The sequence below is a fragment of the Xenopus laevis genome, chromosome 8S (genome assembly GCF_017654675.1).
Source record: "Xenopus laevis strain J_2021 chromosome 8S, Xenopus_laevis_v10.1, whole genome shotgun sequence".
Classification (NCBI taxonomy): Eukaryota; Metazoa; Chordata; class Amphibia; order Anura; family Pipidae; genus Xenopus; species Xenopus laevis.
In genome coordinates, this window is record NC_054386.1 from 103,530,180 (window position 1) to 103,654,457 (window position 124,278).

At 45.7% G+C, this 124,278-nt stretch overlaps 4 protein-coding genes across 13 annotated transcripts; 1 reads left to right on the forward strand and 3 right to left on the reverse strand.

Annotated features, from left to right (window-relative positions):
• Positions 1–198: 198 nt before the first annotated feature.
• pklr.S (pyruvate kinase L/R S homeolog) lies at positions 199–13,303 on the reverse strand. 2 transcript variants are annotated; one of them, XM_018233643.2, is made up of 11 exons: positions 13,214–13,303; positions 11,900–12,066; positions 11,343–11,434; positions 10,958–11,089; positions 9,432–9,618; positions 2,129–2,399; positions 1,787–1,937; positions 1,372–1,524; positions 900–1,066; positions 641–822; positions 199–450 (listed from the first exon to the last, which is right to left on the reverse strand). In XM_018233643.2, exons 2-11 carry the CDS (start codon positions 12,051–12,053, stop codon positions 344–346), a joined length of 1,596 nt encoding a protein of 531 aa, XP_018089132.1. In that variant the 5' UTR covers positions 12,054–12,066; positions 13,214–13,303; the 3' UTR covers positions 199–343. The 2 variants fall into 2 exon arrangements, with proteins under 2 accessions (XP_018089132.1, XP_018089133.1); XM_018233644.2 differs by lacking the exon at positions 13,214–13,303 and adding an exon at positions 13,139–13,154.
• Positions 13,304–16,226: 2,923 nt separating this feature from the next.
• Positions 16,227–20,060, reverse strand: fdps.S (farnesyl diphosphate synthase S homeolog). Of its 4 annotated transcripts, none has more exon segments than NM_001091157.1 (10): positions 16,227–16,589; positions 16,842–16,976; positions 17,063–17,140; positions 17,404–17,476; positions 17,608–17,696; positions 17,804–17,926; positions 18,142–18,222; positions 18,293–18,433; positions 18,502–18,639; positions 20,035–20,060. In NM_001091157.1, coding segments are annotated over 9 exon segments (1,047 nt in total). In that variant the 5' UTR covers positions 18,628–18,639; positions 20,035–20,060; the 3' UTR covers positions 16,227–16,388.
• Positions 20,061–40,386: 20,326 nt separating this feature from the next.
• rusc1.S (RUN and SH3 domain containing 1 S homeolog) lies at positions 40,387–56,772 on the forward strand. 4 transcript variants are annotated; one of them, XR_005963794.1, is made up of 11 exons: positions 40,387–40,492; positions 42,005–43,849; positions 45,232–45,537; positions 53,010–53,075; positions 53,196–53,272; positions 53,613–53,790; positions 53,868–53,967; positions 54,044–54,090; positions 54,580–55,213; positions 55,667–55,854; positions 55,927–56,069. XR_005963794.1 is itself a non-coding variant. In XM_041574632.1 (11 exons), the coding sequence occupies exons 2-11, from the start codon at positions 42,193–42,195 to the stop codon at positions 56,090–56,092; spliced, it is 3,354 nt and encodes a 1,117-aa protein (XP_041430566.1). In that variant the 5' UTR covers positions 40,388–40,492; positions 42,005–42,192; the 3' UTR covers positions 56,093–56,772. The 4 variants fall into 4 exon arrangements, 3 of the variants coding, with proteins under 3 accessions (XP_041430567.1, XP_041430566.1, XP_018089136.1); XM_041574632.1 differs by having other exon boundaries at positions 40,388–40,492; positions 55,732–55,854; positions 55,927–56,772; XM_041574633.1 differs by having other exon boundaries at positions 55,667–56,070.
• Positions 56,773–67,664: 10,892 nt separating this feature from the next.
• On the reverse strand, positions 67,665–119,168 carry LOC108700623 (histone-lysine N-methyltransferase ASH1L). Of its 3 annotated transcripts, none has more exons than XM_041574634.1 (28): positions 119,015–119,168; positions 108,852–109,295; positions 98,483–102,131; positions 97,487–97,576; positions 96,371–97,010; positions 95,694–95,882; positions 95,449–95,543; positions 84,766–84,839; positions 84,050–84,095; positions 83,785–83,893; positions 78,134–78,340; positions 77,523–77,669; positions 77,141–77,249; positions 76,826–76,987; positions 76,554–76,648; positions 75,218–75,366; positions 74,989–75,141; positions 74,489–74,543; positions 73,210–73,342; positions 72,883–73,131; positions 72,613–72,699; positions 72,157–72,247; positions 71,930–72,068; positions 71,405–71,577; positions 70,056–70,222; positions 69,861–69,901; positions 69,364–69,656; positions 67,665–69,288 (listed from the first exon to the last, which is right to left on the reverse strand). In XM_041574634.1, the coding sequence occupies exons 2-28, from the start codon at positions 109,206–109,208 to the stop codon at positions 69,197–69,199; spliced, it is 7,791 nt and encodes a 2,596-aa protein (XP_041430568.1). In that variant the 5' UTR covers positions 109,209–109,295; positions 119,015–119,168; the 3' UTR covers positions 67,665–69,196. The 3 variants fall into 3 exon arrangements, with proteins under 3 accessions (XP_041430568.1, XP_041430570.1, XP_041430569.1); XM_041574636.1 differs by lacking the exon at positions 119,015–119,168 and adding an exon at positions 114,610–114,718; XM_041574635.1 differs by lacking the exon at positions 119,015–119,168 and adding an exon at positions 114,546–114,667.
• Between the last annotated feature and the right edge of the window lie 5,110 nt (positions 119,169–124,278).

A 124,278-nucleotide genomic window follows, 5' to 3' on the forward strand; every position in this document is an offset into this window, starting at 1 on the left:
CTCTTTAATCTTTTCACTAAATCCAATGTAATCAAGTCATTTCCCTGCTAAACCCACATTGGCTCTGTGTGAGGGCAAAAGGGGGGAGAGTGGCAAGAAGGGCTGGGGGGCACAAATGAGACAGATCTGAGACTGGACATCAAACATCACAGACAGGGGGCTCCCCAATCGTGGGCAGATACAGTCCAGAGTCAGACAGAAGCTTTGGCACATGTTTAATATGGAATGGGAGGCAGATAAAGGGAATATGCAGGACTGGAACTCTGGGTACATACACAGTAATCCCCCCCACTAGTACAGGGGTCCCCAGGTACAGAATGTGAGTATTGCTGTACTGCCAGGCTTACGGCACCCTCACCACCTGCATGATATTGGTGTAGCCAGACCCGGGCCTCCAGCCAGTCACAATGATCACAATGTCGTCTTTGCTCAGGAACCCACGCACTTTTCCTGCAGGGGGAGAAGTCAAATACGGGTGTAAATGAAGGTCCAGGGGGAGGAGTCAAATATGGGTGTAACTGAAGGTCCAGGGGGAGGAGTCAAATATGGCTGTAAATGAACACAAGGGCTGCACTGGGAATGGGGGGGCTATTGCAGTGATACTATACAATCCCAATCATTATCACAACGTCCCACTCACCAATAGAAATGCCAAACTGCACCCTACGATCCACATCATCGTCCCAGACTTCCAGCTGCGCCTCCTGGTACAGGACAGGGAAGACCCCGCGGTTGAGATGAGCCTGGCGCGCCACCTGGGCATTACGCGTCACTGCAATGATGGGGGTGCGAGGGCGGTAACGAGAAAGGAGTTGGGCAGACCTTACAGAGAAGAGGCAACGTCAGAAGTACTGATGGGACATGATGGTCAGGGAGACTTATGAGATGGAGTTACCTACCGGCCAGACATGGTCAGGACAATGATGGCTCCAGCACAGCATTTAAAGGAGGCCTCTACAGCCCCAATGGCAGTCACCTCTGTGGGATCCTGGGTCAGCGGGGTCACTCGTCGGAGCTCCTCAAACAGCTGTTGGTTGTAGATCGCTGCCTCTGCCTCCCGGGCAATCTGCAAGTATAACCACAAGGCTATACCCTAAATACCCCAGAGCAGGGTCCATGAAAAACCTGCTCCATCAACCAAAGCTCTTTGCGTATATCCTAACCACTTGCAACTCCCAACTCTAGAACTCCACCCATACAGGTTTAATGAAATAGGGCATTTAGGGTGCCTCTGGGGTACTTAAAGAAATTGAATACTTTATAGGCATGCATGGAATACTATGAGACTGGAGAAGACAGACTAGAGACACAGTAGCCCCATGACATCGACTAGTCCCTCAAGAGCGGCCCAGTTATATTGGTTCCTCTCACCGCATGCTGCATGTGTACAGACTCCACTGGGTACAGCCCCTTGGCAGTCTCTCCAGACAACATGATACAGTCAGCTCCATCCAGAACAGCATTGGCCACATCACTGCTCTCAGCACGGGTCGGACGCGGCTTCTTGATCATACTCTCCAACATCTACAGCAGTAATGGGACACAGGAGTCAAGGTGCTGAACAACAGAGACGTGTCAGATTAATAGGGGGGTAAACCTCAGAGCAGCACAGGGGAGGAGTGGCAGGGCCATCCCCTGAGGGACAATGCTAGTGAGGGGGTGTCATGGAGGGCCACAGGAATCAGTAGTGAGAGAAGAGGTCACCAGGGCTGGATACAGGGGGAAGAAGTGCATGTTTGGGGGGGTACCAGAGGGGCAACAGAAGTAAAAATGGAGCGTGTGTCACCTGTGTGGCACAGATCACTGGCTTCCCAGCTCTGTTGCAACGTCCAATCATCATTTTCTGTGCCAGGAAAACCTTCTCTGCTGGGATTTCAATGCCAAGATCACCCCGGGCCACCATGATCCCATCGCTGGCCTCCAGAATCTCATCAAACCTGCAGAGGGAGGTCACATGAAGCACGGGGAAAAAAAAAGCAAAGGCAGTAGACAAGCAGGAAAGCTCTACATACTGGCAAAGGAATAGGCAGCGAGAGGAGCAGCGCCCAGAAGAAAGAAACCTTGCAGGAGCTGGGGCTAAAGTGCTGTCTTTGCAGTAGGGCTTGGAGAAGAGCATGAAGGCCGTTACCTCTTGACCCCCTCATGATTCTCTATTTTGCTGATGATGCGAATATTCCGACCTTTTTCTCCCAGTTCCTTGCGAATGGCATGTACATCCTGCGCCTTGCGAATGAAGGACGCGAATATCATGTCTACTCCCTGCTCAACCCCAAACTTCAAGTCCAGGCAATCTCTCTCCGATAATGCGGGAAGGTCCACCTCAGCCCCAGGCAAGTTCACCCCTTTCTTACTGCACAGGTTACCCCCATTCTCCACTTCAGCCATGCAGTAATTAGGGCCTGTTCGAGAAAAGTAAAAAAAATGTAAGATTCAGTGCCAACCACATTACCCCAATCCTACCAAGAACACAATTCCTTTTACTTCTTCTCAGCTCTGCTAAACCACAGCTGTATTTGTATTCTGATTCCATCGACATAAACCTGTTCAGCTGCAGTCAGGGTCTCCCAAAGCTGGCCAACGAGGCCCAGATACTCACGCTCTCTAAATTCTACCCATACGTTCCTCATCATCCTTACCAGACATATCCCATCTGTTCAGAACAGAGATCTAACATGCCCATCTCTTCATTTTTATTAACTGAATAGTTATCTTCGCCAAACACCAAGTATGGCCCACCATCTTCTTGGAATCCGAGCCAGAACATTTGTGTCCCCTCAGTTATTCCAATAATATGCCCAATCCTACATCTTCTCCAAACACCACCTAAACATGGCCAGCCATCATCTTCTTGAAATTCAATCCAAAACTATGCCTACCCCTTCAGCTTCTCCAAACCCTACAGCAATATGTCCAAACTGACATCTTCTCCAAACACTACCTACATATGGCCCACAATTTTCTTCTTGGAATCCTATCCCAAAATATGCCTGTGCTTTCTGTTTATCCAAACCTTTCTCCAATATGCCCAACCCTACATCATTTCCAAATGCTACACGAACAATCACAATCTTTCTCAAAACCCTGCTGCTGAAACATGTCCATCCCCTTTTTTCTGCAAACATTAACACGAGACTCACCAATCGCCTTCTTGAAACCTCATCCAGAACAAGCCCATCTGTTCAGCTTTTCTAAACCATACAACAATATGTCCAACCCTATATATTCTCCATATTCTTCTTGGAATCATTTGCAAAAAAGAAAGATTTTAGACTTACCGGAAAATCTTTTTCTAGTAGGCCCGAACTGTCAGTGCAGACGTCAGGTTTTGTCTTCATTCACCTCTGGAGGCAGGACAGAAACTTGATCTTTTGCTCTCATGGTCCCTCCCACTGTATATATGGTTTGTCTCCACCTCCACATCTCAGTTCCGTTGTAAAGCTCAGCCGGTGGAGATAGTACAGATAGAAGGAAGATGAAGAGACACAGATAGAAGATAGCGAGAAAGAAATCCCAATGCCCATACTAAAATCAGCCTGGGTGGGACTTACTGCACTGACAGTTCGGGCCTACTAGAAAAAGATTTTCCGGTAAGTCTAAAATCTTTCTTTCTCTAGTCGGCCCTCCTGTCAGTGCAGACGTCAGGGGACGTCCAAAAGCTTTTCCATATCCAGGGTGGGCACGTACACTTGTGAACTGATTTTAGTCCTATTGTGCAACTGCAGCCTGCAAAACTTTGCGGCCAAACGTGGCCGATGTAGAAGCATGAACATTTAACTTATAAAACTTGATGAACGTATTCGGAGAAACCCAAGTAGCTGCCTGGCAGATCTGTTCCGCTGTAGCCAGATTCTGTAACGCCCACGAAGTGCTTTGTGCCCTTGTGGAGTGAGCTTTGACTGAAAACGGTCTTCCACTACCGCTGTCATCATAAACTTTGTTAATAGTATCAACGAGCCAACGTGCTATAGTCCTCTTAGACACAGGGCGTCCCTTGTGTGCGGTAGCATACGAAACAAGCAAGGAATCGGAACGCCTAAATGTCTCTGACCTCCTGAGATAAATACGAAGTGCCCTAACAACATCCAACGTATGCAGTTTTGCTTCCTTATCATTCGATGGGTTCGGGCAAAAAGAAGGTAAAATGATATCTTGGTTCATGTGTCGTTCGGAAACTACCTTTGGAAGAAAACCAGGTGTGGTCCTGAGGACCGCTTTATCTTGGTGTAACGTGAGCCATGGCTCCCTGCAGGAAAGGGCTGCTAACTCAGAAACCCGTTTTGCAGATGTAATCGCAATTAAGAAGGCAACTTTTAGTGATAACCACTTCAGCTCGCACGTCGATAACGGTTCAAAGGGTGGACGTTGTAGTCCCGTGAGAACCAAGGGTAGACTCCAAGTAGCCAAGGGTTCCCGAAGGGGAGGTCGGGCTCTAGTTACTCCTTTTATGAAATGTTGTACAGTAGGATAATTTGCCCATCTCCGATGAGTCAGAGCAGTCAGTGCGGAAATCTGAGTCTTCAGTGTACGGAGAGCGAGTCCCTTTTGGAACCCGTCTGCTAAAAATTCGATAACTTGAGTGGAATTAACAGAATCCCAAGGAATATCCCTGTGAGTGCACCAGGTAATAAAAGTCCTCCAGGTCTTATAGTACACCTTTGAGGTGGACGGCTTTCTAGCTTGCAATAAAATGTTCACTGCCGTCCGTGAGAAACCGCGCTGTAAATACCAGTTGGTTTCAAGAGCCACGCAGTCAATCTGAGCATTGCTACATTCGGATGTTTGATTGGCCCTTGTGTTAGTAAGTCTGGACGTAGAGGCAATCGCCACGGAGGGGCTATGGATAGTGTGATGAGATCTGAGTACCAAACTCTGTTTGGCCAGTCTGGTGCAATTAAAATGGTAGTTGTGTTGGATTGTTTTAGTTTTCTGATTACCCTGGGTAGAATCGCCAAGGGTGGGAAAGCATACACGAGGTTGAAGTCCCATGGTACCACTAGGGCGTCTATTAGGAACGCCTTTGGGTCTTTCGTTCTGGTGCAGTAAAGGGGAAGTTTTTTGTTGATTCTGGAAGCGAACATGTCCACCTCCGGGGTCCCCCACCTTCGGGTCAGCTGCTGAAAGAGTCCGTCGTGCAAGGACCACTCTCCCTGGTCCATGGATATCCTGCTCAGGTAATCCGCTTCCCAGTTCTGTACCCCTGGGATGAATACTGCGGAGATGTTGGTCACCGTGCTTTCCGCCCAGGTGAGTATGCGGGAGACTTCCTGCATGGCTGCCCTGCTGCGTGTGCCGCCCTGTTTGTTGACATATGCTACGGCCGTTGCATTGTCTGACTGCACTCGTACTGCCCGGGACTGCAAGATTGACGACCATCCCTCCAGGGCTAGAGCAATAGCTCGCAATTCCAGCACATTGATGGGTAACTTGCTTTCTTGAGTCGACCAAATCCCTTGTAGAGTCAGTCCGTGGTAAACTGCACCCCAGCCCCTGAGGCTCGCATCCGTCGTCACTACTTCCCAGGAAGTGGTCTGGAGGCTTCTCCCTTGTAGGAGATGTGGCAGAACTGTCCACCAAAGGAGCTCCTTCCTCGTCGCTTGGCAGAGAGGGATAATCTGTTCCAGAAATTGATGATTTCTGTTCCAGTGTCTGAGAAAGTTGTGCTGCAGGGGTCTGAGATGAAACCTGGCAAAGGGAATGGCTTCCAGCGCCGCCACCATCAGTCCCAGGAGACGCAAGCAGTCCTCTGCCGAGGTCTCCTCCTGTTGGAGAACTGATAGAGTGGTCTGTTGTAACTTGAGGGCCTTGTCGCGTGTCAAGTACACCTTTTGGACAGCGGAGTTGAACTGCAGGCCGAGAAAAACAATCGTCTGACTTGGGGTGAGCGAACTCTTTTTGTGGTTGATCAGCCAACCATGTTGTGTGAGCACCTGCAGACACAAGCTGGTGTCTTTGTGTGCTTGTTGAGCTGTGGGTGCCTTTATCAAGAAATCGTCGAGATATGGGATAATGTTGACTCCCAGAGACCGGAGGTAGGCCACAATGGGTACGAGGACCTTCGTGAAGACGCGTGGAGCTGTACAAAGACCAAATGGCAGCGCCGTAAATTGATAATGAGCTTCTCCTATGGCGAATCTGAGATACTTTCTTGAAAAAGGAGAAATGGGTATGTGCAAGTAGGCGTCTTGTAGATCTATGGACGTCATGAAGATGTCCGGTTCCATGTTTGCAATCACCGACCGTATTGATTCCATCCTGAATCTTTGTTTCAGTATCATAGGGTTTAGGGGCTTTAGATTCAGCACAGGTCGGAAGGAACCTTCCTTTTTGCGAACTAGAAATAGATTTGAGTAGAACCCCTTGTACCTTTGTGACGTGGGAACCTGCTCGATTACCCCTGTGAGAAGTAGCGTGTCCACAGCCCGTTGGAGTAAATGGAGCTTGTGAGGAGCAGTGGTCGATGGAGTGAACCTCCCTAGAGGAAGGCAAGGGGAAAAAGGGATCTTGTATCCTTGTCTGATTATGGATAGCACCCAATCGTCTGTCACATGTGTTTCCCATATCCCGATGAATTCTTGAAGCCGGCCCCCCAAGTGTTGTGTTCCGACTCGTTGTGGTGAGTCAGGCAGAGTTAGGTTTGGTAGAGATAGGCTTTCTGGTATTGCGTGCCTGTTGCTGCCAGTTTTGCCTTCCTCGTTTGGCGGTCTGCTCTGTTGAGGGATTTTTGTTGTAGGTGCGAAAGGAACGAAAAAGGTCTCGATTGAGAGGACCAGGATCTCTTGCCTGTGTATCTATTATTTGGTTCAGATCTGGGTCTTTTACCCGTGGGCAGGAAGGTACTCTTACCTCCAGTTACTTCAGATATGATTTGTTTTAAATCAGGACCGAAAAGCGAGTCACCAGTAAACTTTAGTGACAAAAGTCTCAGTTTTGATGCGGTATCCCCTGTCCAGTGTCTGAGCCACAGGGCTCTGCGAGCAACTACCACATTTGCTGTAGTTTTTGCAGCAAGCTTTGTGACCTCCATTGATGCGTCTGCCAAAAAGGCTATGGCAGTAGACAGTCTTTCCACCTCCCCCTGTAACTGTTGTTTGGTTTCCGGGGGATGTCGTGCTAGCTCCTGTGCCCAATGTTTAGCCGTGCGGGCTAGGCCTGCTGAAGCTGCTGCAGGTCGAAGCATTGCGGCTGCCTGTGTGTAGGATTTCTTTAGGATAGATTCCATACGTCTGTCTAAGGGATCCTTGAAAGCCGCTTCCTCCGCCGGTAATGCGGTGTAGCGAGATAAGCGAGCAACCGCTGAATCCACCTTTGGGGCCTTATCCCATTTCTTTTGATGCTCTTCTGGTACTGGATACGTTTTAAAGAATCTCTGTGTAAGTGCAATACGGCGGTCTGGTTGTGACCACTCAGTCTCAATTGCTTGTGTGATGGAATGAAATATAGGAAAGGTTAATTTAGATTTTTTGTGAACACCTAGTAGCCTGTCTGCCTTTGAGAGGACAGTTGTTTCATCCTTGATTTCCAAGGTCTGCATCATCTCTCTTAATAGTCGCTTTGCGATCTCTGGAGTGGCTGCGGGTGTAGGATTTTCATTCTCAGAGTCTGACTCAGAATGTAGCTGTGAGTGATCAGAGCTATCTGATTCCTGACATAGTTCCTCTCCTTCTGTATCAGAGGCTTGTCCCTCCTCAGATTCTGAGGAGTGAGATAATGTGACATGTGCTTTACGCTTGCTAGTTGTAGATTTTTTGGGTTCCCTGTGAGTAGGGGGTGGTTGTACAGTTTTCATAATCCATTGGAGAAATTCTCCAATTTGAGCTGGCCCCTGATCAGATGTCTGGGCAACAGGTTCATTGTCCCAGACTATTGGGATGGGACTCTGAGAGTGTCTCTGAGGCGTAGTTTGAGAGGGAGTATGTGGTGCTGAGGTAGCTTCTTGCGGAGGTAGTGACTGAATGATCTGTGGGGATAATACAGGAGGATCGGTTGGTAAGGAAGGTTTGGGGCTGGGTTTGCAGTCAGAGCAATAGTTGCGCTCAGTTTTTCTGAGGGAATGTTTGCATACCTTGCATTTAGGTAGCTTTTCAGGTCGCTTCTTCTTAACTGACTTAACCACCTCTCTGAGCTCTTGAAGAGAGTCCGTTTCCTCCATAATGACGATCGTTATGTTTTACCGCCAACTATGTGGAGTTCTGTCTCTCACCGCAGTTTCTACAGTATGCGCTGTGCGTAGCGCGCGCTGACGTCAGCACGCTCCCTTCTATGGCGCGAAGAGAACTGCTGCGCGCCTATCTGGCGCGTTGCTTAGCAACCGGCGGCTCTCCCGCCTAAGAATTATCGGCAGTAGCCGTCCATTTACTCACATGCTGTTCAGTTAAGGTCAGTAGAACGGCAATATCGTCTTTCTAAACTATAGAAGGAGACGCCAGGCCCTTGAGTCCTTCCCTCAGGGTATCCCCATAAACAATACGGTTCTGTGCGTCACACCTAAATAAAACAAGGCCCATTGTAGTAATAGCTGCAGCTCTGCGTGTCATATGTGCCTCTAGTTATGGCAGCTCTGCGTGCCGTATGGGGACCTCAAAAAGGCAGCTCTGCGTGCCGTATGGGGACCTCAAAAAGGCAGCTCTGCTTGCCAAGAGTCATCCCTGGAAACGGAAGCAGGCAGCTCCGTATGCAACCTGAGTAGAAGAAGGGCAGCTCTGCGTGCCCTAATGTAGAAAAAGGTGGGCAGCTCTGCGTGCCACATGATAAATAAAGAGGGGCAGCTCTGTGCACCCGAAGTGTATAAAGGGCAGCTCTGCGTGCCCTAACACTGTAGTAGAGCGACAGCTCTGCGTGTCACCAATTCCAGACAAGGTAGCTTTGCGTACCTGAATAATAGAAGTTGAATAAGTAACTGAAACAATAAATAATAAATAAAATAAAAAAAATAATAATAATGATGTCCTTAACCTCCGAGGCAGGACAAAGAACTGAGATGTGGAGGTGGAGACAAACCATATATACAGTGGGAGGGACCATGAGAGCAAAAGATCAAGTTTCTGTCCTGCCTCCAGAGGTGAATGAAGACAAAACCCTGACGTCTGCACTGACAGGAGGGCCGACTAGAGAAAATTCCCTTTCCTTCAACGTCTCCAAACCCTGCAACAAATATGCCCAATACTTCATATTCTCCAAACATTACACAAGTATGGCCACCATCTTTTTAGAATCCCATGCCAGTCCCTTCAGCTTTACCAAATCCCACGCAAATGGGCCCAGCTGTACATAATTTCCAAATAATATACAAACAAGCACAATTATGTAGGGCCTAACCTGTCATAATCTCCAAATACTATACAAACAAGCACAATTTCCTCCAAACCATGCAGAAACAAGTCCACCCCCTCTTTCTGCAAACCCTACCCCAATGCATTTCCCTAGAGACTCACCAATCTCTCTGACCAGCAGACAAATCAGTCCATCGTCCACAAAAATCCTGCCCCCGACCTTCACAACTTTACAGATGTTCTGATAATCCACCCACAGGGTCTGTTCGTCGCACTTATCCTTGAAGGACTCGTCAGTAGTCACTTTCATGATTGAGCCTTTGACCAACTCCACCTCTGTGTTCTCCCCCTGCAAGAAAAAGAAGCTCAGAAGAAAAAGAAGCTCAGAGAATTGTGGGAAGGAAGCGCATACACTGGGGTAGTAAAAGGGTTCAGAGTGGCGCTGCCTCTTTACATTGACATTGTGCATGATTTATGCCAATACACAGTCTTTTCTTTACATTAATTATAGTCTAGGCTTCAGTTAGCACAGGAACAAATACAATTTGTTTATTGGCTCGGACTGTCTTATAACAGATCTTAGATGGCAGACACAACCCTTACAGTAAGTACCTATTCATCCTTTCTAGGTATGTCCATCTATTCAACAGGTACAATCAAACATTGCAGAACATTCATCTTTCTAAATTGGCTGAAAAAATAAAAGGTAGAATATTTATCTTCTATAAACACTACACAACAGCGTGGCCACCCCTTCTCAGTGCTGGGCATGTTTAGATCACATTCTTTCACTCCCCCAAAATATACACGATTGTATGTCACCCTGCTGGACTGGTGCACTCTCATACCTATGCACTCCGTCTGGCAGGCGCGTCTTCTTGGGTGCAAGCACGCATGTGCAAAGTCTGTGATCATGCATGCGACAACGTCACGGCATGTGCGGTTGAGTGTTTTGCCGTCACAGATGCCATCTTTGTTTTGGGCTATGCTTTATGTTGCCCGTGCACCCTGTTTCCTGCTTTTTGGCACCAAATATCCATATTTAAAACTGCTCAGCCAATTATTCCTTGCCCAAGCTGGTTTCTGGTACTGTAAGATCCTGCTGCCCCTCTTGACCTCTGCCTGTATGTGGCTACGCTCGTTTGACCCTTGCCTGTACCTCGCTTTGGACCTCAGAAGTTAATAGGATCCCCGCTAGTACCACAGCAGAAAGTTCTAACTCCAGGTTCAGGCCTAACTAGCACATTACAACAATCATGCCCAACCCTCCAGCTTTGATAGACCCTACACAATCATGCCCAACCTTTCAGCTTCTATAGACTCTACACAAGCATGCCCTACCCTTTAACAAACTCTAGCAATATATTGCCCACTCTTCCATTGGGTGTTCCAAAGTTCAAGCTGTATTAGTTCCTGTGCTAATGTCTACATCAACTAAAGACTGTACAGTGTGGAGTCAGTGGCTACCTGGTCCCACTGTGGCCCTCAAGCATAACATCAAGGTGGCCCTCAAGCATAACATCACTGTGGGCAGAGGGAATGACAGATGGAATCCATAAGTGAATATGTGCCATTTGATTCACGGTCTACCCCACCCTGCCAGATTTCCACCACATTACTTGAATTGAATGGTTACAACCTATTAAGCAGCCTCATCTTCTGCTCAGCTTTTGGCCCCCCACACTCACCGTCCTGATGACCCCAGTGCGGATTTCTGGCCCCTTGGTGTCCAGAGCGATAGCCACAGGTCGGTAGTGCATGGGATTACAGGCAAAGCTCTCGGTGGCTTCTCGAATATTCTGTATAGACCCAGCGTGGTACTGAGGAAAGGACAGAGGGGCCACAGTTGGAGTCGACAAGGTAAAAGTCTGCCCCCAGCCCCCATGTTCATAGCCCAAGATGCCCTTCCTCCATTACAGGCCCCTCAATAAGCCTTCAATATCCCATTATATCTAACCCTCTTTACCTTGAACTCCCCCAGTTACTATAGAGACCTAATAATCCTCAGCCATAATGCTCACAGCTCCCAATACAGCCCCCGGGAGTCCCACTATTGCCCCTCCCAGCACTCACCTCATGGCTCCCGTGAGAGAAGTTCAGACGAGCGATGTTCATCCCAGCCTTTAGCATCTCCTTCAGCATTTCCACAGAGCGCGAGGCTGGACCTGGAGTATACACAGAGTGGTCTGTATGGAAAGTGCCCCAGACCCAGCTCATGGCGGCTCCCCTCAGAACACAAGGTGTATGTAAGGGGGCCTCGTTATAGTCAAAGAGGCAAGAGTAGCAGCAAGATGCATATAGTGTAAGATACAGCCACTAGGGCAACATAAGATGGAGATAGAGCCACTAGGGCAACATAAGATGGAGATAGAGCCACTAGGGCAACATAAGATGGAGATAGAGCCACTAGGGCAACATAAGATGGAGATCTGCGTATCTTGACAGCGCTTTATAAATAAATGATGATGATGATGTGATAGAGCCACTAGGGCAACATAAGATGGAGATAGAGCCACTAGGGTAACATGGCACCAGCTGAGCAGTTGAACTACACCGTTTCTTTGCTCAGGAGACATGTTAGAGACAGTAGTGGATAATAGAGAAATAGCAACCCCCGGTGACCCCCTTACCGATGGTACAGACAATGCTGGTGTTTCTGGCCATTATGGGCTCCGAGTCAATGTCCAACAGACACATGTGATCCAGGAACGTGTCCGCCATTGAGGCATTCAGCTGCTGGCGTTGGACGAAAGCCGGTCCCAGGTCCTGCATCAGCTGCGCCATGTTCTCTGTCTCACTGTATATAGGGACTGTCCTGATTAGTCATTGCTTCCCCTACATTATATACAACTGGGCCCTGGCTGAGCCTGTCCCTGATACTGATTAGTCATTGCTTTCCCTACATTATATACAATTGGGCCCTGGCTGAGCCTGTCCCTGATACTGAGCAGCCATTGGTTCCTGTACATTATATACAACTGGGCCCTGACTCACATCCCCAGTACCTGTACAGAGATGTGTCAGAGCTGTAAGTGACAGTTGCAAGGCTGCTGGGTAATGACAGAGAGAAGGAGGGTCACATGATACACATGGGAGTGACAGGAGAGGGTGATGCACAGATGACAGGAGGGAAGTGACCAATGGGAACACAGATACGTTCAGGGAGGGAAAGAGTTGGGGGATAAGTAGAGACTAATAATAAAGAGAGAGTGAAACACACGAGACTCACTGACATGTACAAAAGCCCCCGGCACTGCCCCTACACTGAGCAACATCACCACCTGACCCCCACTCACCTGACCCCCACTCACCTGCCCCCCACTCACCGACCCCCACTCACCGACCCCCACTCACCTGCCCCCCACTCACTGACAGCACAAGACATAGGGTCACAGCCAGAGAGAGACAGTAGGAGACAGACAGACAGAGGGAGTAGTGGGTAGAAGAGAGACTAGTAGTGAAATAAAGGGAACATTACACACATATATATAATATATATATATAATATATACAGGGGTGAGTAATTAGCAGTGAGGAGGCTGCAGGCTGCACTGGAGTTTAGGAGGACATGATGTAGCGCAAAGTAAAAGTCAGACTGAACTAATGACAAATTGGGAGTGGGGGGCGCTGGGTACTGAGGATTGTGGGAAACTCATGTCATTCCAGGAGGCCAGTGCTATTTGGGACACACCTTGGGCCCCTCGGGTGCTGCTGTCACTGACAGGAATGAGACCCGCCCATCCCCCAGCATTTTCTCTCTGCGCTCATTGGCTGCCGGCAGTTCTACAAAGCAACGTCCACTCTCCTGTCCTCCCCCCACAAACCCACTCACATGGTTCCTCCCACCCTCTCAGCAGACCCCTGGTTACCAGGCAACGAAGCCCCGCGCGATTTACAGGAGTCTCTGCCAACTGAATCCCCACAATACACAGCGAACCCGTTACCTGAGTCTCTCACAGTGCCACTTCCCTCCCGCCCTTCCTTTCTATACCAGCCCGGCCCTGCCCACTTTATTTTCTTCCCTCAGGCTTCTGCCCAACCCGCAGACACCCCGCCCCCTCTCTCTGATTGGTTTACGTTACAGAGCAGTTTACACCACTAATCCAGTTACTTGGCAACACCCGTTTGCTCAGCCAATCAATGCACATTTCCGCATATTCACGCTCCAATATCAGGAGCTGTACAAATCACGTGTCTCTCGTCTCGCACGCCCACTGTCACACACTGAAGGGGATAAGGAAGCTCCGGTGTGATTGGCTGATTGTTTAGGGGGCGGGGTGTATTTAGCGACAACTCCAGAAGCTGCAGCCTGAGCTTTACACACGCCCACCCCTCAGGAACAGGCCCGGAGCGTGTGTATGTGGAGCCCCAATAAAGGAGCAGTTTTATTATAGATAATATTCATTTTAGCCCAGACTCTTACCACTACCCTGTGTTATTCCTTACTGCCTGCAGGATTGCTGCGACTTCTACTTATCTTACCTGTCCCCTTTCATTTGTCAATTGTCTGCTGAGAGGGTCTCACTCCTTCACTGTCACTTCTCACCTCAGCACCCCCTGATACACCTCAGCACCCCCTCCTAAACCTCAGCACCCCCTTCTACCCCTCAGCACTCCCTTCTACCCCTCAGCACCCACTCCTACACCTCAGCACCCCCTCCTACTGTACACCTCAGCACCCCAATGCACCCCCTGATACACACCCACCCCTACACCTCAGCACCCACTCCTACACTTCAGCACCCCCTCCTAAACCTCAGCACCCCCTGATACACCTCAGCACCCCCTCCTACTGTACACCTCAGCACTCCCTGATGCACACCCACCCCTACACCTCAGCACCCCCTGATACACACCCACCCCTACACCTCAGCACCCCCTTATACACCTCAGCACCCACTCCTACACTTCAGTACCCCCTTATAGACCTCAGCACCCCCCCTAAACCTCAGCACCCCCTTCTACCCCTCAGCACTCCCTCCTGCACCTCAGCACTCCCTCCTGCACCTCAGCACCCCCTCCTGCACCTCAGCACCCCCTCTTGCACCTCAGCACCCCCTTATACACCTCAGCACCCCCTTATACACCTCAGCACCCCCTCCTGCACCTCAGCACCCCCTCATACACCTCAGCACCCACTCCTACACTTCAGTACCCCCTTATAGACCTCAGCACCCCCCCTAAACCTCAGCACCCCCTTCTACCCCTCAGCACCCCCTCCTGCACCTCAGCACCCCCTCTTGCACCTCAGCACCCCCTCCTGCACCTCAGCACCCCCTTATACACCTCAGCACCCCCTCCTGCACCTCAGCACTCCCTTATATATCAATAAATTAAACCATGCACTTAATTCAGGAGAGCAACAGTTAATGAAGGAGACCACAGTCCCGGTAACCCTACCCACCCAGTAGTCAGTTTTGGGACAGCTCCACCGTTCTTTTTTCACCTTTCTCAGCCAAATTCTTATGAATTAAGCACATGGTTTAATTTATTGTTATATCCAAAGTAGATACTGGTCACACAAATCAGCTACAAGTTAATCCACTAATATTGAAATCACAATTGGGATTTTAGTTTAATTATAGCACCTGCACTTTATAATCATGAATTTTGGGATTTAAAATCCAAGGAATAATTAATTTGTAATTAATGTATAAAGTGATTAATTTAATTGATTAAATTCTATTTATTAAATGACTATTGCACTTTATATGGAGAATCAGCAAATAACTGATTGCACATAACCTGTTAGCACATTATTAATGAACTCTAATTCTATGCACTGCACTTTACTTTTGTAAGAAACTTTTTTAAAATACTTTTGGATTAAGAAGATTTTTTCTCAAGATTGGTTATTAATGAATTGAACTTGAAATATTTTGTGATTTGTTACTGGTGGGGTGTGGATCGTCATATAATAGGGACACTGAATGTCCAATACCAATTGTATGAAGTTCATCATTTTAGTGGTTTGAAGTAATTTAAGATTTTAGAGTGACCTTTGATTAATTATTAGTTATTGTGAGGTACTTTATTTTATTTTCGTTCTATAGAAAAATATTTTTCACCTTCAATAGGTCCTGATTGGACCATAATTATACTGCTGCTGAACTTTCCTATCTATACATACACTTCTACTGTCCTCATAATCCTGCTCATATATGCAAAGTAATGTCACTGGGACAGAATGTTCTGTTATACAGATAGCTAGAATCTCAGCTGCCATAAAGCAGGACAGGACTGCTGCTTACAATGGGGATCAGATAGGAACTGTGCAGCCACTGGGACAGAATGTTCTGTTATACAGATAGCTAGAATCTCAGCTGCCATAAAGCAGGACAGGACTGCTGCTTACAATGGGGATCAGATAGGATCTGTGCAGCCACTGGGACAGAATGTTCTGTTATACAGATAGCTAGAATCTCAGCTGCCATAAAGCAGGACAGGACTGCTGCTTACAATGGGGATCAGATAGGATCTGTGCAGCCACTGGGACAGAATGTTCTGTTATACAGATAGCTAGAATCTCAGCTGCCATAAAGCAGGACAGGACTGCTGCTTACAATGGGGATCAGATAGGATCTGTGCAGCCACTGGGACAGAATGTTCTGTTATACAGATAGCTAGAATCTCAGCTGCCATAAAGCAGGACAGGACTGCTGCTTACAATGGGGATCAGATAGGATCTGTGCAGCCACTGGGACAGAATGTTCTGTTATACAGATAGCTAGAATCTCAGCTGCCATAAAGCAGGACAGGACTGCTGCTTACAATGGGTGTGTAGCACAAAATCACCTCAGTAGATGACAGTTGCAAGGCAACATAAGAATCAGGTACAAACAGAAGGATTATATTAAGACGAGTGACCCCGTTAGTGACCCTAAATGGCAGCAGTGCTCACCCAATAACAGGTGTCAGACACAAACATGACATGATGCTGATGCCCACATGGGGCAGTTGAGGTAAACTGTCATTTATTCCTGTTGGAGGTGCAATGCCAGGCTTCCAGTCTGTACACAGGTCTCTGCTGGATAAGTAAAAGTCTGATAAAGATGAAACAGTTCCCCGAGTGGCGCTTGTTGGCCCAGTCACTTTAGTCAGCAGGTATCCCAGCATCCCTCACTTCTGCCTCTTGTAGATCTTGTGTGCCAGGGAGAGGAAGATCTCACGGGACAGGTTGAGTGCATGCTGGGAAATGAGCAGCTGCAGGCGCTGGTAACTCTCCTCCTCGTAGCGTTGGTATACGGCCGCCATGTCCAGCTCGTCGTACAACTGCTTCACCCGATGCACCTTGTCCGGCTCATTCCGCCCGTAGTTCTCCTGTAATAAGACGGGTGTTACAGCACAGACAGGACTCAGCCTGGACCAGCTTTGGCCAAGCACATTCCTGGCCACCCCTTGCCCAGGGCCCACGGCTCAGTTCCAGAAGGAGGCAGACACCCAGCAGTGCCACTTCATATTGAAAGGATTGGGAATATAGAAGTCTAAATGCTCTCCAGCAGAGGATGATGGGATCTGCAGTGCTACCCCTTAACATGGCTCCACCCCCCAAGACTGTAGGAGCTGCTTTACCTCTAGGACCTGGCGCTGCTCAGGGCTGACTCTCTTCAGTGCCTCCACCACTAGCCAGCCACACTTATTGTCCTGAATGTCGGTGCCAATCTTGCCCGTCACACTGGGGTCTCCATAACAGTCCAGATAATCATCCTGTAGGGGGCGACACTTAGTATCGACCAACTCCTGTTGCCCCACCCTCCAGTTACCCCTTCCCACCCGAGAAACCTCTCACCCACCTGAATCTGGAAGAACTCGCCCATCTCCAGCAGGATGGTCTTAGCATTCTTATGCTCCTCCTCTCCGTCTATTCCAGCCTATGAAAGAGAAAAGACTAAGCTCCGCCCATATACATTCCCTAAGGGACCCACTGAATATCAGCACCCAATTCCCCAGGGGTCCTGGCCAACAGGAGCAGCACCCAATTCCTCAGGGGCCCCAGCCAACAGGAGCAGCACCCAATTCCCCAGGGGTCCCGGCCAACAGGAATAGCACCCAATTCCCCAGGGGATGCAACAAACAGAAGCAGCACCCAATTCCCCAGGGGTCCCAATTCCCAGCATTTCCGTGGGGTACTCACCATGTACATGGCTGCAGCGACGGGGAGGTAGAAGGAATAAAAAGCCGTCTTGTATTTGACAATTGCTTTATACCTGCGGGGCAGAACAGGGGCTACAGGTCACAGAGCAAACATTACAGGGGGGAAATCAGACAGTCCCCAGAATAATAATGACTCTCCTGATCCCGCTGTACCTCTCAGTATCACTAGGGAACCAGGACTCACCTCTTCTCTGTGTATCTGTTTAAATCTACCTTCCCAGGCTGCGCAGTGATGAGATCCAGGGCCTGGCCCAGCTCCGTCTGATAGGAGGTCTGCAAGGGGAGGAGCCAGTGAGCAACGCATCAGGACCAGATGGCCACTCCCCGCCGTATTGGGGAATTGCCCCGTGTATATTGTACCTACAGCTGAATGGACTCACCTCCAGGAAGAGCTCCAGCAGGCTCAGGTAGTAGGGCTTCCCCCGGCAGTACTTGCGCAGGATTCGGTATATACACGCCTCCAGCAGGAACGAGTCATTCACAGCATCCAATCCGATGCCCTCCTGCAGCAAGAGACAGAGATGTAAGGAATGATCACATGTGCGAGGCAATTCCTGTTAGTCACTCTGTGCAGCAATCCAGTCATGCTTTACAGCAGAGCATTGATATGAAAGCGAGGGCAAGTCTCGGGCTGCACTAGCTGTTCCGGCTGTGAGACACTGACTGATGTCACACGGTTACTACTTCTCATTTCTACCCACCCAAGTGCCATACTCACCTTTCTGTACCAACATGGCTGCCCCCGGCGTGTCACCGAGTTATCCATGATGTCATCAGCCACCAGGAAGAAGGCTTGAAGCTGAGGGACATACAAAGGGTTACAGGAGAGCGAGTGGCCCCTGAGGGGGAGGGGTCCCAGTCAGACTTACCAGCTCCACACACCAGCCCACTGCCAGCGCTCTCTGTAGGTTGCCATCTTTGTGCAGCTCTGGGCCCAGCAACTCCCTGTATGAAGCCAACACGGTCACCCCCCGATTGCACTTGCCCCCCGGGGTGTTGTACTGCAGCACCTGTCACACACACAACAATCAGCTCCACCCACAATGGGGCAAGAAGCACCTCAAGCCCCTCCCCTTACCTCCTTTAGTCGGCCAATGGCATCTCCCACCTCTGGGTGCCCCGAGTCCTCGGCTGCCAAGTCCTCAACTATCTGCTCAAAGTATGAGGAGAACTCCTGCCTCTCACTGCTCACCTGAGACTTCATTCTGTCACTCACCTGAGGGCCAACAACAACTGTACATTAGTCACAAGCACCGCCCACATAACACAGCTCCTCCCCTACTCACACTGTAGCCACGCCTCTCATTTCCCTGCTCCGCCCTCTCCTGGGACCTCCTTACCGACCCCGCCCCTTCTCCACACACCGGCGAGTCCAGCGCAGCCGCCCAACGAGCCCGGAGAAGGAGGAGTCTGTGAGGGACAGGAGAAACTGTGACGCGCTGCTGGGGGCGGAACCTACAGCCCGAGGACCTCAATAGGCGGAGCCACATCCTTCACTGAAACATCAACCCCCCACAGTGTCACCACCCGACCCCCGAATCCCTCAACTGCAGCATCGACACCCGCCCGGAAGCGCCGCTACAGCAGCGTCACTGGTGGGAGGAGACGCCTACACACACCGCCGTCACGTGATAACAACATCCGCTTCCCTCCCCCTCATACTGATACCTCAGCACAGAGTCCGACCCCCAGTCTCTCCCCCGACCCCCAGCACCGAGTCCGACCCCCCAGTCTCTCTCCCCGACCCCCAGCACCGAGTCAGACCCCCCAGTCTCTCTCCCCGACCCCTCAGCACCGAGTCAGACCCCCAGTCTCTCTTCCCGACCCCTCAGCACCGAGTCAGACCCCCCAGTCTCTCTCCCCGACCCCCAGCACCGAGTCAGACCCCCCAGTCTCTCTCCCCGACCCTCAGCACCGAGTCCGACCCCCAGTCTCTCTCCCCGACCCCTCAGCACCGAGTCCGACCCCCCAGTCTCTCCCCCCGACCCTCAGCACCGAGTCCGATTCCCCAGTCTCTCCCTCAGCACCGAGTCCGACCCCCCAGCACCGAATCAGACCCCCAGTCTCTCTCCCCGACCCTCAGCACCGAGTCCGACCCCCAGTCTCTCCCCGACCCCCCAGCACCGAGTCAGACCCCCCAGTCTCTCTCCCCGACCCTCAGCACCGAGTCCGACCCCCCAGTCTCTCTCCCCGACCCCTCAGCACCGAGTCCGACCCCCAGCACCGAGTCCGACCCCCCAGTCTCTCTCCCCGACCCTCAGCACCGAGTCCGACCCCCCAGTCTCTCCCCCGACCCTCAGCACCGAGTCCGACCCCCCAGTCTCTCCCTCAGCACCGAGTCCGACCCCCCAGCACCGAGTCAGACCCCCCAGTCTCTCTCCCCGACCCTCAGCACCGAGTCCGACCCCCCAGCACCGAGTCCGACCCCCAGTCTCTCTCCCCGACCCCCAGCACCGAGTCAGACCCCCAGTCTCTCTCCCCGACCCTCAGCACCGAGTCCGACCCCCCAGTCTCTCTCCCCGACCCCTCAGCACCGAGTCCGAACCCCCAGTCTCTCCCCCGGCACCCCAGCACCAAGTCCCGCCCCCGGTAGCATCGAGTGAGTCGGTACCTGAGCTGTGATCCAGTGTCTGACTCGGGTAACTGTTGTTGGGAGCAGCTTGCCGGCTTCAGAACTTAAAGACCGATCTTTATGGCGCGATGCCTTGTGGGAAATGTAGTTTCTCAGCTGATATTTCCTGAACAAGAAGCGAGCCCAGGCACTACTATCCCAAGAGTCTGTGCGCCATTGAGCTGTGACAGTTCTCTGGGCAGTGGGAGGTTCTGCGACCTGATTGGGCACAACTATCGTATGAGGATGGGCTCTGGTTTCCAGAGCCAATGAAACGCTAGCGTGTCATCCTGTCTGTGCCGCCCACATGCCCGCCCCCTTCACTTGCTACTGCAAAGCAGCCGCTGTCAGCTCTTACTCAATAAGACCCTGTCACTGAACCATCTGATTGGCTTTTATTCACTACGGACAGATCCACCCCCTTCCTCATGGAACCGCCTTGTGCCACGTGACCCCCATGTAATAGAGTTTCACTGTGTCCCCCAATAATATGCTCTCCCCTAATACTGTGTCCTGCCCTTACAGTAAAGAACCCCTTCCTTTGCTGATGGTGAGATCTCCTTTCCTCCCACCAATGAATCACTCATCCCCCTCTCTTGGTAGGGAATCCCATAACCTGACTGCCCTTACAGTAAAGAACTCCTTCCTATGCTGATGGTGAGATCTCCTTTCCTCCCCACCAATGAATCACTCATTCCCCTCTCTTGGTAGGGAATCCCATAACCTGACTGTCCTTACAGTAAAGAACCCCTTCCTATACTGATGGTGAGATCTCCTTTCCTCCCCACCAATGAATCACTCATTCCCCTCTCTAGGTAGGGAATCTCATAACCTGACTGTCCTTACAGTAAAGAACCCCTTCCTATACTGATGGTGAGATCTCCTTTCCTCCCCACCAATGAATCACTCATTCCCCCTCTCTTGGTAGGGAATCCCATAACCTGACTGTCCTTACAGTAAAGAACCCCTTCCTATGCTGACAGTGAGATCTCCTTTCCTCCCCACCAATGAATCACTCATTCCCCTCTCTAGGTAGGGAATCCCATAACCTGACTGTCCTTACAGTAAAGAACCCCTTCCTATGCTGATGGTGAGATCTCCTTTCCTCCCCACCAATGAATCACTCATTCCCCTCTCTTGGTAGGGAATCCCATAACCTGACTGTCCTTACAGTAAAGAACCCCTTCCTATGCTGATGGTGAGATCTCCTTTCTTCCCCACCAATGAATCACTCATTCCTCCTCTCTTGGTAGGGAATCCCATAACCTGACTGTCCTTACAGTAAAGAACCCCTTCCTATGCTGATGGTGAGATCTCCTTTCCTCCCCACCAATGAATCACTTATTCCCCCTCTCTTGGTAGGGAATCCCATAACCTGACTGTCCTTACAGTAAACAACCCCTTCCTATACTGATGGTGACATCTCCTTTCCTCCCCACCAATGAATCACTCATTCCTCCTCTCTTGGTAGGGAATCCCATAACCTGACTGTCCTTACAGTAAAGAACCCCTTCCTATACTGATGGTGAGATCTCCTTTCCTCCCCACCAATGAATCACTCATTCCCCCTCTCTTGGTAGGGAATCCCATAACCTGACTGTCCTTACAGTAAAGAACCCCTTCCTATGCTGATGGTGAGATCTCCTTTCCTCCCCACCAATGAATCACTCATCCCCCTCTCTTGGTAGGGAATCCCATAACCTGACTGCCCTTACAGTAAAGAACCCCTTCCTATGCTGATGGTGAGATCTCCTTTCCTCCCACCAATGAAAACAGTCAAGGAATTGTTAGTGGTGTATCTATAGAGAGGTATAAGGGGTATCTATAGAGAGGTATAAGGGGTATCTATAGAGAGAGGTATAAGGGGTATCTATAGAGAAGTATAAGGTGTATCTATAGAGAGGAATAAGGGGTATCTATAGAGAGGTATAAGGGGTATCTATAGAGAGAGGTATAAGGGGTATCTATAGAGAGGAGTAAGGGGTATCTATAGAGAGGTGTAAGGGGTATCTATAGAGAGGTATAAGGGGTATCTATAGAGAGGTGTAAGGGGTATCTATAGAGAGGAATAAGGGGTATCTATAGAGGGGTATCTATAGAGAGGTATAAGGGGTATCTATAGAGAGGTATAAGGGGTATCTATAGAGGGGTATCTATAGAGAGGTATAAGGGGTATCTATAGAGAGGAATAAGGGGTATCTATAGAGAGGAATAAGGGGTATCTATAGAGGGGTATCTATAGAGAGGTATAAGGGGTATCTATAGAGAGGAATAAGGGGTATCTATAGAGAGGTATAAGGGGTATCTATAGAGAGGTATAAGGGGTATCTATAGAGAGAGGTATAAGGGGTATCTATAGATAGGTATAAGGGGTATCTATAGAGAGGTATAAGGGGTATCTATAGAGAGGTATATGGGGTATCTATAGAGAGAGGTATAAGGGGTACCTATAGAGAGGAAAAAGGGGTATCTATAGAGAGGTATAAGGGGTATCTATAGAGAGGTATAAGGGGTATCTATAGAGAGGTATAAGGGGTATCTATAGAGAGGTATAAGGGGTATCTATAGAGAGGAATAAGGGGTATCTATAGAGAGGTATAAGGGGTATCTATAGAGAGGTATAAGGGGTATCTATAGAGAGGTATAAGGGGTATCTATAGAGAGGAATAAGGGGTATCTATAGAGAGGTATAAGGTGTATCTATAGAGAATCCCATAACCTGACTGTCCTTACAGTAAAGAACCCCTTCCTATGGTGATGGTGAGATCTCCTTTCCTCCCCACCAATGAATCACTCATCCCCCTCTCTTGGTAGGGAATCCCATAACCTGACTGCCCTTACAGTAAAGAACCCCTTCCTATGCTGATGGTGAGATCTCCTTTCCTCCCACCAATGAAAACAGTCAAGGAATTGTTAGTGGTGTATCTATAGAGAGGTATAAGGGGTATCTATAGAGAGGTATAAGGGGTATCTATAGAGAGGTATAAGGGGTATCTATAGAGAGAGGTATAAGGGGTATCTATAGAGAAGTATAAGGTGTATCTATAGAGAGGAATAAGGGGTATCTATAGAGAGGTATAAGGGGTATCTATAGAGAGAGGTATAAGGGGTATCTATAGAGAGGAGTAAGGGGTATCTATAGAGAGGTATATGGGGTATCTATAGAGAGAGGTATAAGGGGTACCTATAGAGAGGAAAAAGGGGTATCTATAGAGAGGTATAAGGGGTATCTATAGAGAGGTATAAGGGGTATCTATAGAGAGGTATAAGGGGTATCTATAGAGAGGTATAAGGGGTATCTATAGAGAGGAATAAGGGGTATCTATAGAGAGGTATAAGGGGTATCTATAGAGAGGTATAAGGGGTATCTATAGAGAGGTATAAGGGGTATCTATAGAGAGAGGTATAAGGGGTATCTATAGAGAGGAATAAGGGGTATCTATAGAGAGGTATAAGGGGTATCTATAGAGAGGTATAAGGGGTATCTATAGAGAGGTATAAGGGGTATCTATAGAGAGGAATAAGGGGTATCTATAGAGAGGTATAAGGGGTATCTATAGAGAGGAATAAGGGGTATCTATAGAGAGAGGTATAAGGGGTATCTATAGAGAGGTATAAGGGGTATCTATAGAGAGGTATAAGGGGTATCTATAGAGAGGAATAAGGGGTATCTATAGAGAGGTATAAGGGGTATCTATAGAGAGGTATAAGGGGTATCTATAGAGAGGTGTAAGGGGTATCTATAGAGAGGTATAAGGGGTATCTATAGAGAGGAATAAGGGGTATCTATAGAGAGGTATAAGGGGTATCTATAGAGAGGTATAAGGGGTATCTATAGAGAGGTATAAGGGGTATCTATAGAGAGGAATAAGGGGTATCTATAGAGAGGTATAAGGTGTATCTATAGAGAGGTATAAGGGGTATCTAGAGAGAGGTATAAGGGGTATCTATAGAGAGGTATAAGGGGTATCTATAGAGAGGTATAAGGGGTATCTATAGAGAGGTATAAGGGGTATCTATAGAGAGGAATAAGGGGTATCTATAGAGAGGTATAAGGGGTATCTATAGGTCATGTATGAAAGTGCTGGGGCAGAGAGAGGTGTGTGTGTGGCAGGCAGGGCTGCTATAAGAAATCATGGGGCCCCATTCAGAAATATTTTTCCAAAAACATTAGTGGTCAGGGCCCCCTATGAATAAAAAAAAGTAATTGCACCAGGTCCCCCCTTAATAGTTTTCAAAATCATTAGAACTTACTGTAGGTTCTTCTTCAGCTTCTTCGGCACCTTTCGGTCTTTTTGGGACTTCAGGACTTAAACTTTGGGTCTTTTTGTGATTTTGGTTCTTTTTGTGATTCCGGGTCTTTTTTGTGGCTTCAGGACTTCAACTTCGGGTCTTTCTGTGATTTCGGGTCTTTTCGTGATTTTGGGTCTTTTTGTGATTTCGGGTCTTTTAAGATTTTGGGTCTTTTCGTAATTCCAGCTCCTTTTGTAGCTTCAGGTCTTTTCGCAGCTTCAGGACTTCAACTTCGGGTCTTTCCATGATTTCGGTTCTTTTCTTGATTTTGGGTCTTTTTGTGATTTCGGGTCTTTTAAGATTTTGGGTCTTTTCGTGATTCCAGCTCCTTTTGTAGCTTCAGGTCTTTTCGCAGCTTCAGGACTTCAACTTCGGGTCTTTCCGTGATTTCGGTTCTTTTCGTAAATTCGGGTCTTTTCGTGATTTTGGGTCTTTCATAGCTTTGGGTCTTTTCGCAGCTTCAAGACTTCAACTTCAGGTCTTTCCGTGATTTCGGGTCTTTTTGTGACTTTGGGTCTTTTTGTGACTTTGGGTCTTTCTGTGATTTCGGGTTGTAACGGTTGGCACCCTGAATCTAGAACCAATGCCAAACCCCCTGGTCTCGGCTCGTGCTTCCGCCTGTAGCAGCCGCCTTTGGCCTCGGGAGGAGCCCTCAGCTACTCAGATGCCGCCAAGTCTTAATACGAGAGGTGCGAGGCGAGGGCTTCTAGACAGGCAGAGGGGCACGACTTTTAGCGAGAGTCTTTTTGGCAGAAGGTCGTGGTACAAGGTGTCAGGCAATAGAGTATTCAGATCAGGCCGGGTCGGGCAGGAGAGAATAAATGTAGTCAGGCAGGCAAGGGTCAAACCAGGAAGTCAATCAGAGGGTTAATCAGAAGAGGTAGTCGGTATTCAGGCGGGGGTCAGGATCCAGAAGTCAGAGTAGTGAAAAGCCAGGCAGGGGTCACAACAGGAATCAAACAGGTTCAGACAGAAATAGTATGAAGCTCAAATAGTACCAGGAACAAACTCCTATAACGGGCAGTGTGTAAAATGAAAATGTAACTTTAAATACTTTTACATTTTCACTCCTGCGCCTTTAAATCCCAAGGAGGCACGACGTGCGCCCCCTAAGGTACCGGCGCCTGAGGCACTGAAGTTTTGTGCAGCGAGCGCCCCTGTCCCCCCACTAGACCACCAGGGTGAGTCTTTATTACACGGGTCTTTTGTAATTACGGGTCTTTTTGTAATTACGGGTCTTTTCTTGATTACGGGTCTTTTTGTGATTTCAGCTCCTTTTGTAGCTTCAAGTCTTTTCGCGGCTTCAGGACTTCAACTTCGGGTCTTTCCATGATTTTGGGTCTTTTCGTGATTTTGGGTCTTTTCGTGATTTCGGGTCTTTTTGTGATTTTGAGTCTTTTCATAGCTTTGGGTCTTTTCACGGCTTCAAGACTTCAACTTCGGCTCTTTCGTAATTTCGGGTCTTTTCGTGATTTCGGCTGCTTTCATAGCTTTAGTAGCTTTGGGTCTTTTCGCGGTTTCAGGACTTCAATTTCGGGTCTTTCTGTGATTTTGGGTCTTTTTGTGATTTCGGGTCTTCGGCGCCGCATGAACTTTTGAGCACAGCCGGACCCCCCTTAGCCGGGCCCAGTAAAGCTGTACCCCCTGATGGCGGCCCTGGTGGCATAGACTTATTAAAGCTGCTTGGGGATCTGACTGCCAGTGTTAATATTATGGGGGGCTTTGAAACAGCCTTTGTACCCTGAGACAAATCCGACTGCAGATAAAATGGGTGCAGTTCCCCTTTTGTCCATGTAAAGGGAATCACTATTGAGCGTCTCATTGACTCGCTGTACAAAACGAGTGGGGTCTTTTAAGAAAATAATGTTATGGTCAGTGTTTAACTCTCCTCCATCAGAAACAGATAGTGGCACCCCCATATCCAAATAAAACCGCCTTTATTTCAGAATTACATCTGGCACAGCAACGTTTCCGACCTCCTGGTCCTTTTTCAAGCTGACAGATGTAATTCTGAAATAAAGGCGCTTTTATTTGGATATGGGGGCGCTGCTATCTATTTTTGATGTCGTTTGAAGGATGTGAAGGTGAACCCATTCATTGGCGTGCACCCCTTAAAGTAACCCTTTACAGATTTGAATGCTGGGTAACTGTCTATATGCTTTAACTCTCCTCCAACCAACAAACTTTTCCAGGAGACCAACAGAATTGGCAATAAAGTGTTGTGGAGAAGTAGTGGAAATGCAGAGCTTATAACGATGTGAGATTATTGGGTAGCAAAATACACAGGGACGTAGTATCAAAGACCCACACAGGGATCCAACATGGCACCAAACACTTGTAGCTCTCAAACTCACTGACATATCCATACAAAGTGTGTGAGTTTGAGTTCCACTGCGGAACGCACCAGCTACAAGTGTTCAATGGTAGTTATATGATTTAGTGGGCAGTTTTATAACTTCACCTTAAAATCTTTTTTTGTATATTTATTTTCATCTACTGGGTGGTCTCGTGCCATAGTCTGTGCCAGCAGGGTGCACTCATTACTACAAGTGCACTACTAGTGTGTTACTATAAGAGGAATGAAGAGGATCATGAAGGAAGGAATCTATTATCTCTGTGGCCCCAAGTCCTGGAGAAGAATCTGGCAGTTTCCAGTAGTCACTGGGACATTCCATTTCTATGTGAGTGCACTAGCTGCCCAATCCCTAGCCCCTCATTAGTGTCTATAGTTACACCAAACAACTCAAGTCTCCACCTCAGCATCAGATGGGACTTGATGAATCTTTCATTCATGATGGACCAGGACCTCAGTATCTCTGGCCTTGATGCAAATATCTCCAGCCTGTATAGGTTTCCATGCCTTTGGTCTTCAGTTGGTCTAATCTTGCGGTAGTGGCAATGCTCAATGGCAGAGCCTGATATTGGGAATGTGGCCCCAAAATAAAATATCTCAGGTATGATTTGATGGACCTGAATTCATGAACTTGAGTTTTCTTATTCTTAGTTTCTTGTTTGTGAGATCACAAACGGTGTTTCCTTATTAGGAACAATGGTGAGTACATTCCCAAAGTGTGGGACCTTTGTTTGAGAAACCCATTGAAAATGCTGAAAAGAAGAAGCCTCCCATGATGGTGTCTAGTTGTATCCGCATGGCCAGGCCAGAAATTGTTTCTCCTCTAAGACTAATGGCGGGAGAAAAACCACGCGTGACACTTACTGAAAACTCTGAGTAGAGTCGTGGACAATGGGCTGATGGAAAGAAAGAATTTGAGGGCTTATAAGAAGAATCTATAAGAATGCAACGGGGAATGCAGCAGGTTCCAGCAGTGCCATCAGCATTTTTTTAAGAGCCCTCTCTATCAGACGCTTGAGCAAAGTCTGAGAAGGTCTCATTCATTCTGGCCTGGAATTTCACCCCACTGTTTCCTCTACCTGCCTCTGTCTTCTTTTCCTTGGAGTGCTGTGGGGTATTATACATGGAATTGGTCCTGTATTTATCCTACTGTGGGTTCTGGGGTATTATACATGGAATTGGCACTGTATTTATCTGCTGTGTGTTCTGGGGTATTATATATGGAATTGGCCCTGTATTTATCTGCTGTGTGTTCTGGGGTATTATACATGGAATTGGCACTGTATTTATCTGCTGTGTGTTCTGGGGTATTATACATGGAATTGGCCCTGTATTTATCTGCTGTGTGTTCTGGGGTATTATACATGGAATTGGCCCTGTATTTATCCTGCTGTGTGTTCTGGGTATTATACATGGAATTGGCCCTGTATTTATCCTGCTGTGTGTTCTGGGGTATTATACATGGAATTGGTCCTGTATTTATCTGCTGTGTGTTCTGGGTATTATACATGGAATTGGTCCTGTATTTATCTGCTGTGTGTTCTGGGTATTATACATGGAATTGACACTGTATTTATCTGCTGTGTGTTCTGGGGTATTATACATGGAATTGGCACTGTATTTATCTACTGTGTGTTCTGGGGTATTATACATGGAATTGGTCCTGTATTTATCTGCTGTGTGTTCTGGGGTATTATACATGGAATTGGTCCTGTATTTATCTGCTGTGTGTTCTGGGGTATTATACATGGAATTGGCACTGTATTTATCTGCTGTGTGTTCTGGGGTATTATACATGGAATTGGTCCTGTATTTATCTGCTGTGGGTTCTGGGGTATTATACATGGAATTGGCACTGTATTTATCTGCTGTGTGTTCTGGGGTATTATACATGGAATTGGTCCTGTATTTATCTGCTGTGTGTTCTGGGGTATTATACATGGAATTGGCCCTGTATTTATCCTGCTGTGTGTTCTGGGTATTATACATGGAATTGACACTGTATTTATCTGCTGTGTGTTCTGGGGTATTATACATGGAATTGGCCCTGTATTTATCCTGCTGTGTGTTCTGGGTATTATACATGGAATTGGCACTGTATTTATCTGCTGTATGTTCTGGGGTATTATACATGGAATTGGCACTGTATTTATCTGCTGTATGTTCTGGGGTATTATACATGGAATTGGCACTGTATTTATCTGCTGTGTGTTCTGGGGTATTATACATGGAATTGGCCCTGTATTTATCCTGCTGTGTGTTCTGGGTATTATACATGGAATTGGTCCTGTATTTATCTGCTGTGTGTTCTGGGGTATTATACATGGAATTGGCCCTGTATTTATCTGCTGTGTGTTCTGGGGTATTATACATGGAATTGGCACTGTATTTATCTGCTGTGTGTTCTGGGTATTATACATGGAATTGACACTATATTTATCTGCTGTGTGTTCTGGGGTATTATACATGGAATTGGCCCTGTATTTATCCTGCTGTGGGTTCTGAGTATTATACATGGAATTGGCCCTGTATTTATCTGCTGTGTGTTCTGGGGTATTATACATGGAATTGGCACTGTATTTATCTGCTGTGTGTTCTGGGGTATTATACATGGAATTGGCCCTGTATTTATCTGCTGTGTGTTCTGGGGTATTATACATGGAATTGACACTGTATTTATCTGCTGTGTGTTCTGGGTATTATACATGGAATTGGTCCTGTATTTATCCTGCTGTGGGTTCTGGGTATTATACATGGAATTGTCCCTGTATTTATCTGCTGTGTGTTCTGGGGTATTATACATGGAATTGGCCCTGTATTTATCTGCTGTGTGTTCTGGGGTATTATACATGGAATTGGCCCTGTATTTATCTGCTGTGTGTTCTGGGGTATTATACATGGAATTGGCCCTGTATTTATCTGCTGTGTGTTCTGGGTATTATACATGGAATTGGCACTGTATTTATCCTGCTGTGGGTTCTGGGGTATTATACATGGAATTGGCCCTGTATTTATCCTGCTGTGGGTTCTGAGTATTATACATGGAATTGGCCCTGTATTTATCTGCTGTGTGTTCTGGGGTATTATACATGGAATTGGCCCTGTATTTATCTGCTGTGTGTTCTGGGGTATTATACATGGAATTGGCACTGTATTTATCTGCTGTGTGTTCTGGGGTATTATACATGGAATTGGCCCTGTATTTATCTGCTGTGTGTTCTGGGTATTATACATGGAATTGGCCCTGTATTTATCTGCTGTGTGTTCTGGGGTATTATACATGGAATTGGCCCTGTATTTATCTGCTGTGTGTTCTGGGGTATTATACATGGAATTGGCCCTGTATTTATCCTGCTGTGGGTTCTGAGTATTATACATGGAATTGGCCCTGTATTTATCTGCTGTGTGTTCTGGGGTATTATACATGGAATTGGCCCTGTATTTATCTGCTGTGTGTTCTGGGGTATTATACATGGAATTGGTCCTGTATTTATCCTGCTGTGGGTTCTGGGTATTATACATGGAATTGTCCCTGTATTTATCTGCTGTGTGTTCTGGGGTATTATACATGGAATTGGCCCTGTATTTATCTGCTGTGGGTTCTGGGGTATTATACATGGAATTGGTCCTGTATTTATCTGCTGTGTGTTCTGGGGTATTATACATGGAATTGGCCCTGTATTTATCTGCTGTGTGTTCTGGGGTATTATACATGGAATTGGTCCTGTATTTATCCTGCTGTGGGTTCTGGGTATTATACATGGAATTGTCCCTGTATTTATCTGCTGTGTGTTCTGGGGTATTATACATGGAATTGGCCCTGTATTTATCTGCTGTGTGTTCTGGGGTATTATACATGGAATTGGTCCTGTATTTATCCTGCTGTGGGTTCTGGGTATTATACATGGAATTGTCCCTGTATTTATCTGCTGTGTGTTCTGGGGTATTATACATGGAATTGGCCCTGTATTTATCTGCTGTGGGTTCTGGGTATTATACATGGAATTGGCCCTGTATTTATCTGATGTGGGTTCTGGGGTATTATACATCTAATTGTCCCTGTATTTATCCTGCTGTGGGTTCTGAGTATTATACATGGAATTGGCCCTGTATTTATCTGCTGTGTGTTCTGGGGTATTATACATGGAATTGGCCCTGTATTTATCCTGCTGTGGGTTCTGAGTATTATACATGGAATTGGCCCTGTATTTATCTGCTGTGTGTTCTGGGGTATTATACATGGAATTGGCACTGTATTTATCAGCTGTGGGTTCTGGGGTATTATACATGGAATTGGTCCTGTATTTATCCTGCTGTGTGTTCTGGGGTATTATACATGGAATTGACACTGTATTTATCTGCTGTGTGTTCTGGGGTATTATACATGGAATTGGCCCTGTATTTATCCTGCTGTGTGTTCTGGGTATTATACATGGAATTGGCACTGTATTTATCTGCTGTATGTTCTGGGGTATTATACATGGAATTGGCCCTGTATTTATCTGCTGTATGTTCTGGGGTATTATACATGGAATTGGCACTGTATTTATCTGCTGTGTGTTCTGGGGTATTATACATGGAATTGGCCCTGTATTTATCCTGCTGTGTGTTCTGGGTATTATACATGGAATTGGCACTGTATTTATCTGCTGTGTGTTCTGGGGTATTATACATGGAATTGGCACTGTATTTATCTGCTGTGTGTTCTGGGTATTATACATGGAATTGACACTATATTTATCTGCTGTGTGTTCTGGGGTATTATACATGGAATTGGCCCTGTATTTATCCTGCTGTGGGTTCTGAGTATTATACATGGAATTGGCCCTGTATTTATCCTGCTGTGTGTTCTGGGGTATTATACATGGAATTGACACTGTATTTATCTGCTGTGTGTTCTGGGTATTATACATGGAATTGGTCCTGTATTTATCCTGCTGTGGGTTCTGGGTATTATACATGGAATTGTCCCTGTATTTATCTGCTGTGTGTTCTGGGGTATTATACATGGAATTGGCACTGTATTTATCTGCTGTGTGTTCTGGGGTATTATACATGGAATTGGCCCTGTATTTATCTGCTGTGTGTTCTGGGGTATTATACATGGAATTGGCCCTGTATTTATCTGCTGTGTGTTCTGGGTATTATACATGGAATTGGCACTGTATTTATCCTGCTGTGGGTTCTGGGGTATTATACATGGAATTGGCCCTGTATTTATCTGCTGTGTGTTCTGGGGTATTATACATGGAATTGGCCCTGTATTTATCTGTTGTGTGTTCTGGGGTATTATACATGGAATTGGCCCTGTATTTATCTGCTGTGTGTTCTGGGGTATTATACATGGAATTGGCCCTGTATTTATCTGCTGTGTGTTCTGGGTATTATACATGGAATTGGCACTGTATTTATCCTGCTGTGGGTTCTGGGGTATTATACATGGAATTGGCCCTGTATTTATCCTGCTGTGGGTTCTGAGTATTATACATGGAATTGGCCCTGTATTTATCTGCTGTGTGTTCTGGGGTATTATACATGGAATTGGCCCTGTATTTATCTGCTGTGTGTTCTGGGGTATTATACATGGAATTGGCACTGTATTTATCTGCTGTGTGTTCTGGGGTATTATACATGGAATTGGCCCTGTATTTATCTGCTGTGTGTTCTGGGTATTATACATGGAATTGGCCCTGTATTTATCTGCTGTGTGTTCTGGGGTATTATACATGGAATTGGCCCTGTATTTATCTGCTGTGTGTTCTGGGGTATTATACATGGAATTGGCCCTGTATTTATCCTGCTGTGGGTTCTGGGGTATTATACATGGAATTGGCACTGTATTTATCCTGCTGTGGGTTCTGAGTATTATACATGGAATTGGTCCTGTATTTATCTGCTGTGTGTTCTGGGTATTATACATGGAATTGGCACTGTATTTATCTGCTGTGTGTTCTGGGGTATTATACATGGAATTGGCCCTGTATTTATCTGCTGTGTGTTCTGGGGTATTATACATGGAATTGGCCCTGTATTTATCTGCTGTGTGTTCTGGGGTATTATACATGGAATTGGCCCTGTATTTATCCTGCTGTGGGTTCTGAGTATTATACATGGAATTGGCCCTGTATTTATCTGCTGTGTGTTCTGGGGTATTATACATGGAATTGGCCCTGTATTTATCTGCTGTGTGTTCTGGGGTATTATACATGGAATTGGTCCTGTATTTATCCTGCTGTGGGTTCTGGGTATTATACATGGAATTGTCCCTGTATTTATCTGCTGTGTGTTCTGGGGTATTATACATGGAATTGGCCCTGTATTTATCTGCTGTGTGTTCTGGGGTATTATACATGGAATTGGCCCTGTATTTATCTGCTGTGTGTTCTGGGGTATTATACATGGAATTGGTCCTGTATTTATCCTGCTGTGGGTTCTGGGTATTATACATGGAATTGTCCCTGTATTTATCTGCTGTGTGTTCTGGGTATTATACATGGAATTGGCCCTGTATTTACCTGCTGTGTGTTCTGGGGTATTATACATGGAATTGGCCCTGTATTTATCTGATGTGGGTTCTGGGGTATTATACATCTAATTGTCCCTGTATTTATCCTGCTGTGGGTTCTGAGTATTATACATGGAATTGGCCCTGTATTTATCTGCTGTGTGTTCTGGGGTATTATACATGGAATTGGCCCTGTATTTATCCTGCTGTGGGTTCTGAGTATTATACATGGAATTGGCCCTGTATTTATCTGCTGTGTGTTCTGGGGTATTATACATGGAATTGGCCCTGTATTTACCTGCTGTGTGTTCTGGGGTATTATACATGGAATTGGCACTGTATTTATCTGCTGTGTGTTCTGGGGTATTATACATGGAATTGACACTGTATTTATCTGCTGTGTGTTCTGGGGTATTATACATGGAATTGGCCCTGTATTTATCTGCTGTGTGTTCTGGGGTATTATACATGGAATTGGCCCTGTATTTATCCTGCTGTGGGTTCTGGGGTATTATACATGGAATTGGCACTGTATTTATCCTGCTGTGGGTTCTGGGTATTATACATGGAATTGGTCCTGTATTTATCTGCTGTGTGTTCTGGGTATTATACATGGAATTGACACTGTATTTATCTGCTGTGTGTTCTGGGGTATTATACATGGAATTGGCACTGTATTTATCTACTGTGTGTTCTGGGGTATTATACATGGAATTGGTCCTGTATTTATCTGCTGTGTGTTCTGGGGTATTATACATGGAATTGGTCCTGTATTTATCTGCTGTGTGTTCTGGGGTATTATACATGGAATTGGTCCTGTATTTATCTGCTGTGTGTTCTGGGGTATTATACATGGAATTGGCACTGTATTTATCTGCTGTGTGTTCTGGGGTATTATACATGGAATTGGCACTGTATTTATCTGCTGTGTGTTCTGGGGTATTATACATGGAATTGGTCCTGTATTTATCTGCTGTGGGTTCTGGGGTATTATACATGGAATTGGCACTGTATTTATCTGCTGTGTGTTCTGGGGTATTATACATGGAATTGGTCCTGTATTTATCTGCTGTGTGTTCTGGGGTATTATACATGGAATTGGCCCTGTATTTATCCTGCTGTGTGTTCTGGGTATTATACATGGAATTGACACTGTATTTATCTGCTGTGTGTTCTGGGGTATTATACATGGAATTGGCACTGTATTTATCTGCTGTGTGTTCTGGGGTATTATACATGGAATTGGCCCTGTATTTATCCTGCTGTGTGTTCTGGGTATTATACATGGAATTGGCACTGTATTTATCTGCTGTATGTTCTGGGGTATTATACATGGAATTGGCACTGTATTTATCTGCTGTATGTTCTGGGGTATTATACATGGAATTGGCACTGTATTTATCTGCTGTGTGTTCTGGGGTATTATACATGGAATTGGCCCTGTATTTATCCTGCTGTGTGTTCTGGGTATTATACATGGAATTGGTCCTGTATTTATCTGCTGTGTGTTCTGGGGTATTATACATGGAATTGGCCCTGTATTTATCTGCTGTGTGTTCTGGGTATTATACATGGAATTGGCACTGTATTTATCTGCTGTGTGTTCTGGGGTATTATACATGGAATTGGCACTGTATTTATCTGCTGTGTGTTCTGGGTATTATACATGGAATTGACACTATATTTATCTGCTGTGTGTTCTGGGGTATTATACATGGAATTGGCCCTGTATTTATCCTGCTGTGGGTTCTGAGTATTATACATGGAATTGGCCCTGTATTTATCTGCTGTGTGTTCTGGGGTATTATACATGGAATTGGCACTGTATTTATCTGCTGTGTGTTCTGGGGTATTATACATGGAATTGGCCCTGTATTTATCTGCTGTGTGTTCTGGGGTATTATACATGGAATTGACACTGTATTTATCTGCTGTGTGTTCTGGGTATTATACATGGAATTGGTCCTGTATTTATCCTGCTGTGGGTTCTGGGTATTATACATGGAATTGTCCCTGTATTTATCTGCTGTGTGTTCTGGGGTATTATACATGGAATTGGCCCTGTATTTATCTGCTGTGTGTTCTGGGGTATTATACATGGAATTGGCCCTGTATTTATCTGCTGTGTGTTCTGGGGTATTATACATGGAATTGGCCCTGTATTTATCTGCTGTGTGTTCTGGGTATTATACATGGAATTGGCACTGTATTTATCCTGCTGTGGGTTCTGGGGTATTATACATGGAATTGGCCCTGTATTTATCCTGCTGTGGGTTCTGAGTATTATACATGGAATTGGTCCTGTATTTATCTGCTGTGTGTTCTGGGGTATTATACATGGAATTGGCCCTGTATTTATCTGCTGTGTGTTCTGGGGTATTATACATGGAATTGGCCCTGTATTTATCTGCTGTGTGTTCTGGGGTATTATACATGGAATTGGCACTGTATTTATCTGCTGTGTGTTCTGGGGTATTATACATGGAATTGGCCCTGTATTTATCTGCTGTGTGTTCTGGGTATTATACATGGAATTGGCCCTGTATTTATCTGCTGTGTGTTCTGGGGTATTATACATGGAATTGGCCCTGTATTTATCTGCTGTGTGTTCTGGGGTATTATACATGGAATTGGCCCTGTATTTATCTGCTGTGTGTTCTGGGGTATTATACATGGAATTGGCACTGTATTTATCTGCTGTGTGTTCTGGGGTATTATACATGGAATTGGCCCTGTATTTATCTGCTGTGTGTTCTGGGTATTATACATGGAATTGGCCCTGTATTTATCTGCTGTGTGTTCTGGGGTATTATACATGGAATTGGCCCTGTATTTATCTGCTGTGTGTTCTGGGGTATTATACATGGAATTGGCCCTGTATTTATCCTGCTGTGGGTTCTGGGGTATTATACATGGAATTGGCACTGTATTTATCCTGCTGTGGGTTCTGAGTATTATACATGGAATTGGTCCTGTATTTATCTGCTGTGTGTTCTGGGTATTATACATGGAATTGGCCCTGTATTTATCTGCTGTGTGTTCTGGGGTATTATACATGGAATTGGCCCTGTATTTATCTGCTGTGTGTTCTGGGGTATTATACATGGAATTGGTCCTGTATTTATCCTGCTGTGGGTTCTGGGTATTATACATGGAATTGTCCCTGTATTTATCTGCTGTGTGTTCTGGGGTATTATACATGGAATTGGCCCTGTATTTATCTGCTGTGGGTTCTGGGGTATTATACATGGAATTGGTCCTGTATTTATCTGCTGTGTGTTCTGGGGTATTATACATGGAATTGGCCCTGTATTTATCTGCTGTGTGTTCTGGGGTATTATACATGGAATTGGTCCTGTATTTATCCTGCTGTGGGTTCTGGGTATTATACATGGAATTGTCCCTGTATTTATCTGCTGTGTGTTCTGGGGTATTATACATGGAATTGGCCCTGTATTTATCTGCTGTGTGTTCTGGGGTATTATACATGGAATTGGTCCTGTATTTATCCTGCTGTGGGTTCTGGGTATTATACATGGAATTGTCCCTGTATTTATCTGCTGTGTGTTCTGGGGTATTATACATGGAATTGGCCCTGTATTTATCTGCTGTGGGTTCTGGGTATTATACATGGAATTGGCCCTGTATTTACCTGCTGTGTGTTCTGGGGTATTATACATGGAATTGGCCCTGTATTTATCTGATGTGGGTTCTGGGGTATTATACATCTAATTGTCCCTGTATTTATCCTGCTGTGGGTTCTGAGTATTATACATGGAATTGGCCCTGTATTTATCTGCTGTGTGTTCTGGGGTATTATACATGGAATTGGCCCTGTATTTATCCTGCTGTGGGTTCTGAGTATTATACATGGAATTGGCCCTGTATTTATCTGCTGTGTGTTCTGGGGTATTATACATGGAATTGGCACTGTATTTATCAGCTGTGGGTTCTGGGGTATTATACATGGAATTGGTCCTGTATTTATCTGCTGTGGGTTCTGGGGTATTATACATGGAATTGGCACTGTATTTATCTGCTGTGTGTTCTGGGGTATTATACATGGAATTGGTCCTGTATTTATCTGCTGTGTGTTCTGGGGTATTATACATGGAATTGGCCCTGTATTTATCCTGCTGTGTGTTCTGGGTATTATACATGGAATTGGCACTGTATTTATCTGCTGTGTGTTCTGGGGTATTATACATGGAATTGGCACTGTATTTATCTGCTGTGTGTTCTGGGTATTATACATGGAATTGACACTATATTTATCTGCTGTGTGTTCTGGGGTATTATACATGGAATTGGCCCTGTATTTATCCTGCTGTGGGTTCTGAGTATTATACATGGAATTGGCCCTGTATTTATCCTGCTGTGTGTTCTGGGGTATTATACATGGAATTGACACTGTATTTATCTGCTGTGTGTTCTGGGTATTATACATGGAATTGGTCCTGTATTTATCCTGCTGTGGGTTCTGGGTATTATACATGGAATTGTCCCTGTATTTATCTGCTGTGTGTTCTGGGGTATTATACATGGAATTGGCCCTGTATTTATCTGTTGTGTGTTCTGGGGTATTATACATGGAATTGGCCCTGTATTTATCTGCTGTGTGTTCTGGGGTATTATACATGGAATTGGCCCTGTATTTATCTGCTGTGTGTTCTGGGTATTATACATGGAATTGGCACTGTATTTATCCTGCTGTGGGTTCTGGGGTATTATACATGGAATTGGCCCTGTATTTATCCTGCTGTGGGTTCTGAGTATTATACATGGAATTGGCCCTGTATTTATCTGCTGTGTGTTCTGGGGTATTATACATGGAATTGGCCCTGTATTTATCTGCTGTGTGTTCTGGGGTATTATACATGGAATTGGCACTGTATTTATCTGCTGTGTGTTCTGGGGTATTATACATGGAATTGGCCCTGTATTTATCTGCTGTGTGTTCTGGGTATTATACATGGAATTGGCCCTGTATTTATCTGCTGTGTGTTCTGGGGTATTATACATGGAATTGGCCCTGTATTTATCTGCTGTGTGTTCTGGGGTATTATACATGGAATTGGCCCTGTATTTATCCTGCTGTGGGTTCTGGGGTATTATACATGGAATTGGCACTGTATTTATCCTGCTGTGGGTTCTGAGTATTATACATGGAATTGGTCCTGTATTTATCTGCTGTGTGTTCTGGGTATTATACATGGAATTGGCACTGTATTTATCTGCTGTGTGTTCTGGGGTATTATACATGGAATTGGCCCTGTATTTATCTGCTGTGTGTTCTGGGGTATTATACATGGAATTGGCCCTGTATTTATCCTGCTGTGGGTTCTGAGTATTATACATGGAATTGGCCCTGTATTTATCTGCTGTGTGTTCTGGGGTATTATACATGGAATTGGCCCTGTATTTATCTGCTGTGTGTTCTGGGGTATTATACATGGAATTGGTCCTGTATTTATCCTGCTGTGGGTTCTGGGTATTATACATGGAATTGTCCCTGTATTTATCTGCTGTGTGTTCTGGGGTATTATACATGGAATTGGCCCTGTATTTATCTGCTGTGTGTTCTGGGGTATTATACATGGAATTGGCCCTGTATTTATCTGCTGTGTGTTCTGGGGTATTATACATGGAATTGGTCCTGTATTTATCCTGCTGTGGGTTCTGGGTATTATACATGGAATTGTCCCTGTATTTATCTGCTGTGTGTTCTGGGTATTATACATGGAATTGGCCCTGTATTTACCTGCTGTGTGTTCTGGGGTATTATACATGGAATTGGCCCTGTATTTATCTGATGTGGGTTCTGGGGTATTATACATCTAATTGTCCCTGTATTTATCCTGCTGTGGGTTCTGAGTATTATACATGGAATTGGCCCTGTATTTATCTGCTGTGTGTTCTGGGGTATTATACATGGAATTGGCCCTGTATTTATCCTGCTGTGGGTTCTGAGTATTATACATGGAATTGGCCCTGTATTTATCTGCTGTGTGTTCTGGGGTATTATACATGGAATTGGCCCTGTATTTACCTGCTGTGTGTTCTGGGGTATTATACATGGAATTGGCACTGTATTTATCTGCTGTGTGTTCTGGGGTATTATACATGGAATTGACACTGTATTTATCTGCTGTGTGTTCTGGGGTATTATACATGGAATTGGCCCTGTATTTATCCTGCTGTGGGTTCTGGGGTATTATACATGGAATTGGCACTGTATTTATCCTGCTGTGGGTTCTGAGTATTATACATGGAATTGGTCCTGTATTTATCTGCTGTGTGTTCTGGGTATTATACATGGAATTGGCACTGTATTTATCTGCTGTGTGTTCTGGGGTATTATACATGGAATTGGCCCTGTATTTATCTGCTGTGTGTTCTGGGGTATTATACATGGAATTGGTCCTGTATTTATCCTGCTGTGGGTTCTGGGTATTATACATGGAATTGTCCCTGTATTTATCTGCTGTGTGTTCTGGGGTATTATACATGGAATTGGCCCTGTATTTATCTGCTGTGGGTTCTGGGTATTATACATGGAATTGGCCCTGTATTTATCTGCTGTGTGTTCTGGGGTATTATACATGGAATTGGCACTGTATTTATCTGCTGTGTGTTCTGGGGTATTATACATGGAATTGGCCCTGTATTTACCTGCTGTGTGTTCTGGGGCATTATACATGGAATTGGCACTGTATTTATCTGCTGTGTGTTCTGGGTATTATACATGGAATTGGCTCTGTATTTATCTGCTGTGTGTTCTGGGGTATTATACATGGAATTGGCACTGTATTTATCCTGCTGTGTGTTCTGGGGTATTATACATGGAATTGGCCCTGTATTTATCTGCTGTGTGTTCTGGGGTATTATACATGGAATTGGCCCTGTATTTATCTGCTGTGTGTTCTGGGGTATTATACATGGAAACAATAAAGGAATGTATGCAGACGATATATATATATATATATATATATATATATATATATATACACACAGTGTATTAGCCTGATAATATAGAATATGCCCCTCTGCCTATGGCTCCTCTCACGCACACACTGACGACTGAGCCTGTCACTCTGCCCCTATTGGCTGGTGAAGCCTGGCCTGTGTTCCCGCCCCCAGTGATACAGAAGTGTTCCCCTCCCTGGATGCTGGGGGTCGGATGCTGGGGGTCGGATGCTGGGGGTCGGATGCTGGGGCCAGTGAGACATCAGTTCAGACTTGATGCAGCGGCTCCTCCATTCCCAGTGAATATTCTGCTCCCTGTGTTTTTCCCCCCGGGGAGGGAGGTGAGAGAAAGAGGGGGGGCAGAAGGGGATTGGGGTGGAGGGGCAGCATATTTAGTGGGTAATGGAGAATGGTCTGGGGGGGACTGGGGGAGGGAATGACATGTTTATGTGGAAGATGCAGAGAGTGATTTTGGGGGGGGGCAGCTGCTCAATAAGAAGGACATTTGGGGAGACATGGGAATATAAAGGCTTGTGGTGTCCTGAATTGGGGGTGGCACAATCTTACCCTTATCTGGCAGCAGAGCCTGCTTTAACCTCTTCCTGACTGTATATTGTATCAATATGAACCCCCCTTACTGTATTTAACTGAGATGTACTGGTGTTAACCCCTTCCTGTCTGTAACATCTATGCACTAGTATTAACCCCTTCCTCTTACCTCTATGCACTAGTATTAACCCCTTCCTCTTACCTCTATGCACTAGTATTAACCCCTTCCTCTTACCTCTATGCACTAGTATTAACCCCTTCTTCTTACCTCTATGCACTAGTATTAACCCCTTCCACTTACCTCTATGTACTAGTATTAACCCCTTCATCTTACCTCAATGTACTAGTATTAACCCCTTCATCTTACCTCTATGTACTAGTATTAACCCCTTCATCTTACCTCTATGTACTAGTATTAACCCCTTCCTCTTACCTCTATGTACTAGTATTAACTCGTTACTGCCTGTAGGTATTATATTCTAGTATTAATCCCTTACTGCTTGTACCCTGTATGTACCAGTGTTAACCTATGGCTGTCTGTAACCTGTATGTACTAGTATTAATCCCTTACTGCCTGTACCCTGTATGTGCCAATGTTAACCCCTTCCAGTCTGTACCCTGTATGTATCCATATTAAACCCGTATTGCCAGTTCTCTGTTTGTTCCTGTTTTTTAACCCCTTACTGTCTATAGCCTTCATATGGTTTACAAGAGATAGACAACCCTCCTTTTTGTGGTTATACTGATGATACACCTATTATTTGAATATCACAGTTTGTACTGTTGTGCAAATTCAAGATTTTAATCATCAATTATTTAGGGACAGGTGTTTCTAATAGAGGTAGCACATGTACTGCTGGTTGTGGCTCCTGCACTTGAGACTTCCATAATAGCTGATGATTAAAGTCATGAATTTACACAACAGGTGTCTCTCTCACAATCCATTCACACCCTCATTGGTTAAACCATTTTGGGAAATTATGAAAGAAATAAGGAAAGTTTGATTCCCTTTCCCTTCTGAATATTTCCGTGATTAGGGCACTGCTATAGGTGCTGCCCACATCAAGTGACCAGCAGGGTGGGCATGGGGTTTGGAGGGGTGCCCATGGGGTACAGGTACTGGTTTTCATTGTACAGTGTGAGGGACACAGAATGATTTTGGGGTGTCAGGATGAAGGCAGGGGGGCACCTTAATGTGGATTACAGCAGTGACTGCTACAGAATGGTGGCACATAGTGTTGCTTTTGGGGGGTGCCCCTACATATTCTGGTCTCCCCAATGGGACTGATTCTCTTGTTCTGCAGGTGTCCCGTTAGTGGAGCAGAAGGTTGGCACCACAGAAGCCCGTTGTACCAGCCCATGAAGAAGTGATGTCTCTGCTCTGATGTAGAGGGGCCGTTTCACTAAAGGAGGGTGGGCAAAGTTCTCTCTGAGCAAATATTGACCACCCCACTGGATTCCTTACTGTGACCTCCGGCTGAAAGCTGACACCATGTTGGCACCTCGAAAAGGCCTTTTGGGCAATCTCAACTATGTGCACTTACAGCATGTGTCTCTAGGGGTGCAACTCTCCCTGTGGCCTGAGCTTATGGAGGGTCCATTCACCAAGGGCCCAGGGAAGGAGGAAGAGCTCACTAGCTGTTTCCACTGCACAAAGGAGGGCTCTGCGCCCAAAGAGGTGGATGCCAATTCCAATGACCCTTCTGTTCCGTGCCAATGTTGTGACCAGCACCCTGGGCAGGGCAACACCTGCAATTACAGCCCTCGAGAAAATATGGAGCCAAAGACCAGCGATGATGAGCTCTTGTCTCCTTCGGATCCTCCTCTCAGCCCATTCTCCCCGCACTCCAACAGCAGCAGCTCTTCAGATTTCACTTTGGATGACTCTCCCGTCTCCATGTACTTCAGGGAATTCCTAGAGGATGGGTGTGAGTCTCCTGACCACCAACCAGAGATTATCCCGCTAGATTCTTCCACTGGAGAACTAATTTCTTCCATGGGCCTCTCATCTCAGGACCATTCCCTGTGCCTGAACAATGAGAAGAACCAGTATAATAATCTAATGGCCATGACCCAGGAGATATCCAAAAACCTCAATATAGAGGCCATATCCAAAACCTGGGGGTCTGGTTCTACTTTGGATGCCAACTGTAATGCAGTGCCAGACTGCCATACTCTGAATTTCACTCCCTTGGACAGGGCCATGGATAAAGGGGACATAGATAATAGAGCAGAGGCTGTAAGTAGCACAAAGAAGGACAATGGACCTTCAGCTCCAGAGTTGAGTGAAGAGTCAGAAGCCTGTACCCAATCTTACCAGGAAGCAGAAGACTATATTACCAGTGTGTCCATGCCAGGACTGTCCCAAAGCCCTAGGAAGAACATCACCTCATTTCATGAATTAGCCCAGAAAAGGAGAAGAAGTGGAGGGGTCCCCCCAGCCCTACAAGGAAAGAAAGACAAGAGTGACTGGCTAATCATGTTCTCCCCAGACACAGAACACCCCCCAATCAATGAACTGACATGCTCAGACTTCTTCCAGAGAAATGTAGGCTCCAACATCCAAACCCTTCCAGCAGGCAAGGAGACCATCACATTCAAAGAGCTGCGTTATTGCAATGCCCTTGTCAAGCAGAGCAGCCTTCTAACAAAATGTCAGCCTGATGGACAGAAGGAGCCCCTACAGCCTTCTGGAGGACAGAGGTGGCCTCAAAACACAGCAGGAGAGAAGGGTCCTCAGATCCCAGTTGGCAGTGACCCAGGACTGAGGTGCCACTCTGAGGAACACAGTGAGATCCAGGAGCCATCTAAAAAAGACAAGGCCCTCCATGACCCACCTGCTGGTGAGTTTAAGCAGCACTCACAAACAATGGCAAAGGGAGACAATCTTAGGCTGTCCTTCAGAGACCTGGGACCTCAACGCTCATGCACAGGGGTGGACAATAGTATAAATAAGCCCCTACATGGAGCTCACACTGCAAGTCCCTTGGCATCTCTGAGAGATTTTACCCTGGGGGGAGGATATTTCCACTGCACCTTCCTGAGCAACAGATTAGAGAAACCGCAAGTAGTCCCATGCTCCAAGCCAACCACAGCCAAGAACTGGATCCGAGGGATGGCAGATGGAGGAGACAAGAGAGGCAGAGAAGGTAATGAATTGAAACTTCCATACTGGGTGACTGGGAAAAGTCTAAGCTCTGGGGAGATGGGACTTTAGAGAGGTACATACATTGAAGTACACCCCCCCCCAAATATGTTATAACCATCACTCTTACATAGTTGCATGGTAGCTGAGCTTGAACAAGAATATTCCCTTAGTTCCTAACTAGCACCCTGATCTCACCCCTAGTCTCTAACTAGCACCCTGGTCTCACCCTAGTCTCTAACTAGCACCCTGATCTCACCCCTAGTCTCTAACTAGCACCCTGGTCTCACCCTAGTCTCTAACTAGCACCCTGATCGCACCCCTAGTCTCTAACTAGCACCCTGGTCTCACCCTAGTCTCTAACTAGCACCCTGATCTCACCCCTAGTCTCTAACTAGCACCCTGGTCTCACCCTAGTCTCTAACTAGCACCCTGATCTCACCCCTAGTCTCTAACTAGCACCCTGATCTCACCGTAGTCTCTAACTAGCACCCTGATCTCACCCTTGTCTCTAACTAGCACCCTGATCGCACCCCTAGTCTCTAACTAGCACCCTGGTCTCACCCTAGTCTCTAACTAGCACCCTGATCTCACCCCTAGTCTCTAACTAGCACCCTGGTCTCACCGTAGTCTCTAACTAGCACCCTGATCTCACCCTTGTCTCTAACTAGCACCCTGATCTCACCCTTGTCTCTAACTAGCACCCTGATCTCACCCCTAGTCTCTAATTAGCACCCTGATCTCACTTATATTGAGATACAACTTCTAGTCTCTAACTAGCACCCTGGTCTCTCCTCTAGTCTCTAAGTAGCACCCCAATCTTTCCTCTAGTCTGAAATCAGGACCCCAATCTATTGTGTAGTCAGTAACTAGCCAGGATAATGTAGACATTGGGGTTCATATAGTGCTGCTGAGTTCCTTGAGGGCATTAGCTGGATACCTGGATATTGGGGCAGAATCATGATCTCGTTTGGGCCCTTTGAGAATTTGGAGGGTATGTTTATCTTCATTGTTTGTTCTGTGTATAACTAATGGTTTCATCTCTCCTCCCCCATTGTTTGCTCCTCCCATCGACACCCTTTCCTTACTCCATCCTCTGCCCTACCCCCACCCATGTACCCCACTGTCTGCTCCTCCCACCAACACCCTTTCTCTTCCGCTTCACCCATATATCCGACTTTTTCTCTGTACCCCATGTGCCCCTGCTTCCCGCTATTGCCTCCCTCCTGTGCTCCCTGCCCCCTCCCCATGTGCCCATTGGACTCACACTTGCCCTGGGTGCCATTACATTTGGGCTCTGGGAATCATGTGACTCCTATGTGGCTTGGGTGCTTGGCCCTGGCACCCATGTGACTAATGGCACTTGATATCAATGGGCCCCGGTAGTTAGAGGAGCCTCACAATTGTGGCCCCAGGCTTCTCTCTCCCCTCATGTTCTTGCCCCACTCTCGGCTAAACCCACACTGCTCTGTCAGTTTGCCCCGGGCAATGCCCCAGCACCTCAAACCCCCGGCTTGCCTTTGCCCCCCACCCGCCTCTCACCACTGGGGGCCTTTTCCCCCCCATATCGGGGGCTGCTGCCCATGCTGGACCCCCCAGAATTCTCTGTACTGATGTCACCGCTGTATCCGAGGAGCAGGACCCACCCCAGACTGACCACAGAGGAAGCAGCCCCCCAACAGGATTCACCAGGTTAGGGGTTTGTTCTGATTGGCTGGTGTGGAAGGGGGGGTACCAGGAGCAGATGTGGAGGTATTTGGGGAGATCCATTACTGGGTCACATATAAGAATGGAACAAATGGACCATGAGGGTTCTATACAAGCCCCTCCCATCTGTTCATGGTTCTGCTTCCCGCCCACATGAGGGTGTTGCTTAGTAATCTCATATGCTGCGGACTGCAACGACATCTGAGAAGCCACATACAATGCAGCTGAATGATATTCCAATGAGGAAGCAGCATGGCTGTTATATGCCGCATGGAGCTCACACGCTTAGCAACCTTATTCTAGCTCTGCTCCATCTTCATTCTATCCCTGCTCCAACCTTTTTCTAGTTTTGCTCCATCTTCATTCATGATGGGAATGTGATAGGGACACTAGAGTGTAAGCTCACTGGGGCAGGGGCTGATGGGAAAGGGATATTAGAGTGTAAGCTCACTGGGGCAGGGACATTAGAAATGAGAAAGTAATATAGTATAAGTTAAATCAGTTAGAGCGCCACCCAGTGTTCACAAAGGTGTTTCCCTTTTGGTTTTCTCCTGTAAAGATCAGACATAAGGTCCTAAATCCTTCAGGTTAGTTCTATAGGTATTTCTGTGTGTGACCCTAAAGCCTCCAGCAGTTATTGTTGTGTCTACTTACAGCCTGACTCTTTGTATTTGTCCTTTACTTATTTGTCTCACTCATCTCCCTCCAGCCGCTCAATGTCTTCCCTCTCCAACATAGAACACTAGAGAATCCCTAATAGTATAACAGTCTTTTATTTCTATATCTAATCCTGCAACTCTATGCCACGCCCCCTCCGCCTGACGCATTCCACTGAGCCAATCAGCTTCCCCGCAGGCACAAGTGGGACATTACGCGCTTTCCTTTTGCCTGGTTGCCATGGCGATTCAACCGCCCTAATTATAAAACTCTATCCTTGTGCCTAAAAGCAGTTGGAGTGTTAGTGGCAACATAGTGACGTCCTTTGTTCTGTTCACACTTGTGTCATGAGGTGCCCAGTGGTGGGGAGTTATAGTTGTGCAATAACACACAATAAATGAATAAAAACCCAACTGCTGTTCCATCCAATGCTTTATAGAAATGCGCAGAACCTTGTGCTGATATTAATTCAGATATTCACCCCTAGCCTTAAATTTATATCAATATTTCTAAATCCATTTACTCTCCTCCTGCAGTGTCGCCCCTCTAATCTCGTGTAACTAACGCTGCGCCCCAAAACTTCAAGTCATTTCATAGACTGCGATTTTCTGTTTCCTTTTCTATATTTCTTGTTCATTAATTCTCTCTCCTAGTTCCCCTTTGTATTGTGGCCACAAGGGCATTCTAAACAATATGGAACATTTATCAAGGGTTCCATTGAAAATTCCAAATTCTGAGGTTTTTTTATGGTCAAAACTGTCAAATTCAACCAGGGACTTATTCAAATTCAATTCGATTTTTTCGAAAAATTCCAATTCGATTTTGGAGATTTATCATATTCTGGCCCTTTAAAACTCAAATTCGACTATTCGCCACTGAAAACCTACCGAATTGCTATTTAAGTCAATGGGAGACGTCCAGGGATCAATTTGGTGATGTTTGAAGCCTCTTGACATTCAAGGTTTTTTTCAGAGAAAAAACTCATATCGAGTTTTTAAAATTCGAACCGAATTGAATGAGTTTTAGGGTCGATCCTATTCACCCAAGTTTAATAAATGACATTTTTATAATAAATTTCGATTGGTTGAATTTCAAGTTGATGGGAGTTTTTTAAAATCATGAATTTGAAATTCGACCCTTGAAAAATGTGCCTCTAAGGGGCAGATTTATCAAGGGTCGAATTTTGAGGTAATGGAAGTTTTTTTAGACTCCCATCAACTCAAAATTCAATTATAAAAAGACCAACCGAAATTTATTTAAAAAATCTAATTTTTCAACTTCAAGTGAATTGGCTGTATTCATTCGTTCGAATTGAATTTGGATTGTATTTGATCGAATGTGATTTGAAGTATTTTTTTTTTTTTAAAAACTGTGATTTTTCAAAGTCCACCAAATAGGTTCTAGGAGGTTAAAATTCTAATTGAATTTGGACTATTCCCTAGTGAAAGTACACTAAAATTACCTCAAAATTTGAATTTAGAATTCAATTTTTCAATTCGACCCTTGATAGATAAATCTGCCCCTAACGGGTCGAATTTCGAGTTGAAAATTTTTCAAAGTCCTCAAAATGACTCCAAATAGGTTGTAGGAGGTCCCCCATAGGCTAAAATAGCAATTTGGCAGGTTTTAGATGGTGAATGGTCGAAGTCAAATTTTTAAAGAGACAGTACATGATGAATTTCAATATTAAAACTTTTGAATTTTTTTCAAATTCAAATCGAATTTGGACTATTCCCTAGTAGAAGTACACAAAAAATAGCTTGAAATTCGAATTTTTTTATTCGAAAATTCACCTCAACCTTTGACGAATCTGCCCCTAAGTGTTGTACATTTTATGCAGAGTTCTATGTTATATTCTCTATTCAAACGTGTCTTTTTTTCAGGCATATTTGCACATAGGAAAAAAACCTTTCCATTAGTCTTTTTGTTTTTATTCTTCGTTCTCTCGGTTGGGATATAATTGCGAACTGACGTTTGTCCCAAATTGTTTTTTTTTTTTTTTGTATATCACTTGTGATTTTTGGGGAACTTTTCCTTTTAAAAGTTCACCCCCCTCCAGAATGTTCCGATGTTTGTTAATAATTCTCTTTATTGCTTGGGCGCCTGGAGTGTAAATTGTTATAAATCGACACCCTCTCTCTTCATCAGACTTTTTCTTTTAAATTCCCACGAACTTGAAAATCAAAATTTATTATTAGAATCACATTTTTTAAACTTTGGTGAATGGGATCGACCGTGAAAACTTGAATCAAATTCGATTCCAGTTTTAAAAACTCGATTTGAGTTCTTTCTCTGAAAAAAACTTGAATGTCAGGGAGGCTGCAAACAACTCCGGCTTTACCCCTGGACGTCTCCCATTTACTTAAACAGCAATTCAGCAGGTTTTATGTGGCAAATAGTTGAACTTGAGTTCTTAAAGGGACAGAGTATAATAAATCTCGAAATTCGAATTTAAATTAAAACTTGAATCAAGTTTGGATAACTCACAATTTTAATTTGAGTTTTGACCAAAAAATTATTTGAATTAGAATTTTCAATTTAACCCTTCACAAATATATTCTTCAAGGGTTGAATTTAAAAAACTTTGCATTCAAAAAGACCAACCGAAATAAAATCGAAGGTTTTTTTGGCCAAAAAGGTCCATTTTAGATTGAATTCGAATCATACGCATTGAAGTAACGGCGCATTTGATCGAATTCGATTAGAAGTTTTTTTCAAAAATAGGTTCTAGGAGGTCCCCCATAGGCTAAAACAGCAATTTGGCAGGTTTAAGATGGCGAATGGTCAAAGTCAGTACATGATAAATTTCAAAATTCAAATTTTTTTCCAATTCGAATTGAATTTGGACTAATCCCTAGCGGAAGTACACAAAAATTACCTTGAAATTTGGATTTTTTTAGTTTGAATTTTCACTTTGACCTTTGAGAAATCAAAGCGTTTGTGCAGTTTCTAATGGGTTTGAGTAATTTATCTTTAATCGGCAAAACTGTCCGTATGGGATATTTATCATCCAAATTGGGTTATGATTTCGACTGCTCAAAACGTAACTGGATCCACTTTTTTAAAAATAGGTTTTAAAGTCCAAACATCCCTCATTTATGTTTCTAAATGGAAGAAATGTCTGGTTGTTGAACTATACGTGAAAGTAAATTCCAGGTTTAGCTCATTGCTAATAAGATTATTATTAATAAGCATTTTGGATTCACTTCCCTGTCGTACTCAAATAATATCGTGTATAAAGCGTCGCCGCAGCACGAGACTCCGCCCAGCTTGGCCGCCATGTTATATTGTCCAATGGTGGAACCTCACAGCTGTAAATAATGTTAATCCCCAAAGCAAAAGTAATGGTTTAATATATAAGAGGGAACCTGAGTGAAATGTTATAAGTCAATAGGAAATTCCACTATATTATTTTCTAGTATTTTATCAACATATTCGACACGTCAGAAGAAATAGAATTTATTGCCAATACTATTGGTCTTTGGCTTTTTCTACAGATATTCACGTTCCTTTTGGTCTAGAATGTCCTCTTCACTGGCTTTATCTGTTCATGGATTTTATTATTAAATGTTACAGTAGCATCTGCCATTAGTTGTTGCTCAGTATCAGAACTATAACTCCCCACCACTGGGCACCTCATGACACAAGTGTGAACAGAACAAAGGACGTCACTATGTTCCAACTGGTTTTAGGCACAAGGATAGAGTTTTATAATTAGGGCGGTTGAATCGCCATGGCAACCAGGCAAAAGGAAAGCGCGTAATGTCCCACTTGTGCCTGCGGGGAAGCTGATTGGCTCAGTGGAATGCGTCAGGCGGAGGGGGCGTGGCATAGAGTTGCAGGATTAGATATAGAAATAAAAGACTGTTATACTATTAGGGATTCTCTAGTGTTCTATGTTGGAGAGGGAAGACATTGAGCGGCTGGAGGGAGATGAGTGAGACAAATAAGTAAAGGACAAATACAAAGAGTCAGGCTGTAAGTAGACACAACAATAACTGCTGGAGGCTTTAGGGTCACACACAGAAATACCTATTTCACTGTTGCTACAGGCGCTGCTCTTTTTTGTATTTGGGGATATTATGTACAGGCTCAGAGACTGGAAGAAACAATAAGCTTGAAGGACAAACTTTCCTAAATATTTGTTGTTTTTACATTACAGTGTAAGCTCACTGGGGCAGGGACTGATGGAATAGGAACACAAGAGTGTAAGCTCACTGGGGCAGGGACTGATGGAATAGGAACACAAGAGTGTAAGCTCACTGGGGCAGGGACTGATGGAATAGGACACTAGAGTGTAAGCTCACTGGGGCAGGGACTGATGGAATAGGACAGTAGAGTGTAAGCTCACTGGGGCAGGGACTGATGGAAGAGGACAGTAGAGTGTAAGCTCACTGGGGCAAGGACTGATGGAATAGGGGCAGTAGAGTGTAAGCTCACTGGGGCAGGGACTGATGGAATAGGGACACTAGAGTGTAAGCTCACTGGGGCAGGGACTGATGGAATAGGGACAGTAGAGTGTAAGCTCACTGGGCCAGGGAATAGAAAGGAAAGAGAGGGATCCCCAAGCTTTTAGACCAGTGAGTGACATAATTGAGAAATAAAAGGAGTTGGGGAGTAAGAGGAACATGTGACACAATATAAGGGATGTGATTGGCTATTGGGAGTGTCTATGAGAAGTGACAGTTAGAGGAGAGTCTGATTGACACTGTCTGTATTTCCTATTTATATAAAACTGAAACTTGTCCCACGTGTGAGATTGAAAAGGAACCAGCGGCCCAGGGATTCCAGGTGTCAGGGCCCCGCCTCCTTCTCGTCACTTCCTGTTTGTATGACATCAGAGAGGCGAAATCGATCCGAGAATAGTAAAGAATAGAGCAGGGATCCCCAACCTTTGGAACCCGTGAGCAACATTCAGAAGTAAAAGGGGTTGGGGAGCAACACTAGCATGAAAAATGTTCTTGGGGTGCCAAACAAGGGCTGTGATTGGCCGTTTAGTAGCCCCTATGTGGATTGACAACCTACATTGAGACTCTGTTTGGCAGTGCACCAGGTATTTGTACAACTAAAACTTGCCTCCAAGACTGGAATTCAAAAATAATCACCTGCTTTGAGGCCACTGGGAGCAACATCCAAGGGGTTGGGGAGCAACATGTTACTCACGAGCTACTGGTTGGGGATCACTGGAATAGAGGTTGAGTGAGGAACAATAAGAACATTGAGTGTGGCCCCTGATTTCCGGGCGGGCGCACAGCGGGAACAGGAAGAGACTGTAGGGAAGAGAAAGAGCGCGCACAATACGGACAGATATTCCCGCCGGAACGTCCGCTCTCAGGTTTCCTCACACGCGGAAGTGATCAAGAGGTAGGCGGGGCACACAAGCTTCCGGCAACAAAAGTCATTTATAGGAAGTGGGTGGAGTTTAGGCTCCAGCGCGCTGCCGATTGGCTCTGGTTTCTCACATGACCTGCGCTTTCCGCTCTTACTGGGTCTTAGCTCCGGCGAGTACAGCTTCTCAGGGATACAGGTGAGTCCCCGCTTCCTCCCACCCCGGGGCACAAACCCTGCTTCCCCCGTGTCTCCTCCTCATTCTCTTCTTTATTCCCGCGCACAAGGGACGATGGCAAAGAGGCCATTGTGTTATTTCCTCTTCCCATAATCCCCTGCGGTTGTGCCTCACGTCTGTCTGTCCTACACTTCCCACAATCCCCTGTGAGGAAAAGAGAAAGTGCTGGGGGAGGAACAAACACACAAGCCCCTCCCCTTCCTCACGTCTGGCCCCTCCAGCTTCCCAGGGGCCCCACACTCACAGTCCTGATGTGATACACACTGCAGGGAGTTGTATGGGGCGCCGGGAGTTGTATGGGGCGCAGGGAGTTGTGTGGGGCTCAGAACTCCCAGGGGCCACAACATGTTTGTATTGTCTCCCCCATAATGCACCTGTGCACCTTATTGACCCCCCCCGCAGGGTAATGGACTGAAGGGACAATCCCAGTGTGAGTGTGAGTGAGGGGCTCCTCATAGTTGTGTCTGCTCTCAGTTACTCTCATAAAAATATAAGAATGTTGAACAGGAATATCAGTAAGTGAAAACTTCCCCTTTAATTGTCCCTATGAAATGAATTGTAACATCTGTCACTTCCTCCTCACTAGAGATCACATGATCCAATCTCCCGCCTACTCTCATTCCCCCAAGTCCCGCCCAGAAAACCATTAACCATTCACAGACTGAGTGTGAGTGTGTGCGTGAGTGAGCGCTACACTGATTATTTGGGATAAATTATCACGGATACAGTTTGTTGACTAGTGGAATGTGTGTGTCACATAATAATAATAATAATAATAATAATATCTCCTATTTACATCGTACCCTTTTATACAAGACCCTGATGTAGCAGCGAATGGGCAGATTTCTATAGAGTCACGTGATCCAGTGATACAACCTCCTGTGTCTCATCCCACTGGGACACGAGGGGCGGAGCTGAGAGCAGGACAATGCAGCCGTGTGATTGGTTTATACAGAGACATTATTATGATAGGGCAGGAGTCAATCACATTTATACAGAGACTCATTTATTGGGATCAGGTGACGAGACATAAAGTGCAGATGTTACAATTAAAGGGGAAGTTCTCACTGATATTCCTGTTGCTCCAACATTCTTACATTTTATGTGTCTCATCCTCTGGGGGGACAGACACACAGAAATAAACATTTACTGACAGGTATGATCCCCCCTTTTATCAACTTGTTTCAATTGCAACCCCCCCCATTATTCTAACTGCCCCCCATGTCTCCTGCAGCAGCCGCAGCGCACACACAGTTGATGGCCGGTGGGAGAGAAGAGTCACTGCTCAGGGACAAGAAAGGTGAGACTTTCCTCTCTATGGAACTGCTGGTTGTGACTCATGAGCCCCCAGCACTCACTTCCTGTATGTGACTATGACTGTGAGGGAGGAACTTATGTCTCGTGTTTCTCCTCCAATCAGGTCTGTTGGTTGCGATTGGCTCCTCCGTGGACAAGATCATTGGGCACTTTAACAGCAGCAGGAACCACGTGCAGAAGGTGAGCACTAGGGGGCAGGGGAGGGAGGGGTCAGAGGGAGGCCGAGAGAGGGGTCAGAGGGAGGATGAAGGAGGGGTCAGAGGGAGGATGAGGGAGGGGTCAGTGGGAGGATCAAGGAGGGGTCAGAGGGAGGCTGAGGGAGGATGAAGGAGGGGTCAGAGGGAGGATGAGGGAGGGAGGGGTCAGAGGGAGGCTGAGGGGGGAGGCTGAGGGAGGGGTCAGAGGGAGGGGTCAGAGGGAGGATGAAGGAGGGGTCAGAGGGAGGCTGAGGGAGGGGTCAGAGGGAGGGGTCAGAGGGAGGCTGACGGGAGCTGAGTCGCCATGTTGTTTCTCTCACCAGGCACAGTTGGGAGACAGTCGTCTGAGCCCAGAGCTTGGCCACCTCCTCCTGGGCGGCCTGTGCCCGTCTCTCTACTCCCTATTGGCTGACGGCCTCAAGCCTTTCCACCGGGACATTATCGTGGGCAGGAGGAGGCTGAGCCCCTGGAGTCTGGTGGAGGCTTCTGTTGTCAGGGCAGGTAAGTGACTCTCTGTATCAATCACTCGTGTGCTGCTGTATACAGGGGTAATAAGTATCACTGTGGTCCTCCCCCAGGCGCTGGGCCCCTCCACACCCTCCTGTGTAACATCGGCCGCCTGTCACAACTCAGGGACCCCCGGCGCAGGTTCAACGCATTTGTCTTCGGCCTCCTCAAGTAAGTGGGCGGGGCAGATGGGGGCGGGGGGTTTGTTCCTCTCCAGACCAATAGTCTCTTCTCTCCTTCTTTCCAGCACCAAACAAGTGGACTCTTGGGTCTCCCTCCTGCACCAGTCATACGGTAGGTCCCTGGGGTCCCGTGTTTGTGAGTGGGGCCCCGTGTTTGTGAGTGGGGTCCCGTGTTTGTGAGTGGGGCCCCGTGTTTGTGAGTGGGGCCCCGTGTTTGTGAGTGGGGCCCCGTGTTTGTGAGTGGGGTCCCGTGTTTGTGAGTGGGGTCCCGTGTTTGTGAGTGGGCCAGTATAGGGCACTGTGGGGCCATTCAGTTTCCAAGGGATTGTGGGTGAAACAGTTTTCTGCAGATTTCAGGGGCCCCTGCTCACATGTGGGTCCCAGTGTATTTAGATATAAAGCAGTTAAGGGGCCACAGGGAGGGGTTAGTGGCCCCTGGTCTATATGTAAGCCTGAGCCCCGGGGCCCCTCATGTATCACAGAGGCTGCTGGGATTGGGGGGTGGGGTAGATGCAGATGAATGGGCCCCTTGGGGGCGGGCCTGTGGAACATTATGAAGGTCTGGGGCAGTTCTGATTGGTCCCCCCTCTCTGTCCCTCAGATTCCCTGTGTCTGTTCTTTGCCCCCACGGGATTCCTGCCGCTGGCTGTAAGGAGTGAGCGGGGGCTACTGGACGAGTTAGTGGTGACCCTCCAGCCCCTGTCGGCCCTCACGTTCCATGTGGATCTTCTGTTTGAGCATCACCACCTCCCCCTGCACGAGGCCCCCCATCCCTGGGGCCGTCCCTCTCTGCAGGACATTCTCAGCTTGGGGGGCTGGATCACCCCCACCCCAACCCCAACCGGCCCGTGTGCCAGGCTCCCCCCCCAGGACTCCGGCACCAGCTGGTGGGGGCAACTGAGCCGGGCCTCGCGCATCTACCTGCCCCCAGAAACTTTCTCCTCCCACTGGAACAAACCAACACACCTGGGTGGGCCCAAGAAACTGGACGCAGAGCCAACGGAAACCCCGCCGGAATTGTCTGATACAAGTGCCCCCCCTACAGACCAGACTGGAGACTCCGCCCCCTCAATGGGAGACACTGAATGGAGTTCTGGGGCAGCAGAGGAACCAGCAGAAAAGAACCAACAGAACAGCCCCCATATTGCACCAAGCGCTGGAGAACGGGGGGGGGTCTGGCTGGGGCATTTGTTTGGGGCAAAACCTTCTCCCACCCAAGCAAAGAAAAAGTCACGGTGAGTCCCATTCCCTAACTGAGCCCCGCCCTTTGCTCCTCCTCCTCTAACTGACTCCACGTTCTGCTCCTCCCCCTCTAACTGCAGTTCTGACACCCTGACACCACCTTCTGCTCCTCCCCCTCTAACTGTATCACTGACACCACCTTCTGCTCCTCCCCCTCTCACTGTATCACTGACTCCACCTTCTGCTCCTCCCCCTCTCACTGTATCCCTGACTCCACCTTCTGCTCCTCCCCCTCTAACTGCAGCTCTGACCCCCTGACTCCACCTCCACCTTCTGCTCCTCCCCCTCTTACTGTATCACTGACCCCATCTTCTGCTCCTCCCCCTCTAACTGGATCACTAACACCACCTTCTGCTCCCCCCCCTCTTACTGTATCACTGACTCTACCTTCTGCTCCCCCCCTCTAACTGTAGCACTGACTCCACCTTCTGCTCCTCCCCCTGCAGGACTGACTATTTGCGGTCACTAGAGGGAGCCTTTTCCTGCCCCACTAACATTCTCTTCCCCTCAGACTGCCCTCCACCTGGCTGCCCCCCAGTATGAGTGTCCTGGATCTGATTGGATTCTCCCCATCATCAGAGAGAGCTCAGAGTGTGGCCCCGGGGCCAGACGAGAGCAAAGGGAAGAGTGAGAGGTAATGATGTAGTGAGGGGGGAGGGGTCCTGTTGGCATGGTTACCTGGTCCATGTGTCTGTCTGTCCTGCAGGTGGGTTCGGGCCTTGTGTGACCAGTGTGGGTCGGAGGAGGGGCTGAGCTTCAGGAAGGGGGAGGAGCTTCAGGTGATGAATACGGTGGACGAGGACTGGATCCGGTGTCGTCGGGGGAATGAGACGGGATTGGTCCCCGTGTGTTACACCTCCCTCATTCTGTGACCCCCCAAAACCGCCATCTCATTCCCAGTGACTACTGGGTGCCAATTCCAAGGCCTCCGTGCAAGTGCTGATTTTCTACAGGACATTGAGGGGCCCCAGTCTGATCCCTGTTGCACCCCACTATGTACAGGAGCAGAGCCAGCCCCTCTATAACTAGAATGGGCACAAAGGGCAAATAGTCATCGACAACGAGTTTCATCATTTGGGACCTGCCTACTAATGTCTGTAATTGGGCAAGAGGGTAGGGGGTGATAGTAAGCTCTGCAGACCAGTTTAGTATCTGTCCCACATAGTATCTGATGTTTCCCTGCGAGTGAGGCACATGGGGGTGCTTATCATGTTTAGGGGTACAGTTTGCCCCTGTTCAACTCTGATTGAAAGAAATGTGAGGGGACCCCAAATCTTATCTGTGCCCCTCAACTATTTGGGGCAGTACCTACTGATCAATAAACTGCACTATTGGCTGCACCCAGTAACTCCGCCCTTTGGCTGCAGGGCCACACCCACAAGTATTGTCCACTTGGACTGCCCTAATGCCCCACTATATAGAATTGTCAATGTATAGTTAGATTGTAAGCTCTTGGGCAGTGATTATTCTATGTCCTGTGCACAGTAATGGGGGGGGGGGTATATATTGACTCACATCCCTACGGCCGTAATAAAACTTCCAAAGAACCAAATGCTTGTGTGTCTGATTCTTACCTTGTCGACTGGACCAGAACCAGTTGTGACCCACAATCACCCCAATATTAATCACCCCAACATTGCAACATAGGGTGTAGAAAGGAGGGTGTTTAACTTACTGGAAAATCCTATTCTAGAAGGTCCTGCCTGTCAGTGCAGACACTATGGGGTTAAGTATAGAGGAGGCGGGACAGAGGAAGAGGCTCCGCCTCCTCCTATAAATCTCCTGCTCCTCCGTTCCCATCAGTTTGTCAGCTCAGTTAGGAGGAGAATTTGAGAAGAGATTTACAAGAAGTAACAACAGATTCACTGATATTAACATAGAACTGTAAAGGAATTTATCAATGAACTATAAGGGAGGAGCATTTTCCGGTTAGGACCTTCTGTCCATAGTATTGGTTTCCTATACGACTTGGACCTGTCTACATAATATCTACTTGCCCTGATAACGTCTCGTTTGTGTAGGGCCTTGGCCTTAGGGAAGGCAGAATTATTTCCTCATTCATGTGAAAGGAGCATTTTAGGTGTAAAAGACGGAATTGTCCTGAATCCTGCTCTATCCTGGTGTAGTGTGAGCCAGGGCTCCTTATGAGAGAAGGCCGCCATATCTGAGACCCATAGTGTGGATGTAATCATTAAGAGGAACGTCATCTTCCAATTAAGCAATTTAAGGGGACAAGACACTAAGGGCATGAATTGTGCTGTAAGTACAATAGTCGTGTCCCAATGGGGTGTGGGCTCCCTATATGTTGGTCTAGCTGTGTCTACTCCCTGTAGGAAGAGCTTAAGGTCTGCTTCTTTAGCCCACTGGTGCTGGAGTACGAGGGAAAGGGCTGAGATTTGAGTCGCTAAGAAGAGTCCCAAATGGAAACCTGTGTAAGGAATTAGACAACAGTCAGTATAGAAGCCTGACACCATGCTGAGAACTTGGAGTCCCACCACTCTATGAACCTCCTCCTGAATGTCCTATGGTCGACCCTCATTGTGAATGGTTTTCTGGCTTTCATTAAGATGTGGCCTGCTTTGAGAACCCCTTAGAGCACCATAGTTCTGATTCAATAGCCAGGCCGTCCAATGTAGAACTGACAAGTTGTCGTGGCTGATTGGTCCCTGGGTCTGCAAGTCCTGCCTGAGAGGTAGTCACCACGTGGGAGCTGCTAACATATTGACAAGTTCTGAGTACCATGACCTCCTTGGCCAATCCAGTGCTATGAGAGTGGTTAAAGTCCCCTCCTGTCAGATTATTCTTGGCAAGAGAGCGAATGGGGGAAAGGTGTAGACTTAGTTGAAAGTCCATGGAATGACTAAGTCGTCCACGTATAGTGCCCCTGGGTCCTGAGACCTGGCAGAGTATCTAGATACCTTGAAATTGTGTTTTGACACCAACATTTCTATGTCTGGTGTCCCCCATCTGGACACGATTTCTTCAAAGACTTCAGGATGTAGTGCCCACTCTCCCTGGTCTATTTGCTGCCGGCTGAGGGAATCCACTTCCCAATTCAGTACTTCTGGTGTGAATACTGCGGGAATGGCTGGAACGTGGGACTCTACCCAGTTAAGTATCTGAGTTACTTCCCTCATGGCCCGGTTGCTGCATGTACCTCCTTGTTTATATAGGACATGTCTGTGACATTGTATGACTGAATTCTGAGAGGTTGACCCGTCAGTTCCTGTGACCAATGGAGAATGGCATTCCTTATTGCTCGGATTTCTAGGACGTTGATGGGCATCCTTGATTCTTCTGGTGACCAGGTCCCTTGGCACATGCCTGACTGGCATCCGTGGTCACTACTGTCCATTGATGTAAGGTCCAAGACTTGCCCGGGTCCAGGGTATTGTGAGGTATTGACCACCATCTCAGTGAAATCTTGACCAGTCTGGTCACTGGAATTTGTTGCGATGATTCTTGTTACAGTGACTTAGAAAATGGTTCTGGTAGCCTCTCAAGTGAAACCTGCCAAAAGGTAGGGCTTCTAAAGTTGCCACCATGTAGCCCAATAGTTGGAGGCGGAGCTCCACTGATACTGTGGTCTGGAAGCTTCTTGCACTGTGACCGTGATCTTCTCCATGTTGATATTGTCTGGCAGGAGGAGTCAAACCACATTCCCAAGAATCGGATACATTTGGTGTGAGATGGCTTTTTCTGTGGTTTATGAGCCAGTCATGTTGCTAGAGTGTGGGGACAGATCTGGGTGTCCTTTAGACTCTGTATGATATAGACCTTATTAGAAGATCGTTTAAGTATGGAGTGAGCGTAATCCCTCTGCATCTGAGGTACGTGAACGTTATACAGAGGCTGAAGGGCTCTTAATTGATAATGTCTATTGAGGATCATGAACTGTGGGTATTGTTGGGACACTGACCTGATGGGAACATGCAAGTACTCATACTGAAGGTCTACCTTTCTCATATAACAATGTCATGGACATTAAAACTGATCAAATTGATTTTACAAGGAGAGCTGTGAAGATGTGGAATTGTCTCCCTGAATCAGTGGTACAGGCTGATACATTAGATAGGTACAAGGAAGGGTCGGATGCTTTATTCACCAATAGCTCCTCCCAGCAGACAGGAGGGAGCCAATGAGATTAGAGGAGGGAAAGGGGTGTTACAGGGAGAGCTGGGAAGTGAATCAGGGGTACAGGCTGATACATTAGATAGGTACAAGGAAGGGTCGGATGCTTTATTCACCAGTAGCTCCTCCCAGCAGACAGGAGGGAGCCAATGAGATTAGAGGAGGGAAAGGGGTGTTACAGGGAGAGCTGGGAAGTGAATCAGTGGTACAGGCTGATACATTAGATAGGTACAAGGAAGGGTCGGATGCTTTATTCACCAGTAACTCCTCCCAGCAGACAGGAGGGAGCCAATGAGATTAGAGGAGGGAAAGGGGTGTTATAGGGAGAGCTGGGAAGTGAATCAGGGGTACAGGCTGATACATTAGATAGGTACAAGGAAGGGTCGGATGCTTTATTCACCAGTAGCTCCTCCCAGCAGACAGGAGGGAGCCAATGAGATTAGAGGAGGGAAAGGGGTGTTACAGGGAGAGCTGGGAAGTGAATCAGGGGTACAGGCTGATACATTAGATAGGTACAAGGAAGGGTCGGATGCTTTATTCACCAGTAGCTCCTCCCAGCAGACAGGAGGGAGCCAATGAGATTAGAGGAGGGAAAGGGGTGTTACAGGGAGAGCTGGGAAGTGAATCAGGGGTACAGGCTGATACATTAGATAGGTACAAGGAAGGGTCGGATGCTTTATTCACCAGTAGCTCCTCCCAGCAGACAGGAGGGAGCCAATGAGATTAGAGGAGGGAAAGGGGTGTTACAGGGAGAGCTGGGAAGTAAATCAGGGGTACAGGCTGATACATTAGATAGGTACAAGGAAGGGTTGGATGCTTTATTCACCAGTAGCTCCTCCCAGCAGACAGGAGGGAGCCAATGAGATTAGAGGAGGGAAAGGGGTGTTACAGGGAGAGCTGGGAAGTGAATCAGGGGTACAGGCTGATACATTAGATAGGTACAAGGAAGGGTCGGATGCTTTATTCACCAGTAGCTCCTCCCAGCAGACAGGAGGGAGCCAATAAGATTAGAGGAAGGAAAGGGGTGTTACAGGGAGAGCTGGGAAGTGAATCAGGGGTACAGGCTGATACATTAGATAGGTACAAGGAAGGGTCGGATGCTTTATTCACCAGTAGCTCCTCCCAGCAGACAGGAGGGAGCCAATGAGATTAGAGGAAGGAAAGGGGTGTTACAGGGAGAGCTGGGAAGTGAATCAGGGGTACAGGCTGATACATTAGATAGGTACAAGGAAGGGTTGGATGCTTTATTCACCAGTAGCTCCTCCCAGCAGACAGGAGGGAGCCAATGAGATTAGAGGAGGGAAAGGGATGTTGCAGGGAGAGCTGGGAAGTGAATCAGTGGTACAGGAAGGGTCGGATGCTTTATTCACCAGTAGCTCCTCCCAGCAGACAGGAGGGAGCCAATGAGATTAGAGGAGGGAAAGGGGTGTTACAGGGAGAGCTGGGAAGTGAATCAGGGGTACAGGCTGATACATTAGATAGGTATAAGAAGGGGTTGGATGGTGTTTAGCAAGTGAGGGAATACAGGGATATGGGAGATAGCTCATAGTACAAGTTGATCCAGGGACTGGTCCCATTTTGGAGTCAGGAAGGAATTTTTCCCCCTCTGAGGCAAATTGGAGAGACTTCAGATGGGTTTTCACCTTCCTCTGGATCAACTGACAGTTAGGCAGGTTATATATAGACTTAAGGTTGGACTTGATGGACGTGTGTCTTTTCTTAACCTCACTTACTATGTCACTTACTATGTCACTTACTATGTCACTTACTATGTTATGAACTTGCTACTCTATGTTATTATTCCATGTGGAATTTTTGTTTGGATGCAAATGGATTTAGAGGCTTCAGATTTAGGGCTGGTCTGAAAGTGGAAATAAATGTAAGTAGAATCCTTTGTTTTGATGGAAGTGATGAAACTGTTGCTGTACAGGTCGTTGATGGTGAAAAGGACTTGTCATTTGTTGGGATTGTTTGGAGAGGACGAGAGTGTGAATGTGCGAGGGATTTAGTTATGTTGTGTATTAATTCTCTTCTTATTATGAAATTGACAAATGTTTGGCCGAGCTATTGCTGCTTTCTGTTCTTTTTGTTTATTCAAAAATGCCAATAAAAACAACTGGAAAAGAAAGAATGTGCGAGGGGATATTTTGTTGAATTCTGACCCATTTGTTGATGATGGAGAGAATCCAATTGTCTTGTGTGTGGCTTTGCCAGATTGGAAAGAATTCTCAGACAACCACCTACCCCCCGGACTTGGTCTGATACCCCCGGACTTGGTCTGATACCCCCCGACTTGGTCTGATACCCCTGGACTTGGTCTGATACCCCCGGACTTGGTCTGATACCCCCTGGACTTGGTCTGATACCCACGGACTTGGTCTGATACCCCCCGGACTTGGTCTGATACCCCCCGAACTTGGTCAGATACCCCTTGGACTTGGTCTGATACCCCCCGGACTTGGTCTGATACCCCCCGACTTGGTCTGATACCCCCCGGACTTGGTCTGATACCCCCCGGACTTGGTCTGATACCCCCGACTTGGTCTGATACCCCCGGACTTGGTCTGATACCCCCCGGACTTGGTCAGATACCCCCTGGACTTGGTCTGATACCCCCGGACTTGGTCTGATACCCCCTGGACTTGGTCTGATACCCCACGGACTTGGTCTGATACCCCCCGGACTTGGTCTGATACCCCCTGGACTTGGTCTGATACCCCACGGACTTGGTCTGATACCCCCCGGACTTGGTCTGATACCCCCCGAACTTGGTCAGATACCCCTTGGACTTGGTCTGATACCCCCGGACTTGGTCTGATACCCCCCGACTTGGTCTGATACCCCCCGGACTTGGTCTGATACCCCCCGACTTGGTCTGATACCCCCGGACTTGGTCTGATACCCCCCGGACTTGGTCTGATACCCCCGGACTTGGTCAGATACCCCCCGGACTTGGTCTGATACCCCCCGGACTTGGTCTGATACCCCCCGGACTTGGTCTGATACTCCCCGGACTTGGTCTGATACCCCCCGGACTTGGTCTGATACCCCCCGGACTTGGTCTGATACCCCAAGGACTTGGTCTGATACCCCCCGGACTTGGTCTGATACCCCCCCGACTTGGTCTGATACCCCCCGGACTTGGTCTGATACCCCACGGACTTGGTCTGATACCCCCCGGACTTGGTCTGATACCCCACGGACTTGGTCTGATACCCCCCGGACTTGGTCTGATACCCCCCCGACTTGGTCTGATACCCCCGGACTTGGTCTGATACCCCACGGACTTGGTCTGATACCCCACGGACTTGGTCTGATACCCACGGACTTGGTCTGATACCCCCGGACTTGGTCTGATACCCCCGGACTTGGTCTGATACCCCCCGGACTTGGTCTGATACCCCCCGGACTTGGTCTGATACCCCCCGGACTTGGTCTGATACCCCATGGACTTGGTCTGATACCCCACGGACTTGGTCTGATACCCCCGGACTTGGTCTGTGTGAGTCAGACAGGGGTGGATTTGGGAGGGTCGGACATTCTGGGTGGATTTTAGTCTCCAGTGAAAGGTGAAGTTTGTGAAGAAGTGAAAGGAGTGGTCCTGGGAGCTCCGTTGTCTATTTGAGGATTCTGACCTGGGCCTGATGGTAAGACTGCGCTTATTCTTCCCGTAACCCCCATTATGATCTGATTTAGGTCGGGCCCGAAAAGGGTTGCCAGTAAATGGGAGATTGAGTAACGTTGTTTTGGATGCTCGTCTCCCGACCAATGGCGCAACTATATTGCCCGTCTGGCTACTATTGTGTGAATGGTGCTCTTGGCTGGTCTAGCGTTACCATAGCCATGGCTGTGTCTGATGCAGAACTAAGGTATTGTAGCTCCTCTTGGAAATCCTCTGGTGAGTAAAGGTGGCCATACACGGATAGATCCGCTCGTTTGGCGATGTCGCCAAACGAGCGGATTTCCCTCCGATATGCCCACCTTGAGGTGGGCAATATCAGGCTGATCCGATCGTGTGCCCTAGGGCCCAACGATCGGATCCTTCACGTTCGCAAACGGGCGGTCGGATCGCGGGACCGCATCAACGAACAGATGCGGCCGCGATCCGACGGGATTTTTAACCCCATCCGATCGAGATCTGGCCGACTTTCGGCCAGATCTCGATCGGGGAAGCCCGTCGGGGGCCCCCATACACGGGCCAATAAGCTGCCGACTCGGTCTGTCGGCAGCTTTTATCGGCCCGTGTATGGCCACCTTTAGTCGGTTAAGTAAATTTTGGTACCAGAATCTTGTATGTGCTAATACTGTAGATTCCACCACAGGATAACAGTGATATGGCTTTCATTTCCCAGTTCTGAGTACTGGAGTCTTTTCTGAACAAAGATTTTTAGTGGAGCAGTATTTAGTTATGGTGAAATTAAATCAAATGTGAAAAACTGGCTGTGCAAAAATGTGGGTACCCCTGTAATTTGGCTCATTTGAATGCAAGTAACTGCTCAATACTGATTACTGGCAACACCTAATTGGTTGGATTAGCTGGTTAAGCCTTGAACTTCATAGGCAGGTGTGTCCAATTATGAGAAAAGGTATTAAAGGAGACCAATTGCAAGTTGTGCTTCTGTTTGACTCTCCTCTGAAGAGTGACAGCATGGGATCCTCAAAGCAACTCTCAAAAGATCTGAAAACAAAGATTGTTCAGTATGAGGGTTTAGGGGAAGGCTACAAAAAGCATCTCAGAGGTTTATTAAACTGTCAGTTCCAACTGTAAGGAATGGAACAAGGAGAGCTGCTGACTTCAGGAAGGCATGGACGTTTAAGGAGCCCTGGCCACCAATTTTCTCATAATGTGTGGGGGGGGGCGCCCTGGCCACCAATTTTGGCCAACCATTTTTTTTTTCTCATGTGGGGTCATAGTCACCAATATTTGTTAATGGGGGGGCCCTGGCCACAAATGTTTTTTTATGGCGGGCCCTGACCACCAATATCTTTTTATTAACATGTGGGAACCCTAGCCACCAATATGTTTTTTTACTGTGTGGTGGGGGCGGACCTGTGGGGGTGGGCGGACCTGAAGGTGGGGCTTGCGGTGGGTGCAGCCCAGGGGGCCCAGGAAATTCTGTTGTATGGGGCCCTGCGATTTCTGATGGCGGTCCTGGTGTCTGCACTGACATGAAAGGCCATTGCAGAGAAATATATCTATATCTATTTATAACCTCCCCAACTACCAGCTGCTCCAGAGGCCAACCTTTCCCTATACTGATCCCTTCCACTCTCTTTATCAGTACTTTCTCCATTTCATTACTGTCCCTTATATATTTATATATAGTGATCATATCCTCTTATATATTTATATATAGTGATCATATCCCCTTATATATTTATATATAGTGATCATATCCCCTTATATATTTATATATAGTGATCATACCCCCTTATATATTTATATATAGTGATCCTATCCCCTTATATATTTATATACAGTGATCATATCCCCCTTATATATTTATATATAGTGATCATATCCCCCTTATATATTTATATATAGTGATCATATCCCCTTATATATTTATATATAGTGATCATATCCCCTTATATATTTATATACAGTGATCATATCCCCCTTATATATTTATATACAGTGATCATATCCCCCTTATATATTTATATACAGTGATCATATCCCCCTTATATATTTATATATAGTGATCATATCCCCCTTATATATTTATGTATAGTGATCATATCCCCTTATATATTTATATACAGTGATCATATCCCCTTATATATTTATATACAGTGATCATATCCCCTTATATATTTATATATAGTGATCATACCCCCCTTATATATTTATATATAGTGATCCTATCCCCTTATATATTTATATACAGTGATCCTATCCCCTTATATATTTATATATAGTGATCATATCCCCTTATATATTTATATATAGTGATCCTATCCCCCTTATATATTTATATATAGTGATCCTATCCCCCTTATATATTTATATTCAGTGATCCTATCCCCCTTATATATTTATATACAGTGATCCTATCCCCTTATATATTTATATATAGTGATCCTATCCCCATATATATATATATATATAGTGATCCTATCCCCCTTATATATTTATATATAGTGATCCTATCCCCCTTATATATAGTGATCCTATCCCCCATATATATATTTATATACAGTGATCCTATCCCCTTATATATATATATATATTGATCCTATCCCCCTTATATATTTATATATAGTGATCCTATCCCCTTATATATTTATATATAGTGATCCTATCCCCTTATATATTTATATATAGTGATCCTATCCCCTTATATATTTATATATAGTGATCCTATCCCCTTATATATTTATATATAGTGATCATATCCCCTTATATATTTATATATAGTGATCATATCCCCTTATATATTTATATATAGTGATCATATCTATTTATATATAGTGATAATATCCCCTTATATATTTATATATAGTGATCATATCCCCTTATATATTTATATATAGTGATCATATCCCCCTTATATATTTATATATAGTGATCATATCCCCTTATATATTTATATATAGTGATCATATCTCCCTTATATATTTATATATAGTGATCATATCCCCCTTATATATTTATATATAGTGATCATATCCCCCTTATATATTTATATATAGTGATCATATCCCCCTTAACTGTCTCTTCTCCAGTGTAACCAATCACAACTTGTCTTTCCCCATAACTGATCCCTTCCATTCCCTTTATCAGCTTAGTCGCTCTACTCTGTACTTTCTCTATTTCATTACTGTCCCTTATATATTTATATATAGTGTTCATATCCCCTTATATATTTATATATAGTGATCATATCCCCTTATATATTTATATATAGTGATCATATCCCCCTCATATATTTATATATAGTGATCATAGCCCCCTTATATATTTATATATAGTGATCATATCCCCCTTATATATTTATATATAGTGATCATATCCCCTTATATATTTATATATAGTGATCATATCCCCCTTATATATTTATATATAGTGATCATATCCCCTTATATATTTATATATAGTGATCATATCCCCCTCATATATTTATATATAGTGATCATATACCCCTTATATATTTATATATAGTGATCATATCCCCCTTATATATTTATATATAGTGATCATATCCCCCTCATATATTTATATATAGTGATCATATCCCCTTATATATTTATATATATATAGTGATCATATCCCCCTTACATATAGTGATTATATCCCCTTATATATTTATATATAGTGATTATATCCCCTTATATATTTATATATAGTGATCATATCCCCTTATATATTTATATATAGTGATCATAGCCCCCTTATATATTTATATATATAGTGATCATATCCCCCTCATATATTTATATATAGTGATCATATCCCCTTATATATTTATATATCGTGATCATATCCCCCTTATATATTTATATATAGTGATCATATCCCCTTATATATTTATATATAGTGATCATATCCCCCTTATATATTTATATATAGTGATCATATCCCCTTATATATTTATATATAGTGATCATATCCCCCTCATATATTTATATATAGTGATCATAGCCCCCTTATATATTTATATATATAGTGATCATATCCCCCTCATATATTTATATATAGTGATCATATCCCCTTATATATTTATATATCGTGATCATATCCCCCTTATATATTTATGTATAGTGATCCTATCCCCTTATATATTTATATATAGTGATCCTATCCCCTTATATATTTATATATAGTGATCCTATCCCCCTTATATATAGTAATCATATCCCCTTATATATTTATATATCGTGATCTTATCCCCCTTATATATTTATATATCGTGATCCTATCCCCCTTATATATTTATATATCGTGATCCTATCCCCCTTATATATTTATATATCGTGATCCTATCCCCTTATATATTTATATATCGTGATCCTATCCCCTTATATATTTATATATAGTGATCATATCTCCCTTATATATTTATATATAGTGATCCTATCCCCTTATATATTTATATATCGTGATCCTATCCCCCTTATATATTTATATATAGTGATCATATCCCCTTATATATTTATATATAGTGATCATATCCCCTTAACTGTCTCTTCTCCAGTGTAACCAATCACAACTTGCCTTTCCCCATAACTGATCCCTTCCATTCCCTTTATCAGCTTAGTCACTCGTCTCTGTACTTTATTAGTGAGGTGCAAAAGGAAGAAGCCGAGGGATTGGTAGGAAAGGGTTGTCTTCCCATTTAATACTAGGCTCCCATTGGCTGAGAGGTAAGTACATCCAATGCTAGGGTGGGTAATACATCATGTACAGAGAATAACATCAAACAAAGATCTATGTTGTGAAGCTTCTTTTCGTGGTAGAAAGTTCTTAGCAGCATCTTTTCGTCAGCAAGAACATTATCGAGGGCATCCATGCAGACGGGCCCTCACGTAGTGCTTAGAGAGTTTTATAAACCTTCTTCTGATTGGTTATAAAATGAGAGTTGTAGATGAGTAGGAGGAGGGAGTAGAACACAGGCACGCACAGAGAAAATAGATTAATATATATTTATATAGAGCTGCAATCCTTTGATTGTCTCACAATAGGTTTCTATGTCGTGAGCAGGGGAGGGATGGAGCGGGGGCCCCATGAAATGAGCAGCAGGAGGACAGACGCCAAGGGAAACACCTACTGTAGCTGTGAGATGCCTCTGGCGCCGGCTCTCTCTCCCTTTCTTCCTGATTACAAAGTAACGCAGGCTGAGTGTGAGTGTGAGTGCAGTCCGTCTGGGACGAGTATTAGATACTCCTATTGACCACACTCTTCTGTAAGAAAATATGCACATTCTTCTGCTTTTAATAAAATAGTTTTTAGGTGATTTTGTCTTTCCCTGCCAGCGAGAGGCAAAGTGCGGCGGTGCTGGGGGTTGGCAGGGAGAGGGTTAACGGGCTGGCAGGGAGTCGTATTGCTTTGCACCCTCCTGTATATCAGATATACACACGACTTGGCACTCTGGTATCCACACAATCGCGGGTCCTTTCAGGACAATAATAAGCTGAGCTTTCCTTTTGTAACTCCTGATGCCTCAGGGGCACGGGGTTAATGGGACCCTGAAGTCCCCTCTGCTGTCCCTGAGAGGGGCCGGGAGTAGTTGGACTTTTCCCCTGTTTGGATGAGGTGGTCCTGGGAGTTTTTGCCCCCTGCTAGGTGAGCTCTGGAAGCTGAAAAGTGCTTTTGCTGTTGCTCTGGGAACGTTTAGCTTGTGACGGCAGCTCCTCGTGGGCGGGACTTGCGTTTGTGTCCGTTTCAGGCTGAACCTAGTGCTGCTATTGAAGGGAGTCAGTGGGAATACTGAGGAAGGACATGCCCAGAAGGTCGGGACACTGTGCAACTGTTTGGCACCCTAAGCAATTTATCCTGGGTCCCAGTTATTATTATTATAGAGACATGACGGGCGCTATTAGAGTCGGGCATAAGGAATCCGTTAGGCCACGCCCAGGTGTGCAGTAAAGCCAAAAATGGCAAGCTCTTCTGGCAAACTCCAATCAACTGGGGTTTCCCTTTTCTTTGCTCCTGGGGGGCGCGAAGCTAAAAGGCACTGAGGAACTGAGCAAATTCCTTGTGTTGGCCCTCAGGTGCCACGAGCCCGCTGCACCCCATTCTCCCAGCTGCACAAGCAACACCAATGGAAGAGGAGACACTGTGTTACTCATCACACAGACTCACAACTGCCGCCCCATCATCTCTCTCTGTCACATCAGGCGCATCACTTCCTGAAGATGCATTGGGGCAGAGTAAGGGTGCGCCTGCGCAGCTTCCTGCAGGGACCTTCCTCCAGGAGATAAGTCACATCTATTGCTGGAAAGGAGAGAGGACAACATCAGTCCCTGATTGGACACCAGCAGCCTGACCCCGCCCCCGGCACACACTCACCATTTTTCCCTGGGATCTTTTCTAGGAGCCGGAGCAGAATCTGGTTGAGTTTGTCCCTCTGGAGCTGCTGTCTCTCTTGCATGGAGCACAAATTGGCCTGGGTACTGCTGCTACTTTCCTCCACCTGCTGCTCACTCACTTCCACAGAGGGGGTCTCAGGCTCCTCAGAGGCAGGAACTTCCTGCTGGCAAGCATCCTGATTGGTCAGTAAATCCGCCATTGCAGGAAGAGAGTCTTCTTCTGTGTGCAGGTCACTGCTTGATTGCTTGGGGCGCTCAGACTTCCAGGCAGACCTGAAAGGGGTGAAAATAAAGCATAAAGGGGTTCAAATGAACTGCCAGATCAGTACTAAGTGTGGGTGTGTAGCTCCTCCCCCTGCCCAGAGATGTAACGTCTGGCTGCAATACCCAGTCCTGTTTGTTACATGGAGATCTAAATGGCACTGGCTGGCACCACACACTGACAGAGAGGAACAGTTGCAACAGGAGGGCACCCACCTGCCTCCATTCCGCTTGTAGTTATCGGGCACATGGTGAGGCTGCAAGGGAATAAGAGAAGTCCATTAGGGAAAGGTTGGGGAGGTGGGAGGGAAGGATGGAGGGGCAGGAGGTGAAGGCAGGAAGGGAGATGCACAGGAAAGAGGGTGGGATCTGTAGAAAAAAGGAAATCCTGATAGAAAAAATATCTCTTACTGAAAAGTCCCTTTTTGGTGTCAGCTTCTTGGGGAAGTGGTCGAAGGCATAAGTTTTGGTGCAGACTGTGTAGAGATTCCTATGGATTTTGTAGAAGAGATGTGCAGATTTATCCAGACGGTAATCACATATATACACATCCTGCTCCTTCACACCCTTTGGTCTGCCTGTAACAGGAAGTCACATTAAGCACGAACAGGCAACAGGAAGTCACATTAAGCACAAACAGGCAACAGGAAGTCACATTAAGCACAAACAGGCAACAGGAAGTCACATTAAGCACAAACAGGCAACAGGAAGTCACATTAAGCACAAACAGGCAACAGGAAGTCACATTAAGCACAAACAGGCAACAGGAAGTCACATTAAGCACAAACAGGCAACAGGAAGTCACATTAAGCACATACAGGCAACAGGAAGTCACATTATGCACAAACAGGCAACAGGAAGTCACATTAAGCACAAACAGGCAACAGGAAGTCACATTAAGCACAAACAGGCAACAGGAAGTCACATTAAGCACAAACAGGCAACAGGAAGTCACATTAAGCACATACAGGCAACAGGAAGTCACATTATGCACAAACAGGCAACAGGAAGTCACATTAAGTACAAACAGGCAACAGGAAGTCACATTAAGCACAAACAGGCAACAGGAAGTCACATTAAGCACATACAGGCAACAGGAAGTCACATTAAGCGCATACAGGCAACAGGAAGTCACATTAAGCGCATACAGGCAACAGGAAGTCACATTAAGCACATACAGGCAACAGGAAGTCACATTAAGCGCATACAGGCAACAGGAAGTCACATTAAGCACATACAGGCAACAGGAAGTCACATTAAGCGCATACAGGCAACAGGAAGTCACATTAAGCACATACAGGCAACAGGAAGGCCCCTTGGGAAGTGCTACTGCCAGCCATACAGGAAAGGTATCATAAACTTGACTTTGCATGGGATTAGAGAGAAAGAGTGTGGATCAGGCAGTAAGCGAGGGGTTAGAAAGGAAGAGACAAGGTGGAAGAAGAAGAGTGAGTGTGGAAGAGGAAGTGAGGGATGGGAAGGAAGAGACAGGGTGGAAGAGGGAAGGAAAAGGCAGGGTGGGAAGGAAGAGACAGGATGGAAGAGGAAGTGAGGGGTGGGAAGGAAAAGGCAGGGTGTGAGAGAAGTGAGGGGTGGGAAGGAAGAGAAGGGGTGAGACAGAGAGTGGATAAGGAGACACAGTGGTGCAGAAGACAGGGAGACAGACGGGTAAGAATCAAACAGGAAGATAAGAGACTGGCTCAGACAGGAAGGGGGAAATTAGGACACAGGAAGAAGGAAGGGACAGGCTAGGGACTTACCTTTGCAGTAAGTGTACAGATCAAGGACACAGCAGGTGCCCACCACAGCTTCTAGGGGGATAATCTCATAGAGGGGAACCCGAAAGAGCTCATTGTAATAAAACTTCCGTGATGGCGAGTGATGCGTCTCGTGCGGCCGAAAGTAATGGTGCCCAAAGGCAAAGCGCTCCCCTCTGGAAGGGAAAGGGCAAGGGGTTTGGCACGGAGACCCTGTATATTCACATTCTACTGCATTGTGTTCACCCTAATAATCACACTTACTTACCCCTGTGTATATTCTACCCCTCCCCACTGAGCCTTCTGTGCTTCCATACCTGCCACTTACCCTGTTCTCCTGCAGACCACACCCCTTCTACATTCTAACTACCCAGCCACTCACACCTTTACCTTTAACTTTTGGGAGGAGTTACATGTACTGGGGCAACTTTGTCTCTAACTTGTGGGAGGAGTTACATGTACTGGGGGCAGGTTTGTCTCTAACCTGTGGGAGGAGTTACATGTAGCAGAGGGAACCACCGAACTTACTTCTCGTTCTTCCACAGCTTCTCTATGCGGAATATATCAAGTTTTTGACGGTTGATATGAGACAGGAGTCTGTATGACTGGCGCACTGGCTGTCCGTCTGGTGTCCGACGACTGTCCCTCATCAGATAAACACAGTCACCTACAGACAGACAGACAGACAGACAGGTGAGTTCTACCAGGATACATCTGTGGTCCAATCACAGGCTGAGCTACAGGCTGGTACCCACCTTGGCGTAGGAGCAGATCATCCCGCAACAGACAAATAAAGTAGATAAATCCCGGCTGTGCGTAATGGGGACAGGGGATCATGGGAACCTCCTGCAACGAAAACCCCAAGGTTCTGAATCTACGGGAAATGACAGGCCTCTGGGACAGACTCAGGCAGGGCCCGGTTTGTATCTAATGTACGGCTATTCACAATCAGGGACTGACACATACAGTGGGTTATCAGGACAGGTGAGTAGCTTAATGTCAATCAGGACAGGTGAGTAGGTTATTATCAATTAAGACAGGTGAGTAGGTTATTATCAATCAGGACAGGTGAGTAGGTTATCAATCAGGACAGGTGAGTAGGTTATTATCAATCAAGACAGGTGGGCAGGTTACTATGAGGACAGGTGGTTAGGGGATGAGTTACTGTTATGTGTAGGGTACAGGGAGAGCCAATTAGAGAGACATATTACCCGATCTACAGGACGGGGGTCGCACTGCTCACACAGGTAATGCTCCACATCAGAGGTGACCCCCATGCAGTCACAGTGCTGCCACGCCTACACAGGTACAAATAGTTGTGTAAATAGTATACAAAGTCTCCATGACAGTTGTGTGAACAGTATACAAAGTCTCCATGACAGTTGTGTGAATAGTATACAAAGTCTCCATGACAGTTGTGTGAATAGTATACAAAGTCTCCTGACTGTCAGGCCATGCGCAGCTCTACGTTTTGTACATACCATGCATTTGTCGCATTGAATCATCAACCCTTCGTCCTTGAAGAGGCCACAGATGCAGCGGATGATGTCATCATCTTTCTCATTTCCGCCATCTTTGTCACACAAGGAAGTCTCGCTGCCGTCTGCCTCGCTGGCTGTCTCGCCCACTATTTCATCAATCTGGGCAGCAGCCTCGTGCCTGGCATTATAATAGGCCTTCCTGAGCCGACACACATCCCTGCCCACCTGGGACTTCCTCCCGTGGTACTTCTGTAACAGCAAATCAGCAGCTCAGTTAGCGGAACTGGCTCCACCCTATCTCCTCCCAGCAGCCCCGGTGGCACTCACCTCTGCATTGCGGAACACTTTCAGCATGTCTGTGTCAAACACCTCCACCGTCTTGTAGTGTCCAGTGAGGATCTGCTTCTCCACACTCAACAGGTCCAGGGGGTCTGACACCTTCTCATAGTAGTGGGGGTTTCTAAGGCCACAGGGAATGTGTTACAGGCACAGGCTACCAGGAATGTCCCGCCCCCACAGAGATCTGAGACTGTCGTTTCCCCCCCCCCCCATTCACTTCACCTGCTCGAGACTGCCCCCCCCTCACTGACACGGTCTCTTTCACTTAATTGCCATGCCCGAGACTGTCCCCTCACTGACTTCACCTGAGCCCGAGACTGTGCCCTCACTGACTTCACCTGCCAGAGACTGTCCCCCCTCACTGACTTCACCTGAGCCCGAGACTGTGCCCTCACTGACTTCACCTGCCAGAGACTGTCCCCTCACTGACTTCACCTGAGCCCGAGACTGTGCCCTCACTGACTTCACCTGCCAGAGACTGTCCCCCCTCACTGACTTCACCTGAGCCCAAGACTGTCCCCTCACTGACTTCACCTGCCCGAGAGTGTCCTCACTCACTTTTTCTTGTTGGGAAGACACAGGAGAGGAGAAGCCAGGGGTCGATCAGAAGAATCTATGTGGATTGCCATGCCCGAGACTGTTCCCCTCACTGACTTCACCTGAGCCCAAGACTGTGCCCTCACTGACTTCACCTGCCCGAGACTGTCACCTCACTGACTTCACCTGCCCAAAACTGTCCCCCCTCACTGACTTCACCTGAGCCCGAGACTGTGCGCTCACTGACTTCACCTGCCCAAAACTGTCCCCCCTCACTGACTTCACCTGAGCCCGAGACTGTGCCCTCACTGACTTCACCTGCCCGAGACTGTCCCTTCACTGACTTCACCTGCCGGAGACTGTCCCCTCACTGACTTCACCTGCCCGAGAGTGTCCCCTCACTGACTTTACCTGCCCGAGAGTGTCACCCCTCACTGACTGCATCTGCCCGAGACTGTCCCCCCTCACTGACTTCACCTGAGCCCGAGACTGTGCCCTCACTGACTTCACCTGCCCAAGACTGTCTCCCCTCACTGACTTCACCTGCCCGAGAGTGTCCCCTCACTGACTTCATCTGCCCGAGACTGTCCCCCCTTACTGACTTTACCTGAGCCCGAGACTGTGCCCTCACTGACTTCACCTGCCAGAGACTGTCCCCCCTCACTGACTTCACCTGAGCCCAAGACTGTCCCCTCACTGACTTCACCTGCCCGAGAGTGTCCTCACTCACTTTTTCTTGTTGGGAAGACTCAGGAGAGGAGAAGCCAGGGGTCGATCAGAAGAATCTATGTGGAAAGACAAGAGAAATGTTTGACTGGGGGTCCCTGTGTATTTAATGTCCCTGTGATTAGGGGCCCCTGTGTATTTAATGTTCCTGTGATTAGGGCCCCTGTGTATTTAATGTCCCTGTGATTAGGGGCCCCTGTGTATGTAATATCTCTGTAATTAGGGCCCCTGTGTATTTAATGTCCCTGTGATTAGGGGCCCCTGTGTATGTAATATCTCTGTAATTAGGGCCCCTATGTATTTAATGTCCCTGTGGTTAGGGCCCCTGTGTATTTAATGTGCCTGAGATTAGGGCCCCTGTGTATATAATTAGGTGTTTGTATGGCATGCGTGCTGACCTATATTCCAGTGCCCTTTGTACCCTCCTATTGCCAGTGGGCAGAGCCAGGCTCCCATTAGTTGGGTGAAGCTGGTACCCCAGTATATGTAGCATATGACAATTACCTTTGTAGCATATAATACCATCAGAAATGTCTTTAAAGATGTGTGCCAGGCGGGCAGCCCGAGCCACCTCCATATTCTCTTGTGCCGCCGCCAGTCTCCTGGTGCGAACGGATCGTGAGGTCTGCAGGGCAGAGAACTGGGTCAGGAACACATCTGAAAGGAGACACAAGGGCACATTAGGGGGTGCAATGGGGTTCTCCTGGCACACACACCGGGCACGGAGACTCACCTGATTTGATGTTGCCATCGTCCCTGCCCATACTACTCCAGCGACTGTACAGACTCCCCGGGGACAGACTCTCCTTCACCTCATCCTGTCTCTCACGGATCTTCTCCCAGTTCCGCACCAGGAAAATGTGATGTTTCAGCACAAAATTCCTACCAAGGATCTTCATTAAATTCACAATGGAGCAAGTGTGGCCCCACCAAATACCCTCTACTTGTCTCCTAGCAACAAAGAGCAACAGCCAATCCCCTTGCAGAATGCACTTCCCCTGTCACTCCAGGGAGCCAATAGCCATGCACCTAAAATTCCTCCAATAAGGGGTGCTTCATCTTTAAAGGGATTCTGTACAATATAAAATGTCATTCCTGAAGCAGCAAGTGTATTTAGTTGTAATATTGGTGTGTAGGTGCATCTCAGCTCATTTTGCCTGGTCATGTGCTTTCAGAAAGAGCCAGCACTTTAGGATGGAACTGCTTTCTGGTAGCCTGTTGTTTCTCCTACTCAATGTAACTGAATGTGTCTCAGTGGGACCTGGATTTTACTATTGAGTGTTGTTCTTAGATCTACCAGGCAGCTGTTATCTTGTGTTAGGGAGCTGCTATCTGGTTACCTTCCCATTGTTCTGTTGTTAGGCTGCTGGGGGGAAAGGGAGGGGGGTGATATCACTCCAACTTGCATTACAGCAGTAAAGAGAGACTGAAGTTTATCAGAGCACAAGTCACATGACTGGGGGCAGCTGGGAAACTGACAATATGGCTAGCCCCATGTCAGATTTCAAAATTAAATATAGAAAAATTGGTTTACTCTTTTGAGAAACAATTACAGTGCAGAATTCTGCTGGATCATCACTATTAACTGATGTGATTTTTTTTCCCATGACAGTATCCCTTTAAGTTAACTTTTAGTATGTTATAGAATGGCCAATTCTGAGTAACATTTCAATTGGTCTCCTATTTTTCTTTTTTTATAGGTTTTAAATTCATTGCTTTCCTCTTCTGACTTTTTTCCAGCTTTCAAAGAGAGGTCACTGACCCCATCTTAACAACCAATGCTCTGTTAGGCTACACATTTATTGCTACTTTTTATTACACACCAGTTTTCTCATCTTATTCGAAGCAATGCATGGTTGCTAGGGGAATTGGGACCCCAACAACCAGACTGCTAAAATAACAAACTGGAGAGCTGCTGAATAAAAAGCTCAGAATATCACTCTCTACATCATACTACAACCCCTTTAATAAATATAACTCTTGCACCTCTCTGCCCTGTTACTATCCTGTGCTGTATCCTAGACTGCCTACCTCATGCCAGGAATGTGCCCGTGTGCCAATGGCATTACCTCTCCCGGTTAGACATGGGCTTCATGTGCAGCTGTGGGCCGAGCTTGCTGGCAGTACCAACGGCATCACCACCATCCTCAGGGAGGTGACCTTTCTGAAACAGACATGGCACAGACTCCGTACACAGGGCATCTAAGTGCTGGGCACATACACACAGGGCATCCAAGTGTTGGGCACATACACACAGGGCACCCAAGTGCTGGGCACATACACACAGGGCATCTAAGTGCTGGGCACATACACACAGGGCATCTAAGTGCTGGGCACATACCCGCTTTTTCAGCCTGTGTTTGGATTTCCTTTTCTCCTTGGAGCGGCCGAGTCTCCGCTGAGACGACATGAGATGCCCGGCCTTGTTTGGTAGCCCGTTTACCCGCTGGCTCTTGCCTCCGATGATCCCCCGGCACCTCTCCACACCACACTTGCACACTTGCTGTGAGAAACACAAACACACATTCAGTTGTACATTGTGTTGTCTCTCTGTCCTCTCAGGTACCCAAGGGCTCAAGATCTCCCCACTCCACAACATGGCAAGTAGATACCCAGAGCATGACAGTGGCTAGGAGCACTAAAGAAACTTCCTCACCTGCTTCTCCGTGTTGAAGGAATGGAAGTTGTAATCATACGTCAGTTCTGTGCCAGCGGGCATGTCCTTCAGCGCATACAGTCCAATGCGATATACACCATTCACTGACCTACAGGAAAACCACAAAGCAATATGGCAGACAAAGAAACACATCCTGAATGCTAGATACCACTAAGGGAACATACACCCATAGGCTGGAGGAGATCTACTGGATAAGATGGAGGCTAGACATAAGTTGGGGTTCATGTAGAACACCCATAGGCTGGAGGAGATCTACTGCATAAGATGGAGGCTAGACACAGGTTGGGGTTCATGTAGAACACCCATAGGCTGGAGGAGATCTACTGGATAAGATGGAGGCTAGACACAGAAAGACTCTTACCACTTCTGCATTTCACAGTTGGGGTCACAGCTATGGTTGATAAAACGAGCCTCATTCCCCATTCGGTAGCTGTCAATCACCATGCCACTGTCCAGGCTGAGACAATAATGGTCACTATGATTGTGATACTGTTCAATTGTGCGGTTCCTGGCAAGAGAAGCAAAACAGTTCTCTTTAGACACCAACTAGTCCAGAAGAGTAAGGGTGAAGACACACATATCGATTCATCGCGGCAAGTTGCAGCGACTTTTTAAAACACATGGTTGCTGTGATTGGTCGTGGCGGCCATAGGTTTAGGACAACTAATTTGATTAGGTGTCTGTAGGTGAGTCAGGTTGGTTCCTTGGTATATAAGGACATGGTAGGACATGGGAAGTAGAATGGATGGGCTCATATGAGTAATTCTCAGATGAGGAGATTAGGGGTCTGTAAGTATGGGGGGCAGGTTGGTTCCTTGGTATAAAAGTGTTGGTAGGACATGGGAAGTACTTGCATCAGTACATTAGACGTCTGTTTGCGGGGGGTGGGGTGCAGTTGGAATACAAGTGTTGGTATAACAATAGTAGTGGGAAGCCATTGCTATCAGTCAGGTGGCCACTAGTCATTAGTACCTGAACTCTGTTTCGCTGACTACTTCGCCCAGATACTCAATAATGAACTGTGACGCTTTCAGTGGTTCCTTGGTGCGAATGCCCCAGCCTTTCCCCTCAGCCCGGAAGCGCTCTAAGCACTGCACCCATTCATGCCTCTGTATGCGCTGGTTGTTGCACTGGTCCTCACATGGGCACGTATTAGGGGAGCACTCGGCAAATATCATCCTTTAAGGGAAGCAAAGAAATGAACAGGACTTACCACTAGCCCGTGGGGGCAATAAAACAGACCATTAAACAGATCATTAAAGAGAGGGGAGCATATAGACACATGTGTTCAGAATAATAGCAGTGCAACGTCACTAACATTATCAATCATTGGTTTGGGTAGAAATTCTATTGCTACATGGAAAATAATTTACTAGTAGGTCTAGTAGCATCATAGACACCCAACAGTCCCAACAGTCATGCCATGCTGCTAATTCTGAGTAATTGAATCATTGAGGCTTGTTCCAAATAATAGCAGTGCTCCAAATAAAGGGATTTAGTACTCACCGGAAAATCCTTTTCTAGTAGGCCCAAACTGTCAGTGCAGACGTTAGGGTTTTGTCTTGGTTCACCTCTGGAGGCAGGACAGAAAGACTGATGACTTCCTCCTCAATATATCTGCTGGCTCCACCTCTCATCCTCAGTTTGTTTGTAAAGCTCAGCCATTGGGAGACAGAAAGAGTCTGCTGCCCAAACTAACATCAGCCTGGGTGGGACTTACTGCACTGACAGTTCGGGACTACTAGGAAAGGATTTTCCGGTGAGTAGAAAATCCCTTTCTCTCTAGTCGGCCCTCCTGTCAGTGCAGACGTTAGGGTACGTCCTGTCCCCCTAATATTGGCCCTATATTACAGTTCACTGTGCTGCTGCAGAACTTTCTGGCCAAACGTGGCTATCTGAGAGGCAAAAACATTTAACTTGTAAAATGAACTAAAGTGTTAAGCAATGCCCATGTGGCTGCTCTGGAGTTGCCATGTTCTGTAGAGCCCATGATGTGCTCTGTGCCCTAGTAGAGTGGGCTTTTACAGAGAAGGGTCTGGTTTTCTGCTTGTGGTCATAGGCGGTGTTGATGGTTTCCACAAGCCAGGGTGCTATGGTCTGCTTAGCAACTGCTCGTCCTTCAGTTTATCCTGAATATGAGACGAGTAGACTGTTGGCACATCGGATTGGTTCTGAATGCTTTAAATATATGTGGATGGCCCTCACTACACCTAGCCTGTGCAGACGGCTCTCTTATTTGTTTGCTGGACGTGGTCAAAGGGATGGAAGGATAATTTCCTGGTTTAAGTGGAAACTGTACACTACCTTGGGTAGAAATTCTGGGACAGTCCTAAGTACAACCAGGTCTTCATGGAGGATTAGCCAAGGTTCCTTACAAGAGAGTGCTACTATCTCCGAGACCCTCTTTGCTGAGGTAATTGCTATCAGAAAGGTTACCTTGAGTTATAGCCACTTTAGATCACATGTTGACATCGACTCAAAAGATGTTTTTTGTAGTGCGTATAGGACAAGTGGTAGATCCCAAGAAGGTGTTGGATCCTTTATGGGTGGTCTTGCTCTGATTACACAACTGAAGAATTGGTGAACTGGGTTGTCCTTTGCTCAGAGTGCTGAGTGTCCATAGGTCTATTCCCTTCTGGAAGCCATCTGTGAGAAATTCTATCACGGCTTGTGTAGGAGCTTGGTCCTAATAAATGTGCCATTGGTCGCACCAATTTATGAAGAGTCTCCATACTCCGTGGTAGACCCTAGTGGTTGATGGTCTTTGTGCCTGTAGGAGTATGTTGATTGCGTTCTGCGAGAACCCATGCTGTGTCCACCACCAGGTCTCAACAGCCAGGCCGTTAAATGGAGCATAGCGATGTTGGGGTGGTTTATAGGCCCCTGTGTTAGCAAGTCTGGGTGCAGTGGTAGTCGTCATGGTCTTTCTGCTGAAAATTGTACAAGTACCACCACACTCTATTGGGCCAATCCAATGCAATAAGGATTACTGCTGTTTCGCTATGTTTTATCTTCCGTTGTATCCATGGTAATAGTGGTAGCGGTGGGAAGGCGAATTTCAGCCTGAAATTTCAGGGTGTCACTAGGGCGTCTACGAAGGTTGCCGCTGGATCCCATGTCCTGGCGCAGTATCCGGGTACTTTGTAATTGTGTTTTGAGGCTAGCATGTCTATTTTTGTGTCAGGGTGAGGAAAGTCTCCTGGTTGAGGGACCATTCCCCCTGACCTATTGTTGTTCTGCTCAGGTAGTCTGAGTAGAATGGAGCAGTGGTGTCCATCCCTCCAGTGCTAGGACGATGGCCCGCAGTTCTAGCACATTGATGGGTAGGCGGCTCTCTTGAGGTGATCAAGTCCATTGAAGGGTGTGCGATCTGTACACTGCTCCCCATTCCTTGAGACTTGCGTCCGTAGTTATGATCTCCCACTGAGGCAGGGACCAGCTCCGGTCCTTTCCGAGAATCTCCGGTTTGGTCCACCACATCAGCCTCTCTCGTGTCGTGTTTTCTAGTGGTATCGTCTGCTGAAGATCCTTGTGATTCTTGTTCGAGTAAGTAAGGAAATTGTGTTGAAGGGGTCTCACATGAAACGTGGCGAAGGGAATGGCCTCCAAGGAGGATACCATGAGTCCTAGGAGTAGGCATTCCTACCCTGAGGTTGCTCTCATTGTTAGAAATTACTCTGTTGCCGAGATCAACTTTTTGATCTTCTCGAGTTAAGTACACTTTTTGGGTGACTGAATTGAACAGGAGTCCCAGGAACAGAATTGTTTGGCAGGGTCTTAGGCTGCTCTTGCAGTTGTTGAGAATCCAACCATGTTGGGTTAGTACTTGCATACACATGGTTGCATCCTTGTTTGCTTGGATTTCTGAAGGAGCTGTAATCATCAGATGTTCACACAGGGTATCACATGTATCCCTAGGGATCTGATGTAGGCCACGATTGGTGCTAGCACCTTGGTAAAAATGCATGGAGCAGTACAAAGTCCAAAGGGCAATGCTGTAAATTGGTAATGCTTGTCTGGGACTGCAAAATGGAGGTACCGTTGGAACACCGGGTGTATGGGTATGTGCAGGTAGACTTCCTGCAAGTCTATGGAGGTCATGAAGATGTTCGGCTCCATGGCTGCCATTACTAATCTTATGGATTCCATCTTGAACCTTTTGTTGGAAACCATGTGGTTCACTGGCTTTAGATCGAGAACGGGTCTGAAAGTTCCTTCGTTCTTCCTTACCAGGAAAAGGTTTGAGTAGAAGCCCTTGAACCTGTGGTGAAGTGGAACCTCTTCTATCACATCTGTACTGAGTAAGTTGTGAACCGCTTCTTGCATATTGTATTCTCTGTGTGGAGCTGTAGTGGTCGGTATGAATCTCTGAGGTGGTAAATGGGGGAAAAAGGAATTTTGTAGCCTTGTTGAATTATGGTGAGAACCCAGGTGTCCGTTACATGTGTCTCCCATTCGCCCAAATATCTGTGTAGTCTGCCCTCTACTGGCTGTCCCTTTCTATTGTGTTCTGGTGGTGCCAGGCAGGTCTGCCACATTTGTTATCTTGTTCATTTTGGGTTGGAGCGAAAGGAACGAGAAGATCTAGCTTGTTGGCTCCATCCTCTTTTGCCTGAAAACCTGTTTGGGTTATCAAACCTCTGCATTTTTTCTGTTGGCAAAAAGGTACTCTTGCCCCCAGTCACTTCCAATATGATTTGTTTCAGATCAGGGCTGAATAAGGTCTCACCTGTGAATTTGAGAGACAAAAGCTGAAGTTTGGAGGTGGTGTCACCTGTCCAGTGGTGAAGCCAGAGAGTCTTACCACTATAGTGTTGGTAGTTGCCTTCTCAATAGCTGCCTCTGCCAGGAATGCTAATGCCTTTGATGGAAGTTGTTGTTGTGAGGAATGTGGGTAGCGTGCCAATTCGTGTGCCCAGTATCTGGCCATATGGGCCAGTCCTGCTGATGCGACTGCCGGGCATAGTACAGCTGCTGCCTGAACGTAAGCTCTCTTAAGTGTTGACTCTATGCAGCAGTCAAATTGGTCCTTAAACATGGCCTCCTCTGCCGGTAGTGCTGTCGGTTTGGAGAGGCGAGCTACCGCTGAATCAATCTTAGGGGACCTATCCTGTTTCTTTTCGTATTCTTCTGGTACTGGAAAGGTCCTAAATAATCTCTGGGTGAGTGCAATTCGTCTGTCTGGTTGGTTCTACTCGGCCTCAACTGCCTGTGTAACTGACTTGAACACTTGGAAGGTTGGCCTACTCTTTTTATGGCCCCCTAGTAGTTTGGCTGCTTTAGAAAGGGGAACTGTTTCATCCCTAATTTCTAGTGTCTGTAATATTTGCCTTAGTAGTTTCTTAGAGATTGTTGGAATCAGTAAGGATTGTTTTTCTTCCTCAGAATCACGGTCTGATGTGGCATCTGAATTGTCGGATCTATCAGATCTCAGTTCAGGGTGTGTTTCCTCCTCTAAATCTGAAATTAACCCCTCCTCAATTAGTAAATTCATTCATTCTGGGAATAAACAGGAATCAATTTGGGCCCTTATTTAAGAAAGGAAGGAGCAAATGTTGTACTGCTGGTTATAGTGTATTTCTCTCTGAAACTCTCACTCAAATGGCTCCTTCCACACACTGTTCAGAAGAACAGCCGACTTTCATTCAAAAATTGATTGGATAGGGGGAAATATAGAAAGAAATGCAGACAATTAAAGGCCGCTCAGCTAAAATGATCTCAAATGGCACCAAAATCTGAAAGACGTGAAAGAAAAAGGACCATTGGAATGGATTGAGGAATAGCCAAAAGGGCAAAGACTCAGCCAATGATCAACTCCAGGAAGATGAAAGAAGGAGTAAAGTTACCTGTGATACTGTTACAATTAGAAGTGACTATGTGAAGCCAAGCTATCGGCAAGAAGCCCCCATGAAGTCCCATTGTTGAAAAAAAAAGATGTGGGCTGAAGAGCTTACAATTTGACAAAGAACACATTGACTGGCCTAAAGAGAAATGGCACAACATTTTGTGGACTGATGAAAGCAAGATCCAAATACTTGTCATGTTGCCTTATGCCCAAGAGCAAATGCCCTTGAAATGGGGGGTCATCGAGCCCAAACACACCAGTGACTGAGCAACAACTTGGTTCCACCCCAACAAGATTGACGTTATGCCCCCCCTCCCAATGCAATAGAAAATGTGCGGGATTGGCATGGGGTGTGAGGCAAAAGCAAGAAATGCATTTGGAATTGTGGAACAGGTTGTTGGAAGTTGGTGGAGTCCATACAACACACAAACACTGTTATACAACTCAATATTAGTTCCATCATTCAAAGTAACACAAACATCTTTCACTTGAAACAGTCAATGAGTTGGGAAAGAACAATGATATTCCCTAATATTCCCTTCATTTTCTCTAAAGGAATAACACATTTCAGCCATTTTTCTTCCTGGTTTGGAATAGAATGTGCAGTGTTGCCAATGCATTTGCCTGGATGGAAATAAAAGTTTTGTTAAACTCGCGTTGTCCCATTGTTAAACTCCCTGCTATTATTCTAATCACACGTGTGTTTATATCAGAAGGTCATGCCCTGGGATTAAGGGGGTCTGATATAAGCAGGTTTTGCACCTCTCAGGCCACTCACCGATTCAGACAGTCCTCCACACAGCCCTTCTCTGATTGGGTGTATGGATACTTGCAGTTGCACGTAGTCGCTTCATAGCCAGACAGTGGCTTCACATCCACGTACACGTCTGGGGGGGGGGGGGGGTAGAAGGAAGAAAACATTTAATGAGGAAGAGAACACTAATAATAACAAGAAACAACAAACATTCCTATACCTCAACAATGAGAGCAGCAAGAGCACAAACCAAACTTTGTCCCATACTGATGAGCAAACAGTCACTTACTGGAACGTATCTTCTTGTATAACGGGACGTCGGGCTTCTTGTACAACTAGGAGAGAGGAGAGGCACCATTACAAGATCACATTATATCCCCACTACCCTAACAGCCAATCACTGGCCTTCTACATTATCAGCAGCAGGACACTGGCCATCACCCAATGAAAAAGCAAAGCTGTCACTGACACAATCACATCTCTAGTGTATAAGCTGGGATCTAGTTTAGGCCAGTGAGAGTGCAGGTATCAGTACTAGAGAGCTGGGATCTACTTCAGACTAGTGAGGGTGCAGGTATCCAAACTAGAGAGATGGGATCTAGTTCAGACTAGTGAGGCTGCAGGTATCAGTATTTGAGAGCTGGGATCTAGTTCAGACTAGTGAGGGTGCAGGTATCAGTACTAGAGAGCTGGGATCTAGTTCAGACTAGTGAGGGTGCAGGTATCAGTACTAGAGAGCTGGGATCTAGTTCAGACTAGTGAGGTTGAAGGTATCAGTACTAGAGAGCTGGGATCTAGTTCAGGCCAGTGAGGGTTGCAGGTATCAGTACTAGAGAGCTGGGATCTAGTTCAGGCCAGTGAAGGGGCAGGTATCAGTACTAGAGAGCTGGGATCTAGTTTAGGGCCAGTGAGTGTGCAGGTATCAGTACTAGAGAGCTGGGATCTAGTTAGGTATCATTGGAGGGGGGTTTGGGGAAGAGATCCAGGGTATATAGGTGTCAGTACCTGATTATGTTTCCATTGCCACAGGATGTCGTAGGGAAGTTGGAAGTCGTTCCTCTTCTGCCTCAGATACTTCCCTGGGGAAAAAATACAATTTCATTACTCACCACAAGCCAAACTCTCCCACCTCCTCTCCCTGCATTATCTCCACTACTCCAGGAACAAAGGTTTCAGTTTGGATTAACAGAACAACTAAAGCAGGTATTCAGTGTGCTACTGACATGGTCCCTGCATGAAGATCCCTTAGTGTGTCCGATGGATCCTGTCTGGTACATATAATACAGAAATAGGCATAGGACTGGTTCTGATCCTATTAACAGCAGAGCCAAAATGGAATGATAGGGGTCCACTCGCTGGCATAGCATTACACTGTTCTGCCCCAAATCCCTGGTAGCCACATCTGCATAAACAGTGAGCAGGGCAGATTTTAGGAAACACCATTTAACCTTGGCCACACAGCAAGTGTGTGTGTATGTGCTGATGAGGGTTGTGGCTGCCATAATTCCTTTCAGATCAGGCCCCATGTCCCCAGCAGAGAGTGGAAGGAGAACCCTCCCAGTCCAGTTCCAGAAAAGGGCTCAGCCTGTTGGGAATTGGTTCCAATGTGATGATGTCAGAGGGGAAACAATGGGCTCCTTCAGGAGTTGTGGCTGGGAGCCACACAGGCCCACAATAGCAGCTGTATCCCTACTGCCCTCTCCTGCATTATCCCTGCAATATCCCTGCATTATCCCTGCAATATCCCTGCCCTCTCCTGCATTATCCCTGCCCTCTCCTGCATTATCCCTGCCCTCTCCTGCATTATCCCTGCCCTCTCCCTGCACTTCCCTGCCCTCTCCTGCATTATCCCTGCCCTCTCCTGCATTATCCCTGCCCTCTCCTGCATTATCCCTGCCCTCTCCTGCATTATCCCTGCCCTCTCCCTGCAATATCCCTGCCCTCTCCCTGCAATATCCCTGCCCTCTCCTGCAATATCCCTGCCCTCTCCTGCATTATCCCTGCCCTCTCCTGCAATATCCCTGCCCTCTCCTGCAATATCCCTGCCCTCTCCCTGCCCTCTCCTGCAATATCCCTGCCCTCTCCTGCAATATCCCTGCCCTCTCCTGCAATATCCCTGCCCTCTCCTGCAATATCCCTGCCCTCTCCTGCAATATCCCTGCCCTCTCCTGCAATATCCCTGCCCTCTCCCTGCAATATCCCTGCCCTCTCCTGCAATATCCCTGCCCTCTCCTGCATTATCCCTGCCCTCTCCTGCAATATCCCTGCCCTCTCCTGCAATATCCCTGCCCTCTCCTGCAATATCCCTGCCCTCTCCTGCAATATCCCTGCCCTCTCCTGCAATATCCCTGCACTCTCCCTTAGCTCTCCTGCCCTTTGCTGCTTGCTCTTATCCTGGAAAACCATACAGATCCTGTGCTGCTTGCCCTTATCCTGTAGAACTGTAACAATCCTGTGCTGTTTGCCCCATACTGTAACATAGTAAGTAAGGTTGAAAAAAATCAAACTTCTAGTTTTTTTTTTAACCTGCCTGCCAGTTGATCCAGAGAAAGGCAAAAAAAAACCCATCTGAAGCCTCTCCAATTTGCCTCAGAGGGGGAAAAATTCCTTCCTGACTCCAAAATGGACCAGTCCCTGGATCAACTTGTACTATGAGCTATCTTCCATATCTCTGTATTCCCTCACTTGCTAAACACCATCCAACCCCTTCTTATACCTATCTAATGTATCAGCCTGTACCCCTGATTCACTTCCCAGCTCTCCCTGTAACACCCCTTTCCCTCCTCTAATCTCATTGGCTCCCTCCTGTCTGCTGGGAGGAGCTACTGGTGAATAAAGCATCCGACCCTTCCTGTACCTATCTAATGTATCAGCCTGTACCCCTGATTGGCTTCCCAGCTCTCCCTGTAACACCCCTTTCCCTCCTCTAATCTCATTGGCTCCCTCCTGTCTGCTGGGAGGAGCTACTGGTGAATAAAGCATCCGACCCTTCCTTGTACCTATCTAATGTATCAGCCTGTACCCCTGATTCACTTCCCAGCTCTCCCTGTAACACCCTTTCCCTCCTCTAATCTCATTGGCTCCCTCCTGTCTGCTGGGAGGAGCTACTGGTGAATAAAGCATCCGACCCTTCCTTGTACCTATCTAATGTATCAGCCTGTACCCCTGATTCACTTCCCAGCTCTCCCTGTAACACCCCTTTCCCTCCTCTAATCTCATTGGCTCCCTCCTGTCTGCTGGGAGGAGCTACTGGTGAATAAAGCATCCGACCCTTCCTTGTACCTATCTAATGTATCAGCCTGTACCCCTGATTCACTTCCCAGCTCTCCCTGTAACACCCCTTTCCCACCTCTAATCTCATTGGCTCCCTCCTGTCTGCTGGGAGGAGCTACTGGTGAATAAAGCATCCAACCCTTCCTTGTACCTATCTAATGTATCAGCCTGTACCACTGATTCACTTCCCAGCTCTCCCTGTAACACCCCTTTCCCTCCTCTAATCTCATTGGCTCCCTCCTGTCTGCTGGGAGGAGCTACTGGTGAATAAAGCATCCGACCCTTCCTTGTACCTATCTAATGTATCAGCCTGTACCCCTGATTCACTTCCCAGCTCTCCCTGTAACACCCCTTTCCCTCCTCTAATCTCATTGGCTCCCTCCTGTCTGCTGGGAGGAGCTACTGGCGAATAAAGCATCCGACCCTTCCTTATACCTATCTAATGTATCAGCCTGTACCTCTGATTCACTTCCCAGCTCTCCCTGTAACACCCCTTTCCCTCCTCTAATCTCATTGGCTCCCTCCTGTCTGCTGGGAGGAGCTACTGGTGAATAAAGCATCCGACCCTTCCTGTACCTATCTAATGTATCAGCCTGTACCCCTGATTGGCTTCCCAGCTCTCCCTGTAACACCCCTTTCCCTCCTCTAATCTCATTGGCTCCCTCCTGTCTGCTGGGAGGAGCTACTGGTGAATAAAGCATCCGACCCTTCCTTGTACCTATCTAATGTATCAGCCTGTACCCCTGATTCACTTCCCAGCTCTCCCTGTAACACCCCTTTCCCTCCTCTAATCTCATTGGCTCCCTCCTGTCTGCTGGGAGGAGCTACTGGTGAATAAAGCATCCGACCCTTCCTTGTACCTATCTAATGTATCAGCCTGTACCCCTGATTCACTTCCCAGCTCTCCCTGTAACACCCCTTTCCCTCCTCTATTCTCATTGGCTCCCTCCTGTCTGCTGGGAGGAGCTACTGGTGAATAAAGCATCCGACCCTTCCTTGTACCTATCTAATGTATCAGCCTGTACCACTGATTCACTTCCCAGCCCTCCCTGTAACACCCCTTTCCTCTAATCTCATTGGCTCCCTCCTGTCTGCTGGGAGGAGCTACTGGTGAATAAAGCATCCGACCCTTCCTTGTACCTATCTAATGTATCAGCCTGTACCCCTGATTCACTTCCCAGCTCTCTCTGTAACACCCCTTTCCCTCCTCTAATCTCATTGGCTCCCTCCTGTCTGCTGGGAGGAGCTACTGGTGAATAAAGCATCCAACCCTTCCTTGTACCTATCTAATGTATCAGCCTGTATCACTGATTTACTTCCCAGCTCTCCCTGTAACACCCCTTTCGCTCCTCTAATCTCATTGGCTCCCTCCTGTCTGCTGGGAGGAGCTACTGGTGAATAAAGCATCCGACCCTTCCTTGTACCTATCTAATGTATCAGCCTGTACCATTGATTCACTTCCCAGCTCTCTCTCTGTAACACCCCTTTCCCTCCTCTAATCTCATTGGCTCCCTCCTGTCTGCTCGGAGGAGCTACTGGCGAATAAAGCATCCGACCCTTCCTTATACCTATCTAATGTATCAGCCTGTACCCACTGATTCACTTCCCAGCCCTCCCTGTAACACCCCTTTCCTCTAATCTCATTGGCTCCCTCCTGTCTGCTGTGAGGAGCTACTGGTGAATAAAGCATCCGACCCTTCCTTGTACCTATCTAATGTATCAGCCTGTACCCCTGATTCACTTCCCAGCTCTCTCTGTAACACCCCTTTCCCTCCTCTAATCTCATTGGCTCCCTCCTGTCTGCTGGGAGGAGCTACTGGTGAATAAAGCATCCGACCCTTCCTGTACCACTGATTCACTTCCCAGCTCTCCCTGCAACATCCCTTTCCCTCCTCTAATCTCATTGGCTCCCTCCTGTCTGCTGGGAGGAGCTACTGGTGAATAAAGCATCCAACCCTTCCTTGTACCTATCTAATGTATCAGCCTGTATCACTGATTTACTTCCCAGCTCTCCCTGTAACACCCCTTTCGCTCCTCTAATCTCATTGGCTCCCTCCTGTCTGCTGGGAGGAGCTACTGGTGAATAAAGCATCCGACCCTTCCTTGTACCTATCTAATGTATCAGCCTGTACCATTGATTCACTTCCCAGCTCTCTCTCTGTAACACCCCTTTCCCTCCTCTAATCTCATTGGCTCCCTCCTGTCTGCTCGGAGGAGCTACTGGCGAATAAAGCATCCGACCCTTCCTTATACCTATCTAATGTATCAGCCTGTACCCCTGATTCACTTCCCAGCTCTCCCTGTAACACCCCTTTCCCTCCTCCAATCTCATTGGCTCCCTCCTGTCTGCTGGGAGGAGCTACTGGTGAATAAAGCATCCAACCCTTCCTTGTACCTATCTAATGTATCAGCCTGTATCACTGATTTACTTCCCAGCTCTCCCTGTAACACCCCTTTCGCTCCTCTAATCTCATTGGCTCCCTCCTGTCTGCTGGGAGGAGCTACTGGTGAATAAAGCATCCGACCCTTCCTTGTACCTATCTAATGTATCAGCCTGTACCATTGATTCACTTCCCAGCTCTCTCTCTGTAACACCCCTTTCCCTCCTCTAATCTCATTGGCTCCCTCCTGTCTGCTCGGAGGAGCTACTGGCGAATAAAGCATCCGACCCTTCCTTATACCTATCTAATGTATCAGCCTGTACCACTGATTCACTTCCCAGCCCTCCCTGTAACACCCCTTTCCTCTAATCTCATTGGCTCCCTCCTGTCTGCTGTGAGGAGCTACTGGTGAATAAAGCATCCGACCCTTCCTTGTACCTATCTAATGTATCAGCCTGTACCCCTGATTCACTTCCCAGCTCTCTCTGTAACACCCCTTTCCCTCCTCTAATCTCATTGGCTCCCTCCTGTCTGCTGGGAGGAGCTACTGGTGAATAAAGCATCCGACCCTTCCTGTACCACTGATTCACTTCCCAGCTCTCCCTGCAACATCCCTTTCCCTCCTCTAATCTCATTGGCTCCCTCCTGTCTGCTGGGAGGAGCTACTGGTGAATAAAGCATCCAACCCTTCCTTGTACCTATCTAATGTATCAGCCTGTATCACTGATTTACTTCCCAGCTCTCCCTGTAACACCCCTTTCGCTCCTCTAATCTCATTGGCTCCCTCCTGTCTGCTGGGAGGAGCTACTGGTGAATAAAGCATCCGACCCTTCCTTGTACCTATCTAATGTATCAGCCTGTACCATTGATTCACTTCCCAGCTCTCTCTCTGTAACACCCCTTTCCCTCCTCTAATCTCATTGGCTCCCTCCTGTCTGCTCGGAGGAGCTACTGGCGAATAAAGCATCCGACCCTTCCTTATACCTATCTAATGTATCAGCCTGTACCCCTGATTCACTTCCCAGCTCTCCCTGTAACACCCCTTTCCCTCCTCCAATCTCATTGGCTCCCTCCTGTCTGCTGGGAGGAGCTACTGGCGAATAAAGCATCCGACCCTTCCTTATACCTATCTAATGTATCAGCCTGTACCCCTGATTCACTTCCCAGCTCTCCCTGTAACACCCCTTTCCCTCCTCTAATCTCATTGGCTCCCTCCTGTCTGCTGGGAGGAGCTACTGGCGAATAAAGCATCCGACCCTTCCTTATACCTATCTAATGTATCAGCCTGTACAACTGATTCAGGGAGAGAATTCCACATCTTCACAGCTCTCACTGTAACAAACCCCTTCCCAATATTTAGGCGGAACCTCTTTTCTTCAAATCAGAATGGGTGACCTTGTGTCAGCTGGAAAGACCTACTGGTATATAAATCATTAGAGAGATTATTATATGATCCCCTTATATATTTATACATAGTCATCATATCACCCCTTAAGCGCCTCTTCTCCAGCGTGAACATCCCCAATTTGGCCAGTCTTTCCTCATAGCCAAGATTTTCCCTTTACCAGCTTAGTTGCCCTTCTCTGTACCCTCTCTAATACAATAATGTCCTGTTTGAGTGATGGAGACCAAAACTGTAGGGCATATTCTAGATGGGGCCTTACCAGTGCTCTATACAGTGGGACCCCCTCCTCCCGTGACTCTCTGCCCCATTTAATACAAGTCAAGCCCTTATTTGCCCTTGATGCTGCTGACTGGCATTACTTGCTACAGACAAGTTTATTATCTACAAGGACTCCAAGCTCCGTCTCCATTATGGATTTGCCTAGTGCAGTCCCATTAAGGGTATAAGTGGATATTGTTACATCCCAGGTGCAGGACTTTACATTTATCAACATTGAATCTCATTTGCCACTTAGCTGCCCAGATTGCCAGTTAGTCAAGATCCTGTTGCAAGTGCCACATCCTGGATGGAATTAATTGGGCTGATAGTTTTGTCTCATCTGCAAACACTGATACATTACTTACAATCCCCTCCCCTAAGTCATTAATGAACAAGTTAAATAAAAGTGGCCCCAATACTGAGCCCTGAGGGACCCCACTAAGAACCTTACTCCAAGTAGAGAATGTCCCATTAACAACCACCCTCTGTACCCGATCCTGTAGCCAGTTTCCTATCCATGTGCAAACGACTTCATTAAGCCCAACAGACCTTAGTTTAGAAAGCAGTCGTTTGTGGGGCACAGTATCAAATGCTAAATGCAAAATCCAAGTAGATCTACTGCCCCCCCACTGTCCAGCATCTTACTTACCTCATCATAAAATGCAATCAAATTAGTCTGACATGACCTATCCTTCATAAAGCCATGCTGATTGCTGCTCATAATGCCATTCACTAGGACAACATTTTGAATGTGATCCCTTAACAAGCCTTCAAATTATTTGCCCACCACAGATGTCAGATTTACTGGCCTATAATTGCCAGGCTGAGATCGTAATCCCTTTTTAAATATTGGAATAACATCAGCTTTTCTCCAATCCATAGGCACCATACCAGATGAAAGCGAATCGGAGAAAATCAGAAATAGAGGCCAGTCTAAAACTGAACTAAGCTCTCTTAGAACCTGGGGGTGTATGCCATCAGGCCCTGGAGCCTTGTTTACATTAATTTGTATTAAAGCTTTATGGACTAGATTGAGCTGAGCCATCAGTGCAGCTATAAAGTGAGCCTGGGAACTCAGACTCCTCTATTGTATACACTGAAGAAAAGAACTGATTTAGCACATTTGCCTTTTCTGTATCGGTTACAACCATACTGGTACCATTATTTAATGGAGCAACACTCTCAACCTGCATCTTTTTACTATTAATAGATTTAAAAACTTTTTAGGGTTATGTCATGTAACAGTTTATAAACTTTTTCCCATTAACTGATCTGTCAGTACTGTTGCTCCAGTCAATATCTGGGTAATTAAAATCCCCCATTATCATTACTTTACCCAAACTAGCAGCCTTTTCTATTTTCATCAGGAGCTTATCCTCGTCACTTACATTAGGGGGTCTATAACGACGCCTACAATTAATTTGCTGGACTCTTTACAATTGGTAAAGAACTCCCCCCATAAGACTTCTGCCCCCTCGTTTTCTAACATAACCTCCTCCTTTATATTAGATTTAAATCCTGCCTAACATACAGACATACCCCTCCTCCTTTTCTATTGCCTCTGTCCCTCCGAAACAAAGTATTGCCACTAATATTAACTGCCCTGTCATGCGAATCATTCAGCCATGTTTCGGCCAATCACATCATATTTTCCCTCCAGCTCTACCATTTTACCAGTCAGACTCGTTGCATTTGCAAACATACATTTAATACTGGTACCACAGGGGTGCTCAAACTTTTTGCAACGAGGGCCAGATTTGGTGAGGTGAAAATGTGTGGGGGCCAACCATTCAGCCCGACATTTTTTGCACAATTAACATTAAATTACAGGAATCGAGTAATCGTAGCAGTAATATTTGAGTACATTAGTGAAATGATCTGCCACTTGGTCTATATTGCGATCTGTGTGCTGAAGATGTTAGTAATAGACACGTACTGGAACGTAGTGACGCCATACTTCTTTAGTTTATTGCACAGGCACGCCAGTACATCTATTGATACCTGCAACCATAAAGAAGTATGCAAAGACAGTGTGTCTCTACGTGCCAGTATGTGTCTATTACCAACACCTTCAGCACACAGGCAGCAGTATAGACCAAGTGGCAGATCATTTCACTAATGTGCCTTAAAGGAGAAGGAAACCTGGGCGCAAAAATCCCTCCCCCCCTCGCCTACCTGTTCCCCCGGGCAAATGCCCCTAACTTGTTACTCACCCCTCTGCGCAGGTCCTGTCCACGGAATTCACAGGCGCCATCTTCTCCAGATTGGTTTTCTTCCTGCTTTGACCGGTGTTTTTGGCGCATGCTCAGTAGGAGCATTTACCGGTACAGATCTACTGCGCATGTGCCGAAAGTCACTAAGTTTTCCGATTCCACTTCGTGACTTTCAGCACATGCGCAGTAGATCCGTACCTGTGAATGCTCCTACTGCGCATGTGCCTGAAGATGCAGATGAATCCAGGAAGAAGACCGCTCGGGAGAAGATGGCGCCTGTGAACTCCGTGGACAGGACCTGCACAGAGGGGTGAGTAACAAGTTAGGGGCATTTGCCTGGGGGAACAGGTAGGCGAGGGGGAGGGATTTTTGCGCCCAGGGGGTTTCCTTCTCCTTTAATATTACTGATATGGGATTCCTGATCGCACTGTGCTGGGGGGCCTCATTATTATTAATTTCATGATGGAGGCTGAGCAATTGGCCCCCGGGCCACACTTTGGACATGCCTGTTGGTACCATATTGAACAAATGACATGTGCTCCTCCCTATCCTTAACCCCCAACCAAAGCTCCTCCTCCATTTTTCCTTCCTTTGCCCACTATCTCATCTAACCTGTTTTCCACTGAATCTTTTACTGAACCCCCCCCACCCACCCCTAGTTTAAAATCTCCTCCAACCCTCTAGCCATCTTCTCCCCCAAAACAGCTGCACCATCATCATTGAGGTGCAGCCCATCCCTAGCAAAGAGCCTGTAGCCGACTGAGAAATCAGAAGTGTAACAATCCTGTGCTGCCTGCCCTTATCCTGTACAACTGTAAAAATCCTGTGCTGCTTGCCCCATACTGTAGAACTGTAACAATCCTGTGCTGCTTGCCTCATACTGTAGAACTGTAACAATCCTGTGCTGCTTGCCCCATACTGTAGAACTGTAACAATCCTGTGCTGCTTGCCTCATACTGTACAACTGTAACAATCCTGTGCTGCTTGCCCCATACTGTAGAACTGTAACAATCCTGTGCTGCTTGCCCCATACTGTAGAACTGTAACAATCCTGTGCTGCTTGCCTCATACTGTAGAACTGTAACAATCCTGTGCTGCTTGCCTCATACTGTAGAACTGTAACAATCCTGTGCTGCTTGCCTCATACTGTAGAACTGTAACAATCCTGTGCTGCTTGCCCCATACTGTAGATCCTTTGCTGCCTGGCATTATCCCTGACTTCTGGCTTACTTTAAAGGGATACTGTCATGTGAAAAAACATTTTTTTCAAAATGAATCAGTTAATAGTGCTGCTCCAGCAGAATTTTGCACTGAAATCCATTTCTCAAAAGAGCAAACATCTGCCCCAAGTCATGTGACTTGTGCTCTGATAAACTTCAATCACTCTTTACTGCTGTACTGCAAGTTGGAGTGATATCGACCCCACCCTTTTCCCCCCAGCAGCCAAACAAAAGAAGATTGGGAAGGTAACCAGATAGCAGCTCCTCAATAAGAACAACACTCAATAGTAAAATCCAGGTCCCACTGAGACACATTCAGTTATATTGAGAAGGAAAAACAGTAGCCTGCCAGAAAGCATTTCTTTTCGAAAGTGCAGGCACAAGTCACATGACCAGGGGCAGCTGGGAAACTGACAATATGTCTAGCCCCATGTCAGATTTCAAAATTGAATATAAAAAAATCTGTTTACTCTTTTGAGAAATGGATTTCAGTGCAGAATTCTGCTGGAGTAGCACTATTAACTGATGCATTTTGAAAAAAACATGTTTTCCCATGACAGTATCCCTTTAAGGACAAGAAAAGATCTTTAGGCCATTGTGCAGGACAATGTGAAATGTTTGAACTCTCCCCAATGTTACTGAATCTCTTAATCTTGGCTGGCATCAGCACATTTGCTCTTTTTACAGAAATCCCCTCCCTGGGACTAACGCATGGAGAGGTGTATGTCAAGCCCCTGCGCATTGCCAAATCTCTGTAGGTTCTGTATTGCATTTTTGTAAACATTACACCAGCTATTAGTTTGCACTATAATTGCTGAGGCAGAGGAAGGATTTGGATCAAATGAAGGTAATGTTTCAGGAGAGCAGTATTAGGACTGTGTATAGCCTTAGTATATACCATTGATTTCCTCAGAGCAATGCATGCTTATGAAACTCACCAATATTGATGGGGGCCGGCAGTAGGCTGTACTCATGCTCTCTGGGATCATACTCCAGTTTCTCCTTCTTCAGCTGCATCAGGCGACTCTTGGGACTGCAGGAGTCACAAAGGAGAAGCACTGCTTATTAGCCAGGGCCAATAGAATATATATGGCTGTATGTCTAAAGGAAAGTGCCGCGCTAATTCCCTCACGGATGGGCACAGAGATGGCACCTGGCTGGGTCACAACGGGCTGCTACTTACTCCAGAGTCTTGTACACGTCAGAGAAAAGGCCAGCTTTCTGATATTTCTTCTTGGGCACTCGAGGAATTTTCTTCTCTTTCTGCAGAGGAGGCGCTGCCATAGTGCGTAGCAGCTCATCGCTTCGTTCCTCTTGGTTCCTACCGATATCATTCACTGGCACAGCCTCTGCCCGGGCAAACTCACACAGCCTGCAACAAACACATGGATATGAAGGCACAAAAATATAATGGCTTACACCAGTATCAGTCAGAACTGCACATTGTTTCCCTTACACTAAACACTACAAGGCTACTTTCAAACGGCTCATGCGACAGGGGAAACTTGTAGGATGCTGCTGCTACAGAATGAGGATTTTATCACAACATGTTGTCTAATTGCTAATTATCACCTGATGAAGGATATGTTTATCCAAAACATGTTGTGAAGAAATAAACACACTGAATTCGCTGAGTTTATTTTATGCTCATCTTGGAAGTGATGTGGCCTGGACGGTGCCATTACTCGGTTGAGAAGAACCCTAACACATATTGGAGTGAGGGACCAGCTAAAATCTGCTACAGAATGGGGGGCAGTGTAATGAAGGGCAGTACCCAATCAGAACATGGTGATTGGAGCAGGACAAATATTGCAGAAGGTTCTGTTGCACACAGTAAAACACAGAGCGAGTGCTACTGACCTATTACTGCTCTCCCGATCTTCCTCGTACAGGGATTTTGGCCTTTTTGTCACTTGTTTGTCCAGTGCCAAGTGCTGCCTCTTCCAGGCTTTTCTGTGCTCGTCTCCAAGGCTGACACTCTGCACCACAGCTTCAATGACGTCCGTGACAGTGTCGGTGCTCATGCTGGGGGGCAGCGGAGCAGCCTGCTGGGAATCCAGAGGGTATTTGCGAGGTCTCCCCGGCCTCCTCTTAACAAAGTTATTACCCGTCCGGGACTGTCTCTGCAGCTTCTTGGCCTTTAGAATCTTATTGACATGGTCCAAGTTCTTCTTGCTGACGAGGATATTGTTATAGTTGTACATTCTCTTGGCCTGTTTGTGTATGGCCTCCACCATGCTGCGCTTCAGCTGCTGCCTGGACACTGCCCTTGGGCCATCCAAGGGCCACTCTGCAGTTGGGATGCGGTTCTCCTGGATTCTGTCCCTGCTGTGGCCCCTAGAGGACCTGCTAGAGGTTGGGGCATCGGCAATGAGAGCGGCCTCTTTAGTCTTGTCTGTGGGGTCTGCCTTCTCACTATGTGCAATACGCTGAAGTAAAGGCTCCGCAGAGTCGTCCCCCAAGGAACCTATCCTCGTACCTCGTGCCCCGCCTCCCATCACTGCAATTAACATAGAAGATAATAAGCCTGAGAGGGTTACACTCATATACAAGATGGCACAGACCCACTCCTCATCCTAATGAACTACACTTGCCTGTTATATATGCGCGGCCATATGTACACACACCATGAACAGCCTGCACCTTATAGACACCCCCTTACTCCTGCTACTCTATTCTTAACTCCCTCAAGCCCCCTTCTGCGTTCTCCCACCTCCTGCCAAATCCTACAATAAGCCCCCTATGCTACTCTTTCCCATCTCCCGCCAAGTTCTACAATTAGCCCTCCATTCTACGTTTTCAGTCCAACACTGATTTATGAGAGAATTACATGACTATTCTATTCCATTGAGTGAGGCATGTAAGTGCCTGTATCTGGGTACATCTGTGCCACTCACACTCATTATCTGGGATTACTTTGATCTGTTGATTTACTACTTGAATGGAGATTGGGGAACACAGATTGGCATGACTTACATGCAGGGGATGGGCTCTCTGACAAAGTCCTTCTCGTGGACGGGCTACAGCTGGATCTGTCTGACTGCCTCAGGCTCCTCTCCTGGGATGCTGGAAGAGGGGAGGGAGATGCCATCAGTATAGCACACGGCACACAACATAACAACAAGCAGAATAATCTAGCACCACCAAAGCACAGGATCCCTTCCCATTGGGCAGAGCTACAGGTACAATATGCAGAGGATCCCTTCCCATTGGGCAGAGCTACAGGTACAGTATGTAGTGTAGGGTGTAGGAGCATTAAGGAGCAGTAGCACCTATACACACACACATAAGCTGGGACACGCTGCTCAGATATTTAAGTGCATGGCTATAAAGTAACCAGTGTAGTCTGCAAGCATGCTCTGTGTCCTTTATAGTAGGCCAACTAGATCAACCCTTTCATTGAAACTGCAGCAATGATCTGATTGTAACCCAGCAGCATCTCTCTTACAGACATCCATGGGTACCCTGATAAGCCCCAGTGGTACTGGCCACTTAACTGCAGATTAAGGTATTACACTGGCACCCCAGGGCACAGCTACATCTTCTATAGTTGTGCCCATGAGGAGAAGGATGAGCCAAGTGCTTATCAGCCATGCAGCAAATGTATTTTACATGGGATGCATTTAATGGAAAGGTCTGGCAATACCATGCCTATAAACCCCACGTGTTTAAGAGATGATATTAGTTAGATGTGCTGGGCAAGGCCACTTTCCTAACAGTACAGTCTGCAGCATGGATATGAAGTTATTTCACTGTAGACATTGTGCAGATGAAAGCCCAAGATGTAGGCATAGCCCAGAACAAGAAGGAACAAGCCAGGATTATTCTATTGCAAATAAGCGTATAGGTGAACGCTAGAGAACATTCCCAGAGCTGAAGGCAGTGGTAAAGGTAAAGTATTAAAGGAACCGTACAGTGCTAGTTAATTCAGACCAGTGAGCACAGCCATGTCCATCCCCATAACATTCTTACCTGGCACAGCCTGAGGGATTTTGTCATTGGACAGTTGCTCTTTTCTTAGAGATCTGCTTAAAGCGCTCTCTGTAAAAAAGGGGGAGTTTTCGCTAAGCGTCTTGCGTCCGACGACTCCGCTCATGGGGCCACCAGTCCGGCAGTTGCCTATTGCACTTGTAAAGAGATTGGTGTGCTCATCACTGCTCACTGGCTCTGAGCTGGGGGTGAATCCTCCGAGAGAGCGCCCCGGAGAGCTGTCGGAACAGTCTATCTGTAAGGGGCTCTGCAGCCCCAGGGAAAGGGAGCGTCTGTCTGGGAAATCTCTCCGTGCCCAACGTTCATCTCTGCCCAATAACCCCTGGGACGGGGACAGGTGTGAGCAAGCAAGATGGCACCTGTGTTTGTCTTTATGTTTGTACCTGTCGCTAACAGAGTCTTTAGCAAACCTGTACCGCTTTAGCGACTCCAGAACAGACCTGGAAGAGGGATCAATGGAGAGTTGGTCGGGCAGTCGGTGCTCGCGATGTTTGTGCCGGTGCCGGTGCTTGTGCTCAAACATCCAGCTGTATGCCATTTCTGCAGGAACACTAGGGTAAGTGCTCATGGGAAGGAGAGGAGTCCTGCTGCTGCTCAGCAACTTGTGTTTCTTCTTATGATACTTGCCAGGGTTGAGGAGCAAGTGGCCTGTGTGCATGTACGATGGAGGGGGCAATGGGGTAGTAAATGAGGCAGAGGGGGGAGGAGGATAGATTGTGGGCGGGTACCTTCCATAATAACTTAGACCAATAGGAGGGGGCGTGAGCGGGGAAGGAGAATAAGACATTCCATAGGAAGGGTAGAAGCCGAGGCTGTGCATAAATGGCATTTCGGCAATGCTCTCCCGCAGTTTCGGGGGCCGGCCCCTCTTCTTCTTTAAGTTAGGTTTACGGATGTAGTGCAACGGTTCCAAAGGGAACGTGGGGTGACTGTAGAAGTTGTTGAAATTGAGGCGGAAAATGGTGGGCAAGAGATCCTGGGGGATGAAATGGTGAGTCCTGTGGGTGATGTTGATCTCGCTCAGACGGCTGATGAGCTCCTCCAGCTCGGCCAGGAAGTCGGGATCCTGATGAGTGCGCAGCTGAGGGTACTTCTTTTTCCTTTTCCTCTTTTGTCTTTTCTGTTTGTCATAAGTGAGGAAATCCCGGTGCTTGCATTTGTGCTTGTGTTTCTCCTTCAGAGTGCTCAGCAGCACAGAGGCTTCTACGGGCATCAGGGGCATGTGCTCAAACAAGTGCCTCCTCCTCTTCTGCTGCTGCTGCTGCCCAAACAACTTCTCTGCCCGGTCCGACGTGCTGTTGTTATCCGTTCCAATGCCGCTGTCACTCGGGATGGTCTCGTCACTGTGAGATTCACTAATTGGGGAAGGCGTGGCCTCTTTTAACGAGGACAGCTCGCTGATATGGGCCGGAGAGTTGGGCAGCAAGGTGGGGGGAGACAGCTGCCGGGCATCTTTGGAAGCTTTTCTCATGGCCAGTGTTTGGAGAGCTGAGCTGTGGCGTGAGTGCAAGTAGGAGCTCGGTTCCACAAAGCTGGCATCACTACTAACTGGACTCAGGGCTCCGCTTGTAGCAGATAAATGGGAGCTGACAGGAGACGGGAGAACCTCAGGACATGAGGCTGCAGGAGGCTGTGGGGTGGGACTGGCCAATTGTTGTCCTGGACTTTCCAAAGCAGGGGGGCAAGAAGAGTTCTTTGCTAGGAGGCACTCGTGCTGAGCCTTTGGCTTCCTACCCCTTCTCTTTCCTATGTAAATAGTTCCTTTCTTGCTGACATTTATTTGCTGCCCTAATTTAGAGCTGAAAGTGGCTGCGAGGCTTGAGACAGATCCTTGCAGCTTGGGCTGGACCCTAGTGCTGTGTTCTGAGCTGCCGGACAGAATCTGGCTCACGAGCTTTCTTCTCTTTATGCTCTTCATTTTATTTATCTTTCTGATGATTGTTTTGAAGAGCTGCCCGTTACCTTTACTGAGCGGTCTCCTGGCCGATTCCGAGCCCTGGTTACTTGCCCCCTTAGACTCCTCTCTGAACGGATCCATATTGTTGTGGTGCCCAGCATCGGATTCCTCCACACGGACAGATTCACTAAGAGTGGAAAGTCCAGGGGAAGGCCTCAGTAGCGGTGGAGCTAGCTGTCTCCTGGGCCTGCCTCGCTTCTTAGGAACCAGCTGTCCAGTTTGGCTGAGGTGAGAGGGAGGTATCTCCACCTCGGGCTGAAGGACGGGGGGCCCTTGCTCTTCTTTTGACTGGGAGGAGATCACTTTGGAAGCGGGAATTGTTAGGGCTCTTTTGGGGGATGCATCTAAATGCGGCATGTCCTTACTTCTGGATTTCTGATCTCTAGGGCTGCACAACGAGGAGTAGGTCCTATGGGAATCATAGAGTTTGTGGTTAGCCTTGGGGAAAGAACTGGTTTTGGTTGTATGTGCTAGTAACGGTGCCGCCCCTATGCCCCTGCCAAGGTTCTGCTGCTCAGCTCCTGGATCAGCACACAACTTTGCAGACTGACCAGCGCTTTTAGTTACAACCTTCATCCACTTGGGTTTTTTCCCTTTCATTTTGGCCTGATGAATGGGACTTATGGCTGGTGAAGAGCTGAAGTGCCTCTCTGTTGGTGCCGCCATGCTGCTGATCTTCAGTTGCCGCTGTTTCCTAAGCAAAGTGGCAAAGCTGACAACAGAAGGGTCGGACTTGTGGCTGCTGGGCTCTTTCGGTGGGATACGGAGGCCAGAAGGCAAATGACTTTTACTTGTCTCGCCGTGGGGACTTTTATACAAGTCCGACTCCAGACTATGATGAGCAGCTCGGTGGCCTCGGGGCCCAGGTACATTGTCTGAGGCAAAGGGACTCTTGTCAGTTGGCTGGTCAGTACATTCCGGTGAGACTGGGTTTAAGTGCAAAGAATTGGGAGAGTGAGGAAAGGTCCTGTTGGAGGTGACTGAGGTCGCAGGTGCTGGAGACGGGAGGTTTCCCTCACCCACCGCACTAAATGGCGACTTAGCTGTGGAGGCATCTGATGCCCCTCCCATTCTGAAGTCCAATGAAGTGCAATATACAGGAAGCATCTTCTCCTGTGGGTTTGAGTGGGAAAGTCCTTTCTCTCCGAGGGACAAGGTAGTGTCACCAAGCTCTTTCCTGGTGCCAGGTAACTTTTCCATCAGTCCCTCCTGCCGCTGGCTGTTCCTCTCCAATGCCCCACCGCCCCCCTGTTTGCCAGGCAGCTGCTCCTTTAGCTTTTCTGCTGAGCAGGCGGCACTGATGCTACTGCCATTGGGAGGCTTTGTACTCTGGGGGGCAGCAAGGGCTGGCTCATGGGCTGATGTACCACCAACCTCCTTGGTACCGTTTGGTCCTGGGTTTGGCTGCTTCTTCACTCTGCTCTTGGAAGACTTGGCAGGGGGGCAAGTTGCTATGAGCTGGGCCAGCTTCTCAGTCACGCTATTCGCTGAGCTGTTCCCCACTGATCTGGGTGCCGGCCTGGAGGAAGCGTTGGGGAGACTGAGGGCTTCTGGGGGTGACGAGTTGTTAGACACACGGCCTCTCTCTTCCTCTTTGCTAGCATGTAAACATTCCAACTCAGGAGAGTTAATGTGGGAATTCTCTGCGGGCTTCCTGGGAGTTGCAGCTGGATCCTATAATAAGAGAGAGAGAGGAACAAGTGGTTAGGGATGAATTGTACCATATATCTATCTATCTATCTATCTATCTATCTATATATACCAGTAGATAGTAGCAGGGGCAATTAGAGACTATCCCACAGCTCACCTATCACCCCCAGACACACTTGCTAAGGAGTGCAGTTTCATGCTACGCACTACAAAGGCATAATAGGGGGGGGCGTGTGAGCAGCAAGCAGGAGGGAGGGGGTACAGCGACAATCATGGAGAAATTGTTCCTGCGCAGGCTGATGATTAGATGTCATACTGTAGCAGTTACACCTCCCGCGGGACTAGCAATAGCCAGCAATGAGCCGAGCGCTAAACTGACAGCTGAGCAGCAGGACAAAATGGCAGCAGGCTGATAATGTTACTTGTTGTGGGACAGATCCCAAGCACTGATAGGCCAGGGTCTGATTACACAATGCCACTTATTTATGGAAATACATTTGGCACCTTGTTCTGCCCTGGAGGTAGGAGGAGAGATCTGACGCGTTCTGCCCCCTGCTTTATGTACGGGAAGAGAGGGGGGAGATTGAGAGGGAAAACACACTATGGTGGAATGCAGAGCTTCAGCTCAATTAGCATAATAGCCTCGGCTGCCATGGAGAGTCTGGGCTGTGTGCCAACTACTCCTTCATACGCCAGCTCCACTCACTCCCGCTCTCATCTTACTGCCCCTCCTTCTCCCTATACTCCCCTTATACTCATTACTGTGCCCCTCCTGCTCCCTATACACCCCTCATACTCATTACTCTGCCCCTCCTGCTCCCTATACCCCCCTCATACTCATTACTGTGCCCCTCCTGCTCCCTATACCCCCCTCATACGCATTAATCTGCCCCTCCTGCTCCCTATACCCCCCTCATACTCATTACTGTGCCCCTCCTGCTCCCTAAACCCCCCACACTCATTACTCTGCCCCTCCTGCTCCCTATACCCCCCTCATACGCATTAATCTGCCCCTCCTGCTCCCTATACCCCCCTCATACTCATTACTGTGCCCCTCCTGCTCCCTAAACCCCCCCACAGTGCTACGCAATATGTTGGCGCTATATAAATACATGTTAATAATAAATAATAAAATACTCATTACTCTGCCCCTCACTCAGTAATCTCTGGGCCCCTCCAGCTCCCCCCACTCCGTAATCTCTGGGCCCCTCCCACTCAGTAATCTCTGGGCCTTTTGACTCCCTACACCCATGTACAGGCAAAAATCTATGAACCTCAAGATCCCTACAACCCCTACACCCCCATGCTCTAATGTCTTTGCATCTTGGGCTCCCAAAACCTACACCACCCTGCGGGGCCCCACCATCATATCCAGTAAGCTCCCTACACCCTGTGACTCTCGCTGGTATTGCACACAGATACAAGCAGCAGCAGCAGCAAAATGAACAAAGGGGTCCATACAGCCACATAATTGGGCAAATGGGTCCAGGGGGTAGTTTAGTGGTGGAGATGACAATGGGCAAAGGTTCCCCAGCACTGATCCCTGCAGTCCCCGGGGGGTAACTTGTGCACAAATAGATTAGAAGTTGCACCGTTAATACAGAGCCCCAACACAAAGATGAAAGCTACAGGCAGTATGAATAACACAGTGTGGCCCTAACTCCCATAGACTGATTTCCCCCCAGGGGCCACAAAGTGGTCAATTACTTACACTTTGTTTAACCCTACAGGGCCTGGGAATGGGACCTGACCCCTCTGCTCCCAACCCCCTGTACCTTCCCTGACTGCCCCACTTACTCCCAAACATTAGCAGAGGAACCCCACTCCTGCCACAAAATTAGGTCACCAGTAACCATGGAAACAACTACGAGATACAAAGGATCCAGCCAATGGCATCAGGTTTCTCCATCATCACAGCTAAAAATATCCGTGTGCAGCACAGCCTGGAATTCAGCAGCTCTCATGCACCCCACTGTACCCCCAAATATCCTTATCTCAATCCCCCCCCATAGCAACTATATCCTCATTACTCTACCCCAAAATTGAACCCTCCAAATCCTCCAGGTACATGACTACTCTACTACCCCCCAGTAACTATATCCCCCATTACTCTGCCCCCAAACTGCACTCCACTCCCCTCTAAGCCCCTAGTACAGTGCTGTCCAAATTCTGTGGTACGAAAGGCCTGACTTTTTCTGGCCTACATGGTGGGGGGCTGTTAATGAAGCCAGTGTTGGCTACTCCCTTTTTTAAACCAAACCCATGTTACCACAAGACCATGTCCACATACCAATGGTGGTAACACACCAAAAATCTAAATAGTTGGTGCTCACAGCAGGAATATCACTTACATGTGAAAAGTCATACCCTTATATAGACCATAAACATAGCTTTATATGTCTCCTCCTCCCCTGTGGATAATGCAGAACCCCCTCCCCCAACACATGATTAAACACCTTAGGGGGCCCTAACAGCAATTTGCAACAAACCTCCAGAACAAACCCCCATCAGGCTTTTGTTCCACTACACAGTAGGACAGGCAGAGTATGGCACATATAGGGAGCATAGGGCAGGCAGAGTATGGCACACACAGGAAGCATAGGGAACACAGAGTATGGCACACACAGGGAGCATAGGGAACATAGAGTATGGCACACACAGGAAGCATAGGGAACATAGAGTATGGCACACACAGGAAGCATAGGGAACATAGAGTATGGCACACACAGGAAGCATAGGGAACACAGAGTATGGCACACACAGGGAGCATAGGGAACACAGAGTATGGCACACACAGGGAGCATAGGGAGCATAGAGTATGGCACACACAGGGAGCATAGAGTATGGCACACACAGGGAGCATAGAGTATGGCACACACAGGGAGCACAGGGAACACAGAGTATGGCACACACAGGGAACATAGAGTATGGCACACACAGGGAGCATAGGGAACATAGAGTATGACACACACAGGGAGCATAGGGAACATAGAGTATGGCACACACAGGGAGCATAGGGAACATAGAGTATAACACACACAAGAAGCATAGGGAACATAGAGTATGGCACACACAGGGAGCATAGGGAACATAGAGTATGGCACACACAGGGAGCATAGAGTATGACACACACAGGGAGCATAGAGTATGGCACACACAGGGAGCATAGGGAACATAGAGTATAACACACACAAGAAGCATAGGGAACATAGAGTATGACACACACAGGGAGCATAGGGAACATAGAGTATGGCACACACAGGGAGCATAGGGAACACAGAGTATGGCACACACAGGAAGCATAGGGAACACAGAGTATGGCACACACAGGGAGCATAGGGAACATAGAGTATGGCACACACAGGGAGCATAGGGAACATAGAGTATGGCACACACAGGGAGCATAGGGAACATTAAGTATGATACACACAGGGAGCATAGGGCAGACAGAGTATGACACACACAGGGAGCATAGGAAAGGCAGAGAATCACACACATGGAGCATAGGGAACACAGAATATTGAACACACAGGGAGCATAGGGAAGGGGGAGTATGGCACGCGCAGGGAGCGTAGGACAGGCAGAGTATGACACACACAGGGATCATAGGGAACACAGAATATGGCACACACAGGGAGCATAGGACAGGCAGAGTATGGCACACACAGGGATCATAGGGAACACAGAATATGTCACACACAGGGAGCATAGCACACACAGGGAGCATAGGACAGGCAGAGTATGGCACACACAGGGAGCATAGGGAAGGGGGAGTATGGCACACACAGGGAGCATAGGACAGACAGAGTATGGCACACACAGGGAGCATAGGGAAGGGGGAGTATGGCACACACAGGGAGCGTAGGACAGGCAAAGTATGGCACACACAGGGAGAATAGGGCAGGCAGAGTATGACTGTTAAATATTGGGTATTGGAAAAATGGTTATATTCCAGTATTGATTAAGTTTGAATATGTTTCATTTGTGCACTCATGACTTGTCATTCACACATCTTTCACACACTGGTTCCCATACTCCATTTGTTCCTCAAGTCTGGAGGGATTAGGTTACAATTAACATATGGAATTTTTGGGTAGGCTGGGGGAGGTGTATCCCACAGGTTTTGAATATATCCCTGGACAAAAAGAAGTTTGGTCTCTCTCACACTCTCTCACACTGGACACACACACAGATACATACACAGACACACACTGACTCTTACATAATACAGACATACACAAAACTTTTATACAACATATTGATACATACATATTATTTTGGTAGGCTGTCAATAGAGCATTTGACTGGCTAGGTATCTGTTAATTTGTATGTATTTTCTGTAACACATTTTTTACACATTAAATATATTTAAATATCACCTTGGTGAGTGGTGTTTGTTGACCATAGAGCTTATACAAATTATTTAAAAAGACAGTAGTTTTCTAACAATGACACACACAGGGAGCATAGGAAAGGGGGAGTATGACACACACAGGGAGCATAGGGAAGGGGGAGCATGGCACACACACGGGGAGCATAGGGCAGACAGAGTATGACACACGCAGGGAGCATAGGGAAGGGGAAGTATGGCACACACAGGGTGCATAGGGAAAACATAGTATGATACACACAGGGAGCATAGGGAACACAGAGTATGGTACACACAGGGAGCATAGGGAAAACATAGTATGATACACACAGGGAGCATAGGGAAAACATAGTACGATACACACAGGGAGCATAGGGAACACAGAGTATGATACACACAGGGACCATAGGGAAAACATAGTATGATACACACAGGGACCATAGGGAAAACATAGTATGATACACACAGGGAGCATAGGGAAAACATAGTACGATACACACAGGGAGCATAGGGAACACGGAGTATGGCACACACAGGGAGCATAGGGAACACGGAGTATGGCACACACAGGGAGCATAGGGAACACAGAGTATGGCACACACAGGGAGCATAGGGCAGGCAGAGTATGGCACACACAGGAAGCATAGGGAACGCAGAGTATGGCACACACAGGGAGCATAGGGAGCATAGAGTATGGCACACACAGGGAGCATAGAGTATGGCACACACAGGGAGCATAGGGAACACAGAGTATGGCACACACAGGGAGCATAGGGAAAACATAGTACGATACACACAGGGAGCATAGGGAACACAGAGTATGGCACACACAGGGAGCATAGGGAACACAGAGTATGGCACACACAGGGAGCATAGGGAACACAGAGTATGGCACACACAGGGAGCATAGGGCAGGCAGAGTATGGCACACACAGGAAGCATAGGGAACGCAGAGTATGGCACACACAGGGAGCATAGAGTATGGCACACACAGGGAGCATAGAGTATGGCACACACAGGGAGCATAGGGAACACAGAGTATGGCACACACAGGGAGCATAGGGAAAACATAGTACGATACACACAGGGAGCATAGGGAACACAGAGTATGGCACACACAGGGAGCATAGGGAAAACATAGTACGATACACACAGGGAGCATAGGGAACATGGAGTATGGCACACAGGGAGCATAGGGAACACAGAATATGGCACACACAGGGAGCATAGGGAACACAGAGTATGGCACACACAGGGAGCATAGGGAAAACATAGTACGATACACACAGGGAGCATAGGGAAAACATAGTACGATACACACAGGGAGCATAGGGAACATGGAGTATGGCACACACAGGGAGCATAGGGAACACAGAGTATGGCACACAGGGAGCATAGGGAACACAGAGTATGGCACACACAGGGAGCATAGGGAACACAGAGTATGGCACACACAGGGAGCATAGGGAACACAGAGTATGGCACACACAGGGAGCATAGGGAACACAGAGTATGGCACACAGGGAGCATAGGGAACACAGAGTATGGCACACACAGGGAGCATAGGGAACACAGCGTATGGCACACAGGGAGCATAGGGAACACAGAGTATGGCACACACAGGGAGCGTAGGGAAGGCAGAACAGAGCAGGAGAAAGTGAAACCTATCAGGACCACTATAAGATGTACTACATACAGTGATGCAGAGCTGGTGTCCCTCCAGAAGTTTTTATTAGTGTGAACAGGTAAACAATGTTGGAAGTTTCAGTCTGGGTCTGAGGATGTTGAACAGTACAGGGCTTTAGGGGTGTGAACAATAGAGATGTTACAAGTGTGAACACTGCAGGTGCTGTGAATTTGTATTGCTAATAATGCAAGGGCCAATTAATCTAAGTACTGATACTTTAAAGCTCACACAAGGTAAGGAATCACAGCAGGTAGACTTTCATTTGGGAGCCACACAAGGAGGGTCATGGGCAAGCACTGCCCTAGTATACCTCTCTGCCCCCAAATTGCACCCCTAGTATACCTCTCTGCCCCCAAATTTCACCCCTAGTATACCTCTCTGCCCCCAAATTGCACCCCCTAGTATATCACTACTCTTCCACCCCCCATAGTAACTATATCCCCCAAACCGCACTCCATTTCCTCCAAATCCTCACTTACACACATGTCCAATCAGTGCCACACTTAGTAAGTGCCACACTCAATCAGTGCCACACTCAATCAGTGCCTCGCTCACACTCAATCAGTGCCTCGCTCACACTCAATCAGTGCCACACTCAATCAGTGCCTCGCTCACACTCAATCAGTGCCTCGCTCACAGAGAGGTGCTGGCCAATAGCAGTGAGAGATTTGAGGCCCATGGTACCTACCTGTTTAGGGGGGATGCCATCCCGTTTGCCCTCCGGTATGTTGCCGGCCTTGGGGGGCAGTTTGCGGGTGGATTTATTGCTTGTTTTTATGGCCGGGCGGCAGACGTAATTCTCCAGGTTCTTTGGGGGCTTTTTAGTCCTTTTGGTTTGAAGTCCAATTTTCACCTTAAAATGCCCCTCAGAAAAAATACTCTGAGTGATGGAGAAGTGCTGGGGGTCAGTGCCCTCTCCTGGGCAGAGCTGTGCCTCCGACTGGCTGCTACTTGACTCCTGGGGGGCGTCCCTCCTGCTGAGATTTTCCACAAACACGTCCTTATTAGGGGTCACTCCTAACATAGCCGAATCCCTATGATCCATCACAGGAACTTCCACTCAGGAACTGGGGGGTCCGACCGCCATGGGGGGAAGCATCGACAGCACTAGACGTAGGTTCCACAATCCCCTCTGCCAACACACAGAGTTCAGTGTAAGTACAAGTCATTAGTACAACATAGAGAGCGTCAGTGTAAGTACAACACAGAGAGCGTCAGTGTAAGTACAAGTCATTAGTACAGCATAGAGAGCGTCAGTGTAAGTACAAGTCATTAGTACAACATAGAGAGCGTCAGTGTAAGTACAAGTCATTAGTACAACATAGAGAGCGTCAGTGTAAGTACAAGTCATTAGTACAACATAGAGAGCGTTAGTGTAAGTACAAGTCATTAGTACAACATAGAGAGGGTCAGTGTAAGTACAACATAGAGAGCGTCAGTGTAAGTACAAGTCATTAGTACAACATAGAGAGCGTCAGTGTAAGTACAACATAGAGAGCGTCAGTGTAAGTACAAGTCATTAGTACAACATAGAGAGCGTCAGTGTAAGTACAACATAGAGAGTGTCAGTGTAAGTACAAGTCATTAGTACAGCATAGAGAGCGTCAGTGTAAGTACAAGTCATTAGTACAGCATAGAGAGCGTCAGTGTAAGTACAAGTCATTAGTACAGCATAGAGAGCGTCAGTGTAAGTACAACATAGAGAGTGTCAGTGTAAGTACAAGTCATTAGTACAGCATAGAGAGCGTCGGTGTAAGTACAAGTCATTAGTACAGCATAGAGAGCGTCAGTGTAAGTACAACATAGAGAGCGTCAGTGTAAGTACAAGTCATTAGTACAACATAGAGAGCGTCAGTGTAAGTAAACATAGAGAGCGTCAGTGTAAGTACAAGTCATTAGTACAACATAGAGAGCGTCAGTGTAAGTAAACATAGAGAGCGTCAGTGTAAGTACAAGTCATTAGTACAGCATAGAGAGTGTCAGTGTAAGTAAACAGAGAGCGTCAGTGTAAGTACAAGTCATAAGTACAACATAGAGAGCGTCAGTGTAAGTACACATAGAGAGCGTCAGTGTAAGTACAAGTCATTAGTACAACATAGAGAGCGTCAGTGTAAGTAAACATAGAGAGCGTCAGTGTAAGTACAAGTCATTAGTACAACATAGAGAGCGTCAGTGTAAGTACAAGTCATTAGTACAACATAGAGAGCGTCAGTGTAAGTACAAGTCATTAGTACAACATAGAGAGCGTCAGTGTAAGTACAAGTCATTAGTACAGCATAGAGAGCGTCAGTGTAAGTAAACATAGAGAGCGTCAGTGTAAGTACAAGTCATTAGTACAACATAGAGAGCGTCAGTGTAAGTAAACATAGAGAGCGTCAGTGTAAGTAAACATAGAGAGCGTCAGTGTAAGTACAACATAGAGAGCGTCAGTGTAAGTACAAGTCATTAGTACAACATAGAGAGCGTCAGTGTAAGTAAACATAGAGAGCGTCAGTGTAAGTACAAGTCATTAGTACAGCATAGAGAGCGTCAGTGTAAGTAAACAGAGAGCGTCAGTGTAAGTACAAGTCATAAGTACAACATAGAGAGCGTCAGTGTAAGTACAAGTCATTAGTACAGCATAGAGAGCGTCAGTGTAAGTAAACATAGAGAGCGTCAGTGTAAGTACAAGTCATTAGTACAACATAGAGAGCGTCAGTGTAAGTACAAGTCATTAGTACAACATAGAGAGCGTCAGTGTAAGTAAACATAGAGAGCGTCAGTGTAAGTACAAGTCATTAGTACAACATAGAGAGCGTCAGTGTAAGTACAAGTCATTAGTACAACATAGAGAGCGTCAGTGTAAGTACAAGTCATTAGTACAGCATAGAGAACGTCAGTGTAAGTAAACATAGAGAGCGTCAGTGTAAGTACAAGTCATTAGTACAGCATAGAGAGCGTCAGTGTAAGTAAACAGAGAGCGTCAGTGTAAGTACAAGTCATTAGTACAACATAGAGAGCGTCAGTGTAAGTACAAGTCATTAGTACAGCATAGAGAGCGTCAGTGTAAGTAAACAGAGAGCGTCAGTGTAAGTACAAGTCATTAGTACAACATAGAGAGCATCAGTGTAAGTACAACATAGAGAGAGTCAGTGTAAGTACAAGTCATTAGTACAACATAGAGAGCGTCAGTGTAAGTACAAGTCATTAGTACAACATAGAGAGCGTCAGTGTAAGTACAACATAGAGAGAGTCAGTGTAAGTACAAGTCATTAGTACAACATAGAGAGCGTCAGTGTAAGTACAACATAGAGAGCGTCAGCGTAAGTACAAGTCATTAGTACAACATAGAGAGCGTCGGCGTAAGTACAAGTCATTAGTACAACATAGAGAGCGTCAGTGTAAGTACAAGTCATTAGTACAACATAGAGAGCGTCAGTGTAAGTACAAGTCATAAGTACAACATAGAGAGCGTCAGTGTAAGTACAAGTCATTAGTACAACATAGAGAGCGTCAGTGCAAGTACAAGTCATTAGTACAACATAGAGAGCGTCAGTGTAAGTACAAGTCATTAGTACAACATAGAGAGCGTCAGTGTAAGTACAAGTCATTAGTACAGCATAGAGAGCGTCAGTGTAAGTACAAGTCATTAGTACAGCATAGAGAGCGTCAGTGTAAGTAAACATAGAGACGTCAGTGTAAGTACAAGTCATTAGTACAACATAGAGAGCGTCAGTGTAAGTACAAGTCATTAGTACAACATAGAGAGCGTCAGTGTAAGTACAACATAGAGAGCGTCAGTGTAAGTACAAGTCATAAGTACAACATAGAGAGCGTCAGTGTAAGTACAACATAGAGAGCGTCAGTGTAAGTACAAGTCATTAGTACAACATAGAGAGCGTCAGTGTAAGTACAACATAGAGAGAGTCAGTGTAAGTACAAGTCATTAGTACAACATAGAGAGCGTCAGTGTAAGTAAACAGAGAGCGTCAGTGTAAGTACAACATAGAGAGCGTCAGTGTAAGTACAAGTCATTAGTACAACATAGAGAGCATCAGTGTAAGTACAACATAGAGAGAGTCAGTGTAAGTACAAGTCATTAGTACAACATAGAGAGCGTCAGTGTAAGTACAAGTCATTAGTACAACATAGAGAGCGTCAGTGTAAGTACAACATAGAGAGAGTCAGTGTAAGTACAAGTCATTAGTACAACATAGAGAGAGTCAGTGTAAGTACAAGTCATTAGTACAACATAGAGAGCGTCAGTGTAAGTCAGGGATCCCCAACCTTTAGAACCCGTGAGCAACATTCAGAAGTAAAAGGAGTTGGGGAGCAACACTAGCATGAAAAACGTTCCTGGGGTGCCAAATAGGGGCGGTGATTGGCCATTTAGTAGCCCCTATGCGGATTGTCAACCCACATTGAGGCTCTGTTTGGCAGTACACCTGTTTTTATACAACCAAAACTTGCCTCCAAGCCTGAAATTCAAAAATAAGCTCCTGCTTTGAGGCCACTGGGAGCAACATCCAAGGGGTTGGAGAGCAACATGTTACTCACGAGTTACTGGTTGGGGATCACTGGTGTAAGTAAACAGAGAGCGTCAGTGTAAGTACAATATAGAGAGCGTCAGTGTAAGTACAAGTCATTAGTACAACATAGAGAGCGTCAGTGTAAGTACAACATAAAGAGTGTCAGTGTAAGTACAAGTCATTAGTACAACATAGAGAGCGTCAGTGTAAGTACAAGTCATTAGTACAACATAGAGAGCGTCAGTGTAAGTACAACATAGAGAGCGTCAGTGTAAGTACAAGTCATTAGTACAACATAGAGAGCGTCAGTGTAAGTACAAGTTATTAGTACAACATAGAGAGCGTCAGTGTAAGTAAACATAGAGAGCGTCAGTGTAAGTACAACATAGAGAGCGTCAGTGTAAGTACAAGTCATTAGTACAACATAGAGAGCGTCAGTGTAAGTACAACATAAAGAGTGTCAGTGTAAGTACAAGTCATTAGTACAACATAGAGAGCGTCAGTGTAAGTACAAGTCATTAGTACAACATAGAGAGCGTCAGTGTAAGTACAAGTCATTAGTACAACATAGAGAGCGTCAGTGTAAGTAAACATAGAGAGCGTCAGTGTAAGTACAAGTCATTAGTACAGCATAGAGACCGCCACATAGAGACAGGTGCATCATGGGACTACCCACAATCCTCACTCATTCACTGTCTAACCCTGTGCTTTATACTCACAGAGCCCCCCCCTGTATGTACCAGTGTGAGGGACAGAATTGAGCCTGCACAACTTGGCACATAGGGGGGCACAGCAATGGCATGTATGGACAAGGGGCTTGAACTGGGAAGGGTCTCCTATAGCTACTGAACAAAATGCTAAATCATTTAAAATACACAAATAATAAAAAATGAAGACCAACTATATATATATATATATATATATATATATATATATATATATATATATATATATATATATATATATATATATATATATACCATAATAAAAGTTTATCTGAAGGTGAACTTCTAATGGGCAGAGCCAAACAGTGGGGTCTGCTGATCAGTAAATCCCAGGATGGCTCAAATTAAAGGGACGACATATTAAAGGAATGGCACAGACTGGCAGTTAGAGGGCGACAGGGTAGGGATGGCACAGACTGGCAGTTAGAGGGCAGAGTGTGACAGGGTAGGGATGGTACAGAGAGAGAAGGAGGAGGAGGCTCAGGAGGACACAGAGAGTCAGTACAAGGGGAATAATAATGTGCTTGTGCAGTGATGTCACACGTGAGCACAACTACAACAAATGGTGATAAACAGATCACTTGCTATTGCCTGTGCCATGTGATCTATGGTTCCAGTTCCATGACTCCTAGATAGCTCAGCTGAGTTATGATGTCATTAGGTGGATGTTATGATGTCATGATTAGGTAGCTGTTAGTAACATACTCCTATCTAGTTACATCACAACTCCTAGAGATTACTCAGTAATTATACCACTCCTGCCCAGAGACTCCGCTCCCCCTGGGGGCCCAGCTGAGTTATGATGTCATTAGGTGTATGTCATGGTGTCTTTAGGTAGGTGTTAGTAATGTACTCCTATCCAATTACATCACAACTCGCTCCTCCTGGGGGCCCAGCTGAGTTATGATGTCACCCCAGAAAGATTGCCCAGTTATTTATGACAGATGCAGGATGATGACAGTCAGCTGTTCATGTCAATAGACCCCTGGTGTAGCTGCCAGTGATGTCACAGATTTAATATGGGATGTTGCTGCCGGTGACACACACACACACATTACAGCACCGCAGGCAAGCGAGCGGCTCCACCCACCCTCCAGCCATAATGAATGCAAGGCACGGGAGAGAGCGGGGCTATAGTCACTGCTGTACCTGCACACCCGGCTCCCTGTGGCCCCTCTCCAGCGACATTCAGCAGCCAATCCCGCTTGTTTACCTGTGCCAGTGAGTGGGCAGCACCCCGGGGAGAGCAGCTCTGCACTCTGTTTACACTGAGGAGGAGGAGGAGGAGGGCTGCCACTAGCACTGACTGAGAGCCCTGCATCTCTACATGGGAGGGGGAAGGGAGTGGGGGAGGAGATGGGAGAGGAGGAGGAGAACTCCCAGGAACCTGTGCCTAATAACATAGCATTAACTCCTTCCTCTCCATTAGCCTCTCACACAAGTCCAGCTCAAACAGACCAGCAACAGACACTTGGCACCAAACACATCCCACAATAAGTCTGCCAACTAAGTCCCCCCAGCACCCACCCACCCACCAAATTATTTACTGCCCTTCTGCCCAGCACGCCTTATATGCTCAACTGCTCACACCTACCTGTCTGCCAAACCTACCTATTATAAGGGATATGTACCCCCTACTGTAAATGATAAGGATATTAGAAGTCACTGAGGGGTTGTTCTGTGACCATATAAAGGCACAAGGCTGCAGGCTGAGTTATACAGGGAACTCTGAGTATCACTCATGTATTATAAGGGATAATGTACCCCCTACTGTAAATGATAAGGATATTAGAAGTCACTGAGGGGTTGTTCTGTGACCATATAAAGGCACAAGGCTGCAGGCTGAGTTATACAGGGAACTCGGAGTATCACTCATGTATTATAAGGGATCATGTACCCCCTACTGTAAATGATAAGGATATTAGAAGTCACTGAGGGGTTGTTCTGTGACCATATAAATGCACAAGGCTGCAGGCTGAGTTATACAGGGAACTCTGAGTATCACTCATGTATTATAAGGGATAATGTACCCCCTACTGTAAATGATAAGGATATTAGAAGTCACTGAGGGGTTGTTCTGTGACCATATAAAGGCACAAGGCTGCAGGCTGAGTTATACAGGGAACTCTGAGTATCACTCATGTATTATAAGGGATAATGTACCCCCTACTGTAAATGATAAGGATATTAGAAGTCACTGAGGGGTTGTTCTTTGACCATATAAAGGCACAAGGCTGCAGGCTGAGTTACACAGGGATAGACAGTTAATTTGTATGAATGGTTATGATTATTCACATTAAATTGCTGTGATTACCAGTTGTTGATAATCTGCCAAAACATCCTGCCTCTTTCATATCTGGTTGTTCGGGTCAATGACCCCAGAACAAAAACTCTATTGCTCAGATAGGAATTCCTTATTCTCACTGTGTCTGTCCCTTTCTCTTCTCTGCACTGCTGCCTCTGACTCCTGATACAACTTCCCAATATCCATTCATTCCTCATTCTCACTGGGTTTATAGTTCTGTGTAACTGTCATTGTGTCTGTCCCTTTCTCTTCTCTGCACTGCTGCCTCTGACTCCTGATACAACTTCCCAATATCCATTCATTCCTCATTCTCACTGGGTTTATAGTTCTGTGTAACTGTCATTGTGTCTGTTCAGTGAGAACGAGGAATGAATGGATATTGGGAAGTTGTATCAGGAGTCAGAAGCAGCAGTGCAGAGAAGAGAAAGGGAGAGACACAATGACAGTTACACAGAACTATAAAGCCAGTGAGAATGAGGAATGAATGGATATTGGGAAGTTGTATCAGGAGTCAGAAGCAGCAGTGCAGAGAAGAGAAAGGGACAGACACAATGACAGTTACACAGAACTATAAACCCAGTGAGAATGAGGAATGAATGGATATTGGGAAGTTGTATCAGGAGTCAGAAGCAGCAGTGCAGAGAAGAGAAAGGGACAGACACAATGACAGTTACACAGAACTATAAAGCCAGTGAGAATGAGGAATGAATGGATATTGGGAAGTTGTATCAGGAGTCAGAAGCAGCAGTGCAGAGAAGAGAAAGGGACAGACACAATGACAGTTACACAGAACTATAAACCCAGTGAGAATGAGGAATGAATGGATATTGGGAAGTTGTATCAGGAGTCAGAAGCAGCAGTGCAGAGAAGAGAAAGGGACAGACACAATGACAGTTACACAGAACTATAAAGCCAGTGAGAATGAGGAATGAATGGATATTGGGAAGTTGTATCAGGAGTCAGAAGCAGCAGTGCAGAGAAGAGAAAGGGACAGACACAATGACAGTTACACAGAACTATAAAGCCAGTGAGAATGAGGAATGAATGGATATTGGGAAGTTGTATCAGGAGTCAGAAGCAGCAGTGCAGAGAAGAGAAAGGGACAGACACAATGACAGTTACACAGAACTATAAACCCAGTGAGAATGAGGAATGAATGGATATTGGGAAGTTGTATCAGGAGTCAGAAGCAGCAGTGCAGAGAAGAGAAAGGGACAGACACAATGACAGTTACACAGAACTATAAACCCAGTGAGAATGAGGAATGAATGGATATTGGGAAGTTGTATCAGGAGTCAGAAGCAGCAGTGCAGAGAAAGGGACAGACACAATGACAGTTACACAGAACTATAAACCCAGTGAGAATGAGGAATGAATGGATATTGGGAAGTTGTATCAGGAGTCAGAAGCAGCAGTGCAGAGAAGAGAAAGGGACAGACACAATGACAGTTACACAGAACTATAAACCCAGTGAGAATGAGGAATGAATGGATATTGGGAAGTTGTATCAGGAGTCAGAGGCAGCAGTGCAGAGAAGAGAAAGGGACAGACACAATGACAGTTACACAGAACTATAAACCCAGTGAGAATGAGGAATGAATGGATATTGGGAAGTTGTATCAGGAGTCAGAAGCAGCAGTGCAGAGAAGAGAAAGGGACAGACACAATGACAGTTACACAGAACTATAAACCCAGTGAGAATGAGGAATGAATGGATATTGGGAAGTTGTATCAGGAGTCAGAAGCAGCAGTGCAGAGAAGAGAAAGGGACAGACACAATGACAGTTACAAAGAACTATAAAGCCAGTGAGAATGAGGAATGAATGGATATTCTGCTGGTCTCACTACACTAGATTACCCTAATTGTATGCTCCTGTGGCTTGGACTACATTTCCCATAAGGCCCCAGGTGAGGCATACAGACTGTTGTACAATAAGATCTCACTCAATATACTATATTGGTACAGTATGTGCCCCTGCTGCTTATTGGCAAATCAGAGCCCAAGGAGCAGGGAGGGTAACAAGAAAGAAATGAGCAGAATCAAATAATAAAATAATAAGTAGGCACCTGGGCATCGGAGTTTGGCAAGCTCAGCACCATACTCTAGTCAACACTTCTCTCATCACTCCTTTGTGGGCAAACAAAACATACGCCCATGACTATTCCATGCCATGAAACCAAATGCCAGATCAATTGTGTGGGCACAATAAGACTGAGGGGTATATGAGAGGAATATATTGTCCTACACTGAGGGGTATATGAGAGGAATATATTGTCCCACACTGAGGGGTATATGAGAGGAATATATTGTCCTACACTGAGGGGTATATGAGAGGAATATACTGTCCTACACTGAGGGGTATATGAGAGGAATATATTGTCCTACACTGAGGGGTATATGAGAGGAATATACTGTCCTACACTGAGGGGTATATGAGAGGAATATATTGTCCCACACTGAGGGGTATATGAGAGGAATATACTGTCCTACACTGAGGGGTATATGAGAGGAATATATTGTCCTACACTGAGGGGTATATGAGAGGAATATATTGTCCTACACTGAGGGGTATATGAGAGGAGTATATTGTCCTACACTGAGGGGTATATGAGAGGAATATACTGTCCTACACTGAGGGGTATATGAGAGGAATATATTGTCCTACACTGAGGGGTATATGAGAGGAATATATTGTCCCACACTGAGGGGTATATGAGAGGAATATATTGTCCTACACTGAGGGGTATGAGAGGAATATATTGTCCTACACTGAGGGGTATATGAGAGGAATATATTGTCCTACACTGAGGGGTATATGAGAGGAATATATTGTCCTACACTGAGGGGTATATGAGAGGAATATATTGTCCTACACTGAGGGGTATATGAGAGGAATATATTGTCCCACACTGAGGGGTATATGAGAGGAATATATTGTCCTACACTGAGGGGTATGAGAGGAATATATTGTCCTACACTGAGGGGTATATGAGAGGAATATACTGTCCCACACTGAGGGGTATATGAGAGGAGTATATTGTCCTACACTGAGGGGTATGAGAGGAATATATTGTCCTACACTGAGGGGTATATGAGAGGAGTATATTGTCCTACACTGAGGGGTATATGAGAGGAATATATTGTCCCACACTGAGGGGTATATGAGAGGAATATAGCGCCCCCTGGGGTAGGGACGCGCTCACTGAGAGTTAAGGGACATTTCCCAGTGACGCAAACACGCGCAGTCCAAACATTACGGCCACTCCCTGAGGCACCTCAGACGCAATGAATTATGGGATTGACTAACAGTACCTCGCTCTTGCTCTTTGGTCCGCAGCTCCGGTCACATCCTCCTCCGGTGTCAAGATGGCGGCGCTCGGTGTAATCGCGTCACCAGCTCGAAATATACGTGACTTAAAGCGCGCCGGAGCCTTCTCCGCCCCGTGACGTCACAACTGTCACGAACACATCTGGCCCTGTCACAACGCTTCCGCCGGAAGTGCTGCAGTCGCCATGTTACTTTCAGGCAGGGAATGTGAGGTAATTGGGTTATATAAACTGCGTGTAATGTTAGAGACATGTGAGATGTGACAGATGTTACTGAGTAATGTGAGTCTGTCTGTCTCTTATTCACCCTTTCCTTTATCTCTCCCTGTCTGTCTGTCTCTCAACAGCACTGACACTGCTCAGAGACGAGCAACTAAACTGATAAAGGGAATAGAATCAGTTATGGGGAAAGGCAAGTTGGGATTGTTACACTGGAGAAGAGACAGTTAAGGGGGATATGATCACTATATATAAATATATAAGGGGATATGATCACTATATATAAATATATAAGGGGGATAAGATCACTATATATAAATATATAAGGGGGATATGATCACTATATATAAATATATAAGGGGGATATGATCACTATATATAAATATATAAGGGGGATATGATCACTATATATAAATATATAAGGGGATATGATCACTATATATATATAAATATATAAGGGGGATATGATCACTATATATAAATATATAAGGGGGATATGATCACTATATATAAATATATAAGAGGATATGATCACTATATATAAATATATAAGGGGATATGATCACTATATATAAATATACAAGGGAGATATGATCACTATATATAAATATATAAGGGGGATATGATCACTATATATAAATATATAAGGGGGATATGATCACTATATATAAATATATAAGGGAATATGATCACTATATATAAATATATAAGGGGGATATGATCACTATATATAAATATATAAGGGGATATGATCACTATATATAAATATATAAGGGGGATATGATCACTATATATAAATATATAAGGGGGATATGATCACTATATATAAATATATAAGGGGGATATGATCACTATATATAAATATATAAGGAGATATGATCACTATATATAAATATATAAGGGGATATGATCACTATATATAAATATATAAGGGGATATGATCACTATATATAAATATATAAGGGGGATATGATCACTATATATAAATATATAAGGGGGATATGATCACTATATATAAATATATAAGGGGGATATGATCACTATATATAAATATATAAGGAGATATGATCACTATATATAAATATATAAGGGGATATGATCACTATATATAAATATATAAGGGGATATGATCACTATATATAAATATATAAGGAGATATGATCACTATATATAAATATATAAGGGGATATGATCACTATATATAAATATATAAGGGGGATATGATCACTATATATAAATATATAAGGAGATATGATCACTATATATAAATATATAAGGGGATATGATCACTATATATAAATATATAAGGGGATATGATCACTATATATAAATATATAAGGGGGATATGATCACTATATATAAATATATAAGGGGATATGATCCCTATATATAAATATATAAGGGGGATATGATCACTATATATAAATATATAAGGGGGATATGATCACTATATATAAATATATAAGGGGGATATGATCACTATATATAAATATATGAGGGGGATATGATCACTATATATAAATATATAAGGGATATGATCACTATATATAAATATATAAAGGGGATATGATCACTATATATAAATATATAAGGGGATATGATCACTATATATAAATATATAAGGGGATATGATCACTATATATAAATATATAAGGGGATATGATCACTATATATAAATATATAAGGGGGATATGATCACTATATATAAATATATAAGGGGATATGATCACTATATATAAATATATAAGGGGATATGATCACTATATATAAATATATAAGGGGATATGATCACTATATATAAATATATAAGGGGGATATGATCACTATATATAAATATATAAGGGGATATGATCACTATATATAAATATATAAGGGGATATGATCACTATATATAAATATATAAGGAGATATGATCACTATATATAAATATATAAGGGGGATATGATCACTATATATAAATATATAAGGGGGATATGATCACTATATATAAATATATAAGGGGGATATGATCACTATATATAAATATATAAGGGGATATGATCACTATATATAAATATATAAGGGGATATGATCCCTATATATAAATATATAAGGGGGATATGATCACTATATATAAATATATAAGGGGGATATGATCACTATATATAAATATATAAGGGGATATGATCACTATATATAAATATATAAGGGGATATGATCCCTATATATAAATATATAAGGGGGATATGATCACTATATATAAATATATAAGGGGGATATGATCACTATATATAAATATATAAGGGATATGATCACTATATATAAATATATAAGGGGGATATGATCACTATATATAAATATATAAGGGGGATATGATCACTATATATAAATATATAAGGGGGATATGATCACTATATATAAATATATAAGGGGATATGATCACTATATATAAATATATAAGGGGATATGATCACTATATATAAATATATAAGGGATATGATCACTATATATAAATATATAAGGGGATATGATCACTATATATAAATATATAAGGGGGATATGATCACTATATATAAATATATAAGGGGATATGATCACTATATATAAATATATAAGGGGATATGATCACTATATATAAATATATAAGGGGGATATGATCACTATATATAAATATATAAGGGGATATGATCACTATATATAAATATATAAGGGGATATGATCACTATATATAAATATATAAGGGGATATGATCACTATATATAAATATATAAGGGGATATGATCACTATATATAAATATATAAGGAAATATGATCACTATATATAAATATATAAGGGGATATGATCACTATATATAAATATATAAGGGGATAGGATCACTATATATAAATATATAAGGGGGATAGGATCACTATATATAAATATATAAGGGGGATATGATCACTATATATAAATATATAAGGGGATATGATCACTATATATAAATATATAAGGGGATATGATCACTATATATAAATATATAAGGGATATGATCACCTATATATAAATATATAAGGGGATATGATCACTATATATAAATATATAAGGGGATATGATCACTATATATAAATATATAAGGGGGATATGATCACTATATATAAATATATAAGGGGATATGATCACTATATATAAATATATAAGGGGATATGATCACTATATATAAATATATAAGGGGATATGATCACTATATATAAATATATAAGGGGATATGATCACTATATATAAATATATAAGGGGATATGATCACTATATATAAATATATAAGGGGATATGATCACTATATATAAATATATAAGGGGATATGATCACTATATATAAATATATAAGGGGATATGATCACTATATATAAATATATAAGGGGATATGATCACTATATATAAATATATAAGGGGATATGATCACTATATATAAATATATAAGGGGATGTGATCACTATATATAAATATATAAGGGGATGTGATCACTATATATAAATATATAAGGGGATGTGATCACTATATATAAATATATAAGGGGATGTGATCACTATATATAAATATATAAGGGGGATATGATCACTATATATAAATATATAAGGGGATATGATCACTATATATAAATATATAAGGGGATATGATCACTATATATAAATATATAAGGGGATATGATCACTATATATAAATATATAAGGGGATATGATCACTATATATAAATATATAAGGGGATATGATCACTATATATAAATATATAAGGAGATATGATCACTATATATAAATATATAAGGGGATATGATCACTATATATAAATATATAAGGGTATATGATCACTATATATAAATATATAAGGGGATGTGATCACTATATATAAATATATAAGGAGATGTGATCACTATATATAAATATATAAGGAGATATGATCACTATATATAAATATATAAGGGGAATATGATCACTATATATAAATATATAAGGGGATATGATCACTATATATAAATATATAAGGGGATATGATCACTATATATAAATATATAAGGGGATATGATCACTATATATAAATATATAAGGGGATATGATCACTATATATAAATATATAAGGGGGATATGATCACTATATATAAATATATAAGGGGATATGATCACTATATATAAATATATAAGGGGATATGATCACTATATATAAATATATAAGGGGATGTGATCACTATATATAAATATATAAGGGGATATGATCACTATATATAAATATATAAGGGGATATGATCACTATATATAAATATATAAGGGGATATGATCACTATATATAAATATATAAGGGGATATGATCACTATATATAAATATATAAGGGGATATGATCACTATATATAAATATATAAGGGGATATGATCACTATATATAAATATATAAGGAGATATGATCACTATATATAAATATATAAGGGGGATATGATCACTATATATAATATATAAGGGTATATGATCACTATATATAAATATATAAGGGGATGTGATCACTATATATAAATATATAAGGAGATATGATCACTATATATAAATATATAAGGGGAATATGATCACTATATATAAATATATAAGGGGAATATGATCACTATATATAAATATATAAGGGGATATGATCACTATATATAAATATATAAGGGGATATGATCACTATATATAAATATATAAGGGGATGTGATCACTATATATAAATATATAAGGGGATATGATCACTATATATAAATATATAAGGAGATATGATCACTATATATAAATATATAAGGGGGATATGATCACTATATATAAATATATAAGGGGATATGATCACTATATATAAATATATAAGGGGATATGATCACTATATATAAATATATAAGGGGATATGATCACTATATATAAATATATAAGGGGATATGATCACTATATATAAATATATAAGGGGATGTGATCACTATATATAAATATATAAGGGGATATGATCACTATATATAAATATATAAGGAGATATGATCACTATATATAAATATATAAGGGGGATA

Coding starts and splice junctions, on each gene's coding strand:
- fdps.S (XM_041574161.1), bottom strand. CDS start 18,913: ATGTGGCTCCGCCTATTGAGGTCCTCGGGCTGTAGGTTCCGCCCCCAG. Junction 18,223..18,292: donor TGGGCTGGTGTGTGGAGCTG/GTAAGTCTGACT, acceptor TATGTCCCTCAG/CTTCAAGCCTTCTTCCTGGT. Junction 16,977..17,062: donor GCGAGTTCTTCCAGATTCAG/GTGGGTGAGAGG, acceptor CGCCCCCTACAG/GATGATTATCTGGACTGTTA.
- LOC108700623 (XM_041574634.1), bottom strand. CDS start 109,208: ATGGATCATAGGGATTCGGCTATGTTAGGAGTGACCCCTAATAAGGAC. Junction 102,132..108,851: donor ATGGCATCCCCCCTAAACAG/GTAGGTACCATG, acceptor CTCTTATTATAG/GATCCAGCTGCAACTCCCAG. Junction 84,096..84,765: donor GGCAATGGAAACATAATCAG/GTACTGACACCT, acceptor CCTCTCTCCTAG/TTGTACAAGAAGCCCGACGT.
- rusc1.S (XM_041574632.1), top strand. CDS start 42,193: ATGTTGGCACCTCGAAAAGGCCTTTTGGGCAATCTCAACTATGTGCAC. Junction 45,538..53,009: donor CCCCCAACAGGATTCACCAG/GTTAGGGGTTTG, acceptor TGTCTCCTGCAG/CAGCCGCAGCGCACACACAG. Junction 55,855..55,926: donor AGCAAAGGGAAGAGTGAGAG/GTAATGATGTAG, acceptor TCTGTCCTGCAG/GTGGGTTCGGGCCTTGTGTG.
- pklr.S (XM_018233643.2), bottom strand. CDS start 12,053: ATGGCGCAGCTGATGCAGGACCTGGGACCGGCTTTCGTCCAACGCCAG. Junction 11,435..11,899: donor CAGCATTGTCTGTACCATCG/GTAAGGGGGTCA, acceptor TGTATACTCCAG/GTCCAGCCTCGCGCTCTGTG. Junction 2,400..9,431: donor TCTGCTGGTCAGAGAGATTG/GTGAGTCTCTAG, acceptor TTTCTCGAACAG/GCCCTAATTACTGCATGGCT.